The sequence below is a fragment of the Tasmannia lanceolata genome, unplaced genomic scaffold, assembly GCF_043159265.1.
Source record: "Tasmannia lanceolata isolate RefF3 unplaced genomic scaffold, GAP_Taslan_0.1 ptg000019l, whole genome shotgun sequence".
NCBI lineage: Eukaryota > Viridiplantae > Streptophyta > Magnoliopsida > Canellales > Winteraceae > Tasmannia > Tasmannia lanceolata.
In genome coordinates, this window is record NW_027518696.1 from 21,406,984 (window position 1) to 21,551,162 (window position 144,179).

General features: G+C 41.0%; 1 protein-coding gene across 3 annotated transcripts; it reads left to right on the plus strand.

Moving 5' to 3' along the window:
* The first annotated feature begins 53,225 nt into the window (after nucleotides 1–53,225).
* On the plus strand, nucleotides 53,226–102,767 carry LOC143853195 (putative methyltransferase PMT7). Of its 3 annotated transcripts, XM_077362936.1 has the most exons (8): nucleotides 53,226–53,566; nucleotides 65,086–65,500; nucleotides 69,049–69,338; nucleotides 77,096–77,479; nucleotides 79,519–79,765; nucleotides 79,864–80,002; nucleotides 98,911–99,070; nucleotides 101,873–102,767. In XM_077362936.1, the coding sequence occupies exons 1-7, from the start codon at nucleotides 53,413–53,415 to the stop codon at nucleotides 99,067–99,069; spliced, it is 1,788 nt and encodes a 595-aa protein (XP_077219051.1). In that variant the 5' UTR covers nucleotides 53,226–53,412; the 3' UTR covers nucleotide 99,070; nucleotides 101,873–102,767. The 3 variants fall into 3 exon arrangements, with proteins under 3 accessions (XP_077219051.1, XP_077219050.1, XP_077219052.1); XM_077362935.1 differs by lacking the exon at nucleotides 101,873–102,767 and having other exon boundaries at nucleotides 98,911–99,334; XM_077362937.1 differs by lacking the exons at nucleotides 98,911–99,070; nucleotides 101,873–102,767 and adding an exon at nucleotides 80,307–80,677.
* Nucleotides 102,768–144,179: the final 41,412 nt, after the last annotated feature.

Sequence of the window (144,179 nt, forward strand, 5' to 3'; positions counted from 1 at the left end):
CATCTCACATGCACACACGTCCTATTTTAGGAACCCGGAGTGTTATCTAGCATGGTTGACTGGGATTTCATCACCTGGTGCCTCTGTGCTAGAGAAGCATTCCACCCTTAGCCTAGTACCTTTATGGTACGTAAACGGATCTCTTGTTCACGTACTGATACGCCGGACACTGGTACAGTATATCGAACAGGGATTCGCGCTAAGGGAACTCTTGGCCTTACCCCTAGATTAACCCACACATGCATGTAGTATACGAACACATGTGCATCACGTGTGTGAGCCTAGTTTAGGATATCCTACCTATTTGTGTCTAGATTAGGCCGTAGACCATCTTCTAATGGCTACGATCGGTCCTAGGTACACAAACAAAGTCATGAGTCGAGATCCTCTCTCCACTCCGCTAGATTAGGATTAGGGTTGATGCCTTCAGGTAACACTGATAAAATGTGCAAAGATTAAAAAACTTTCCCTTTGGGGTTAGGATTTAAATCCCATTCATTTCCAAAGATCTCATAGGATTAGTCATTCATGATCCATCCGTTGAAAGCAATCTTATGCTATCTCATCTCATCTCGATCGTACGATTTTTAATCTTATATTATCTGATTCGATCGAGTATCCATACTTCCTTTATATTGGTAGGAACTCATCCTAATCTCATGTTCATGTAATCCTGATTATCCCTGTATCCTTTCTCCTGGCTTACAGACACCATGTCTACTCGTACAATTCTTGATTGGATCCGTGGTACATTAAGAGAATCCCATATCTATGCCATAAGTGAGCAAGAGAAAAATCTCTTCGGTTACGTGGCCACCATCAAGCTCGATTGGGGATTACTCTATGCTGCATCAGAGTGTTGGGATCCCGATCATCATGTCTTCCGTTTTGGCAACCAAGAAATGTGTCCCACCTTTGAAGAATGGTGTGCCTTATTGGAATATCCTGTAGATGGCCCTCTGGTGAAGCCATCTTACGTGTCGGATTATCGTCCTTTGTTCCTTCGCTTGATGAATAATCCAGATGAATCCATGAACTCTTTCATCAAAGACCAGGAAGTGTCCATGCAACAACTGATTGACATTTACCCTCCTGTTGGGCATATTGGTGCTGTTGATATTCAAAAAGCCCGAGGTCGCGCTCTGAGATTCTGCTCCTTTGCTAGGTTCCTCACTGTCCAGCCTTCTCGCTGTGCGTCAGCTGTTCTCTTGGACCTCGTTGATCAGATGGATCGTGGCGCCAATCCAATTCCTACTATGCTTGCAGAAACCTTCAATGGATTGGATGAGATGGCTCGTCTTCGTGCCAGCTCAGGTCCAGGCTCTTATGTTCGATCTTTTGTTGGGTCCTTCTCAGGATGTCCTGCATTACTTCACGTGTGGTTATGCCACAAGCTAAAAATTGCAGGTCCTGTGCATTTTGATCATACGTTATACACCTTCAGTGAATGGCGTCATGATGTTTCTTTCAATCATAAAGGCGATTGGGCTGAGTGGTTGAGTTCTCGCCATGAAGATCAGATTTATTGGCAAATCCCTGGAATCCAAGAAGCTGTCTTCAATACTGGAGAAGCTAACTACGTTCGCCTTCTTGGCCTCAAAAAGACTTCCTTTTATATTCCTGCCAGGATTCAGCGTCAGTATGGAAGGGAGCAATCCATTGTGCCTCCCCTTCGTCATTTCTATCCGCCTGAGGATCTCAAGCCCAAGATTGTCAAAGCCGTTTCATCTGCTTGGGATGTTCGAGTCATCAAATCTTTCAAGGAGTCAGTTGAGGAAGATAGTCGTCCAAAGAAGAAGTCTAGAAAGAGTGCTTAATGTCATGTTTTCTCTTATCAGTCTATCTTTGAAAGATCGAACCATGTACTCAAGCTTTAATGATCTATCAATAAAAGTTCACCTTTTTCTTTCAGTATCTTCGTCTATGCATACATCAGTGTCTACTTGTTTCTGATTTTAAATATGTCTTTCAAATATTACAGGGCCGTAGACACCATAGCTAACCCTAATACTCCTTGGGTTCGGGTCTCTTCTCGATTACAGAGGAAATCTGTATCCCCGCCACCTTCTCTGAGAACCCCAGTATCTCATTCTTTCCCGTCCTCATCCTCACCAATGGCAGAAAACCAAGACAGTCCTCCACTCGCTGCTATCACCGATACTCTCACCTTGATTCTCCGGCAGCTTCAAGAACTCAAAGAAGAGAACCAAGTTATCAAGGCCCAGCTTTCTGAAAAGTTGGGGCCATCGTTGTCCAAAGATAAAGGGTCCATGCACCATACAGTTACTTCAGCCGCACCTGCCCAGCCAGTGTTCATTCCTATCCCTGACAAAACTGAAGAAGATTTTGAAAAAGAGCAGTACAGCGAAGATCGCAGCAGGCCTTCTCAGTCCATGGTTGATAAAGTAGTTATGGAGAAATTAGAAAGTCTTACCAGGAAGGTTCAGGACATTCAGTTTCAGGACCAGGGTGGTTTCAATCCAAGTGACCTCACACTGTTCCCAGAAATCCGTCTCCCAGCCAATTTTCAAATGCCGGACTTTGATAAATATGATGGTGTGGGTTGTCCAATCACACATTTGCAAATGTTCACCATCATGTGTCAGCCTCAAGGCTTATCTTCTGAGCAAATGGCTCAATTGTTCCCGGTTTCCCTAACCAAGGTTGCCAGGAGGTGGTTCATGGTCTTGGACAAGACTCGTTACAGGACATGGAAGGATATCGGCGAGCAGTTCATCAGGCAATTCAAATATGATGACGGGACAGAAATCACCAGAAAGGATTTGGAAAGGACAAAGCAAGACTTGAGGGAATCCTTTCTGACCTTTGTGAAAAGATGGAGGAGAATAGCAGCTCAGATGATGGAGCGCCCTTCTGAGGAAGAGCAGGTCCAAATAATCATGAAAAATATTTCCCCCCAGCTCCAGTATCACATGTCGTTGCAGTATTATCCGGACTTCAAACACTTTATCGTGGCAGGCACCCAAATAGAGGAGGCTATGGCTCAAGGTGTGTTCAACCGAAGTAACCCGAATACCAAAGAATTCAGGAAGCCTCCATCAGCTGAAATTAATAACCTTTCCCGCTCCAAGCCTCAGCCTTCAAAACCTCAGAACCCCATGGTGATGGATTATACCCAACCTGCTGTCGCACCTCGGCCACAGGCCCAGACAGAATTTACCCCTCTCCCTCTTCCACCATCTGTGATACTCAAGGAGTGTCTAGCCTCAGGTCGCATAATCCTGCCCGACATTAGGGCTCTTCCTAATCCTTTACCAGCAAATTGGCGAACAGATCAACACTGCGAATACCATAGAAATTCTGGCCATCTCACTGATAATTGCATTGCCCTAAAATTCAGAATCCAGAGGTTGCTCGACAATAAAAGCCTTGTGTTTGAGCCAAGTCCCGTTGCTACCAATAACCCATTATCAAATCATGCAGTACTGCCGCCAGCCGTTCGCAATGCTTAAATAACTGAAGGTTCAAAGGGGCACAGGTCCGGTTGCAATGAAAAGAATCAGAAGTTGAAAGTACCATTTATGAGCCAGCTTTCGCCGAGCCTCCGAAGCTAGACAGTTGCGGCAGTTAAAGTTTTAGTCGTTTATTATTTTATTTTGAGTCAGCCATCATGGTCAGTACAATTGTTGAGTCCGGTTCTACAGTTCAAGGTTAATGCCTAGTCCAGGCAAGTTATCTTTTGCTTTTCTTTTAGAGTTGTGAATCCTGAACATGTTCAGGATAGGTTGTGAGATGTAGTATTTTTTTCTTTAAATAAAATTTCAGTTCCAATAGTTCACTTGTGTCTATTTCTTAAGTGTGCTTCTGATCTTAAAATAAGACTCCCTCCTCAAATGAGGACAAAATTGACGAAACTCCACTTGAGTCACAACGATTACTTGAACAAGAGGAGGAGCGCCAATCTCAGCCTTTCAAAGATGAAATTAAAGTGGTAAACACTGGCACTGAAACCTTGATCCAGTAAATGCCGATTGAAAATACATTACCCTCTGAAGAGTGTGAAGAATTGGTAAACCCATTTTGAGGATAAAAAGATGGTCCGGTAAGCGTTACCATTAATGCCAAGAGAAAGACCCAGATAGAAGGTTCAAGAAAGAATGAAGTGAATATCATATGCTATGCAAGGGGCATGGAGTGGAAACAACTTTCATATTTCCAATGAATGACCTTGGTTCTCAAATTCATAACATGAAGCCATCAAATTCGAGATAAGAAGTTCAAGAGCAAGCATTGAAAAGTGATCATCAGATATCAAGAGTTACAAATCCATAGATGGAGGATGTCGAAGAACAAGTTTCGCTCTATGAAAGTCGAAGGCGCGTATTAGAATCTTGAAAGAAGAAGATCTATTATCTCTTACCTGGAAATGCCGTCAAACTCCGTAAAAAAAAAATAAATAAAATAAATAATCAGTACCAGAGGGACTCTAGTAAACTATATCGACTCCCAATCTGAACATCGGAAGGCCTTCTTTGGCCGAATAAATCCCAAAATCAGAACCCAATGTCAAAACAAATACATGTTTGCAAACCCTTTGAGCCTGAATGAAATTTTCTTGAAAACCCATCAAACTAGGGGCATTCGCCCCGAACTACGCGAGACCTGATCCCTACACTGGGGTACGTAGGCAGCTCGGTTAAACTGAGTTCGGTCAATTCAAAAAAGAAAAGCAATTCAATCAATCCAAAAAAAAAAAAAAAATTTAATCCTTTCAGAAAAAAAAAAGGGGACAAGTTCCTAAAGAAGAGAAGTCAATTATTCCAGAAAGAAGAAAAAAAAAAGAAAAATCAATAAACTTTCGAACAATTTATCTTCAAACTAGGGGCATTCGCCCTGAACTATACACAACCTGATTCCTACCTTGGGATATGTAGGCAACCTATTCACAGGTTCGGTCGAAATCTTTGTTGAACCTTAAGCCATTCTTTGAAAAGCCCTATCCTACCTATAAAGTCCTTCCGGTGTTCAGAACTAATGATCTAGGTCCCGAAACAAAAAAAAAAAAAAAAATGATGATGAATAAAAAAAAATGGAGTTTGAAGATCTGCTAGACTGAAAACCTGAAAGGGCGGTTTAGGCAAAATTTAAGATCATTCCCCTGTTAAGTTGAAAACCCGAAAGGGCGGCTTAGGCAAAAGCTAAGGGGATAGCCTGCTGAATCGAAAACCTAGAAAGACGGTTCAGGCAAAAGTTAAGGCTACCACGGTCCGCCAAGTTAAAAACCCTGAAGAGGTGACTTGGTCACGGTAAGAGAATCATTATAAGAAGGCTACAGCCGGTATCAAGACTGAAGATCAATTGAAGTTCAAGCAAATTTATAAGAAGGCTACAGCCGGTATCAGGACTGAAGATCAATTGAAGTTCAAGCAAATTCAAGTGACATCCTCAAAACTGGGGGCATTGGAGCTAAGCAATCCTAGGAGTTGTAATTAAATCATTGAGGCATTACTATTTTAAGGAAAAAAGTCCAGTGTTTACCAATTAAAAAAAAAAAAATATTCCTTGAAAGGATAGACTTACCAAATAAAACGTTAACTAAGTCAGAAGCATTACTGTGTCTGTCAGTGTAGTTAATCAATCGTTGTTATTCTATGTTCACTCCTTCAGAGATCCTCAATCCTTTGAGTAGTATCTTTTATCTAAGTTTTCTCTTTAAAAAGAGTCAATCGTCGTCCTTGTGTCCAAAATGATGCAACTGTCTCGGTGAAGGAGGCCCGACCTCGTCAACTCCCTGCGATTGTACCTGAAAGAGTTCGAGAATCTAGTCAAACAGCTACATTTCAAAGAAGATCAACTCAGAAGAGTTCAGAAGTAGAAACATCAGAAAGCCCAGCTTCCTTAAAAAGATCATACCTCAGGAAGGCATCTTAAGCTTGGAAGAGCCTCAGATGCAATGATGGTCGAGCCAATTTCTCACAAAGATGAACCGTTAAAATTCAGAATTTCCTTCCAGTTAGTTTGATTATATCCAAGAGAGCCGTTGTTCTAGATTACCAATTTCAAGTGTCTTGTTCAAGGTTTCAGTCATCCAAATCCCCAAAGACAAGACCAGCAGTCTCTTTGAGAAAAATCTTGTTGAAGTTTCATAAAAGTGTTTCTACTCCATTCTTGTTAGTAATGGTTCTTCGGTTTGCCGTTTCATCATTCGTCAAAGTCCTAGTTTCCGATATCTTTGTCAGGCACGATCTATAACATCCCCGATTTCATTAAGTTCAAAAAATCAAAAATTCATCAAATCCAATCCTATGTCAAATTCAAGTTCATGAAAAATCTCTAAATTCTTCGTTGTTGAATTCATCAATCAAAGCTATCTTGTTTCTTTGAGCCCGTTTGTGAATGGTGCCTCTTTTCTCGAGTCCATTTGTAAATGATCTCGTCTTCTCCTTGAACCCGTTTGTGAACGGTGTCTCATTTTTCTGAGTCCATTTATGGTCTCATGTCCTCCTTAAGCCCGTTTGTGGACAGTGCCTTATTTCTGAAAAATCAAAAATTCATCAAATCCAATCCTATGTCAAATTCAAGTTCATGAAAAACTCTAAATTCTTCGTTGTTGAATTCATCAATCAAAGCTATCTTGTTTCTTTGAGCCCGTTTGTGAACGGTGCCTCGTTTCTCGAGTCCATTTGTGAATGGTCTCGTCTTCTCCTTAAGCCCGTTTGTGAAGGGTACCTCATTTTCTGAGTCTATTTGTGAATGGTCTTATGTCCTCCTTGAGCCCGTTTGTGGACGGTGCCTTATTTCTGAAAAATCAAAAATTCATCAAATCCAATCCTACGTCAAATTCAAGTTCATGAAAAATCTCTAAATTCTTCGTTGTTGAAGCTATCTTGTTTCTTTGAGCCCGTTTGTGAACGTTGCCTCATTTCTCGAGTCCATTTATGAATGGTCTCATGTTTTCCTTGAGCCCGTTTGTGAACGGTGCCTCGTTTCTCGAGTCCATTTGTGAATGGTCTCGTCTTCTCATTGAGCCCGTTTGTGAACGGTGCCTCATTTCTCGAGTCTATTTATGAATGGTCTCATGTTCTCCTTGAGCCCGTTTGTGAACGGTGCCTCATTTTCTGAGTCCATTTGTGAATGGTCTCTTATTCTCCTTGAGCCCGTTTGTGAACGGTGCCTCATTTCTCGAGTCCATTTGTGAATGGTCTCGTCTTCTCCTTAAGCCCGTTTGTGAACAATACCTCATTTTCTGAGTCTATTTGTGAATGGTCTCATGTTCTCCTTGAGCACGTTTGTGAACGGTGCCTCGTTTCTCGAGTCCATTTGAGAATGGTCTCATCTTCTCCTTGAGCCCGTTTGTGAACGGTACCTCATTTTCTGAGTCCATTTGTGAATGGTCTCGTCCTCTCCTTAAGCCCGTTTGTGAACGGTACCTCATTTTCTGAGTCCATTTGTGAATGGTCTCATCTTCTTCTTAAGCCCGTTTGTGAACGGTACCTCATTTTCTGAGTCCATTTGTGAATGGTCTCATATCCTCCTTGAGTCCGTTTGTGAATGGTACCTCATTGTCTGAGTCCATTTGTGAATGGTCTCTTATCCTCCTTGAGCCCGCTTGTGAAAGATGTCTCATTTTCTTTAAAAAAAAAAAAAAAAAAAAAAAAAAAAAAAAAAAAACCGCTTGAGAACGATCTTTGTTCTTTCTCTTCGGAATCCATTCGAAAGTGGTATCTCATTCTCTCGTTGCTCGTTTGTAAACGGCACCGCATCAGGATTTCTTATTATGTTCTAATTCTAGGATTTCATTTAGGGCCTTGCATTAGGTAGTAAATGTTTGCGTCTAAGTTCCGTTTTGTGTAGAATCTTTTGTCGATTAAAGCTACGCAAAATGGCTCTGTCATTTTGACTTTGGTATTCGATGACTACGTCATCTCTACCAAAGAGGGGCATCTGTAGACACCCCATTTTGCTCTACCTTAATCGATAAAGAAATTAGGGTTTGTTTTCCGTCGGTTTTCCAATGTCTTTCTTTCCCGCATCCGTTTGTTACATTTCTAAATACTTTTGGTCATTTCCGTCGTGTTTCGCATTTTCCCGCTAAATGTTGAGAAGGATTATTCAGAAAAATCTAAACTAGGGAGAATTTGTACCCGTTTGTGTGGGACCCGCTGATGTGGGACCTGCTAGTGTGGGACCTGCTAGTGTGGGACCCGTTTGTGTGGGACCCGCTGGTGTGGGACCTGCTAGTGTGGGACCTGCTAGTGTGGGACCCGTTTGTGTGGGACCCGCTGATGTGGGACCCGTTTGTGTGGGACCCGCTGATGTGGGACCCGCTTGTGTAGGGCCCGCTGATGTGGGACCCGCTTGTGCGGAACCCACTGATGTGGGACTCACCATTAGCATGACTTAACTTTCTCTACCATTTCCACTAACTTCATTTTTCCCTTTAAAATAACACCATTATCTCCATTACCATTATATATTCCATTATCCCCACCACCATTCCCACCATTACCATTATATATTCCATTATCCCCATCACCATTCCCACCATTACCATTATATATTCCATTATTCCCACCACCATTCCCACCATTACCATTATATATTCCATTATTCCCACCACCATTCCCACCATTACCATTATATATTCCATTATTCCCACCACCATTCCCACAATTATCATTGTTTATTTCCATTATTCTCCACCACACCCACCATTCACATTATATATTCCATTATTCCCCACCACAATTCCCACCATTACCATTATATATTCCATTATTCTCCACCACACCCACCATTCTCATTGTTTATTTCCATTATTCTCCACCACACCCACCATTCTCATTGTTTATTTCCACCTCTCCACTAAGTTTTTCACTATATAAAGAGAGGTGATGAGAGGAGGAAAAGAAAAAAAAGAACACATTGTTTTTGGATAGTTTTCTCTTTCTCTCCCTCAATATCTCTCACTCTCTCACTCTCACACTATCATTATCTACTTTCTCTCCTTATTTGTTTCTCCCCATCTCTCTCCCTTGTTCCATATAAAAAAAAATATAAAAGAAAATAAAACAAAGAAAAAGAGAAAGAAAGCGGAAGCGGATCAAGCGGCGGTGCGATTTTCGAATTTTTCGGCTCTCGGATTCGGCGAGGATTTCGATCACAGGTAGGTACTTAATTTTTAGATTTTTCTAGAATTATTTGGTATATTTGCATGATTTTTAGTATTTAATTGGATTTAGTTGAAAATTAAATATGTATGCTCAAAATCATGATCTCCATGAGTGTTTCGAAAATAAAATATATACTAAATGAATTCCAAAATTAATGAAATTTCGTGGGAAACTAATATGATACCAGTACATTCTACCATGAAATTTTGAGAATTTTGAGAATTTGTTTGGTATATTATTTTATGCTTTCTTTGAAATTTACCAGCTTTTGGAGGAATTGTTACTGACATCAGATCACAACTAAAATTCTTAAACTTTTTACAGTAGTCTTCAATCTCACATTTCTAGTTACTGTAAAAGTTTCAAGTGATTTGGATCTGTTTTCATATGGGATGTAGGGTTAATTCATAATCTGGTCTGAAAATTAAAAAATCTGAAACTGATAGTAAATGGTTTCCAAAATTCATGAACATTTCTCAGTATGTTATTTTTACTTATATCTTATTAATGTAGAAATTTCATTGAATTTAGATTCATATTTCTAGTGGTTTCTGTGTTATTTGTGCAATCTGGTCAATCAATTGTTAAATCGAAATTAAATATGAGCTTAATGTAAAAATCTGTAAAACTCTTTCCGTAAGCTACATTTCATCATATCTTGCTGCTGTAGAAATTTCAACTCATTTCGAATTCGTTTGCTACAATTTCACTTGTAAAATCACTCATATGTTTAAAATTGATAAAATTCATTGAAAATCCGAAATTAATTGAAAATCATCTGAATATTTCTAAAGAACCTTAAATCTCTGTCACACATTAACTCCTTAATCCATTGAAACAGAAATCTTAGGATCATTAGAATTCCCTGGAAAAATGGTCAGTGCATCCATAATCGTATCCCAATTGCAACCGATCTTTGACAATTTGAATACTTAAGCTATAGCATGTTGTTGGCTCCGAGGTTACTGTCCACGGAAATCATGAGATATGCCAGGCAATAAGATGTTATAACCTAAATATTAAATTGCGCAAGGAAAGAACGCACGATTCCCTTCCTTGGATGCTATTCTGGGCCGAAATTGGTGAACCCTAGAACCATTGGTAATCCTCAAGTGTCCATAAATCGAAAATCCATGAAATCTGAAATTAATTAACTTCAAGAATTTGAATTGATTTGTCTCGAGTCTTCCGGAACCATTGGATTATGGTTTCCAATCTAAGAACCATTAGAGCCCAATTTAGGAACACTAGTGTTGTGTCGTGTCCTAAGTTTTAGGGAGTCCTAGAGTTAGGAGTCCAGCCTCATCACGGACGTTTGTTATGTATAACAACCGTGCCATAGGTCTAGTCACACTAGTCACCCAATCTTTCCTTAAGACGAGCCTAGTAACCTAGGATGTAGGCAAACCTGCATTAGTCTAAGGAACAATTTGCATTTAGATAAGAATCATATAGCATCTCAGATGAAATCCTAAGATAATAAAATCCTCAACTTGAATTAAATAACTTCTCTCAAAACTGTTGAAACAGTCAATTCTGTCTAGGTCGGTGTCCTAGTTGAGTTAGGCATATGTAGCTTAGCTTAGGTGCACCGAACTACGTCGACTCTGATCCCAGTGAGGCTTGGGTACGTAGGCAGCTTGGATGTCAGATGGCATACCAACCGCGAGTCGGCACCACAACAAATTGTGGTGTTTTGTATTTTAATTTTATTGTAAATTCTTAATTAAATCACTTAGGATCTTCTATGAGATTAGAATCTTAGGAGAACTTGCACTTAGATTGAATCCAGACAAATCAAGAAATCAAAATACACATTTAGGATTCACATTGAAATTAAATCATAGGGTGCATGTCCCGTAGATAACATATTAACATAGAGTTGAATGAGCCATTTAAAATAAATTTAAAAGAGTTAGCTTTTGGAATCGAAGACCGATTATCGGGCAGGAATGGTGCATGTGGTGGATAAATCCCCATACCTTCCATTCTTGTAACCAGGTAGCGAGTCTAGATTTCTGGTTAATTACGGGTCCTAGATCCCATATCTAGGTGGCGACTCTGTCAGTCTCTTTTATGTGGAATTCGGATTGCCTTAGTGATCCCAAGTTCACATAAAAGACGAATCTAAATCAACACTAAGAAGCACACGCCAATCGCGTGGGTATTAGAGACCAAGAGAGTGCATGGCGGCTCGCGCCCCACCCCTCTCGCGGGATCGTGTCCCACACCATGATGCGAAGTTCGTAATGCAAGGGATCATACAGTGACGAAAGATTGCTATACGAAGCTTTAGACACAACCAAATGTAAGGAAGGGTGGGACACCCTATGAAAGAGAGATGAGGATGTTGAAAAACATCATCAAGTCCTTTGAAGGTATCGGCAAGTATGGTTGACATGGGGTTGGCATATAATGACAACTAGTCCAACACACTGAGCAAGGCAAGAGAGACCGTATCAGATCTCTGACATAGGAGATACTTAGCATATACACAGAATATATATGCTTCGTGATGATGTTGTTGAAATGACAAGTCTTCTAAATCTCCCTCTGGAGCATAGGCATCGATGAGCCTATCTATGTAAACACCATCTGATGACATAAAGTCATCTAGGTCTTGTTCTGGCATGCAAAGTTGCCGAAGACACATGAATTTGTTGAATCCGTACCTAATCTCAGGACGGATGATGGGTCCATTTTGTAAGTACTGTAACAAAGTACAACCTTCTTCAAAAGTGGGAGACACTTTCTGAAGACCAAAGTGAAAGACATGGTATTGGGGATCCCAACACTTAGTTGCTGCTTTGAGAAGGTTCCAATCTATTTGGATGGACTCATACAAGGGAAATGTTTGCTCATGACGGGTGAGATGGCTGAATCATAGAAAGCTCTTTGACTCACTAAAACTTCGGATCCATTCGGACATCATTTCTGCATTCATGGTCTGCTTCATACAGAAGATAACAAGGAAATTTTCAGACAAAAAAAGATAAGTACAACACATACGCACATATTTTTATTTATTCATATTTCAATTTTCTTTTACACAGAGGCCTATAGTAGGCTATATACAAAACAAAAGCGGTAAAAGAAAAAAAACGGTATTCTCTATCGTCTGCGCAGATCGGATCAGAACCTGTTAGCAATGGTCCCCTGAAGGACATCCCTTCCGAGTATGGAGTAATAGTTGACTGCTACTTCATTTGCACGCGGAGTAGCCAAATCATGTGTGGTCATGGTCTTCCTCCTTTTCCACTTAGAAGCAATGGTCTTGGCGAGATCATTGGAGAACTCTTGTGGAAGAAAGAAGCGAACGATTAGTTCAATGACTTCTTGCTTGGCTCCATATTGACGCATGATGCGTTTTGAGATATAAAAAGGAGTGTCTTTCAAACCAAGGAGTTGGACGTAAGAAGATCCGGGTATCAACATGACATTGGGACAATATCCATGAAGTCTCCAATAAATGTTCTCAGCTTTTAGGCCAGACATCCATGCAAACCAGCAGGACACCGTCTCCAAATGTTGACAATGGTGCCAATTATGATAATTCTAGATTGAAATATCTAATTAGGAAGTGGCGATGTAAAGTTTCAAACAAAGCCAAATGTAGAGAAGGATAGGAAAGCCTGTAAACTGATGAGCAGGATTATCTCGGACTTTGTCTAATCCATTAAAAGTTTTGGCTAGGATGATAGATATCAGATTGGCTTTGTCAGGAACATGATCCAATATACTAAGAATGCCAAATGAAGCTTCGCCGGAGCTTTGCCTTGTGAGGTATTTGGCGTATACGCAAAATAAGAGAGCCCTATGTCGAGCCGCTTGATAAGAAAGATCTTCCATATCTTGAACAGGAGAAAAGGTGTCGATCATTTGGTTGACGAGAACACCGTCTGAGGTCATGAAATCCAAAGGGTCTTGTCCTTGAATGCAGAAAATTCGCTTGACTCGTTGTACATAACTGTAGACACCCTCATTTTGCTACACTTTAACCAACAATAACCTAATATATTAATCCATCGAATTTCACTGGTAAAATATGCATCCTCACATTCCCTGAAAACCAAAATAATAAAGAGATGTACCTGGTAAGACGATTAGATCCGAAAAATTGGAAAAATGCCCTGATTGGTGACTTAGAGTGTTAAATCCATGCAAGAGTCCCTCTATCATGGATTTATATATTTTAGGGTATTAATATCTCGATCTGACTTTGCGGATCATCAAACGGGATAAAATAAGCTTGGGTTACTTCACAGCCCGGGCCCTGATTCCATTCCGAGACCTGATTTCCGTAAATCTTCAGATCGAGGGCAGACCTTGACCTGGGTGTATTTCTTTACCAAGGATTTGTGATCATTTAGTCAAAATAATATCAATCAAGGTTAATCTCAAATCCGGACTAAACATTGGGTTACTTAACTAAGCAAAAAACTAGTGAAAAGTCACGGATCAAGGCGGGTTAAGCGAGATCCGTCGAAATCATCCCATTAAATCATTGATAACAGAACTTGTTTATGTCTCAATCATTGTCAATATCATGGTTTAATAGTTTTAACAGTTGGCCCAAAGTTGATCGAATCAGTTGTTTCTTCGGATCACCGATTTGCTCGATCTTTGGAAAAATAATCTACCGACGGAGATCGGAGGCTCGCATTGGTCGAAAATTCTGAAAATAGTATTTCTACGGCAATATTGGGCTCAAATGAAAGAGGAAAAATCAACGATTCCAACGGCGAAAGAATTATCGAAATCGGACTTCAAAATCTCCTGAAAACCGCTTTTTTCGATTTTCACAATATTTGGAAAATCTTTGACAAAGATTCTAGGAGATTTGGTGGCATCATCTCATCCATTCTTTTGATCCCCTAAGGATTGCAATTGATCTCAACCACCCAATCTTATTCCATATCTTTGCAAAGATTTCAGGATATTTGGAGACCCGATCTCGCCCGTTCTTTCGATCACATGGAGATTGCAGTTAATCCCAACCATCCAAATCGTTGCCATTCTCTACAAAGGCAACCAAATTGGACATTTCCCTTGCCTTGAAATTTGCTTCCAAATCTACAAAGATTCCAAGGACAAGTGGCATCATCTTGGACCTTGAATTGTTCCTAAATCTTTAGTGCTTGATCCTGGCCGCATAAGTGACTGCCATTTTGAACATGGCCATGGCTAAAATGGAAGATGCCAAAGAAGAGGGAGAATATTCTAGAAAAATTTGATCTTGGTCATTCATTCCCCTTCCTTTTTCCATCACTCAATCTCCACCCTACACCTCTAGAACCCAAAGATGGCAACTCAGCTCCTCCCTCACCTATAAATACCCATGCTCTCTTCTCCTCTAGACAATTGAATACTCCAAGAGAACCGACGAAGAGCGATTTTCACTCCCTCTCCCCTCTCATAAGTTCGCCCAACCACCATTGCGGGGTCATCACTGGAAGCGATGATCGACACCAAACAACGAAGAGGTAGGCCAAGTTCACTTTAATGAATTCATCATTCATGGCGTGCATATTTTACTTTTTCCTTCTCCCTATTTCTTTTTTACTTTTTTAATTTCCTTAATCCCGGCCACTAATGATAAATTAGCCTAAAAACCCACTTGTGATCTTTGGCTATACCCAAAAGAGAAGACCCCTCTCCAAAAGCCATGACCTTAAACCCTATTCTTACCTTTCGGCCAGTCATAGTTTACCAAAGATATGCGTGTCAGTCCTAAACCCAACCAACCCTACAACCAAATTCCCTCCCATCCGTGCCTGCAAGCAAGCCGCATTCCATCCAAGCCCCGCAACGCGGGCCCACACCCAAAACCCATTAGGACCCAAACCGTGCCTGGTGCACACATTCGTGTTGCCCAACACCTATGCACTGTGAGCATTTACCCGAAAATTAAACCCCTCGTGCATAGTCATAATTGCATTTTCCGCAATGTGTATGAATGATTTACGGCCAAGCACATGCACCCTGTGCATTATATTCACCCACTTGCGTGCTGTTCATGAATGGTCTTAAATCTCATTTTGATATGCATATAGTGCATTATATTGACTTTCATGTACTGTGCACATTAATAAGCTTGTGCATTTTCAACCCAACAGCACATGCACCCTCATCCCCATAGCATCCAGTTCAATCGTACATCATGCCATCTCATGGGCCATACCCCCATCATGTATCCTTGACCATCAGATCAAAATCCGATCATATCTCCTCCCATCCGATCACTCAACTCCCTCTCGTCCGCTCATAGAACTTCTCTCTACCAACTGTAGTGCCCTTACCCCAATGCAATCATGAAGCTAACCAGAGCTAACCCGACTCGACCCCGATTAAACCTACCCGGTTCAACCCGAGCCATACCCAATCCAATCTGGTTCAGCCCGGGCCTTTCCCACTTAGCCGCACCCCAAACCCGAGTTAACCCTGCCCCAACCCGGTTCAACCCAACCCAACTCGGACCCGCAACCCGACCCCAACCCGGTTCAGCCCCAACTCGATTCAACCCAACCCCAACTCGGTTTAGCCTAGCCCAACCCGGTTCAGCCTAGCCCAACCCGGTTCAACCCAACCCAACTCGGACCCGCAACCCGACCCCAACCCGGTTCAGCCCCAACTCGATTCAACCCAACCCCAACTCGGTTTAGCCTAGCCCAACCCGGTTCAGCCTAGCCCAACCCGATTGAGCCCCAACCCGGTTCAACCCAACCCCAACTCGGTTTAACCTCCAACCCCCACCCGGCCTAGCCTTAACCCGAGCCTCATCCAACCGGTTCAAAATCCCTTCCCGTACTCATGCCTCACTCGGCAATCCCCGAACCCTACTAGCATTAACCTAAACCCCATTAGTGTTCGGCTAACCCAACCCCCACTAGCAGTAGGCTATATATATGACACCTCATCTCCCATAGATCTCATCCTCTATTCACATATTCACATATTCCATAGCCCATAGCTATATCCCCATAGTCTATACATTCATAGCTATAACCATCATACCCCCCATCATCCCATAACCAACAGAACCCTTCCCATTTAATTCTACTATGCTAACCCATACCTTATGGCATTCGGCCATTACACCATATCACCATATGTCATGCCCCACATCCCTTGACCCAAGCCATACATACCTATCCATAATCATAAGCTATTCTCCAAGCCCCATACACCATACATCACCTAGACCCCCCCATCCATATCCCATAAGACCACTTTCCAATGAAACCCAACCGAACCCACTATCCACATGCCATCATCTCCACCTCATCCCAACCCATCATAAGCACAATGGCCACTCGGTCATGAAACCTAGACCACATGGGTTTCATGCTAACCCATCAACCCAGTCCAAAAGCCGAGTCAACTTGACCCAACCCGTGTCAACCCGGGTCCAGCCCAAGCTAACCCGGGCTCAATCCGAGTCGACCCGAATCAGCCCAAGCCAACCCAAGTGGACCCAGGTTCAACCCGAGTCAAGCCAACCCGGACCAACCCGGTCCAGCTCAATCCGATCGGTCCATCCCGGACCTAATCCGAACCCAACCCCAACCCGAACCGAACCCAATCCCGAACCCAACCCAAGCTCAACCCTGAACCCAACTTGTCTCAACCTAGAACCCAATTTGAGCCAACCTTACTCATAACCAAACCACACCCTTTAACATTGCCCGAGTTGCACCTACATTCCCAATCAAGTTGCATTCCCATTCCCAACCCAGGTGGCACCCCTATTCCAAATGGCACCCCTATATTCTCAAGCCAAACCCCATTCTACCCTAACCCAACTCACTTGGCAGAATTTCATAAGCTTGTCACTTGGATCTCCAAATACAATTCCTTGAATAAAAGTGATTCCATTTATTTAGAGCCTCATTCCAAGTTCCAATCCCAATTCCATCTTCAAGATCCAAACCCTTTCAATGGAACTACGTGTGGCTTGATCCCCATCACGGGGTACGTAGGCAACTTGGCACTCCCAAGTTCAGTCGCACCTTTCTCCATCCTTCTCGTTCCCCTACACCCTTCTTCATCCCTTGTATTCCCCTATTCACCCTTTCCTTTTCCTTAAACCATTTTTGCATGTTAGATGTTTTCTTTTACTTAGTTGCATGTTTAGATCTCTTTAATTGTTCTTATCGTAAGCTTAGAATCACATGCTAGTTGTTTTGCTTTTTAGTATGCTAGTTGTTTTCTTTGCATGATTAGTTGTGTTTGTTAAATTTGGAACTCAAAAGAATTCAAAAATCTTAAAGAATCTAAGAACTCATAATCATCTAAGATGAAAAATTCCAATCTCCAAAACATAAAGTTCTAGGCTCAAACTTAGAGATCACACTCTAGGTTTTCAAAATAGAATTCTTAGAATCCAAAGTTCACAAATATACTAAAAATGTAACTTAGGTCCATTGCATTAAATCTAGGTTCATATAGCATAGGTCACTCCACCTCAAATCAATCAATCTAATTCAACTCAAACCGAATCGCAGTAATCTCATGAAATGTCAAAAACACTCACATAGGCATGTAGTTGCATGTAGGATGCACTCCTGGCCCGCATGAGTCTAAACTGTGAACGGCTAAAAAAAAATTAGAATGCAACTAGGTTAATAAAGTTCACATTCACCCCCTTTGTTAAACCTAAATAATTAAAGCTTTCAAAAGTTAGGCAAGGTCGGTGCTGTACACTTCGTGCGGTACACCTTCCGACTGCGTAACCAGGTAACTTACCCAGAACTCAAAACGTAGACCAAATTAACAGAGTTAATCATGGGTCCTAGATCCCTAATCTAGGTGGCGACTCTGGTCAGTTGCTTCTTTCGTGAAGTTAGGACTTTTATCCTAAATTTATGGGAAAAAAAAGCAATCATATTCAAATCCAATGGACAAAGGCGCTATCGTCACAAAATCACGCACCCTCGTGGGACCACCCACCCTCGGGAAGGGATTCACAGATTGGCGACTCTGCTGGGGACAAATTACCTAACTTTATAACTTTTAAAAGCTTTAGTCATTTAAGTCGTAATTAAAGGGGATAAATGTGGAACAAAAAACAAAAAAATCAAAAATCCAAATAGTCAAAAAAAAAGTCCAAAAAAACTTAAAAAACTCAAAAATTCAAAAAAGATTCAAAAAGAAAAGAAAAAAGAACCAGAAGATGTTGTGTGCTTACTTGTGTGTGAAAAGAAAAAAACCTTGGTGTTGCTTCATTAATGAACAAAAAGGAAAAAGTGAAAACAATAATGCATGTTCATAAAATGTAATCACCCAAAACCTTTAGAAGATTAATTAAAGGACTTGAGGGCATTAAATTCGAATCCCCAAATTGCACACACTTACATCACTATCATTTACACCCTTGCATATCACATTCACACACATCCTATTTTAGGAACCCGGAATGTTATTTAGCATGGTTGACTGGGAGGTCATGACCCGGTGCCTCTGTGTTAGAGAAGCATTCCACTCTTAGCCTAGTACCTTTATGGTGCGTAAACGGATCTGTTGGTTCGCGTACTGCTACTCTTGACACCGTAGAGTATATTGAACACAGATTCGCGCTAAGGGAGCTCTTGGCCTTACCCCTAGATTACCCCACACATTCATGTAGATCGGACATGTGTACTTCACGCATGTGAACCTAGACTAGGAAATCCTTTTCCATCTTTAGAATAGGTAGCCGATCTCTTGAGGCTACATCCGATGTCTTTGGAACACGAACAAAGTCATGAACCGATCATAATGGTTCCGCTAGATTAGGGGTTAGGAATTGCACCCTCCAAATAAAGCACAAACATAAAATGCCTTTGAGGTTGGGATAATAATCTCATTGTTCTTAGATCTAGGAAATCCCATCAATTCCTACCAATCATCTCTTCTTGATCAACAATTTTGCGAAATCATCACCATCTATTCCTTTTCTGTGGATCGTGGGGTAATGTCATATTGCTTAGGGTTCCCTTTCGAGGTCTCATCTCCTAACCACAGCTTAGGATTTCAGCTTCCTTTAGACTAGGGGCACCTTCCTCGAGTTCATCTTTAAAACCCCTAAAATGCCATTCCATTCAAACTAGGGGCATCCCCTTTTGAAAGTCATTCCTTACTAATTCATTGATTACAGTCTTTCAAAAAGGAATATCTTTTGAATGAAAGATCCGTCAGTCTCAAATATGTTTGCAAAATGAGTCATTCTAGCCAATGCATGTTTTCAATCAAGAACACCAGTGTACCTAAACTTTTAATCATTTCTTTGTTAGGAGTTCTTGTGTCAACCATTGATCACCTTCAAGCATCTTGGGTTCGAATAGACTCTCGTCTCGTCAGAAAGTTATCTCCATCTCCAGTAGCCATGACAGAACCTACTGAGAATCTGCAACCCACTAACCTTGATACGGTATTAGCCAATATCCTTCAGCAGATGAAAGAACTCAAAGAGGACAATCAGTTTCTGAAAACTCAATTTGTAGAAAAGTTTGGTCCATCCTCTTCCTCAGCTTCAAAGGGAAAAGAACCCGAATACCCAGTTGCATCTGAGATTCAACCACAGCCTAAAATTACTCCTCTTCAAATTGAAGTTCCAGATTCAGAGCAGTACGCAGAGGAGAATTATAATCCAGTTACCACTCAAGGGGACAAGTCTCTGGCTGAAAAATTTGAACAATTGTCCAAGAAGGTCGACAATATCAAAATTCGTGAACCTGACAGCTTTAACCCTGATAATCTTACTCTCTTTCCAGAAGTCCATCTTCCGGCTAACTTCCAAATGCCGGACTTTGACAAATACAATGGTGTAGGTTGCCCCACTTCTCACCTTCAGATGTTTATCATAATGTGTCAACCTCAAGGCCTAACTCCTGAGCAGATGGCTCAGCTATTTCCAATCTCCATGACGGGAATTGCAAGAAAATGGTTTCTAAGTCTAGACAAGACCCGATATAAAAGATGGAAAGATATTGGGGAGTAGTTCATTAAGCAGTTTGGTTATGAGGATGGAACAGAGATTACCCGTCGTGACTTAGAAACTACAAAGCAGGATTCCAATGAGTCATTCATGACCTTTGTAAAGAGGTGGAGGAAGAAGGCTGCACAGATGATGGATCGCGCGTCTGAGAGAGAAGAAGTACAGATAGTTTTGAAGAACCTCTCATCTCACATGTTACAGCATATGTCACTGCAATTCTATCCAGATTTTGAACATTTTATTATAGCCGGCACGCAAATTGAAGATGCTATGGCATTGGGAATTTATAACAAGAATAGCTCGGGTTCAAAAGAAGTTAAGAGACAAACACCAGCCCAAATCAGTAATGTTTCTAGAACCACTCAGCCCCAGAAGGCTGTAGTGTTTGATTACAGTCAACAGGGTGCCATGCCTCAGGAAAGGCCAAGAACAGAGTTTACTCCTATCCCAGTTCCACCATCAGTTGTGCTCAAACAATGTTTGGCCTCTGGCCACATTACCTTACCACCCATTAAGCCACCTCCCAACCCTCTTCCAAAGACATGGAGAGCGCAGGATCACTGCGACTATCATCAAGGACCAGGCCATATTACTGATCGATGCTTAAGCCTGAAGTTTGTAATCCAAAAGCTTATTGATAATGACCTACTCGTCTTTCCACCAAAGCCAAATGTAGTCAACAATCTCCTGCCAAACCATGCTGTTCCACCTCCAGCCGATGTCAATGCCATATTTTGGACAATCCCGAGTTTGATCATTCTACCTTAATTCATACATTTGATTCCCAACATCACCCACATATCCTTAACTGGGTAGGAGTAGAAGATGAAGAGAAGAAGCACAGAAAGGCAGCCCTACCAGAATTGCAGTCAGAAGTTTATTTTGTTAAAAAATCAGAAGCTTGTTCAGATATTGTTCTTGTTGTGGATGATGCACCAGAAGCTGAAGTCACACTTATTGCAGCTATCCAAGACAAAGGAAGTTTCACTGAATCTCAGATCCAGACAGTTGCAACCGAAGAAGGTCTTTCCGATTAAAGTTTATGTCTTTATCAATTCATGTTTAGTCCAGTCGTGATGCCGAGTCCAGTTCTTATATTCAGTTACAATAAGTGCCTAGTCCGGGCGAGTCATTATTTCCTGCATTTATTTTGAGTCCAGAATTGTGAATCCTGAGCCTGTCAGGAAGAGTCAGCAAATGTAATTTCTTCTCATTCAATAAAATTTCTTTCTCAGTATCTTCGAGTGTATGCTTCTGACTTAAATTACAATAAAAAAAATCCCTCCTCGGAAGAGGATAAAAAGGTTGACGAAACTCCATTTGAGTTACAGCAAATGTTTAAACAAGAAGAGGAGCGTCAGGTCCAGCTTTTCAGAGAAGAAATTAGAATTATAAACATTTGGACTTAAACTTTAATTCAGAAAATATGAATTGGAAACACATTACCCTCTAAGGAATGAAAGGAATCAGTAAACCTACTACAAGAATACGGGGAAGCCTTCGCTTGGTCTCACAAAGACATGTTTTGGTCTAAGAATGAAGACACGTACACAAGGGGCATCAGTTAAGGCCACCTCTTATACTTCCAATGGTCAAATCTATCAGAACTAGTGTGCGGACACAAAATTCATTGCAAAAGAGTTCAAGATCTAATATCGCAATCCCTTTGGAGATGAAGAATCGATGTTCAAATTCAAACAGAAGGAGTCAAGAACCAGATAAAGCCTTCAACAAGACCCTTACCTGGAAATGCCGTCAAACTCCAAAAAAAAAAAAAAATTTAAATTCTATCATTGAACACCGGAAGGCCTTCTTTGGCCGAGCAAATCCCAGAAATTGAAAACCCTAAAAAGGAAAAAATCAAATCCCTTTTCAAACCCCTTTGAGCCTGAATAAACTTTTCTTTCAAAACCCATCAAACTAGGGGCATCTACCCTGAACTACGCGCGACCTGATCCCTACACTGGGGTACGTAGGCAGCCTGGCAAAACTAGGTTCGGTCGAAACAAAAAAAAAAGAGAAGAAAAAGAGAAAAAAGCAAAACCATCAATGAAAGCTTCTAAACTAGGAGCACCTACCCTGAACTACGCTCGACCTGATTCCTATGCCGGGATACGTAGGCAACCTGTATACACAGGTTCGGTCGAAATTTGCATAAACCTCAAGCTTTTTCTTCAATGAACCCTTATCCTACCCATAAAGTCCTTCCGGCGTACAATGCAAAGGTTCCAGGCAAATAAAAAAAACGGAGTTTGAAGACCTGCTAGGCTGAAAACCCGCAAGGGCTGTCTAGGCAAAAGTTAAGGTCATTCACCTGCTAAGTTGAAAATCCAAAAGGACGGCTTAGGCAAAAATCAAGGTACAAGCTCGCTGAAATGAAAACCCGAAAAGGGTAGTTCAGGCAAAAGCTAGGGCAGACGGTCCGCCAAGTTGAAAACCCGAAAAGGGCAACTTGGTCATGGTAAGGGTTATCCACGAAGGCTACCTTCGACATTTTCACAGAGTGATCCATCAATTGAAAATAACTCGGAATTTCAAGAGAGTCAGGCAAGAATACATGTAATTCTTGGAACTAGGGGGCATGAAAATCAAGCAATCCAAGGAGCGGTGATAATGTCCATGAAGTACTACTGTTTTAAAGAAAATGTTCAAATGTTTACCAATCGATAAATTATTCTCTGAAAGGCAAGACTTAGCAAAAACAAAAACAAAAACATTAAAAAAGTCAGAAGCATCACTGTCTTTTATTCCGATCAGTCCATTCAAGTCTATTCTTTTTCAGAATCTCTCAGTTTCTCAAATAGTGTCTTTTGCCAATTCTTCACTTTAATGCAAGTTGATTGTCGTCCTCGTGTCATAAGGTTGCAACTGTTTCGGTGAAGAGGTAAGGTATCACTTTTACTTGCGAATGCATCAGAGCCAGATTGATTCTGAAGACTTCAAAAGACAAGTGAGAGAAGCCAGTTTAAGCAAAGCTAGTTTAAAAGAGAATTCAGAAGTGAAGAATTTTGGAAGAATACCATGCAACCAAAACTCATCTCAGGCTTGGAAGAATCTCAGATGTAATGGTTAAAGAGAGCTACCCTCAGGAGTTGTGAGCATTACATTCAATTCAAACCTTCCTTTACTCATAAGTTCATCAGGTCCAGTTTGCTGATTGTCCTTTCTTGTCAAAGAAAATGAAATATCTGTATCCCCAGAGACAAAGCTCCTTTATAAGAAAAAGTTTTTCAACATCCAGGTTTTCCAAACACCTAGTCTCAATTCCATCAAGCCCCATCAATATCCTTACATCCTAATCGTTCTTCCATCAGTTTCAATCCATCCTAATCTCAATCCATCTCGATTTTCATCTCCATCACAATCACATTTTTTTTTTCAAAAAGTTCAAAAATCCATTATCCTATTTCATTCATAAATCATTCCAGCTACCCAGAGCTTTCAAGTTTACAATCCATACTCATTTCATTCAAATACTCTTCATACATCCAGCTGAGAAAATCATGGTCAAGACTGTCTCACATTATGTGAGGCCTTGTTGGTCGCTTCAAGAAAAATCCTATTCTAAATTACCAGGCTATGGTGTTAAGATTAGGTCTACCAGCTTCCAGAAAAATCATATTCTAAATTATCAGGCTATGGTGTTTAGATTAGGTCTACCAGCTTCCAAAAAAATCCTATTCTAAATTATCAGACTATGGTGTTTAGATTAGGTCTACCAGCTTCCAGAAAAATCCTATTCTAAATTATCAGGCTATGGTGTTTAGATTAGGTCTACCAGTTTCTAGAAAAATCCTATTCTAAATTATCAGGCTATGGTATTTAGATTAGGTCTTCCAGCTTTCAGAAAAATTCTATTCTAAATTACCTCGCTATGGTGTTTAGATTAGGTCTACCAGCTTCCAGAAAAATTCTACTCTAGATTACCTGGCTATAGTGTCTAGATTAGGTCTACCGGTTTCCAAAAAAAAAAAATTTATATTCTAGATTACCTGACTATGGTGTCTAGACTAGGACTATTAGATTTCTAGAAAAATTCTATCCTAGATTATCAAGTTATGGTCTCTAGATTAGGTCTCCTATCATCATCTTTTCAATCATCTGTAACCTTCACCCACACTTCTATCATCTTGCATCATTAGGATACTGTGGGACACGATCCCGCGAGAGGGGTGGGGCGCGAGCCGCCATGCACTCTCTTGGTCTCTAATACCCACGCGATTGGCGTGTGCTTCTTAGTGTTGATTTAGATTCGTCTTTTATGTGAACTTGGGATCACTAAGGCAATCCGAATTCCACATAAAAGAGACTGACAGAGTCGCCACCTAGATATGGGATCTAGGACCCGTAATTAACCAGAAATCTAGACTCGCTACCTGGTTACAAGAATGGAAGGTATGGGGATTTATCCACCACATGCACCATTCCTGCCCGATAATCGGTCTTCGATTCCAAAAGCTAACTCTTTTAAATTTATTTTAAATGGCTCATTCAACTCTATGTTAATATGTTATCTACGGGACATGCATCCTATGATTTAATTTCAATGTGAATCCTAAATGTGTATTTTGATTTCTTGATTTGTCTGGATTCAATCTAAGTGCAAGTTCTCCTAAGATTCTAATCTCATAGAAGATCCTAAATGATTTAATTAAGAATTTACAATAAAATTAAAATACAAAACACCACAATTTGTTGTGGTGCCGACTCGCGGTTGGTATGCCATCTGACATCCAAGCTGCCTACGTACCCAAGCCTCACTGGGATCAGAGTCGACGTAGTTCGGTGCACCTAAGCTAAGCTACTTATGCCTAACTCAACTAGGACACCGACTTAAACGGATTTGACTGTTTCAACAGTTTTAAAAGTAGTTATTTAATTCAAGTTGGGGATTTTATTATCTTAGGATTTCATCTAAGATGCTGTATGATTCTTATCTAAATGCAAGTTGTTCCTTAGACTAATGCAGGTTTGCCTACATCCTAGTTTACTAGGCTTGTCTTAAGGAAAGATTGGGTGACTAGTGTAACTAGACCTATGGTACGGTTGCTATTCATAGCAAGCGTCCGTGATGAGGCTGGACTCCTAACTCTAGGACTCCCTAAAACTTAGGACACGACACAACACTAGTGTTCCTAAATTGGGCTCTAATGGTTCTTAGATTGGAAACCATAATCCAATGGTTCCGGAAGACTCGAGACAAATCAATTCAAATTCTTGAAGTTAATTAATTTCAGATTTCCTGGATTTTCGATTTATGGACACTTGAGGATTACCAATGGTTCTAGGGTTCACCAATTTCGGCCCAGAATAGCATCCAAGGAAGGGAATCGTGCGTTCTTTCCTTGCGCAATTTAATACTTAGGTTATAACATCTTATTGCCTGGCATATCTCAGGATTTCCGTGGACAGTAACCTCGGAGCCAACAACATGCTATAGCTTAAGTATTCAAATTGTCAAAGATCGGTTGCAATTGGGATACGATTATGGATGCACTGACCATTTTTCCAGGGAATTCTAATGATCCTAAGATTTCTGTTTCAATGGATTAAGGAGTTAATGTGTGACAGAGATTTAAGGTTCTTTAGAAATATTCAGATGATTTTCAATTAATTTCGGATTTTCAATGAATTTTATCAATTTTAAACATATGAGTGATTTTACAAGTGAAATTGTAGCAAACGAATTCGAAATGAGTTGAAATTTCTACAGCAGCAAGATATGATGAAATGTAGCTTACGGAAAGAGTTTTACAGATTTTTACATTAAGCTCATATTTAATTTCGATTTAACAATTGATTGACCAGATTGCACAAATAACACAGAAACCACTAGAAATATGAATCTAAATTCAATGAAATTTCTACATTAATAAGATATAAGTAAAAATAACATACTGAGAAATTTTCATGAATTTTGGAAACCATTTACTATCAGTTTCAGATTTTGTAATTTTCAGACCAGATTATGAATTAACCCTACATCCCATATGAAAACAGATCCAAATCACTTGAAACTTTTACAGTAACTAGAAATGTGAGATTGAAGACTACTGTAAAAATTTTAAGAATTTTAGTTGTGATCTGATGTCAGTAACAATTCCTCCAAAAGCTGGTAAATTTCAAAGAAAGCATAAAATAATATACCAAACAAATTCTCAAAATTCTCAAAATTTCATGGTAGAATGTACTGGTATCATATTAGTTTCCCACGAAATTTCATTAATTTTGGAATTCATTTAGTATATATTTTATTTTCGAAACACTCATGGAGATCATGATTTTGAGCATACATATTTAATTTTCAACTAAATCCAATTAAATACTAAAAATCATGCAAATATACCAAATAATTCTAGAAAAATCTAAAAATTAAGTACCTACCTGTGATCGAAATCCTCGCCGAATCCGAGAGCCGAAAAATTCGAAAATCGCACCGCCGCTTGATCCGCTTCCGCTTTCTTTCTCTTTTTCTTTGTTTTATTTTCTTTTATATTTTTTTTTATATGGAACAAGGGAGAGAGATGGGGAGAAACAAATAAGGAGAGAAAGTAGATAATGATAGTGTGAGAGTGAGAGAGTGAGAGATATTGAGGGAGAGAAAGAGAAAACTATCCAAAAACAATGTGTTGTTTTTTTTTTTTCTTCCTCTCATCACCTCTCTTTATATAGTGAAAAACTTAGTGGAGAGGTGGAAATAAACAATGAGAATGGTGGGTGTGGTGGAGAATAATGAAAATAAACAATGAGAATGGTGGGTGTGGTGGAGAATAATGGAATATATAATGGTAATGGTGGGAATTGTGGTGGGGAATAATGGAATATATAATGTGAATGGTGGGTGTGGTTGAGAATAATGGAAATAAACAATGGTAATTGTGGGAATGGTGGTGGGAATAATGGAATATATAATGGTAATGGTGGAAATGGTGGTGGGAATAATGGAATATATAATGGTAATGGTGGGAATGGTGGTGGGGATAATGGAATATATAATGGTAATGGTGGGAATGGTGGTGGGAATAATGGAATATATAATGGTAATGGTGGGAATGGTGGTGGGGATAATGGAATATATAATGGTAATGGTGGGAATGGTGGTGGGGATAATGGAATATATAATGGTAATGGAGATAATGGTGTTATTTTAAAGGGAAAAATGAAGTTAGTGGAAATGGTAGAGAAAGTTAAGTCATGCTAATGGTGAGTCCCACATCAGCGGGTTCCGCACAAGCGGGTCCCACATCAGCGGGCCCTACACAAGCGGGTCCCACATCAGCGGGTCCCACACAAACGGGTCCCACATCAGCGGGTCCCACACAAACGGGTCCCACATCAGCGGGTCCCACACAAACGGGTACAAATTCTCCCTAGTTTAGATTTTTCTGAATAATCCTTCTCAACATTTAGCGGGAAAATGCGAAACACGACGGAAATGACCAAAAATATTTAGAAATGTAACAAACGGATGCGGGAAAGAAAGACATTGGAAAACCGACGGAAAACAAACCCTAATTTCTTTATCGATTAAGGTAGAGCAAAATGGGGTGTCTACAGATGCCCCTCTTTGGTAGAGATGACGTAGTCATCGAATACCAAAGTCAAAATGACAGAGCCATTTTGCGTAGCTTTAATCGACAAAAGACTCTACACAAAACGGAGCCTAGACGCAAACATTTACTACCTAATGCAAGACCCTAAATGAAATCCTAGAATTAGAACATAATAAGAAATCCTGATGCGGTGCCGTTCACAAACGGGCAACGAGAGAATGAGATACCAGTTTCGAATGGATTCCGAAGAGAAAGAACAAAGATCGTTCTCAAGCGGTTTTTAAAAGAAAATGAGACATCTTTCACAAGCGGGCTCAAGGAGGATAAGAGACCATTCACAAATGGACTCAGAAAATGAGGTACCGTTTACAAACGGGCTCAAAGAGAACACGGGACCATTCACAAATGGACTCGAGAAACGAGGCACCGTTCACAAACGGGCTCAAGGAGAACATGAGACCATTCACAAATGGACTCAGAAAATGAGGTACCGTTCACAAACGGGCTTAAGGAGAGGACGAGACCATTCACAAATGGACTCGAGAAACGAGGCACTATTCACAAACGTGCTCAAGGAGAACATGAGACCATTTACAAATAGACTCAGAAAATGAGGTACCGTTCACAAACGGGCTCAAAGAGAAGACGAGACCATTCACAAATGGACTCGAGAAACGAGGCACCGTTCACAAACGGGTTTAAGGAGAAGACGAGACCATTCACAAATGGACTCGAGAAACGAGGCACCGTTCACAAACGGGCTCAAGGAGAATAAGAGACCATTCATAAATGGACTCGAGAAATGAGGCACCGTTCACAAACGGGCTCAAAGAAACAAGATAGCTTCAACAACGAAGAATTTAGAGATTTTTCATAAACTTGAATTTGACGTAGGATTGGATTTGATGAATTTTTGATTTTTCAGAAATAAGGCACCGTCCACAAACGGGCTCAAGGAGGACATGAGATCATTCACAAATGGACTCAGAAAAATGAGACACCGTTCACAAACGGGTTCAAGGAGAAGACGGGACCATTCACAAATGGACTCGAGAAACGAGGCACCGTTCACAAACGGGCTCAAAGAAACAAGATAGCTTTGATTGATGAATTCAACAATGAAGAATTTAGAGTTTTTTCATGAACTTGAATTTGACATAGGATTGGATTTGATGAATTTTTGATTTTTCAGAAATAAGGCACCGTCCACAAACGGGCTCAAGGAGGACATGAGACCATAAATGGACTCAGAAAAATGAGACACCGTTCACAAACGGGTTCAAGGAGAAGATGAGACCATTTAGAAATGGACTCGAGAAAAGAGGCACCGTTCACAAACAGGCTCAAAGAAACAAGATAGCTTTGATTGATGAATTCAACAACGAAGAATTTAGAGATTTTTCATGAACTTGAATTTGACATAGGATTGGATTTGATGAATTACGGAATTCCAAGGAAATGAGGTATCATATTTGTATGATGCTCAAAGAGAACATTTTTGAATGGACTCAGAAGGGAATGGAATACCGTATTTTTATGGAGTTCCAAGGAAATGAGGTATCATATTTGTATGATGCTCAAAGAGAATAAGAGAACATTTTTGAATGGACTCAGAAGATAATGGAATACCGTATTTTTACGGAGTTCCAAGGAAATGAGGTATCCTATTTGTATGATGCTCAAAGAGAATAAGAGAACATTTTTGAATGGACTCAGAAGAGAATGGAATACCGTAATTTTACGGAGTTCCAAGGAAATGAGGTATCATATTTGTATGATGCTCAAAGAATAAGAGAACATTTTGGAATGAACTCAGAATGAAATACCGTATTTTTACGGTTCTCGAGGAAAGGAGATATCACATTTGTATGATGCTCAAAGAGAATAAGAGGACATTTTTGAATGGACTCAGAATGAATGAAATAACGTATTTATACGGATTTCAAACAAATGAGACACCATATTTATATGATGCTCAAAGTTAACTCAAGGACAATGGACTATCGTATTTATACGAATTCCAAGAAATGAGACATCACATTTATATGATGCTTAAAGAGAAGAGACCATTTTCAAATGAATTCAGAGATAATTTGAGCTTTGACATAGATTATCAGAGAAAAGGAACTGAAATCTCTAATTAACAACTTTGGAAGCAAATGATTCCATACCACCATGCAGCAAAGGTCTTTCAAGGCTTGAACATGAGATGCCACTTCATTAGCAACCTGCCCCAGTTTAAGGCCTTCTAACCTTCTTCTATTTATTGACCAGAGATCATTCTTGCAACGATTTTTCACCATTCATGACAGTCGCACCTTTTCCAAGTTTCTCGGAATCTGTTAATGAACCTGCCTTCAGAGTGATTGCACCCTACAACAATTCTTTAAAATAGCATTTGTAAATTTTTCTAAAAATAGAACCACAGACATTGGTAATAAAAAGACAAAATAAGAAAGATTACTCAAGTGATCTCGTGATGCTTCTGACTTATCAGTATTTTCTTTTGGGTTAGGTTAGCCTCTTTTAAAGAATGTTTCTCCACTGATAAACATCTTAACTTATTTTTTAAGACAGTGATACTTCATATATCCTTCTATCAACTTTCGGATTGTTTTGAAATTAATGCCCTTAGTTTCGGGAATCATTGTTATTTTTGCCTGACCTACTGAGAGTTCAGAGGTCGATGTAATTCTTCTGGCGTGAACCCCATCTTACCACGACCAAGTATTCCTTTTTAGATTTTCAACTTGGCGGACCGTTCAACCTTAACTTTTGCCTGAATCGCCTTTTCAGGTTTTTAACTCAGCAGGCTACCCCCTTAACTTTTGCCTAAGCTGCCTTTTCAGGTTTTCAACTTAGCAGGGGAATGATCCTAAATTTTGCCTAGATCGCCTTTTCAGGTTTTCAATCTAGCGGATCTTCAAGCTCCATTCTCTTTTTTTTTTTTTTTTTTTTTTTTTTTTTTTTTTTTTTTACTTGAACACCAAAAGGACTTTACAGGTGAGGTAGAGCTTTTCAAAAAATGGCTTAAGGTTTTGCAAGAGTTTCAACCGAACCTGTGAACAGGTTGCCTACGTATCCCAGTGTAGGAATCAGGTCATGCGTAGTTCAGGGGAATGCCCCTAGTACATTGGGTTTTGAAGGAAAATTTTATGTAGGCTCAAAAGGGTTTGCAAAAGGTTATATATTTTTTGATTTTGGGTTATGAATTTGGGTTTTATTCGGCCAAAAGACGGCCTTCTGGTGTTCAAGCATAGAACCTCTTGAGTTGATCAAGATTTGTTGGTTCCGGCAATATTTCTCCATTTAAATTACGGAGCTTGACGGCTTTTCCAGGTAAGATTTGGTCCACGATGTATGGCCCTGACCAATTAGGCTTGAATTTGCCTCTTGGGTCAAACACTGGTGCTCGGTTTTCTTTTAGAACAAGGTTGCCTTCTTCGAGATCTCTGATTTTAACCTTTTTATTAAAAGCCCGGGCTATTCTGCGCTGATAACCCTGCACATGGTAAAGCGCTTTTAACCTCTTTTCATCTAGCATATTCAGCTCTTTATATCTGGCGTCTGCCCATTCATTTTCTGGCAACTTGACTTCAGCCAATACTCGGAGCGAAGGTACACGAATCTCTACAGGTAGCACTGCTTCCATACCATAAACAAGAGAGTAAGGGGTTGCCCCAGTTGAAGCTCTAATTGATGTTCTGTAAGCCCACAAGGCGTACGGCAACTTATTCGACCAATCCTTATAAGTTTCTGACATCTTGCTAATGATAGTCTTGACATTTTTGTTTGCAGCTTCCACTGCTCCATTTGTCTGCGGCCGATAAGGTGAGGATTTGTGATGCTTAATCTTGAACTCTTCGCAAAGAATGATAACTTCTTTCTTGAAATGAGATCCGTTATCTGAGATAAGTTCATGGGGAATCCCATATCTGCATATGATGTTGGTTCGTATGAATTTAGCAACTGATGCGGATGTAAGCTTTGCATAAGAAGCGGCCTCAACCCACTTAGTGAAGTAGTCAATTGCAACGAGTATGTACTCGTGACCACTGGATGACTTAGGGGAAATTTTGCCAATAATGTCAATTCCCCAAACCGAAAACGGCCAAGGAGAAGTAAGAGAATGCAATTCGGTAGGTGGTACATGGATGAGATTCGCATGTATCTGACATTTATAGCATTTCTTCACAAATGTGTGACAATCTGCTTCCAATGTTGGCCAATAGTACCCCAGACGTAGGATCTTCTTTGACAACATCTTCCCATTCATATGAGGTCCACACACCCCTTCATGAACATCTGCGAGAATTTCTTCTGCCTGATCTTCAGTAACACATAAGAGTTGAATTCCGTCGAAGGACCGTCGATACAGCTCTCCTCCACAAATGACAAAGTTAGCCGCCAATCTCTGCAAAGTCCTTATCTCCTTATTCGACGCCTCATTGGGATGCCCCTGGCCCGAGATGTAGTTCTTTATGTCCGTATACCATGGTTTACCATCGGGACATCTTGCAGCTATCTCTATAGCATCAACATATGCAGGAGCCCATTGCTCTTGAACCGTGATGGGCCTCATTTTCATATTGTGAGGTATGTCAATCATAGAAGCTAACGTCGCTAAGGCATCGGCGAATCTATTCTTCAACCTTGGCAAATAACTGAAAGTGATGTGCTGGAATTGATTAGCGAGAATATCCAAGTATTCATGATATGGCAGCAACTTTTCTTCTTTGGTTCTCCATTCTCCTTGGGTTTGGCAAATGATTAACATTGAATCTCCATATACGTCAAGATTCTCTATGCCTAAGGCCAATGCTGCCTCAAGCCCAACAATGCATGCTTCATACTCTGCCATATTGTTGGTGCAATTGAATTGTAACTTAACTGCAAGGGGAACATGCTCATTTCGGGGTGACACAAGCAATGCCCCTACTCCTTGCCCTGTTTGGTTTGCTGCTCCATCAAAATAGAGGGTCCAACCAGTTTCTGGATATTCATCTTCTACTATCATGATCTCTTCATCTGGGAACATCGTCTTGAAAGGCTGATTTTCTTCTCGGGGTGCTTCTGCCAATTGTTCAGCAATGGCTCGGCCCTTTACTGATTTTTGGGTTACATGAGTGATGTCAAATTCAGACAACAACAATAACCATCTGGCAGTCCTGCCTGTTAGGGCTGGTTTTTCAAATAGATACTTCAAAGGATCCATCCTTGACAAAAGCAAGACCTTATGTGATAAAAGGTAATGCCTGAGTCGTTGAGTAGCCCAAACCAAGGCTAAGCAGGTTTTTTCCAGGACAGTGTACTTCTGTTCATACTCCAACATTTTCTTACTAAGATAATACACAGCCTTTTCATGCTTAGTTTCTGGGTCTTGTTGCGCTAGCATACACCCCATGGTGGTTTCTGTTACTGACAAGTAAAGCAGCAATGGATGCCCCGGTATCACTGGTGCTACTATCGGTGGTTCAGACAAACTTTGCTTTATCTTTTCAAAGGCCTGCTGACATTCCTCTGTCCATTCTTTGGAAGAGTTCTTCTTTAAGAGCTTAAAGATAGGTTCACAAGTTGATGTCAGATGAGCGATGAATCGCCTTAGGAACTGTATCCTTCCTAGGAATCCCCGAATTTCCTTCTCGGTTCTAGGCGGCGGCATCTCCTGGATAGCCTTAATCTTCTGAGGATCCACCTCTATACCCCTTTGACTCACCATGAATCCTAACAACTTACCAGAGGTAACCCCGAATACACACTTGCTAGGATTCAGGCGAAGCTGGTATTTGAGTATTCTTTCAAAGAACTTCTTGAGGTTTGGGATGTGATCCCTCCTTTCCCTGGCCTTTACAATCATATCATCAACATAAACTTCGACTTCTCTATGTATCATGTCATGGAGTAAGGCTGTAGCTGCTCTTTGATATGTCGCACCAGCATTCTTAAGACCAAATGGCATTACCCGATAGCAATATGTCCCCCATTGTGTAATGAACGAGGTCTTAGCCATGTCCTCGGGTGCCATCTTAATTTGATTGTAGCCCGAGAAACCATCCATGAAAGATAGTAATTCATGCCCGGCCGTATTGTCCACCAAGATATCGATATGTGGTAGAGGGAAATCATCTTTTGGACTTGCCTTGTTCAAATCCCTGAAATCTACACACATTCTCACCTTTCCATCTTTCTTCGGTACAGGTACTATATTTGCGAGCCATTCTGGATATTCCACCACTTGCAGAAATCCAGCATTCAACTGCTTAGTAACCTCTTCTTCTACTTTCAGGACCCACTCAGGCTTCATTCTCCTTAGCTTCTGCTTTTTAGGTTTAATCCCAGGCAACAAAGGTAGCTTGTGTTGAACAATGTCTTCGCTCAACCCGGGCATATCTTTGTAGGACCAGGCAAAAACTTCTTTATATTCCTTAAGTAGGTTTATTAATTCATCGCGCTCTTCAGATGATAGAGTATTTCCAATTCGTATTTCCTGTATTAAATCTTCTGTTCCGATGTTTATAATTTCGATTTCATCTTTAAGAGGCTGGGCTCGGCGCTCCTCCTCTTGTTTGAGCATATGCTGTAATTCAAAGGGAGTTTCGTCGATCCCCTCTTCCTCGTCTGAGGAGGGAGTGTTATCATTATTATTAAAGTCAGAAGCAAACACAGAGACATACTGAGAATCAGATTTCATTGAATTGAAAGAAGTTACATCATTATCATTGGACTCATCCTGAACAGGCTCAGGATTCACATAGTAAATAAACTCAGAAAATGACTCGCCTGGACTAGGCACTGACACCGATTCACTCGACTTGACTAGACTTGACTTAGCAATATAATAAAGTGGAAAAACATCAGAACTCCAGTTTGAAAGATTTTCTGTTGCAGGTGCAATCTGACTCTGGGGTTCAGTAAAGGTATCATTACTCTGAATAACTGCCACCAGCACATCTTCACAATCTGTCTCTTCTTGTTCTTCAGAATAGTAATCAACATCAGGCACATTTTCTTCAAACAAAGATTCCAGCACATCTGGCTCAAGGTAGACTAACCAGTCCTCAACAGCTTTCTCAACATAATATATCGGCGGTTCTGTTTCTGGGAGAGCAAGGCCACTGAATATTTCAAAACCGGGTATCATGATCCCTGTCACTGAGTCATACCATGGTTCAGAAAACCCATAGTATGGAAAGGTCTCACCTTCTTTGATAAAATGACCATTCATTGATAAGGGATATGGAGCCATTAGGAGTACCCTTCCGGTGCGGCGGATTTCTTCCTTCAATTTCAACAATTCTTTCATGGATTCCTCCTCCTCCTCAGTAGGTATATACCCTAGACCGAAAACTCCAGAGTTTGCTTTGATTGGGCGCCAATGAGACGCTTTGCTTGGATCACGGCCTAAATTCATACCCGGAAAGTAGTTCATTTTTCTCATCATCTTGGCAACCACAGGACTGATGGCAAAAGGCAAATACAACTCCTCCCGAGAGGCATCTTCATAGGAAATAGCAGTAACATCGAATGCGAAACCATTCAAGTTGTAATCATCTGCTTTTGTAACTGGAAGGATCCGAGTTTCTCCTGTTATCTGCCCTATTTCTGGCTCTTCGTCGCCTCTGACAGTGATCAATTTTCCTTCTTTAATGAACTTCAGTTTTTGATGAAGGGTTGAGGCAACAACACCTTCCTTATGCAACCAGGGTCGTCCCAGAAGTATATTGAACGAGGCCTTGATATCAATAACTTGAAATTCCACCTCAAATTCTTGACCGCCTATAACGATCCTGGTGGTAAGGACTCCGACCACATTTCTGCGGGTATTGTCATATGCGAGGATACCAAGGGTTGATTCGGCAAAATCAGTGGGACCGAAACCCAAGGTAATGGCAGTTCTTAATGGACATACATTCAACGCGGATCCATTATCTACCAGCACAGACGGTACTTTCTTGCCTTCGCAAACAACAGTGACATGAAGAGCTCTAGCATGATTCCGACCTTGAGGAGGCAGCTCCTGGTCTGAGAAACTAATGGCCCTGGTGGCGTGTGTCAGAGCGACAACTTCAGCTAGTTGCTCTGGAGATATTTCTGAGGACACCTGTGTGGTATTCAGTTCTTTCAACACAGCCTCTCTGTGTTTCTTCGATGCTATCAACAACCCCCAAACAGATATGACAGCCTGAGTTTTCTTCAACTGCTGAACAACTTCATCATCTGGGTCCTTCACGTATTGCGGCTCCTCTCCTCGAGCCAATGCCCCTGGATTTTCGACTCTTAATTCAGCAGGTTTGAAAATTCTTCCACCCCTTGTCACATGTCTGACTTCATCCAATTCTGGCTCACCATAGGTGATAATTTGAGGGACTTGTGGCTCATAGGTGATTACCAAGGGAGGTACAGACTCCCTCAGGTATGATTCATCACAGAAGATGATTTCGGGTTCAGAAATGGGTTCTAAAGCACATATGAGGGTGAGAGGGTCAAACTCAGGATCTCCTATGGTTATGGCATTAACGGCAGCGGGAGGATTAGCATGACCAGGTAGCGGGTTTTGGGTAACATTGGGTCTTGGTTGGAATGCAATGACTTTCTCATCAATAAGTTTCTGGATTCTGAATTTCAAGGCGATGCAATTGTCTGTAAGATGACCAGGACCCCTGTGATACTCACAGTGTAGGTCGGCTCGCCAATTGGCAGGTAAAGGATTGGGGGGAGGCCGGGTGGCAGGTAGGGTTATGCGACCTGAAGCCAGACACTGCTTAAGCACCTCCGAAGATGGAATGGGAAGAGGAGTAAATTCTACCCGGGCTTGTTGCCGAGGTGCGGTCGCAGGTTGAGCATAGTCCATTACTAGAGGTTCCTGGGATTTAGAGGATTGAGCATTGGAATGGGAGATACTACTGACTTGGGCTGGTGGGGATTTTTTGAAATCTCTAGGATTTGGGTTGCTACGGTTGAATACACCTTGAGCCATAGCCTCCTCTATCTGGGTGCCAGCCACAATGAAGTGTTTGAAGTCTGGATAGTATTGCAATGACATGTGATACTGGAGCTGGGGGGAAATATTTTTCATGATTATCTGGACTTGCTCCTCCTCAGACGGGCGCTCCATCATCTGAGCTGCTATTCTCCTCCATCTTTTCACAAAAATCAGAAAGGATTCTCTCGAGTCTTGTTTTGTTCTCTCTAAATCCTTTCTGGTGATTTCTGTCCCATCATCATATTTGAACTGCCTGATGAATTGCTCGCCGATATCCTTCCATGTCCTGTAACGAGTCTTGTCCAAGACCATGAACCATCTCCTAGCAACCTTGGTTAGGGAAACTGGGAACAATTGAGCCATTTGCTCAGGAGATAAGCCTTGAGGCTGACACATGATGGTGAACATTTGTAAATGTGTGATTGGACAACCCACACCATCATATTTGTCGAAATCGGGCATTTGAAAATTAGCAGGAAGGCGGATTTCGGGAAATAGAGTAAGATCACTGGGATTGAAACTACCCTGGTCTTGAAACTGAATGTCTTGAACTTTTCTGGTAAGAGTCTCTAATTTCTCCATAACAGACTTATCAACCATGGACTGAGAAGGTCTACTGCGATTCTCGCTATACTGCTCTTTTTCCAAATCTTCTTCGGTTTTATCATGGATATTGATGAACACTGGCTGGACAGGTGCTGCTGAAGTAGCTGCTTGGTGCACAGGCCCTTTATCCTTGGACAACGATTGTCCGAACTTCTCAGAAAGTTGAGCCTTGATAACTTGGTTCTCTTCCTTGAGTTCTTGAAGCTGCCGGAGAATCAAGGTAAGAGTATCGGTGATAGCAGCGAGTGGAGGACTGTCCTGGTTTTCTGCCATTGGTGAGGATGAGGACGGGAAAGAATGAGATGCTGGGGTTCTCAGAGAAGGTGGCGGGGATACAGATTTCCTCTGTAATCGAGAAGAGACCCGAACCCAAGGAGTATTAGGGTTAGCTATGGTGTCTACGGCCCTGTAATATTTGAAAGACATATTTAAAATCAGAAAGAAGTAGACACTGATGTATGCATAGACGAAGATACTGAAAGAAAAAGGTGAACTTTTATTGATAGATCATTAAAGCTTGAGTACATGGTTCGATCTTTCAAAGATAGACTGATAAGAGAAAACATGACATTAAGCACTCTTTCTAGACTTCTTCTTTGGACGACTATCTTCCTCAACTGACTCCTTGAAAGATTTGATGACTCGAACATCCCAAGCAGATGAAACGGCTTTGACAATCTTGGGCTTGAGATCCTCAGGCGGATAGAAATGACGAAGGGGAGGCACAATGGATTGCTCCCTTCCATACTGACGCTGAATCCTGGCAGGAATATAAAAGGAAGTCTTTTTGAGGCCAAGAAGGCGAACGTAGTTAGCTTCTCCAGTATTGAAGACAGCTTCTTGGATTCCAGGGATTTGCCAATAAATCTGATCTTCATGGCGAGAACTCAACCACTCAGCCCAATCGCCTTTATGATTGAAAGAAACATCATGACGCCATTCACTGAAGGTGTATAACGTATGATCAAAATACACAGGAGCTGCAATTTTTAGCTTGTGGCATAACCACACGTGAAGTAATGCAGGACATCCTGAGAAGGACCCAACAAAAGATCGAACATAAGAGCCTGGACCTGAGCTGGCACGAAGACGAGCCATCTCATCCAATCCATTGAAGGTTTCTGCAAGCATAGTAGGAATTGGATTGGCGCCACGATCCATCTGATCAACGAGGTCCAAGAGAACAGCTGACGCACAGCGAGAAGGCTGGACAGTGAGGAACCTAGCAAAGGAGCAGAATCTCAGAGCGCGGCCTCGGGCTTTTTGAATATCAACAGCACCAATATGCCCAACAGGAGGGTAAATGTCAATCAGTTGTTGCATGGACACTTCCTGGTCTTTGATGAAAGAGTTCATGGATTCATCTGGATTATTCATCAAGCGAAGGAACAAAGGACGATAATCCGACACGTAAGATGGCTTCACCAGAGGGCCATCTACAGGATATTCCAATAAGGCACACCATTCTTCAAAGGTGGGACACATTTCTTGGTTGCCAAAACGGAAGACATGATGATCGGGATCCCAACACTCTGATGCAGCATAGAGTAATCCCCAATCGAGCTTGATGGTGGCCACGTAACCGAAGAGATTTTTCTCTTGCTCACTTATGGCATAGATATGGGATTCTCTTAATGTACCACGGATCCAATCAAGAATTGTACGAGTAGACATGGTGTCTGTAAGCCAGGAGAAAGGATACAGGGATAATCAGGATTACATGAACATGAGATTAGGATGAGTTCCTACCAATATAAAGGAAGTATGGATACTCGATCGAATCAGATAATATAAGATTAAAAATCGTACGATCGAGATGAGATGAGATAGCATAAGATTGCTTTCAACGGATGGATCATGAATGACTAATCCTATGAGATCTTTGGAAATGAATGGGATTTAAATCCTAACCCCAAAGGGAAAGTTTTTTAATCTTTGCACATTTTATCAGTGTTACCTGAAGGCATCAACCCTAATCCTAATCTAGCGGAGTGGAGAGAGGATCTCGACTCATGACTTTGTTTGTGTACCTAGGACCGATCGTAGCCATTAGAAGATGGTCTACGGCCTAATCTAGACACAAATAGGTAGGATATCCTAAACTAGGCTCACACACGTGATGCACATGTGTTCGTATACTACATGCATGTGTGGGTTAATCTAGGGGTAAGGCCAAGAGTTCCCTTAGCGCGAATCCCTGTTCGATATACTGTACCAGTGTCCGGCGTATCAGTACGTGAACAAGAGATCCGTTTACGTACCATAAAGGTACTAGGCTAAGGGTGGAATGCTTCTCTAGCACAGAGGCACCAGGTGATGAAATCCCAGTCAACCATGCTAGATAACACTCCGGGTTCCTAAAATAGGACGTGTGTGCATGTGAGATGCAGGGGTTTAGATGAAAGTGATGTAAGTGTGTGTAATAAGTTCGCGCAATCTATGATGCCTTCAGGTTTTGTTAGATTAAGTTTGAGTATATGTGATGAGAAAATAAAGCATACAAACTAATCTAACAAGCATAAAAGAGAAAGAGTTTTCATGAGCCAGTTAAAATAGATTCAAATGAGTTATCCTTTGGAATTGTAATGAAGTTAGGTGGTCCCCAGCAGAGTCGCCAGACTGTGGGAAACGATCCCGCGAGAGGGGTGGGGCGCGAGCCGCCATGCACTCTCTTGGTCTCTAATACCCACGCGATTGGCGTGTGCTTCTTAGTGTTGATTTAGATTCGTCTTTTATGTGAACTTGGGATCACTAAGGCAATCCGAATTCCACATAAAAGAGACTGACAGAGTCGCCACCTAGATATGGGATCTAGGACCCGTAATTAACCAGAAATCTAGACTCGCTACCTGGTTACAAGAATGGAAGGTATGGGGATTTATCCACCACATGCACCATTCCTGCCCGATAATCGGTCTTCGATTCCAAAAGCTAACTCTTTTAAATTTATTTTAAATGGCTCATTCAACTCTATGTTAATATGTTATCTACGGGACATGCATCCTATGATTTAATTTCAATGTGAATCCTAAATGTGTATTTTGATTTCTTGATTTGTCTGGATTCAATCTAAGTGCAAGTTCTCCTAAGATTCTAATCTCATAGAAGATCCTAAATGATTTAATTAAGAATTTACAATAAAATTAAAATACAAAACACCACAATTTGTTGTGGTGCCGACTCGCGGTTGGTATGCCATCTGACATCCAAGCTGCCTACGTACCCAAGCCTCACTGGGATCAGAGTCGACGTAGTTCGGTGCACCTAAGCTAAGCTACTTATGCCTAACTCAACTAGGACACCGACTTAAACGGATTTGACTGTTTCAACAGTTTTAAAAGTAGTTATTTAATTCAAGTTGGGGATTTTATTATCTTAGGATTTCATCTAAGATGCTGTATGATTCTTATCTAAATGCAAGTTGTTCCTTAGACTAATGCAGGTTTGCCTACATCCTAGTTTACTAGGCTTGTCTTAAGGAAAGATTGGGTGACTAGTGTAACTAGACCTATGGTACGGTTGCTATTCATAGCAAGCGTCCGTGATGAGGCTGGACTCCTAACTCTAGGACTCCCTAAAACTTAGGACACGACACAACACTAGTGTTCCTAAATTGGGCTCTAATGGTTCTTAGATTGGAAACCATAATCCAATGGTTCCGGAAGACTCGAGACAAATCAATTCAAATTCTTGAAGTTAATTAATTTCAGATTTCCTGGATTTTCGATTTATGGACACTTGAGGATTACCAATGGTTCTAGGGTTCACCAATTTCGGCCCAGAATAGCATCCAAGGAAGGGAATCGTGCGTTCTTTCCTTGCGCAATTTAATACTTAGGTTATAACATCTTATTGCCTGGCATATCTCAGGATTTCCGTGGACAGTAACCTCGGAGCCAACAACATGCTATAGCTTAAGTATTCAAATTGTCAAAGATCGGTTGCAATTGGGATACGATTATGGATGCACTGACCATTTTTCCAGGGAATTCTAATGATCCTAAGATTTCTGTTTCAATGGATTAAGGAGTTAATGTGTGACAGAGATTTAAGGTTCTTTAGAAATATTCAGATGATTTTCAATTAATTTCGGATTTTCAATGAATTTTATCAATTTTAAACATATGAGTGATTTTACAAGTGAAATTGTAGCAAACGAATTCGAAATGAGTTGAAATTTCTACAGCAGCAAGATATGATGAAATGTAGCTTACGGAAAGAGTTTTACAGATTTTTACATTAAGCTCATATTTAATTTCGATTTAACAATTGATTGACCAGATTGCACAAATAACACAGAAACCACTAGAAATATGAATCTAAATTCAATGAAATTTCTACATTAATAAGATATAAGTAAAAATAACATACTGAGAAATTTTCATGAATTTTGGAAACCATTTACTATCAGTTTCAGATTTTTTAATTTTCAGACCAGATTATGAATTAACCCTACATCCCATATGAAAACAGATCCAAATCACTTGAAACTTTTACAGTAACTAGAAATGTGAGATTGAAGACTACTGTAAAAATTTTAAGAATTTTAGTTGTGATCTGATGTCAGTAACAATTCCTCCAAAAGCTGGTAAATTTCAAAGAAAGCATAAAATAATATACCAAACAAATTCTCAAAATTCTCAAAATTTCATGGTAGAATGTACTGGTATCATATTAGTTTCCCACGAAATTTCATTAATTTTGGAATTCATTTAGTATATATTTTATTTTCGAAACACTCATGGAGATCATGATTTTGAGCATACATATTTAATTTTCAACTAAATCCAATTAAATACTAAAAATCATGCAAATATACCAAATAATTCTAGAAAAATCTAAAAATTAAGTACCTACCTGTGATCGAAATCCTCGCCGAATCCGAGAGCCGAAAAATTCGAAAATCGCACCGCCGCTTGATCCGCTTCCGCTTTCTTTCTCTTTTTCTTTGTTTTATTTTCTTTTATATTTTTTTTTATATGGAACAAGGGAGAGAGATGGGGAGAAACAAATAAGGAGAGAAAGTAGATAATGATAGTGTGAGAGTGAGAGAGTGAGAGATATTGAGGGAGAGAAAGAGAAAACTATCCAAAAACAATGTGTTGTTTTTTTTTTTTCTTCCTCTCATCACCTCTCTTTATATAGTGAAAAACTTAGTGGAGAGGTGGAAATAAACAATGAGAATGGTGGGTGTGGTGGAGAATAATGAAAATAAACAATGAGAATGGTGGGTGTGGTGGAGAATAATGGAATATATAATGGTAATGGTGGGAATTGTGGTGGGGAATAATGGAATATATAATGTGAATGGTGGGTGTGGTTGAGAATAATGGAAATAAACAATGGTAATTGTGGGAATGGTGGTGGGAATAATGGAATATATAATGGTAATGGTGGAAATGGTGGTGGGAATAATGGAATATATAATGGTAATGGTGGGAATGGTGGTGGGGATAATGGAATATATAATGGTAATGGTGGGAATGGTGGTGGGAATAATGGAATATATAATGGTAATGGTGGGAATGGTGGTGGGGATAATGGAATATATAATGGTAATGGTGGGAATGGTGGTGGGGATAATGGAATATATAATGGTAATGGAGATAATGGTGTTATTTTAAAGGGAAAAATGAAGTTAGTGGAAATGGTAGAGAAAGTTAAGTCATGCTAATGGTGAGTCCCACATCAGCGGGTTCCGCACAAGCGGGTCCCACATCAGCGGGCCCTACACAAGCGGGTCCCACATCAGCGGGTCCCACACAAACGGGTCCCACATCAGCGGGTCCCACACAAACGGGTCCCACATCAGCGGGTCCCACACAAACGGGTACAAATTCTCCCTAGTTTAGATTTTTCTGAATAATCCTTCTCAACATTTAGCGGGAAAATGCGAAACACGACGGAAATGACCAAAAATATTTAGAAATGTAACAAACGGATGCGGGAAAGAAAGACATTGGAAAACCGACGGAAAACAAACCCTAATTTCTTTATCGATTAAGGTAGAGCAAAATGGGGTGTCTACAGATGCCCCTCTTTGGTAGAGATGACGTAGTCATCGAATACCAAAGTCAAAATGACAGAGCCATTTTGCGTAGCTTTAATCGACAAAAGACTCTACACAAAACGGAGCCTAGACGCAAACATTTACTACAATATCCATGAAGTCTCCAATAAATGTTCTCAGCTTTTAGGCCAGACATCCATGCAAACCAGCAGGACACCGTCTCCAAATGTTGACAATGGTGCCAATTATGATAATTCTAGATTGAAATATCTAATTAGGAAGTGGCGATGTAAAGTTTCAAACAAAGCCAAATGTAGAGAAGGATAGGAAAGCCTGTAAACTGATGAGCAGGATTATCTCGGACTTTGTCTAATCCATTAAAAGTTTTGGCTAGGATGATAGATATCAGATTGGCTTTGTCAGGAACATGATCCAATATACTAAGAATGCCAAATGAAGCTTCGCCGGAGCTTTGCCTTGTGAGGTATTTGGCGTATACGCAAAATAAGAGAGCCCTATGTCGAGCCGCTTGATAAGAAAGATCTTCCATATCTTGAACAGGAGAAAAGGTGTCGATCATTTGGTTGACGAGAACACCGTCTGAGGTCATGAAATCCAAAGGGTCTTGTCCTTGAATGCAGAAAATTCGCTTGACTCGTTGTACATAACTGTAGACACCCTCATTTTGCTACACTTTAACCAACAATAACCTAATATATTAATCCATCGAATTTCACTGGTAAAATATGCATCCTCACATTCCCTGAAAACCAAAATAATAAAGAGATGTACCTGGTAAGACGATTAGATCCGAAAAATTGGAAAAATGCCCTGATTGGTGACTTAGAGTGTTAAATCCATGCAAGAGTCCCTCTATCATGGATTTATATATTTTAGGGTATTAATATCTCGATCTGACTTTGCGGATCATCAAACGGGATAAAATAAGCTTGGGTTACTTCACAGCCCGGGCCCTGATTCCATTCCGAGACCTGATTTCCGTAAATCTTCAGATCGAGGGCAGACCTTGACCTGGGTGTATTTCTTTACCAAGGATTTGTGATCATTTAGTCAAAATAATATCAATCAAGGCGGGTTAAGCGAGATCCGTCGAAATCATCCCATTAAATCATTGATAACAGAACTTGTTTATGTCTCAATCATTGTCAATATCATGGTTTAATAGTTTTAACAGTTGGCCCAAAGTTGATCGAATCAGTTGTTTCTTCGGATCACCGATTTGCTCGATCTTTGGAAAAATAATCTACCGACGGAGATCGGAGGCTCGCATTGGTCGAAAATTCTGAAAATAGTATTTCTACGGCAATATTGGGCTCAAATGAAAGAGGAAAAATCAACGATTCCAACGGCGAAAGAATTATCGAAATCGGACTTCAAAATCTCCTGAAAACCGCTTTTTTCGATTTTCACAATATTTGGAAAATCTTTGACAAAGATTCTAGGAGATTTGGTGGCATCATCTCATCCATTCTTTTGATCCCCTAAGGATTGCAATTGATCTCAACCACCCAATCTTATTCCATATCTTTGCAAAGATTTCAGGATATTTGGAGACCCGATCTCGCCCGTTCTTTCGATCACATGGAGATTGCAGTTAATCGCAACCATCCAAATCGTTGCCATTCTCTACAAAGGCAACCAAATTGGACATTTCCCTTGCCTTGAAATTTGCTTCCAAATCTACAAAGATTCCAAGGACAAGTGGCATCATCTTGGACCTTGAATTGTTCCTAAATCTTTAGTGCTTGATCCTGGCCGCATAAGTGACTGCCATTTTGAACATGGCCATGGCTAAAATGGAAGATGCCAAAGAAGAGGGAGAATATTCTAGAAAAATTTGATCTTGGTCATTCATTCCCCTTCCTTTTTCCATCACTCAATCTCCACCCTACACCTCTAGAACCCAAAGATGGCAACTCAGCTCCTCCCTCACCTATAAATACCCATGCTCTCTTCTCCTCTAGACAATTGAATACTCCAAGAGAACCGAAGAAGAGCGATTTTCACTCCCTCTCCCCTCTCATAAGTTCGTCCAACCACCATTGCGGGGTCATCACTGGAAGCGATGATCGACACCAAACAACGAAGAGGTAGGCCAAGTTCACTTTAATGAATTCATCATTCATGGCGTGCATATTTTACTTTTTCCTTCTCCCTATTTCTTTTTTACTTTTTTAATTTCCTTAATCCCGGCCACTAATGATAAATTAGCCTAAAAACCCACTTGTGATCTTTGGCTATACCCAAAAGAGAAGACCCCTCTCCAAAAGCCATGACCTTAAACCCTATTCTTACCTTTCGGCCAGTCATAGTTTACCAAAGATATGCGTGTCAGTCCTAAACCCAACCAACCCTACAACCAAATTCCCTCCCATCCGTGCCTGCAAGCAAGCCGCATTCCATCCAAGCCCCGCAACGCGGGCCCACACCCAAAACCCATTTGGACCCAAACCGTGCCTGGTGCACACATTCGTGTTGCCCAACACCTATGCACTGTGAGCATTTACCCGAAAATTAAACCCCTCGTGCATAGTCATAATTGCATTTTCCGCAATGTGTATGAATGATTTACGGCCAAACACATGCACCCTGTGCATTATATTCACCCACTTGCGTGCTGTTCATGAATGGTCTTAAATCTCATTTTGATATGCATATAGTGCATTATATTGACTTTCATGTACTGTGCACATTAATAAGCTTGTGCATTTTCAACCCAACAGCACATGCACCCTCATCCCCATAGCATCCAGTTCAATCATACATCATGCCATCTCATGGGCCATACCCCCATCATGTATCCTTGACCATCAGATCAAAATCCGATCATATCTCCTCCCATCCGATCACTCAACTCCCTCTCGTCCGCTCATAGAACTTCTCTCTACCAACTGTAGTGCCCTTACCCCAATGCAATCATGAAGCTAACCAGAGCTAACCCGACTCGACCCCGATTAAACCTACCCGGTTCAACCCGAGCCATACCCAATCCAATCTGGTTCAGCCCGGGCCTTTCCCACTTAGCCGCACCCCAAACCCGAGTTAACCCTGCCCCAACCCGGTTCAACCCAACCCAACTCGGACCCGCAACCCGACCCCAACCCGGTTCAGCCCCAACTCGATTCAACCCAACCCCAACTCGGTTTAGCCTAGCCCAACCCGGTTCAGCCTAGCCCAACCCGATTCAGCCCCAACCCGGTTCAACCCAACCCAACTCGGACCCGCAACCCGACCCCAACCCGGTTCAGCCCCAACTCGATTCAACCCAACCCAACTCGGACCCGCAACCCGACCCCAACCCGGTTCAGCCCCAACTCGATTCAACCCAACCCCAACTCGGTTTAGCCTAGCCCAACCCGGTTCAGCCTAGCCCAACCCGATTGAGCCCCAACCCGGTTCAACCCAACCCCAACTCGGTTTAACCTCCAACCCCCACCCGGCCTAGCCTTAACCCGAGCCTCATCCAACCGGTTCAAAATCCCTTCCCGTACACATGCCTCACTCGGCAATCCCCGAACCCTACTAGCATTAACCTAAACCCCATTAGTGTTCGGCTAACCCAACCCCCACTAGCAGTAGGCTATATATATGACACCTCATCTCCCATAGATCTCATCCTCTATTCACATATTCACATATTCCATAGCCCATAGCTATATCCCCATAGTCTATACATTCATAGCTATAACCATCATACCCCCCATCATCCCATAACCAACAGAACCCTTCCCATTTAATTCTACTATGCTAACCCATACCTTATGGCATTCGGCCATTACACCATATCACCATATGTCATGCCCCACATCCCTTGACCCAAGCCATACATACCTATCCATAATCATAAGCTATTCTCCAAGCCCCATACACCATATACATCACCTAGACCCCCCCATCCATATCCCATAAGACCACTTTCCAATGAAACCCAACCGAACCCACTATCCACATGCCATCATCTCCACCTCATCCCAACCCATCATAAGCACAATGGCCACTCGGTCATGAAACCTAGACCACATGGGTTTCATGCTAACCCATCAACCCAGTCCAAAAGCCGAGTCAACTTGACCCAACCCGTGTCAACCCGGGTCCAGCCCAAGCTAACCCGGGCTCAATCCGAGTCGACCCGAATCAGCCCAAGCCAACCCAAGTCGACCCAGGTTCAACCCGAGTCAAGCCAACCCGGACCAACCCGGTCCAGCTCAATCCGATCGGTCCATCCCGGACCTAGTCCGAACCCAACCCCAACCCGAACCGAACCCAATCCCGAACCCAACCCAAGCTCAACCCTGAACCCAACTTGTCTCAACCTAGAACCCAATTTGAGCCAACCTTACTCATAACCAAACCACACCCTTTAACATTGCCCGAGTTGCACCTACATTCCCAATCAAGTTGGATTCCCATTCCCAACCCAAGTGGCACCCCTATTCCAAATGGCACCCCTATATTCTCAAGCCAAACCCCATTCTACCCTAACCCAACTCACTTGGCAGAATTTCATAAGCTTGTCACTTGGATCTCCAAATACAATTCCTTGAATAAAAGTGATTCCATTTATTTAGAGCCTCATTCCAAGTTCCAATCCCAATTCCATCTTCAAGATCCAAACCCTTTCAATGGAACTACGTGTGACTTGATCCCCATCACGGGGTACGTAGGCAACTTGGCACTCCCAAGTTCAGTCGCACCTTTCTCCATCCTTCTCGTTCCCCTACACCCTTCTTCATCCCTTCCATTCCCCTATTCACCCTTTCCTTTTCCTTAAACCATTTTTGCATGTTAGATGTTTTCTTTTACTTAGTTGCATGTTTAGATCTCTTTAATTGTTCTTATCGTAAGCTTAGAATCACATGCTAGTTGTTTTGCTTTTTAGTATGCTAGTTGCTTTCTTTGCATGATTAGTTGTGTTTGTTAAATTTGGAACTCAAAAGAATTCAAAAATCTTAAAGAATCTAAGAACTCATAATCATCTAAGATGAAAAATTCCAATCTCCAAAACATAAAGTTCTAGGCTCAAACTTAGAGATCACACTCTAGGTTTTCAAAATAGAATTCTTAGAATCCAAAGTTCACAAATATACTAAAAATGTAACTTAGGTCCATTGCATTAAATCTAGGTTCATATAGCATAGGTCACTCCACCTCAAATCAATCAATCTAATTCAACTCAAACCGAATCGCAGTAATCTCATGAAATGTCAAAAACACTCACATAGGCATGTAGTTGCATGTAGGATGCACTCCTGGCCCGCATGAGTCTAAACTGTGAACGGCTAAAAAAAAATTAGAATGCAACTAGGTTAATAAAGTTCACATTCACCCCCTTTGTTAAACCTAAATAATTGAAGCTTTCAAAAGTTAGGCAAGGTCGGTGCTGTACACTTCGTGCGGTACACCTTCCGACTGCGTAACCAGGTAACTTACCCAGAACTCAAAACGTAGACCAAATTAACAGAGTTAATCATGGGTCCTAGATCCCTAATCTAGGTGGCGACTCTGGTCAGTTGCTTCTTTCGTGAAGTTAGGACTTTTATCCTAAATTTATGGAAAAAAAAGCAATCATATTTAAATCCAATGGACAAAGGCGCTATCGTCACAAAATCACGCACCCTCGTGGGACCACCCACCCTCGGGAAGGGATCCACAATAACATGGCCTGATGATAGGCGTAACAGAGGGTCCTTCATCCGGTACCCCGAGTAAGGTACAAAATTCCTCATAGGTGGGACAAATTTCTTCCAATCCGAATCGAAAGACATGATTGTCTTTATCCCAACATTGAACAGCAGCTGTGAGGATGTTCCAATCGATCTGAATGGAAGGAAGTAAAGGAAAGAACTGTTTGAATAGAATGGTGAACCATCGGCTAAAGTCGAGACTATCCACAGAGTAGAAATTATGGATCCAATCATCCAATTCCTTAGGTCCATGATCTACCTACACGGAAGATAGAGAGCAAAACACTGTAAAACAATTGTAAAACTCTCGGTAAAGCAGTTGTTTTTGTATTTTTGTATTTTTTTTTGTTTTTGTAATTTTTACAAATTGAGGACGGATCCTGAACAGGCAAGAGGTTGAGAGCAAGGTCCGCCCCTGTGGTCTGTGACTTGGGAAGATACCCCTGGCAAGATTGAATTTGATCATGGTTTAGATAAAGATCTAACCTTAATCTCAAGATGACAAATGGACAGAGGTCCGACACTTTGATTATGACAAAGGTTGAGTTGGATATATCTTCATTCTAACGGAGCCCTGACGCTTTGACCATGAAGAAGTAGTCGGGATAGGTTTGTCTTCAAAGGAGAAGACAACCTTACTTGAGCATGACTCTTGAGTTGTGACCCTGATGATGGTCAGAAAAGGGTCCATCTTCCCAGGGCAAGATAGAGACAGTTTGGGCAGAGTTCCGCCGCTCTTTGACCATAACAGATGGTCAGGATGAGTCTAACCTTTCGGGAAGACTGACTTGGTTTGAGCAGAGCTCAGGTACGATGAGCATAACAATGGTCATGTAAAGGATATCCTCGTACAAGAAGATAGATTTTATTTGGGCAAAGCTCCGCCGCTTTGACCATAACAGTGATCTTGATAGGTCTATCTTTATGTGGAAAGACAGATTCAAAGAGGATTTGACCGGGATGGTCGGGACAAGTCTGTGAACAGAGCTTCGCCGTCTTGACCATAATGATGGTCAGGACGGATCTAAACTTGCTCAACAGTAGAGCCTGATGAGGCTAAGACCAAGATGGTCTAGACAAATCTACCTTATATGGAAGAATAGATTTGGGCAAAGCTTCGCCGTTTTGACCATAATAATGGTCAGGACTGGTCTAACTCAACAAGATTGTAGAGCCTAATGAGGCTATAACCAAGACGGTCAAGACAAGACTATCTTTGTACAAGGATGGATTTGGGCAGAGCTTCGCTGCTTTGACCATAACGATGGTCAAGATAAAAGATGAATGAAGGGTCAATGTTTCAAAGAGAAATAATGACCTTTATTTCTAAAAGATAGAACCAGAATGAGGGTCATTTTGGTTAAGCGTGTTAACCGTAAGACGAACAACCCTCCAGGATACCATGGTTGTTTATCCAAAGAATGTGATGATATGGATTTGCAACCATTACTCTGGACAAAACGAAAAGTTCGGAATAACCCCGTTTTGGGTAAAAATGAGTTGCGACCGGTGCGCATTGGGCTAGGGTAATGACATCCCTAGCAAGAATTGAGGCATCCCGAGGACATCTTTCTAGACTCGTTCGACATCCCCTAAGTGGGCCAGAGGTTTAGTGTATTCCTAATTTGGGAATATGCTCACATCTCTCGAGAGTATCTGCTTTTGGCTTTGCCTAACTCTAAGCTCAGCATGCCCTATGTGGGCATGGTATACATCTACTTGCGTATGCAGGGCTTATGCATTGTGATGAAGGCTTGAAGGTCCCTCTCGCCGAAGTGCTCGAACAACCCTTGCCAGGTGGTCCCCAGCGCGGCGAGAAGTTTAATAAATCATCGTTTTAACGCCACCACAAGGGCGACGTGCAAAGAGGTCGTGCTTTCATATCAAATTGAGCCGTGACAAATAGCAATACGGGTAATGACATCCCAAACGCCACCCATCTGTTCCAAGTGCTAGTTACTCCCGAGGGTAATAGGTATGCAAAATATGGTGTGTAGTATTTGTATAAAATAAATGGGTAAGCCTAGGTGCCTCCAGTGGCATTTTCGCGCAATTTGGCGGTAATTTAAAGCATTGGCTCAAGCAATCCCTGCAGAAAAATCGTACGGTACTGAAAAGTAAATCTAACACTTGTTTTATTTTGCTCGTTAGGAGCTTCCGCAATTTGCGAAGTGTTCGCAACTTGCGGGTACCCCTGAAAGCTACATCAGGTTAAGGATAACCCTAATAAAAAGGCCAAGTTAATTGATTGAATTTTTCGAAAATGCCAAGTCAAGTCAATATAGAGTTATAACCTTTTGTTTTTATCGGTGTTTTTTTCTTGAAATGTGGGGTTTGATGCATGGTTTTAAATTTCGACCGAAATCCAAAATTTCAGAGGTCCGAAATTTCGATTAAATGCCATTTTTTAAAAAAAAAATGTTACAAAATTTCTGCTGAAATTTGGGAATTTCAGTCTGAAATTTTGGGCTAAAATACCAGATTTCAGCCGAAAATTTCGGATTTCACCAACATTTCGGATTTCGGTGGGGTCCGAAATGGGTACCGAAACCGAAATTTAAAACCTTGGTTTGATGTAGCCATGGAGTGGGGTTTCATTGTCTGTGGTGGAGGTGACGACGGCCGGAGATGGTGACAGGGCGGTGGCTGGAGGTGGCGACGGCGACGGGTAATGGCGTGACCCTAATCCCTTCGCAAATGGCTTAAAACCAGTGACAAGGGTATTTTTGTCCTCAAAATATTAACCATGGTTACTTTAGTAATTCTGTCAGGTTAAACTAACGGACTGTCAACGGAGGGAGTCTACTTAAAAATGTCAAAAAGTTGAGGGGGTTTCTTTGGTACCTTCGATACCACGGGGTTAGAAGTGGAATTTGGCCATAGTTGACGGGTGTATCCGTATTTTTCCCTAAAATCATCTCCATAGAATGTTCTATCCATTTGCCATCTCCCTATGCATCCTCAACAAATCTTGGTTTATCCTTTGTAGGCCCAACAAGTGAATGGTTGGGATCACCCTATGGAGTGGCCCCCATTCCATTTTAAAAGCGTAATAAAACTCCTAGCCTAGGTGAACAATCCCTATGTAGGCTTGGCAATTTTTGTGCTTGGCTTTGTTGATCCTAACCATCAACTTAAAAACATGGGAAAAATAAAGATATTCCCCCTCAACTATGGCTAAATTGCACTTCTAACCCTGTGGTTTTGAAGTTACCAAAGACACCACCTAAACTATCCGTGGGTTTTTTTAACGTGACAGAGTGGACGGAGAGGAGGAAATGACTATAATGCCCTCATCTTCTCCAACTAAAAATTAGGATTTTCATACATGAAAACTGAAATTAGGGTTTGATTCAAACCCTTATTTATTTATCAGTACAAAACCTCAATGTAGGGGTTTTATTTGTCTTCATTCACATCATTATCATGCTTTGCACAAAACCCTAATATTTTAAATCTTTTTTTTTTGTTTTTATCAATGTTTTTTTCTTGAAATGTGGGGTTTGATATAGCCATGGAGTGGGGTTTCATTGTCTGTGATGGAGGCGACGATGGCCGGAGATGGTGACGGGGTTGGTGGCCGGAGGTGGCGACGGCGGAGGGAAATGGCGTGATCCTAATCCCTTCGCAAATGGCTTAAAACTAGTGATGAGGGTATTTTTGTCCTCAAAATATTAACCATGGTTACTTTTAGTCATTCCGTCAGGTTAAACTAACGGACTGTCAACGGAGGGAGTCTACTTAAAACTGTCAGAAAGTTGAGGGGGTTTCTTTGGTACCTTCGATACCACGGGTTTATAATTGGAATTTGGCCATAGTTGAGGGGGTGTATCTGTATTTTTACCTAAAATCATCTCCATAGAATGTTCTACCCATTTGCCATCTCCCTATGCACCCTCAACAAATCCTGCTTTAACCTTTGTAGGCCCGACAAGTGAATGGTTGGGATCACCTTCCATTTTGAAAACATAATAAAAACTCCTAGCCTAGGTGAACAATCACATTGCGAATCAATTTCAGTGATCAAAATTTTGGGCCCATTAGGAGACATGTTGTAATCGAACGGTTTAGTTTCTCTTAGCAAAACCCTAAAATGAAGTTTATTGGATCAAGGGTTAGGGTTGTCCAATCAAAGTTGGTTCAATGGAAAGGAGCCGGAAACCAGTGGCCCGTTGGATCCATCAACATTCTGATCAGTTCCAAGTGGGGTCCAAAAAGTGACTACTTGTTAGGAAAGACCCTAACAACGAGACCCTTTTAGCTTTGTTTTTTTCAGTAGACAACAGAAAACATGTTTTGAAGAACAGCTCCCAAATCTCATCACCCGGGAGAGATCTCTGTTCCCCAAAGCAGCGATAACCCTTTCTTCGCAATGCTGATTCGTCTTTTGTAAATAAAATCATCACACGCGCAGAGCGTAAGAAATCAACAACAGGAGTAGATGCCATGGCTCATGTTCTTTCTGCCGCTTTTGATTCCAAATCAGGACAGTTGATCTTGGTTGCCCTTCTTCTCATGGTTGCATCCTTTTATACGGGAACATTATTCGGTCGCCAAGACCCCATTTACGTGCAAGAAGAGCACTCTGATTCTGCCTCTGGTATGCACCATTTCAATCTATATAGCTATGTATATTTTCTTTGCAATACATCTTTTGGGTTTTCTAATTTACTATATATATATATTTTTGGTTTTCTTCTGTTGATTGATTAGAAATTTTTTCACTGTCTTTAACCACTCTTATTGATTAAGAAAGAACACCCAAATGATGGCATTGTAAATCAGCTTGTGGCATAAGATTTTGATTCGAACAATGATCACTGAGACGTTCTGCATTGGGAGTTTCAATTGGGGTTTCCAAAATTATCTGTATGATATGTTCCCTGTTAGGTACCTAACCAATACGACAGAGCTGAGGGAACTACCAGGCTCTAGGTCCCAACTAGTCCCAACCTAGGCAGGCCCCACTAAGGACCATAACATTCCACCACACTTCTGTGTCCGCTGTCTTCTGTGGCCCACTCTGTGGTGGCTTTCACTCTGGCCTTCTTTTGAGGTAGTTTTCACTCTGGCCTTTGAGGGAGTCCTTTCCATGGCCCGTCTCTTCCGCTCCGACCCACTGTGGTAACTTCACTTTGGCATTTTTTACCAGGTAGCCATTTCTAGGTAATCCTTACTCCATGGGTAGCCCCATAGTTACCACTTACAAGAATGGGAAGCGAGTGTGAGAAGTGAAAGCGGTAAGCGAGAGGTTTACAAAAGAGAAAATGCGGGAAGCTGTAAAGCAAATAAAGAGAAAATGCGTGGAAAGAGTCATTGAAAGACAATATTAAGCATGTAATAAGCCACATTGGAAGGTTTAATATAGGTAAGGATTACAAGTAGAAGAAGACTTCAGGACTAATTAGAAAAAAGAGAAAATATTCTTTTAAATATGCTCCTTCAGCATTCTCAAAACAATAAGCACGTAATACGCCACATAATTTTCATTTGAAGCAATAGATGAGTTTTCAAGTTTTAAATGCACTTTTTTTTAAAATATGCTCCTTCGACATTATCAAAAGGGGAAAATATTCTATTTGGAAGAAATAATTAACTAAGTGGGTAGCATATTCTAAATTAAGAAGAAGAAACTCGTAGGAAGCGTTTGGGAAGCGCGCTTCCCCTAAATTTGGGAAGCGAGAAGAACATAGCTTCCGAAACGAGTTCTTCTCGCTTCCCAAATTTAGGGGAAGCACGGTTCCTATCCAAGTAGGAAGTTTCTAGTAACTATGGGTAGCCCCTTCCGTGACTCGAACATGGGATGTGGTTGCTGCTCTAATACCAAATGTTAGGTACCTAACCAATATGCCAAAAGTTCCAGAGCTTATGGAATGCGTTAAATTAGGCCCTTTAAACTTGCCCCATTCTAGGTAGGGTCCCATCTTGCCCCATACATAGGCAGGCTCTCACTCAGGACTGTAACATTCCTAGACATATTAGCCTTGCAAATTGATCTCTATAAGGGGACCGAATCTCGAAGAACTGGTTTTATCCTATGATTTGGCCGACACTTTGAATTTATTGCTGACACATGTGTCGTGTCGTGTCCGACACGACTTTTAAATGTACTGCGAGAAGTGTCAATAGCTTTTCGTGCAAGTATGTGAATGAGTGTGCTACTATTCCTATATTTTTAGTGGTTGACGTGTCATATACCCCATATCTGTGTCAAAACTCGGCACACGAATCTGTCCACAAATCATGATTTTAGGTACTTCTATTTTAGCCTTGTCCCCGTTTCTAAATTTTGGGACTTTGCTGTGTCACGCGACACTTGTGTCCGTGTCCACCATCCAAAAGTCATACAACATGTGCATATGGTAGTAACAGGTGGTTATCCTCTACCTTATGATTATTCAAGAGATAACAACTTATATGTGATAACCCAAACCCAATAAAACAAATAAAGACTAACCCAACTAAGATAGCCAAGAAGAATAACTAACCAATAGGAAATTAACAAAAATAACAGAAGGATACGTAGTCTCCTTGAGAATTCGATGTTTCTGTCATGATATAAATGTCTTTTTCTTAGAAGGAACCATCTTGATTACAAAAATGTAGACTAAGGGACCATGATCCATGATAAAAAAAGGCCTTGTGCAAGTGACTCTTCAACTCCTCAATACACAACAGAATAATCACCTGTCAGATCAATTCATCAGCATAAGCAATTAGAGCTGTAACTCCTTCCTTTCTTGCTTTTACGGACAATAAGTGATTTGTATTGCACCTTTAGAAGCCAATTTCTATCAAGGTGCTACTAAATCTCTCAAAACACATTGTGGGGATTGTTTCATCCCAGCCTGCAAACTTTCCCCCTCTACGCTTGAATTGAGAATCCAATATAAAGAGATGCACCTCATCTTGGAGATATTCATGTAGAATGCATTCTTCACATCAAGTTGATGAAGAGGTCAATTCCTTTTGGCTGCCACTGATGTGATGATTTGAGATCAACTTTGAAACTGGTGCAAATATACCAAATAGTCTAGTGATCCATTCCATTTGTCTTGGTGAACCATTTGGCAACCGATTTAGCATCTTACAATCTGGCCCTCTACTTTGAACTTCAGAGTGTCTACAATATACTTATTTACATCTTGCAAGTCATTTCCCCTTTACGTAGTGAGATCAATTCACCACTTTTTTTTTTCTTTTCAACTCCCAATTTTTTTCATGCATTGACTTTTTCTCTCATGGGTCATCTAGAGGGTCTTCTAGTTGCATATGAACATTTTCAGATTGATTGTTAGATGAAGCAGTGTAATTCACATACCCTATCAAGGGTAATCTTTACATTTCATATGTAAACCCCCCTTCCCTCCACGCCCTCCCCCCCCCCCCCCCCCCACACACACACAAATATATATATATATATATATATATATATATATATATATATATATATATATATATATATATATATATATATATATATATATATGAGGAAACTGTTGGTGAGCTCACCAAACTTATGGTGAGCTAGCTTGCCCAATCACATGGGTCCCACATTTTGGGGAGTGATCCAAACCATTCATTTGCAAGGCCTTATCATAGATAGGTTGTGTACCAAAAATCAGTTCCATAGGATCATCCTAACCCCTCCATTTGTGGAGGACAAAAATGGGGCAAATTTGTGTCTGTCCATTTTTGTCCTCCACAAATGGAGGGGTTAGGATGATCCTATGGAGCTGATTTTTGGTACATCCCTCATCTATGTAAGGGACTTTCAAATGAATGGTTTGGATCATCCTAACAAAGTGGGCCCCCATATGATTGGGCAAGCTAGCTCACCATAAGTTTGGTGAGCTTAAGCTCACCAACAGTTTCCTCATATATATATATATATATATATAATACTCTATGAGGGGGAGAGCCTCCTTCTCTCTTCTCTCCTCTCTACTTTCTCTCTTCTTCTTCTCTGTTCCTTCTTCTCTCCAATGGAGCTTTGAAAATGGTATCATAGCTATAGGTTCTGGTTAGTTTCGAAGAAGTGAAGAATTCCTAAATTTTTTTTACTGTTCACATGAACAGTACCGGGTGAACAGTACCATTACAGGCTGATACAGTGCTGCTACAGTGTCTCTATAATGCCTCCATAGTACCGCTACAATGCCGCTACAGTATTGCTACAGTGCCGCCCCCTCCCCTTGTTGCCGCCATGTGCCGCAGCTCTCATACATGCAGCCGTCCCTCCCTTTCTCTTTGGAAGTTGCTGCCCTCTCTTCTCTATCTTGAAACCTCCTTCTTTCCTACTATTACTCCCTAACCCTAATCCTAACACTAAACCCTAACCCTAACCGCAACCCTAATCTATCCCCACCGCCATTGCCGCCACCCCTCCCCCTTCCAAAACTTGCCACCACCATTACCGCCCATCCCACTTATCCATTACCGCCGCCTCCTCACCTAACACCCGAAAATCCTTCTTTGGGGTTTTCTCCCTTGATTTCGCTCCCCTTTTGATTGTCTAAAATTTTCCGTCCTCTTTCTCTCTTGTGGTTATCGGCTTCGGACGGATGCTCATGCTGATTTTTTCGTTGTCAGATGGATGGTCTTGGTGATTTTTTCGTTGTCGGTGGTTGCAGCGTGTCTCTTCGACTTCTTTATATGTTCTGGGCTGCGTGATGGTCTGTTGGGCCATGTATCTTCGCCCTTGTGATTTTTTTTTGTTGTTGTTGGTAGGTGGTTGGTTGTAGTTCATCGCTTGTTGGTTGCTTGTATGCTCGGCGTTGTTGATGTTCCGGGGCCCTGTGCTGTTGTCTTGGGCTGATTGTTTCTTGCCCGGCTGATTTTCTTCTTCGTGATTGTGGTTTCATCTCCTTTCCGTTGTAGCTCGTTCTTGCATTTGTTTATTGCCATGTTCTTCCTATCGATTTCTATTGTTCGTGATACTTGGGTTGCTGTTTACTTCTCTAGCTCTGGCTATGTGATTCATGCCTACATCGTCTCTGATGGTTCTTGTCTAATCTGTTGGTATTGTGCTTGACGTTGGTGTGTTTTCATGTGCTCATTTGTTGGTGTTCATTGTTGTTACTAATTTGAGACACTTTGGTTATGGCTCTCTCCCCACGTTCGACTCCTACGGATGTTCCTGCTCAAACTGGATGAGATAGTAGTTTCCCTGCTAGATGTTCTGGATGTAGCCCTCATTCCGGGGGAGGCCATGGTTCTGGTGGCCGTGGATCCCGCCGTTGTACACATCATGGTTTGGACGGCCGCTCCGTCGCCTTTTGTTATGATCTGCATCCCGAGTTGCGGCCTTCATGCTATGCCCATCATGTCTTTGTTCTGGTTGTTGAGAGCTCTACCCCTTCCTCATCTGCGTCGATCGACTGTATGGATTCTATGGTGGTCTCACGGTTGAGATGATGCTTTCTTGCGCTTTCGCGACATAAGCAAGCATCTGAAAGTCACTCTTGCCCCTCAGATAGTACTACATTCTGTTTCCTTACTAATTATGGTTCTTGGCTCATTGACTCTAGAGCCTCCAATCATATGACTGGTAAATCTGATTTACTATCTTCCTTCCAGCCCTATTCTTCTTGGAGTCCTATGGTTACTGATGAGAATACCTCTCCTATTACTGGAGTTGGTGTTGCCTCCCCTCATCCAAATCTTTCTTTGTTAACCTTCTTTCTGTTAGCCAGCTTACCAAACGTCTTGGTTGTTCTATGATTTTTTCCCCTTCTTACTACGTATTTCAGGATCTGCAGTCTGGGAAGAGGATTGGTTCGGGGCGTGAGGTTGATGGCCTATACTATCTTGATCGTGGTTGTACTGATGCTGCATTGCGTTCAGTTGATAGTTTTCAGTGGCATTGTCGTTTAGGCCACCCTCCTGTGGAGTAGCTTCACCGTACTGCCATTGTTTCCAGTCCCGTTAGTCACTTTTAATGTGAGTCATGTTAGTTGGGTAAACACCACATGTTTTGTTTCCTTCTCGTGTTGTTAGTCTTGTCTCTCGACTTTTTGATCTTTTTCATTCCGATGTTTGGGGTCCTTGTCGGATGACTCAGACCACATCCTTGTTCGGCTTTAGGTATTTCCTGGTATTTGTGAATGATTATTCCCGTATGACTTGGATTTTTCTACTTAAGGATCGTTCTGAGGTGTTTTATGCTTTTCGTACCTTCTATTCATAAACTTCTAACCAATATCATTGCTTCCTTGGTGGTTTGCGCATTGATAATGCCCGGGAATATTTTTCTTCCTGTAACGGATTTCATGCCTTTTTGTAGAGTCGTGATATCATTCATCACTCCTCTTGTGCCTACACCTCTCAGCAAAATTGTGTAGCTGAGTGGAAACTTCGATACCTTCTAGACATGGCTTGCACTCTCATGTTCCATATGAAGGTGCCTAAGCCTTATTAGAGTGACTATGTCCTCACGACCTATTTTTTGGCCAATCGTCTGCCTTATTCTGTCCTACAGAGTCAGACTCCTTTCTCTATTTTACATCCTTCTGCGAACCCATTTCCTCCTCCCACGAGTGTTTGGGTGTGTCTGCTTTGTCCACAATTTATCCCCTTACTTGGACAAATTAGATCCTCGTGCTGAGAATTGCGTGCTCCTTGGTTATTCACGAACCCCGAAGGGGTATAGATGCTACAACCTTGCTTGAGTAAGGTCTATATCTCTGCCAATGTTAATTTCTTTGAGACTACATCTTTCTTATCTGACTCTGCAGCTTACCCAATTCAGGACATGGGCTTCCTCTTCCTCTTCCCCTTTTATCTCCGTTGGTGGCTCCTTTCCCTTCTCCTTTCCAGGTGTATATTCGTAGCCCTCAGTAGATCGTTCAACCATCTGATGCTACGAGCCATCCTCCCGACCATCCACATTCCCAGTCTGATGGATCACCAGTGGCTCCTCAGGTATTGGATGTTCCTCCCATTCTCATTACTTCTCCCATTGCATCTCGTACTCATTCTCACACTATGGCTCATCCTATCACTGACTTTGTTTCCTATGGTCGGATTTCTCCTGTTTATCGCACATTTCTTTCTGCTTTGTATTCGGTTACTTTACCTCGTTCTGTTGCAGATGCCTCTACTCACCCAGGTTGGCGTGCTGCCATGGACCCTGAGATGACCGCCCTCCATTCCAATGGTACTTCGGAGTTAGTTTCTCTGCCCTTTGGTGCTAAGCCTGTTGGCTGTAGGTGGGTATTCTCAATTAAATACCTACTAGATTTGTCCGTTGAACGCCTAAAGGCACGTTTGGTTGCAAAGGGGTACACTCAGACGTTTGGGGTTGACTACATCGAGACCTTCTCCCCTGTTGCGAAGATTCCCTCTGTGCGTGTTTTGATATCCTTGGATGTGAATATCAGGGAGAGATGCAACTATCTGTATGCCGTTTACGTAAGGTACTCTATGGCCTCAAACAGTCTATTATGCTCTGTTTGGTTGCTTGTAGATGGCTGGGAGATTAGGAGAAGAAGAAGTCAAAGAGAATTAGACAAGCATGGAAGATGGGGAGAAGATTAGGAGGAAGATTTGTGAGTAGTGTTTGGTTGCGCGAGAAAATTAGAGGAAGATGTAGGGCGTCGTTATCAAAATATAGGGTGGAAGAGAGAGAAAGGGAAGAGAGAGAAAGAGAAAAAGAATAAGACAAGAATCTTCTCCTAATTCCCCACATAAATTTCACCATTTTGGTGAAAAAAGGGATTAGATTATGGGGGGGAAATCCCCGCCATGTAGGCGCAACTTTGGATAAAAAGCAATAATGATGTCTAGAAGTTGTCTAGTGGTCAAAGTTCTAAATGACAACCAAACATGCTTTGGGAAGATCTTTGGAAGATCTCAAGCATTTGAAACTCCTACAACCCCCCCAAAATGAGCAACCAAACATAGCATTAGAGCTTGTTTTGGGAGATTCAGCGATGCAGTTATATGTTTTGGCATGACGCAGTGTACAATAGACGCTCGTTTTTTAGCCTCTGATGGTGGATACAGTTTCCTGGTAGTTTATGTTGATGATATTGTCATCACTGGAAGTGACGGGGAAGGTATACTAAAATTAAAGGACTTCCTTCAAAGAGAATTTAGTACCAAAAATCCAGTGCCAAAGCAGAGTATCGAACTATGGCTCATACATGTGGAGAGTTGACTTGGCTGAAATTGTTTATGTCTAAGATTGGCTTGCCTTCTTCGTCTCCAGCATCGTTATACTGCGATAATAAGGCAAGGTTCCATATTGCTTCGAATCTAGTCTTTCATGAAAGAACGAAGGACATTGAGGTGGATGGCCACTGCATTCGTCAGAAGATTTAGAAAGATGAAATATGTACTGTTTTCACTAGATCAGGAGACCAGGTGGCTAACATATTTACCAAACCGCTATGCAGAGCGAAGTTGAATGATATGTGTGCCAAGCTGGGTTGTATGACATTTACACTCCAGCTTGAGGGGGAGTGTTAGATGAAGCAGTGTAATTCACATACCCTATTAAGGTAATCTTGACTTTTCACGTGTAACCCACACATATAATACTTTATAAGGGGAAGAACATCCTTCTCTATGCTCTTTTCTCTCTACTTTCTCTCTTCTTCTCTCCAATGGAGCTTCGAACACAGTTGACAGCTGAAGGAAAGGACTTGTGGGTGTCAATGACAAGAAGAATCTCATAAGAAATAAAGTGGTAGTTGAGATGAGAAGTACAAATCCTCTTCCATTGTTCAAAACAATAGGTAAATCCAAATTGGACAATGGAAGAATGGAATCAGAATTAGAGGTAGATTAGAGGTGACAGCGAGAAAGTAGTACTTGGAATTGAAGAGGATAATTATGCATCTTCCCGAGCTCTGAGTGATTGTATCTCTTCCTTGTTTCTTGTTTGAATGTGCATCATAAAATGCCCCCAATTTCCCATTCTTGGTTAGTGACGTTAGTCGCTACAGCAAGAATGTTATCATCAATGATAAGAACACCTCTCTCTCTCTCTCTCTCTCTCTCTCTGATACCGCAACTCCTAAGAGCAGCACGATTTACAAAGAGCCTTACCTTCATCAGACAAAATTGTACTTACATCGACAAAATTGTACCTTCATCAGACAAAATTGTACTTACATCGAATGGTGTCCCAAAATTCGTGAAAAAAGGCCATAGAGAAACCACTAAGGCCAAGTGCTGAATACAATAATTCAAAATTCGTTTTTAGAGGAATTGTTTGGGCCATGTGCTTTATACTTATTTGGTTACTCAACTTTAGAGCTTCAATTTGTGGAACAACCAAATCCTTGGCTCCCCTTAACATAGTTAAGACTTCCGACAACTGATGACAGATGCTGTGCTTTTTATCTCCACCTCTGTGTTAAATAAAATTAGAGAATGTTCTGCAATAGGATGCAGAAAGATCCTCCAAACATAGTCTTGAAAAATTTCTTTTCACCTCAAGGACAAAAGGAAATGATTGAGCCTACAAAGACAAGGGTTTCCATCACCGCGTAAGAGAATTTATGCTAATGCAAAGGAAGGTAGTAAGGGTTAAATCCAAGAACACTTTCCAGAATCAAAGACATAATAATAAAGGTGGGATTGAATTCCTGCTTGGACCACCCAAAAATACAAGAAATCACCAGCAACACACCATGAGCAGGTCATTGAGGGACATATGATGCGATAGAGAGCTCCGCCACAGGTTTTCTTACTGTGACTCAGCTCAAGGGATCCAAACTGCTATCATTAACCATGAAAAAGAATTACACCACATATTTAATTGAAATTAAGAATTGATGTTTGGATATGTGATCACCACTAGTTAGGCCAATTCCATCTGGCTTATTTTTTTGTCACAAATAGAATTTCATTGAAATATGAAATCTCCATACAAAAAAAACTTGGTATTGTTAGGCCTTGTTTAATCATGGACTTCACCAATCCCACCTGGTTCGAGAAGTGGTCGACTAGACACAGTTGGTGGAGTAGCCAGTCGTGCTTGAATTGAACCAAAGCCTGACCCGTCAAACGATTTTCTTTTTCATCAAACTGGAAATCAGATAAGATAATTGAAAAGAAAGTAGTAATTATTTTATAAAGGACTGCAATGGTTCTTTAAAATCATAACACTGCTAAAAAAAGAAAACATTTATATTGTTAATTGATTTTATGGATTGAAAATATTTAAAAATTCTCATATATGTGTCAATTATTTTCTATGCCGACCCCAACTAGTTTGGAACAAAGGCTTAGTTGAGTTGTATGTGTCAATGGAAAGATCAATTATAAATGCCATTTAAATCAATTTACAAGCAGGTTGTGTCTAACCAAACAAGGAATAAAAAAGGAAAGAAAAATAAAATCTCCTCATATTTGAAAATTTGATGTGCTATTGCTGCTGGTTTCACTAGAATCAGTTATTGATTTTCATATTTGAAAAATTTATGTACCTTACAATATTATATGTAATTGCATATATTGCATGTAAAATAATTTAAAAAAAAAATATAATAAATTAGATATGTACGTTAATTTATAAATATGAAGCTTGTTGTTGGTCCTTTATACTTATGCCTACTCCCAGACATATTGTTTCTCATGCTAATCCCTCCGTACAATCCGCTTTATATCAGCTTGATCCAGCTTAGTTTTTCTAACAAAATGCATGGAATTGTGCACACAATCGTACCTACCTGTAAGCACATAGTTTTAATCTTTATTCATTTGCAACCCTTTTAAATAATAGCAAAAATGACCTAGCTTTTCCCATTATTTACCGCCCATGCCACCCTCATTTTAAGTGTTGAAGCACCCATAAATCCCTTCAAATTTACAAAGGCATGCCCCTCAACCCAAAAAATGAGATTTTCGCCCTTCCAAATACGTATTCATCCCCCAAAGGAAATTTCCAAAATCCAAACCTCAGATGCACAAAAACTCTCGCCCCAAATCCATTCAAGACTGCCAAAAACCCATTCCCACCTTGCCTTGCCATGATGTCCTCTTTCAACGGTCGTTTTGAACTTGATTTCTTACCAAAAGAAACCCTAACCCTCGCACATGGAGATTTTCACATCTAAGGAAGGAGATCTTCTACAACGGTTAGTTTTTACGCATTTTCCCTCTATAAGAATCACCTCAAGCATCCTCTAAAAAAAAAACAACTTTCTCATACGAGAACAAGAACAATTTCTCACAAGAGAAACCACCACAACAAGCCTTCTTTCTTCCTCGAGCATTTTCTCACCAACTCTTCTTTTTTTAAGCATTTACTTCACCCTTTCTTCATTTCTTTTCACACCGGGGCAGCGGCTTTAACGCCATCTCACGGTCATCAGACAGGGTAACGACCCACCCAAATCTCCTCTCTTACTCTCATTCGCACGCCCACGGTTTGACGGTCATCTCTATGAACAGGGAAGGCCTTAACCCTTTGATTTCATTAATAACAAAGATTTATTTGTGCTAAATTTACCCCCCCCCCCCCGTTCATGATTTTTTTTTTGCACTGATTCATCTGTGCTAATCTTACTCATATTTGCTTGTGCTAATCTCACCATCTTTTGGATCTGCTTACACTATTTAATCACCTCATTTGTACTAATCTTATGAAGGTGCTTATATCATTTTCTTTAGACTCGTTATATTGATGCAGTTATACTGATTTCACAATCTTATTTGGATCTCTCTGTGTTAATTTATCACTCTATTAATGTTTCATTTATACTGATTTTATCTAACCTGTACCCTGTTTCATAATCACAGATTGTTGCCTGTTAGTTCTTTCATCATCTTATTTGGTATTTAGATTTCCACGCCATTGATATCAATATTCATTTCGGTTGTCACATTCCATCTTTCTCACCAAGTCAAATTAAAAATTTCCGCATTCCTCTTTACACCCTCACCTGTTACTAAATTTCAAAATCAAGCATTCAAAGTTTTGAAAATTTTGAAAATTTTACTAGTTTTCACTACCACACTCAAAGTTATCTTACAACCGTCATTTTCTCTTTCTGTTTAAAAAAAAAAAGAATAAAAAAAGAAAACAGTGGAAGTTGTTTGAATATGCTTTTGAAACTTTGATGTCTTTGAATATTTGAAAAATCCCATTATTTGTACAAATTGCAGGTATTTTTCAGTTTAGAAATAGAGTTGCTCTTACATTTAGAAGCACACCAATTTTGATACCTGAAACTGGGATGAATGTATGCCCTTTGATGTACAATGAGTATATCCCTTGCCATGACCTGTCTTACATAAAAGAGTTGTTGCCAAACTTAAATCATTCCAATAAGGAAGAACTTGAAAGGCACTGCCCTCCACCCGAGAAGCAATTGTTTTGTTTGGTTCCCCCGCCAAAAGATTATAAGTTACCAATAAACTGGCCGACTAGTAGGGATTATGTGTGGCGTAGCAATGTAAATCATACTCATCTCGCCGAAGTCAAGGGGGGACAGAACTGGGTGCATGAAAAAGACCAACTGTGGTGGTTCCCAGGTGGTGGTACACATTTCAAGCATGGGGCAACTGAGTACATTCAAAGGTAATCCTTGCTTAATTGTATGCAACTTTTCAAGAGTTCTCATTAATTTTTTTTGTTGTAATAGTCTACATGGAGCTGATTCTTTTTTATTTTGATATAGATTTATATGCTAGCCTGATTTGTTGCAATTTGCTTACTAGTTTAAACATATGACAGTAGTAGCACAACAACTACTAAGTCTCCAATTCTTTTTTTTGAAAGGTAGGTATATTATATATATTAAAGGGGCCAGGGGCCCAAGAAAATGTACAAAAGGGAATTACAACTCAAAAAAAACAAAGAAGCAAGGAGGGAGGAAATCAAATTTCTCTATGCTATCCTTAGATGCCCCATCCTTGGCTAATTTGTCGGCGATACCATTTGCGGATCTTCTCACATGATAGGCTTGTATATGAGAGTCACCGATGATGTCTTGTATTTCATCAAACCATGCAAAAAATCTCCATGGGATTGAGTGAGATCCACTAATCCATCTAATCACATTCTTCGAGTCCCCCTCGATTTCAACTTTAGCAAGGTCATCATTTGATAATAGCTTTATACCATAGTGAATGGCTCGTACCTCGGCCTCATTTGCATCTGAAATCCCAATAGGGCCCCAATATGCCCATATGACTTTTCCAAGATCATCTCTAAGCACACCTCCGATACCGGACGGTCCCATCAAGCGGCCCAGCGGCCTGATCCATAGAGTCACTCACAAAACCAAAATCGCTAAAGCCCATCCACTGACGCATATTGGTACAGGGATCTACATTACCGGGAATAATCGGTATAGCATTAACATCAGCTTGATATAACCGGTCATTTGCAGAGGTTCCGTACGCGTCAGAAGAGTGGGTGGCCACATGATGATCGTTTGACTGACAGGGTAGAGATTGCCCATCTACCGCCATAGGTTGGACGACACGTGGATAAAGATTTTGAAAATCAAATAAGTTGCTAGATTGCACCATGTTTCTATCCTGCGCCTCTAAAGATGCACCGACATCTGAAATTCTATCGTGCACGGTCGTCATCTCCGGTTGCGGATTCGAAAACCCCTCGGTGCTTAGAGAGAATCCATCGTCTACCAGATCATCCTCCGAGTACTCCGATTCAATGGAATCGTTCGTCCGGCCAGCCCCAAGAGATCCAACTGTCGAGGATTCACATTTCTTGCACTTGGCCCACAAAGTTGCACCCTCAATACACACAGGGATAGCCAGTACCACCGGACAGTTTCCACTTGTAACAATCCGGATCTTTGCCTTTGAGTAACCCCTACCCGACTTGCATGACATATCTGTCTCTACCACCCGACCAATCTTCTTACCAATTTTGGTAAAGTTTTCAACACACCAGGCTTGTGGAGGGATCCCTAAAATGTTCCACCATTCCTCTGACTCCATGCAAGCGAACTTCTTCGACCAGGTACAGATCTCCACAAACGGAGAATTAGTCGCTTCAGCCCAAGCCATTTGAGATTCTACCACATTCACCTTCGGATCCTGGACAATAATCACTTCTAATAAATCTACTTTGTAGACCTTAACAAAACCGTCCGAAACGTTTCTTCTCTGAAGCCACTCTTCTAGGACCGGGATGTCGCTTGACCATCCCGTTCGGATCTTTCCCCACAAACTTCCAAGAGCACCTTTGATAGATGCCAGAGACACCACATCCCGGCTATCAGGATCTCCCATAACAATAAGCTGTGATAAAGGATTCGAATTCGACTGCATATTTTGACTTTCCACAGATGGTTCCACCCTCGATCTTTCAAAGTTCTTATCCCTAGAAGACCAAATTTTGCCACAACCCCAACACTCCACTCATTTTCTGAAGTTGTGAAAACCACAGTGGCAGCAGTTCCAATCACCAAGGTTTTCACGGTTTCTCTTCTCCCCCATGCGCTCAATCCTTCTCTTTTTTCTGTTCTTCTGCTCTTGCCGAGGGAACTGGTTCTTGCGAGCAAACTTGCCTCCCTGCTTGCTTCTCCTTGAACCAGAAACTTGCCTCCCTACTTGCTCCATTTTTTGCTCGCAAAGTTGCCTCCTTACTTGCTCCAGGATTTTGCGAGTTTTTAAAAAAATTCTCCACGTTGAAGATTGATACCCACCATAGAGCTTTTCGAGAAATTAATTGTTAACCCGGAAGCCATCTTGGTGCAAACCGGGAGGGTTCGTGAGACACCCCAGGATTTTAGGAGCTCATGGGAATCAAACTCATCGTCAAGCCTTTTCTACAAAGTTAAGGAACTGAGGGAAATCTTCCCACCTTAATAAAGAGAGGAAACCGAACAAAACAAATCACAAGGGAAGAAAAATATCAGAACCCTCCTATTCAATCCACACTAAGTCTCCAATTCTAATGAATGATTTATTGCCTATGAGTTTGGTATTCTAATAAATGATTTAGTGTCTATGACTATGAGTTTGATGATCGCTCATCAGTGGCCACTAGAACTGATAAATTCCTAATTATGATTTAAAACAGAAAATGGTTGGAAAGTTACTACTTTTAGTGTTTCTAGTTATTGTGTCAACGAAGTAGTGGGTTTTAAGACACTCCCCTTAGTTAATTTACGTTTACTGTAGCATGCTCGTAGATTTCAGTGGAAATACTATAAAATCACGGAAGTCTAGGAAAATGCATGCAAATGTTGAAAATTTCAGAAGAAACTTTAGGAAACACTAGAATAAGCACAAATACATACTCAGAAATTATGGCAATTAGATAGTAACATTCATCTATGATTAGTTTTATTCTAAAATATATTTTTTCTAATTTTCAAAATCATAAATCGATGACAAATGAAAATTCATGCACTAATCCATGTGTAAATGCGTTAAATCAACTAGTAGTCCATGCATTTGTACCATATGTGAGGAAGCAACCCAAACGAAACGTTACCAAAATCTATATATGTCAACTTAAGGATTTCATTTCAGTGGGAATCGAAATGGAAACATGTTTGCCGTTTTGTGTTTGTTTCAACCGACATGTAGAACCATGGTTCAGAGTCCTCATCCCATCTCTTGTCTATGTCTGAAGTCACCAATAAGCCATGTCAACATCATTATCAGAAATTTATTTTCGAAATGGTAAATGCAGTTGGTTTTCACTTGGCATAAAACGGCTAACTTCCTTAACATATAAATCAAACTGTAACCATTCCCATAAACTGAACACACTGCATCAATCTTGAGACCCTTCAATATTACATATCACATCTTTACTGTTTAAGCTCTAACTTTGGCTACTTCTCTCATAGCAAAGACAACTGGGTATGTACTCAAGCTTCTCTGTACAAATCAAATAAATCATAATTCATGGCAGTTTTTTGTGCTGAAAATAGATACACCTGATTTCTGAGTTTCTTTGTTCCTGGTGTTAGATTAAGCAATCTTTAATGGCATTAATCCCTTAAGTGCTCTGTTTATACGGAATCATGTTCTTTTTCTTCAGAACTTCATTCTGCTAATGATTGTAGAGGGATCCTATTATCTTTGTGTGTTTTTGTTTCAGCTGTGAAACATTTCTGGCTTTTTTTATGATGAATGCAGGTTAGGAAACATGACAACTAATGAGACAGGTGATCTGGTTACGGCAGGGGTAGTTCAAGTTTTGGATGTGGGTTGTGGTGTTTCTAGCTTTGCGGCTTATCTTCTTCCATTAGATATACAGACGATGTCCTTTGCTCCCAAAGATGGCCATGAAAATCAGATTCAATTTGCTTTAGAGCGAGGAATTGGCGCAATGGTTTCCGTTTTAGCCACAAAACAGCTACCGTATCCTGCAAATTCCTTTGATATGGTTCATTGTTCACGATGTCGTGTTGATTGGCATGAAAATGGTAATCTGGGGCATGCTAATAATTTGAATGTGAGACTAGTGCAATAATTTCTTTTGTATTTTCATGTCTATATGAATCAAGGCAACTGTTGTACTTATTTTTTTAGTACTTCTAAGCTATCTAGTTGCACTGCATTACACAATATAACAGAATACTGATGCAAATGTTATGCTTATATATCCTATATTCAATACATTATTCCATTGTTAAGTTAGATCTTTTGCCTTTTCTAATTTTTCTCTTATGTACGTCTTATGTCTTATACTTTTATCTCATGGAATTAATATTTATTAACCATCCGTGTTGTAGATCTCGGACAATGTTGGGTCATATTTCCTCTATTCTTATCTATGTCTGAATCCATATCCATATTAGGCATCTCAGGACTAAGATTATATAAAATGTAAATCCTAGATCCTTCTGGATGTATGGTGCTCAATTTTCGTCCATACTTTTTTGTTCCTTTTTCTGGATTTTCCATATCTGTGTTGTAGAATTTGGTTTTGAATTGTAAACTATATTAGGAAATGCTGAGTTAAAAGAGACAATTACAGCACTAGCAATCCATTGGAGCTTCATCACATAGATGCCTTGTCCTTAGCTTCCCTCTCTAGCTCCCTAGCAGCCTTTTGCTTGAGCGAAGCTGATCTCCTTAGGGTGTCAAAGTTTGTGTAGAACCTCTTCATCCACTTGGTGGGCCATGTCCATTGTGGCGTGGTCCTCATGATTTAGAGTATTAGGATCCATAGAAGTATCAATATGCCCAGCTTCTAACATATCTATTTTTTGACCAGTCAATAACACATTTGCCGACCCCAACTAGTTTGGGACGAAGGCTTAGTTGAGTTGCGTAGTTGAGTTGAGAAGTCATTAACACATTTCCTCTTTGATAAGTTGATGCCGTGCTTAATGCTTGCTATTTCAATTCCAAGAAACTGCCTCAACTGACTCAATTCCTTGGTTTGATAGTGTTCTCGTAGATATTTCTTGAAAGCATCAATGCTCTATTGATCATTACCAGTGGTAATAATATCATTGCCATAAACTACTAGAATCACATTGTTACTGTATTGTCTGCAAATCAATATTGTATGATCTACACGACTTTGAAAAAACCGTAGTTGGTATTTATTGGACCAAACTTATCAAGCCAAGCTGGAGGATATTGTTTCAAACTATTGATAGATTTTGATTTAAAAACTTATCTGAATTCCCTTGAATAACAACCCCTAGAGATGGTACCATATACACCTCTTCTTGCAGATCATCACGATGAAAGGCATTCAAAGCTATAGATATAATTGCCTGAGCAAAGGTCTTGGCATAACCAATGCCAAAGGTATGTATAGAACCTTTAGCAAGCAATTGATCCCTCAATCTCTCAACTATTTCATCTACGAGATAATAGCAATAAAAGCACATTTACAACCAACTGCATGCTTTCTTGTAAGAAAATCAATTAGTTCTTGTGCCTTTTTTTTTGTTTAAGTGCAACCATTTCATCATGCATACAGATGTCCTAGGTGACAGTGTGGCGAGACACAATGAGATTCAAGGAGAGGTTCTTAGATGGAGTAAGATTTAGGGCTTAATCAGGGGGACATAATCAGATTCATGATTGATAAATGATGCTTTCCTCACGATGAAAGGCATTCAAAGCTATAGAGATAATTACCTGAGCAAAGGTCTTTGCATAACCAATGCCAAAGGTATGTATAGAACCTTTAGCAAACAATTGATCCTTCAATTTCTCAACTATTTCATCTACGAGATAATAGCAATACAAGCACATTTACAACCAACTGCATGTTTTCTTGTAAGAAAATCAATTCGTTCTCGTGCGTTTTTTTTGTTTAAGTGCAACCATTTCATCATGCATACAGATGTCCTAGGTGACGGTGTGGCGAGACATAATGAGATTCAGGCAGAGGTTCTTAGATGGAGGAAGATTTAGGGCTTAATCAGGGGGGCATAATCATATTCATGATTGATAAATGATGCTTTCCCTTGCCTTCGGAGGAGATTTTTTCCCGAGCTGTTTGTAGTGGCCTCTAATAAGGAGGCGTTGGTTAAGGATTACTTTGAGCATAGAGATAACAAGGTGATATGGAAGCCGATCTTCAGAAGGAATTTTTTTTTTTGATGGAACTGGGGTTGGTAGGCAGATTCTTGGAGATTCTCGAAGGGTGGTACATCAAACTGTCAAGTGAGGATAAAAGGATTTGGATCTGGAACTCGAGTGGGGAATTCTCTATCAAGTCTTTCTACCATCAACTCGTATCTTGCCCTGGGCTCTTCAAATTTGCCAAAGTTTGGAGTATCCAAGCACCACCCAAGGCATGTGCCTTCGCTTGGGCTGCTTGCCTTGATAGGATACATATTGTATATTTTTTGAGAGCCAGGGAGATGTTGATAATCGATCATTGCGCTTGGTAGGATACAAACGATAGAGTTTTTGAGAGCCAGGGAGATGTTGATAATCGATCATTGCGTGCTATGTTTAGTGGCAGGGGAATCGGTGGACCATATTTTTATATATTTTATACATTGCAAGATGGCTACAGATATGTGGAGCATGATCTTGTCTAAATTTGGTATATCTTGGGTGTTCCCTTCTAAGATCATAAAACTACTAGAATGTTGGTCTAATGCTCCTTGAAGGAAGAAAGGGAAAATCCTTTGGAATGTTTCCCTTTTAGCTACAATATGGTTCTTGTGGAAAGAGCGGAATGCACGTATAGTTAAGGGTCATTCCAAGGGGGTACATTTTATCGCTAATAAGATCATTGCCATTTCCATTTCCTGGGTGCGAACTTTCCCATGCTTCAGGTTTATATCCGCTTACGATCTATGGTATGGGTGGAAGGAGATCTACTATGAGACAGTACAGGCTCCTAAGATACTAGAAGAATGGAAGCCTTCTGCACAAGGCTTATTGAAACTAAACTTTAATGGATCAAGCATGGGAAACCCAGGTCCTTCTAGTATTGGAAGAGTACTAAGGATGAGTTTGGATCAGTTAGATGGGCATTCATGGGTCCCATAAGAGTTGCAAATGCAAATGAAGCAGAGGTACGCGCTGTACATCAAGGAATAAAGTTCCTTGAGAATGAAGGTCTAAACAAAGTGGTGGTTGAGGGGGACTCCCTCAATGTAATTAGATGGTTTAAAGCCTCCCATTCTTATCCTTGGAGATTTGCTCCTTTTTTTGATGAGATCCTAGACAGGGTTGGTTAAGCAAGTACATCCTTCATCCATATTAGGCGATCGGCCGATGGGGTTGCCGATAGATTAGCAAGGAAGGGGATGTTGAAGGAGGGTGTGGAATTGTTCGATTTCCTCCCTCCTTGAGGTTCCTTCCCTTGTGTGTGTGTGTGTGTGTGTGTGTGTGTGTGGTGGTGGGGGGCGGGGGCGCTTCTTGTCATTGTATTCTCTTTGAATTATTCCTCCTTGTTTTTATGGCCGTTGTTCGTTTAGACCGCTTCGGTCTTTTTCCTTTTAATGAAAGCTTCTGCTATTAAAAAAAAAACATTTCATCATGCATAACGTTCCTCCATCCAACATGATAAAGTGCCTCATTTGGGTATAAAAAGGAAAGGGAAAATGTGGTACTTTGATACGAAGGAGACAAATTATGAAATGAAACAAAACTAGCAATTGAATGATGGGTGCAAGTTCTTATCGAAACATGGAGAGACTTTGCCAATTTATCCACGGATAATAATTTCAAATGAAATTTGGGGATAAACAAAACAAGAGACAAACTCTCTTAGAAACATTGAAAGACTTGGTTAGTTTACTCATAATTGAAATTAAATTTTAAAACATGTAAAACCGAAGACAAAGAAGAGGCTCGGTAGAGTAAACTGTTCCCCAACATATTATAAAAATCTAAGGAACTAGTGGCTAAAGTAACAGGCGACGAATTATGAATAGACTTACCAAATGATGAAAAACAAACCTACCGTGTAGTCAGAAGCTCATGAGTCACTGATCCAAGGAGAAAATTGATTGGAAAAAAGAAGAGAGTTAATATCTGAACTAGTCAAATGTGGTAGTGATTGAAGGATGATTCACCGATTGTTGGTCTTCAAAAATTTCTCATTTCTTCTTGCGAGTTCACAAGTGTATCACCAATAGTAGAACTGTGTGATTGATTTTCAATGGGTGCTTGCTGAAAAACATTACCCCATCAACTGTAATGGATACTTGATTAGCCCATGTAGGTTTTCCAAACTTGTCTCTGTATTTCTCTGATGTGAGATTGGTTCATCGATAGTGTGTACACTTCCTATTACTACGTTCTCCACCTCCACTCTGGCCTCCCCGTCCTGATCCATGACCACAGCTTCTGACAATACCACCCATCCTCTACCTAGACCACTTCTGCCAATTGATGGTGTCAAGGCAAACTCGACTCATCTCCAATGCTGGGATGCAAGGAGGGCTTGGAAATCGCAACACAGAAAGGGCACGTTTGGCTGCCTGGAATTTGTTTTCATGATAAATCGGCATCTCCCAAGTAGAGAAGTGGCTGAAATCCCTAAAAAAAAGGAACCAAATCTTTGAAACACGATGAGTTGCTGCTAAAAATCCGGAAAAAGGAAAACTCTACTAAAAACCAGAATGACCTTTTCTGGATTTTTAGCACTAACTCATCACCGGAAACTAGTGTTTACGGGACTTGGTTTCCTGATTTTTCGGGATTTCAGCCTCTTCTCCACTTGGGAGATGCCGATTTATCATGAAAACAAATTCCTGGCGGCGAAACATGCCCTAAAGAACTAAATGGTAGTGCTGCACAAAAAAACGGGCAAACCGATAAACCGAACCGAACCGGGCCTTTCGGTTTGGTTCGGTTCGGTTTTTCTCGGCATTGGTTCGGTCACGGTTTAGAATTTTACCGAACCGATGGGATCGGTTCGGTTCACGGTTTTAGATTTTTAAACCGAAAATTAACCGAACCGAACCGAGAAATGGAGGAAAAGACTAACTGATTTTGTGTCATTATCAAATCTAAGGTGAGTTATTTCATTTGCATAGAGGAGGGGTGATTTAAACAAGGGAGGTGTGTCTATATCAATTCCTTGTATTCAAAAGTAAAAAATACATTCACCCCTTCCCCTTAGACCACCCCTTAGAAGTGTAAAAAGAATAGTCCTAATTACTTAGAGGGGCTGTCCAAGAGAAGAAAAGGGGGGGGGGGGGGGTGGGGGCGAATATATCATCCCCTTTATAAGGCCCTCGATTAGGGTTAGAGAGGGAGGGGTCTCTTCATTTTTTGTTTCGTGAGAGAGAGAGAGAGAGAGAGAGAGAGAGAGAGAGAGAGAGAGCTTACTTAGAGATCTTGCCGGTCTTGTTGCATACTGTTGATGGTCGATTCGGATAGATAAACCTTTTTTTTGGGATAGATAAATGTATTTAACTACTTGATTTGGATTTGTACCGAATAAACCGTGAACCAAACCGAACCGAACCGGTCAAAATCGGTTTGGTTTGGTTCGGTTATACCCCCGATCGGTTTGGTTATGGTTTGGATTTTCTCCAAACCGATATGATTGGTTCGGTTCAAAAAAACTTCCTAAACCGATCCGGTCCGAAGCGTGTGCAGCCCTACTAAATGGTACTCTGGATTAAGACTAGAAATAAATTCATCTTGCTTCCTTTCGAAAGTCAGATTTCAAGGGCTAATATAGATTTAATTCTTCTCAAATACGACGAAGAGTGCTGTAATGCTCACCCAAACTCTTGTTTCCTTATTGAAAGAAGCATATATTTTCTAATAACTCATATACACTTAGAGATATTTTCATCTGAAGAGTAAGTCTCATGTATTGTTTTCCATCCTGCTTTGGTCCTGTCATGAAACATCACATTAGCACTAACATGTGCTTTCCATACTATTCCACAACCCAGTCAAGATCTGGTAATTTCGCCCAACTATTCATCATACTTCACTGGAGTCTCCAGTACATTCTTAATCGAAGACTTCAACTTACAATTTGTACCAAATGCTACCTCATGGATTGCGTCCATAGGAAATAATTGGGTGCATTCAATTTTACAGAGGTAAGCTGCATACCTGAAATCTCCATGATGCTGGAAACACTAGATTTACATTCTCTTTTGTATTATATCCTAAAAAATGGATACCATTGATCTACACATACAAAGCAACACTAGTAGAACACACAAGAGGGCAGCAACCAATAGACACATCACAAAATCCACGGTCAAGGCAGCAACAAATATAGAATACCAAGATCTTAAAATTCACGTACAGGCAGCAACCAACTGCCATGAACAAACGAGGCAGGAAGAGGGTCTCCAAGGTATGTCAGCACAATTCTCAGTCCACAAACAGTACTATGGCATCATAAAAGCCACACAAATAGGCTCTAACTCTCATCTTCACATATATGAGCAGCTATGTCACAAATATTGTTATTGGGAATTTCTCGGCAAGGGAAAATCTCGGGATACATAAATTTTTTTATTTTTTTGGGTTTATATCAGGAAAAAACAATAAAAATAAAATTATTATACATATATATAAAATTAAAGGAAAATATTAATTAAAAATATCGTAAAAATATTGGGATAATATCTTGATATGATTGCAGTATTTTATGATAAAAATGAAAATATCGCTACATTTTTAAAATCTCGGGATTATTTCAGGATTTTTTTTGTTCCATCAAAATGTTGCGATAAAAACATGATATTTTGAAAATATTGGAGATATTTGTGACATGGATGAGGAGCCCTGGCGCAACAGTAAGGTTTCTCCATTGTGACCTGGTGGTCACGGGTTTGAGTCACGGAAACAGCTTCTCTGCAAAGCAGGGGTAAGGCTGCGTACAGTAGGGCGAGTGGCTTTTCTCTCCATCACCAACAAGAAAACGGAAAGCTACCGCGCAACGGCTTTTGCGCTAGCGTGCTCAATCGTTGCTTGGTGGCTCAACCTAGCGCAAAACCTTGCTTCTTTCATAAATCCAGTGGATTCAGGAGATATTGTGGCTCTCACTTTCTTATCGTGAGTTGCAGGCTAACCCATATAGTGAGCTCTTCGCAAAAGCACTCGAGATTCTCACAGTATGGGGAACTCAGTAATGGCGGGAGCCTCGTGCACTGGGCCGCTCATTTGTGACATGGATGAGCATCACATAACCAACCGGACGTGGAAGGTTGGCCATACAAACAGCACAAAGATGGGCTGCAATTCTTGCCTTTTATGCATTTAGGCTGCACACAATCATCCCACTCTCACTCTTACCTTTTATGCATATAGGCAGCAACTCTTTACCTTTTATGATAACTCTTTTCACATATGCAATTAGTGTTGTGATTCAGTTATTGTTAGTGCTGTTCTTCCATCCTATGTTAAATTTACCAAAGATAATGTAATAGTGTAGTTTCAATTGAAAACTGTATAGATTTCTCCTCATATAATTATTTTATTTCATTCAAAATACCTTTTATAAGATCCTTCTCATTGCGGAAATTACATAAAATCTGTACATTAATAACCTTTAAGCAACCATTGTCGTAGTTCAATGATAAGAAGATCCTTCTGTTATGTTGTATGCCCAGCTTTATTACCATCCTTAACTCTGGACATACTATTCCTAGGCTTCTCTTTTTCTAAAGCCTCTATGCTTTAATGAACCACCAAACTGCATAACTTTGAGAATTTATGGTATAAAGTATAAACACAATTATTAATTCTTGATTTTTGTTGTACTTGTGCTCCACAGATGGTATCTTGCTCAAAGAAGTGGATCGTCTTTTGCGCCCTACTGGATACTTTGTTTACTCGGCCCCACCTGCTTATAGAAAAGATAAAGATTTTCCAATGGTGTGGGAAAAGCTGATAAACCTGACTACAGCAATGTGCTGGAAGCTTATTGCTCAGAAGGTTCAGACCGCAATTTGGTTTAAAGAAGAAAATCAGTCCTGCCAACTGCATAATGCAGAGAACAAGCTATTGAATATATGTGATGTTTCTGATGATACAAAAACGTCATGGAAAACTCCATTGAAGAACTGTATAAAGCTAAGAAATAATAACCCTAATCTTCAGAAACTTCCTCCCAGACTGGAACGCCTTTCCATATATCCAAAGAGTCTTGAGAATATAGGTTTGTCCATTATTTATGGTGGTATTAGCACCAACCATTGCTCATGTTCTGTATAATGTTTGCTTTTTTTTTTTCTGAGAACATCTGCTAATAATTTTTGGTAGATGTAAACTAATGTTCTGAATTTATTGCTGTGTCTCTTCATTGTTAATTATTTTTTTTTGAAAATTGACAAATTTCATTAATATTCAAATATCATTCGGAACCAGGGGTCCCATCCTGTGATTACAAAATATTAAAGTGAATTGGCATGGGTATACCCGAAACCAATTCAAAAGCAGAAGGAAAATATTACAAACCTCAACTATTCCTTTCCTCGATTGTAACACCCATATCACTGTGCCTATCTGTATTCTATTATATACGTATCCTTTCCTTTATACAGTTTTCTTTCCTTTCGTCCTCTCTCTGATCTCTGTCATTTTGGTCTGCACAAGGTTTTAACCTAGCTAAAGTAATACTCTTTGGAAATATACATGGTAGAGAATCGTAAACCATCAGTGCCAGAAAAATCTAATTTCAGAATTTGAACCATCCGAGGGTATAAAGATCAATGGTTATCAATGTCAAGAGGATCAACTGGATTGGGGCACTCACACTGGGTAACGTTAGCGAAAGAATGAATCTCTCAAGCTTTAGCTATTGGATCTAGAATCTTTGAAGGGCGACCAGCACCCCAATGCCATTAAGCAACCCAAGTCCTAATTGAGGGGATTACTCCCAACTCTTCTACACCCCAGATTGTATTTTTTCCACCAAAATTGCCATACTAACACAATTTTACAATTACCCCTCAAGAATAGAGGGACACTTCATCGTTAATTATAATTTACATACCTTTGCGTATACTTATTCTTCATGTGTGTATATATACTTACTCTTTGTTGTTTTACTCATTATGTTATTTTCCTACTGTAATTTTTTAATGTGGGATCTATTAGTATTTATGCCATTATGTTAGTGTTTACTGATTTTATTGTTCATTTTTTTGTTAAATAATTGTTTCTACACTTTTAGTTCAAATAGAAACAAAAGAAAAAATTGATAGACAAGCACAATATTGCATAATACAAATCTAATAAATGATGTTAACTATCAAGTCACATTTTTTAGTTTAAATATGCTAGAAGTCATTAAAGATAAAAGTAAACACAAATACATGGTTGAAACATCGTGTATAGCTCGAGTTTTGGGACCATGAGAATTCGTATAATATGACTCACGCATATCGCCGATACAAGCAATACAAATCCTCTGCTATACCCATTTGGAATAATTTTGGCCTTCAGCTAGTATGACAACCAATATTGATATATTTGAACTTTACTCCTATGAAAAATGTCGTTTTTGAGTGTCAGCAATTGACGTTAGATTCTCTATGAAGGAATCTGGTCCTTGAGCTTATCCTTGGGATTATCTATAGGGTCCGTCAATGAAATATAGTAGTAGAATGGAATTTAGATTCCCATATCTTTACTGTCCTTTTCCTCTTGATTTGAGAGGAAAGTCAAACAGTGCAAACGAGCTTTCATTTGGAAAATTTACCACTGACGAGGACTGCCATGTTAACAGTAAATGGCATACAAACAATGTAGGGAAATGGAAAATGTGTCTTTTTACTTTCCTTTTCCCACGTTTCGGTGCATCATGTTTAGTATGGCGAACTTAGTAATCCTAAATCCTGATCTTTTTTTAAGTATGAGATATAAAGTGGACTTCAGATGCCACTTAAGTTGTTTTCCTTTTATCTAAGCCACCATTTCCTTCAGTCACTAAAATAAACCACATTTTAGTTTTAAGCTTGTAAGAAATTTAGGCTTACTTATTATATGTGCAGATGAACACCTTTTCTGGTAATGATACTTTGTCAATGTCATCCAATTTTTTGCGGAATGGTATGAAATATGTGCTCCTACAGATCTTTGGTTTATCTTGTATAAGTGGTATTACAAGTTTAAAATATATGACAGGATTATACTTGTGGATTCAAGGCATCATAAATTCATTTTGACATTTCATTAACTTTTTATATTAAACAGGAATCAATTTAGAGAAGTTTAAGTTAAATAACGTGTTTTGGAGAGACCAAGCTAATCACTACTGGAGGCTGATGAGTATCAATCCAGCAGAAATTCGAAATGTCTTGGACATGAATGCCTACTATGGTGGATTTGCTGTGGCCCTGAGCAGCTTGCCTATGTGGGTGATGAATGTAGTACCTACACATATGAATAATACATTGTCTGCTATTTATGATAGGGGTCTGATTGGTGCTTTCCACGACTGGTGAGGCCTCAACTTTCAAATACTAGTTGTGTACTATTGCATTTTCTTCTTGTTATTCTTATTATATACTGATTACCAATTCTGGTATTTGTCTTTAGGTGTGAGCCCTTCTCAACATATCCACGTACATATGATTTATTACATGCATTTCATCTTTTTTCTGTTTACAAAGACCATGGGGAAGGCTGCCTATTAGAAGATATTATGCTGGAGATGGATCGTATTATTCGCCCTAAGGTAGCAACATTGCTTTGTTTTTAGTTTAATGTCATTATTCAGTGGAAAAATTTAAGTAAACACTTGCTGGATTTTCTGAATCAGCAATAAAATAAATTCAGTTCTATAAAATCTCAAGCAAAATCATCCCTATCTAGTTAGCTATATAATTAGCTCCCCTATCCTCATTGGATTCCGTGTAGCCAAACTAACACCAAAGCACAAGAATATCGTTGTCGAAGTTTATTTCTATTGCTTTATCTTTATTTCTTATGGTGCAGAGGTATGTTAGCCATGTTATGACTTTTTAACATATGAGTGACAGAGTATTTGATGTAATGCGTCGAGCCCATAAGTAGTACAACAAGATGGACAGGGCCAAATCACTATGAAGAAGCCCAAGATTTAAAAACCTCATCTAGCACATGTGGGCTTCTTTGCTCATCCTAGACCAATCTTGGGTCATTTGGCCGGCCTTGTGTAGCCCAACACTTGGGTTCTGACTCTTTGAATTCTGCACTCGCTTAGAATTTTGCACCTGTCTAGAAGAAATCGGTCATCTTAAGATAGGCATATCTCTCTATTCAAGGCTCCAATTTACAAACCTTCTGTTGGTTGGAAAGCTTACTTCAAGACCTCCAACAACTATGTATAACATATTCTCAGATTCCGTGTGCTGAGGACAAACAATGCATTGGAATTTGACTGATTATTTTGCAGCGGGAATTGTAATGCTCTCGCAAATGTAAGTCTCTTGACTTCTTTTGATGTATAAGTTCATATAAGGCCACTTAGACGAATTTTTAACGAGATTTTGTTTATTCTTCTGGTCATAATTTAGTAGAATTTTACAGCACCTTAGAGCACTTGGATTTTTTTTTTTTGAAATGGCAATAAATATATATCATAGCAAAAAAAAAGGAGGCCGAGATGGACCACCCATATATACAAAAAGAAGAAAGAAAGAAACAGGAACGAAGAAAAAACAAAATACAGAGAAAACCCCTCCTCAGCGAGGAAGGTGGTCGAACCACATAATAGAACCACCGGAAACACCACGCTTAGCTAGCGCATTTGCCTTATCATTTGCCGATCTTCTAACATGTTGAAAGCCGATAGCGGACCCCACAGTTAGGTCCTCAATCTCATAAAAAATGGAAAGAAATCTCCACGGAGGAGCCACCCCACCTTTCAGCCAACGAATCACATTTAACGAACCTCCCTCAACAATTGTCAGATCCGTCAACCTTCTATCAATATTCAAAATGCCAAAATGTGCTGCCCTCACTTCCGCTTCTGAGCACTTGGATTTTACTCTTGCTTCGCCATTTGATTTTTGCTAGTTTGTACATGTTTCTTGCTTCCAATTCTTTGCTTATCGAGATTGAACCATCTTGTATCGAAACCTACGTTCTGATCTCCATGGCACTTGAGAAAGTCGAGAATTTGCCACTTGACGCAGCCGACGGAGGAAGTTTGAGTAAAGAAGTAGCACAATTGTGAAAACAAATTGAAGACTTATCCCAAGTCCCAGCGACTCGTGTTGTCGGAAAACCTTTCTTATAAAAATGAGAATGAGAGCGAAGTTGACTTAATGAAATCTTTCCACAATCTCACGCCAAGGAGGGTTACTCAAGAACATGCTGTTTGGAAGGCTTCGCAATGGTGGGAAGTCGGTCTCAAAATTGAGATCCCGAAGTTTGCCAGGGGGTTGACCGTGACTGTAACAACCCAAAACTGTATCGGGCCGTTACCACAAAGAGAACACAAAAATCTGTAGTAAATCTACCAAGAAATTTTTTAAATATATAATAATGCACATAAGAAATTCTAACTAACATGTCATTTAATTTTGAACATAAATGAGAATAACCATTCAACTAAGATAGTCCTTAATTAAAAGATTTATCTCCTCCACTTGGGATACTCAACTACTATTGGAATTAAAATGTCTCAACCGTATCATAGAATAGAAATAAGATAGTCTCTCCTAGGGGTGACGATGACCGCCATCCATTATTCATTCATTCTCCACTCAACGCATTATCTCTAGACGTCCTCATTTGTATTTATCTCAATGTCGTCCAATGTTGTGAAACCTGTGGGGGATTTTGGTCTTAGTTCACAGAACTATGCAAACTCATTCGGTATTCTAAACAATTACTAGTAACCAATTATTAAATTAAGGTTCATAAATTGAATTCATTAGGAAATGTAAATTAACAGCAATAACTAAAAGATTATGGGATAGAAATAAATGGAATAAGGAAAATTTTCACATGAATAGTGTGATAAGTAACATGGAATATAAATACAAATCATGAGTTATGGAAGAGTAAACATGAGATATGGGATATGAAATATGAAACACGAGATAGTTCTCCCAAGGTGCTTCAGCTCACTAATTGCCTATTACTTTGCCCACTAATACGTTATACTACCTCTGTCTATAGGTAGTGGGCATGGGGGACTTTTTACGATGCGCTTACTGACCGCTCTGCCTCTTGACATCATGGTATAAGATGATGCATTTACTACAAAGGGGCTAAAACCCTCATGCTAATGAATTTTGTGATTCCTGGAAGACTCGTCCTCCGCTCTAACCACCATATAACCCTCATGCTAATGATTTTTTTTTTGCCAGTATATTGGCATCGATTATCAATCATTCTTCTCTTATCAGTTTAAACCATGTCTTTACTTCAACCCTTCATTATATTAAAATAACATGGGATTCACATTTAATTATTACTAGCATAATAGAGCATGAGAATAACTTTTCGTACGAAAAATAAAACTATTCCACGTTTCTACAATACAATCAATCGATAATCTCATACTCATTAACAAATTTCCATCATACACGTTCAAGTCAACAATTATTTAAAGTATGAGAATAGGGTACCATCACCTGCCTTGAATTTAAACCTGACTTGCGAGAGCATATTTCTATCTGAGAAAGGAAGGAATACAACCTGAAAACAAGACATTTTATCTGTTACACTTTTCCAGAGTTACTAAACTAAACTTCTCATTGAGTTAAATTTTGAAAACTTTTTATGTGCCCATTGAATCTAAGTTAATGTTATTTATTTTTCCATGTCTCTCAGTTCTAGTTTATTTAATTTCATGAATTAACGTGATTGTACAATGATCATTATTTTGAGTTTTACGTATCTTATTTAAAATTTATAACTTAGGTATTCACACTTTTGCTTATTCTTGTACATATATATAGTGTATACGACTGTTACCTAGGCTTGAAATAATGTCCACGAGAAATCACATATTTTCCTTTATAGGTGTATATCATTGTTTTTCTTATTTAATTATTTTTAAAGATGATATACATATACATACATACAGAAAATCATATTCTTATACACACACACACACACACACACATATATATATATATATATATATATATATATACGACTGTTACCCAGGCTAGGAATAATGTCCACGAGAAATCACATATTTCCCTTTATAGGTGTATATCACTGTTTTTCTTATTTACTTGTTTTTAAAGATGATATACATATACATACATACAGAAAATCATATTCTTATACACACACATATATATATATATATATATATATATATATATATATATATATATATTTAGTGTAGACGGCTGTTACCCAGGCTTGGAATAATGTCCACGAGAAATCACATATTTTTCGTTATAGGTGTATATCACTGTTTTTCTTATTTGATTATTTTTAAAGATGATATACATATACATACATACATAAAGCCCAACCTGGGCATGTACATCCAAACATAAAGCCCACACTGGGCAAGAAACACCAACCATCAAAGAAAATATAAACCATAATCAAACGGCCATCCAGGGCAAGAGGAGACTGAAATGAACAGGATGACCTAGCAGCAATAGAGTATATCATCTCTAACATATCAATCAACAGTGCATCTGCTATAAAAAAGATGCTGGTACATCCATCAGACCTGAGGAGGAGGCTGATTACGGGGTGGAGTCTTGGTGTAGTATCAGAGAGGTTGACTCCCTGTGATGGCCTGTACAAGCTCAACATGCTCTCTGGCTCTGGCTCTCCTGCCAGTGGCTAAAGCCCTCATTAGCTGTGTATGATCAGCGACCCTCTGAGTCTCGGCCCGAGTAAAGCTGGTTAGAAGCTGTCCTAGCTCTGTCCTCATATAACCCATCTCCCTAACAAGCTGCTCATATGATGGTCTCCAGTGGCAGGGGCATCCTCATGCTGCTCAGCTTGATCCTCAACCTCCCTCATAGCCTCATCAATATCCTCATCTCTCACTGCACTGGGACCACCTCCACTACTACCTGCTCCTTGGGTTTCCTTAACTCCCATCCGAGTTATGGTAGTAGAGTTGAGCACTGGGTCCATCTTCCTGGAGAAGGCATCGGTAAGATCCATCTCATGATATCTTAGTAGCCTCGTGATAAGCATCCCATAAGGTAATCCTTCCTCCCATAAGGTAATCCTTCCTGGCCCCTTTTGACTTCCTCATCCATATTTCCTAGGATAATAAATCCTCGATTCAACTTGATCTTTTTTATGATGCAATGAATCATGAAAGCTTCGAATGGCTTTACTGCCTCAAAATTTTCTGCTCTAAGGGTGAAGTTATAGGCCACTATTTTGTGAATCACCCTAGTTTGATGATTCATTTGATTTGCTTGGATATTCAACCTTTCCCCTGGAGGGGGGACGGTTTCTAGAGTCTCATAAACCTCTTTCCTAGTGAAGGGATATTTCTCAATTTCATCTTTACCCCAGAAGAAAATCCTTCTTCCATCATTTGGGGCATCAATGAGATTGCAGGATTGTGAGACATTAAGCCCAAATTCCCCTTTGTAGTAGCTATTCATCAATACTCCCCATGAGATATAACAAGATTAAAATAAAAATACTTAACTAACTCAAGGTAAATCAAGGAGCTATGCAGTAAAAACCTTGTCCATCCTTGCTCGTTAAAGAGATCAAGGAGCTTGTATGCATTGAAGTCTGTGAGAATCACCTTTCTCCCTGAGATGACAGGCCTAATCCTGTTGAGTCTTGAATTTGTCTCTTGCCTTTTCATTGACGGGCCTATCCTGTAGAGTCTTGTATTTGTTTCTTGCCTTTTCATTGGAGAAGCATTCGGTGGGAAAGACTTCTTGTTGTTCAGCCTTAGGCCTCTTTCCCTTTTGCATAATAGATTTCCTTGAAGATGCCATTTGATCTAGGGTTAGGGTTTTGAAGAGAGGAATGAGAGAGAGAGAGAGAGGATTTCGGATTTGAGTGAGGGAATGGATGACGAAGAGAAAGAGAGTGGTGAATGAGTGAGGAAATACGAAAGAACAATGATTCAAAGGTGGAAGGTGAAGGAGAGTGGAAGAAATGAAAGAGAAAATGATTTTACAAAGAGAAACTAGAAGAAAAATGAGGAAACAAGAGATGGAGTGAGATTGATGGATTAATCTTACCTAAAAACCACTTAATCTTTAGTTTCTTGATCTAAAATGCCCATTGGAGTGATGAACACGAAAAACAATAAGGGAAAATCAAGTCACGAAGTGAGAAAATGGCTCGCGGAAGGGTACTTAAAAGACCTTTCCCGACGTCCGCGGTCGACCGGGGTGTCGCGGTCGACCGTCGCGACCTTTCTGGTCATTTTTATTTTTCCGCTTCAATCTTCCGCGGTCGCCGGCCGTAGGGTTGGTTGACCGCCGAGCCCTTGCTGGATCTTTTTATTTTTCACCTTCTAAGCCACTGCGGTCGCCCGCCGTGGTTTGGTCGACCGTCATTTCCCTATTTTCAATTTCTTGATATTTTTAAAGGGAATTTGTGATTTATGCATTTTTTCCTATTTTTCCCTTTTTCATGGGATTATAATAGACTTCCAGGTTTGTCCCATGAGTTGTTTGAGGATGTCTAAAAATTTATTTCTATTTTTCTTCCGTTTTGGCCTATTTGGTTGGTGTGACATGAATTTCTTGATTTCCTTTACAGTTCTATGTGGATGTTCTTTGATTGGTTTTGCTAGATGGGGTACTTGCAATATGTTTGACCTAATTCTAGCAAAAATATCAACATGATAATTTCTTCTACTTGTGGATGCTAAGTGCATATGTGATTTTGCAGTTAGAGGGATTTTTCTAAAGAGATATTAAATATAGCACAATAATAGTCTAGAATAGATATGTTCTTGATTTCTTCATAGACTATGATTTAGTATATGATATGATCATTTAGGCTCTATGAACATAGATATATTCTTATTATGAGTGCATTGATATATATATATATATATATATATATATATATATATATATATCTAATGTTAAAAAATGAGAAGATATGTCAATTAAGCTCATGTAGTCTAGATACCATGATTAATGCAATGAAGTAAAGTATGTAGAGAAAATGTATATGATGTTACAATTAAGCACAACCCCTAGATTAATATATTCAATGAATGTTTTGAGTAGGGGACTTTGGAACCCACATTACCTTGGGTCCATTTAAGTTTGTTCTTGGCAGTGTATCTTTTCTTATCCAAACCAAGGTTTTAAATTTCGGTTTCGGTGTCGGTTTCGGCCACCTTTAGGCCGAAATTTCGGCCGAAACCATGTAAAAATATGATTATGATTTCATTTATTTTTTTAATTTCGACCGAAATGTCTAAAATTTCGGTGTCAATTTCGGCAAATTCGGTTGAAACTTTGGCTATTTCGGTGGAAATTATAACATTTCGGTGTACATTTTTAAAATTTTGGCAGCAATTTTGTAAGAAGTCCAAAAATTAAATTTCAACCGAAATTTCGGTGATATTTTTCGGAATTTCGGTGAAATCTTATAAAGAAACGACTTCATGTGAATTTCGTTTCGGTTTGTGCCGAAACCGAAATATTTCTGCCGAAACGAAATGTTTCGGCCGAAATTTAAAACCATGATCCAAACAAACTTGTTTGACCTTAAAAACCTAAATTTGCATTTAGATTTGTAATGCCCAACTCTACCACAATATTAGCATGAATGGTCATGGGTAGAGGGATGATATGAACTATAAGAGTGATTATGGTTGCATATGTTTTTGTTTTCTTCTTGTAGCTTGATGTTTCCTAGCCTAAGTTCTTCCTTTTCTAACTTCATCTCTTTTAGCTTGTCTTCTAGATGTTCAATTTCTTGAGATGAGTTAGTTCTTAACTCTTCTTCATCTTCATTTAAATATTTGTATTTTTCATTAAGTTCATGGTTAGTATTTAATAAGAGGAAATGAAGTATGTGCAGCTGCACAGATAAGCTATCTGTGCATGGCCGCACAAACCATAGTGGGGGCCACATTTTTGGGGGGATCCAAAGCATTCATTTGGAAGGCCCTTCCATGGATAGGGTGTGTGCCAAGGCTGATAAGAATGAGCATAACCAAAGCAGTTTTCCACTTGTATAGGACATGGCTCGGTATTATGCTTCCGCATTAGATTTGGCTACAACATCTTGTTTCTTACTCCTCCAAGACACCAGATTACCTCTAAAAAAGTACAATATCGGGTGGTTGATCTCCTGTCTATTGGAGATCTTGCTCAATCCGCATCAGTAAACTCTTCTATTCTCTCATGACCATATTTCTTGAAGCACAAGCCTTTCCCTGGAATACCTTTTAGATACTTAATGATCTGAACCACTGCTGCCCAATGAGAGGTATGTGGAGAACTCATGTACTGAGTGACCACTCCTACAACATATGGGATATCAGGACGGGTAATAGTTAGATAGATTAACTTTCCAACCAGCCTTCTGTATCGACCAGGATCATCCAACAGGCCTCCCTCTTCAGGAAGAAGTTTTACATTTGGATCCATAGGTTCAGAGGTAGACTTTATCCCCATTGAGCCTGTTTCCTCTAAAATGTCCAACATATATTTTCTCTGTTATAAGGAATGTCCACCCCGAGAATATGCTACCTCAATTCTATGGAAATACCTGAGAAGGCCCAACTCTTTAGTGGAGAACTCCCCCCTTGAAGGAAGGTCTTTAGCCTCTGTATGCCACCTTTGTCATTCCCTATGATCACAATACCATCCACATATACTATAAAAAGATATATCCAGCAGCGGACTGGTTGCTGAACACTAAATGATCAAATGAACACCGCTTCATGTCGAAGTGTAACACTGCATCACTGAACCCTCCAAACCATACCCTGGGGGATTGTTTGAGCCCATAAATAGCTTTGCGAAGGCGGCAAACTGAGGAATACATTCCCCCCTGAGCAACATACTCAGGAGGTTGCTCCATATACACCTCCTCAGTGAGATTGCCGTGAAGGAAAGCATTCTTCACATCCCATTGATATAACGGCCAGCCCCGATTAACGGCGAGGGAAATAAGAATACGAACCAAGGGTATCTTGGCCACATGTGAGAAGGTCTCCTGATAATCCACCACAAACGTTTGTGTATATCCTTAAGCCACATGGCGCGCTTTGAGATGTTCGATAGTCCCATTTGGAAGTTACTTAACAGTGAAGACCCATAGACAACCAATAGGATGAGTTCCAGAGGGAAGAGAAACCAGCTACAATGTGTTATTAGAATGAAGTGTAGCCATTTCGGCATCCATGGCAGTCCGCCACCCGGATGAGCAAGAGCATCTGAACGGACTAAGACACAGAAATAGAAGATAAGCTAGAAACGAAGGAGTTAAATGAAGGTGAGAGATGCTTATAAGAAACAAATTGTGAAATGGGGTGTGTAGAAGTACGAGAGCGAGTGCATGAAGCAATAGAAGAATCAGATACAGGAGGAGTACCTGATAGAGACCCATCCGATTGAGGAAGAGAATTGGCGGGCGGAGAGGGTGCCATTGTAGTGGGAAGAACAACCTGGCGTGATCCACTAGTATAAACCTGAACCTCATAAGTAGGTGGTGCCTCTATAGTCTCTGTAGTAGTCATCACAGGAAGTGTCTCGCGAGTTGTATCAGGAGGACCAGACAGAAGCGGAAGTGACAGACTGGGCATTTCAATAGGAGCGGGAGCGGGATAAGGAAAATAAGGAGTAACCTCGAAGAAGCTGACATCTGCAGAAACAAATGTTTTTCGCAGTCGAGGACTATAATAATTGTATCCTTTATGGGTGTGAGAGTAACCCAAAAAGATACATTTCTCCATACAAGGATCTAGTTTGCTATGTTGCATGGATTCTTTGCCCCTCTATGCCGAATCCGTGTCGACACGTCTCCGCATCCGAATCGGACATGGATTCACGTGGGACACACCCGGATTCTTGGTGTAGCCGTGTCCAGCATGAATCCCTTTGTTTCGGGCGAATCCGATTCATCGTTATCTCTTTTGAAATGCGAATCCTGTATATTTTCCCTTTAAACATATTTTCTTCTTAACTTTTTTTATATGAAAGCACAACCCATACTCTTTTAATAAAAACCCTACCGCCTCGACCTTCGAACATTGACCCCCTTCCTCCAACTTTCTTAATACAAAACTCGCCTCAATCCTCAAAATTTTCATATATATATATATATATATATTTAAATTTTAAATTTTGAAAATTTTATTTTATTTAAAAATTACCAAATCCGAATCCTACTTTTGGGGGTTTGCCGAATCCGACACCACGAAACCGAGTTGGATCCCGACACATGAATCCTAATCCATGCAACACTGCTAGTTTGTAAAGACCAGGAGCCAACTTATGAACAAAACAGGTACAACCAAATACCTGAGGAATTAAGGGAAAAGGATCACCCAAGGGGTATAAGATGAAGAATAGTGTCTGGCCAGACAAGACAGAGGAAGGGAGACGGATCCTTAAGAAGCAAGTAGTGAGAGCTGCATCACCCCAATATATCTTGGGTACTCTCATCTAGAACATGATAGTGGGAGTCATATCTAATAAGTACAATATCTTCCTTTCAGCAACTCCATTCTGCTGCGAGGTATAAGCACAAGAAGATTGATGGATAATGCAACGAGTATCAAGAAATTGATGGAATCCATTACCCTTGGATTACAGGAATGAGGAATCGGTATGGATATCAAATTCCATACCCATACCAATTCCCATGGTAAAGGGAATGACAATTCGGATTGTGATGTTTGGATGGGTTTTTAGAATCAGGGAATTGTACATTTGCCTCCTCTCCGAAACCCTCTTTTCTCTCATCAATGATCTCTCATGCTTCTCCAAACCCACCTTAGCTTTTCTACTGAGAATTGTTTTGGTCGATAAAAAATCTTGACCAACAGAAAGATTTAAATCCTAACCCTAAGAAAGGGATACCAACCCTAACCCTATTACAGCCTTTTGTAGTAGCGATTCAACTAAACCCTATAAACATCACCAAGATAAAGATCCCGTTAGAACAAACCCTAATAAAAAAAACTAGTAGATAAATACAGATTTACTAGGAAAATACAGGGTATTTTGCTGAACCGGCCCTGAAAAAATTCGGGTTTTCCTTTTTCTCCATCCGTCTCATACTAAGAAACCAGGTATCTTGCCGACACAACCCTCAAACATTTTGAGTTTGCTTTTTTTTTTTTCCTTTCGTCTCAGCGAGAAAATGAATATTTTGACGACAGAGATAGAGCTTTGGAGTGGCTGTTTTGGGGGGAGAGAGAGAGAGAGAGATGGATGGGAATCAGAATACCACCTACTTAGGCGGGTAACGAAATCTCCCCGATATTCCATCCTTATTTCCGCTTGGGGTCTCCATACCCTTTCCTAATTTCGTGCCAAACGTGTGAATTAGCCCAAAAAGAATCGAACTCCCATTCTTATTTCCTAATCCAGTCATCCAAACACGCCATTAGAGAAATATTCTCTAGCATTATCAGTACACAAGCAAGAAATAGAGCATTTAAATTAATTTGCAATTTCAAAATAAAAGGTACGAAAAACATTAAAGATTTCAGAACGATCTTTAGGAAGAAGTAACAAGGTAGCACATGAATAGTGATCAACAAATGTAACAATATATCGAAATCCATGTAAAGAAGTAGTGTGTGAAGGACCCCGTACATCAGAATGAATAAGTTCAAAAGAATGCGACACACGGCGAACACCACGTGAAGGAAAGACACGCGATGTTGTTTTCCCATCTCACAAGACTCAAAAGAAAAGGACTCAACAAGACTAGACACAAAAGGTGATTGTCGAAGCTTTTCGGTAGGAGGATGGCCCAAACAACAATGGCACTAATAGGCATCAACATAGGTCCGAAGCGCAACACCAGCACAGGTCTGTTCAAAATAGTATAGTCCACCGATCTCACGGCCCAAGCCAATCCTCGTCCCAGTCTTCAAATCCTGAAAAGTACAGTAAAAAGGAAAGAAAGAAAAAAGCAATTTAGAGATTTAGTCAACTGACTCACAGATAGTAATTAATATGAAATGAAGGGACACAGAGAACAGGAGATCAATGAAGTCCATTAGAGGTGGAGACGATACCAACCCCAGAGACGGGGGATGCAGTTCCATATGCTAATGTAACAGTCTGAGGGGTCATCACGGTTTTAAATTTCGGCCGAAATGAAAAGAAATGACCGCAAACGACATTTACATGAAGTCGTTTCTTTACAAGATTTCGACGAAATTTAATCGAAATTCTGAAATTTCGCCGCAGTTGAAATTTCTTTTTTTAGCCAATTTTACAAAATTTCCACCAAAATTTTAAATATGTCCACCGAAATTTATGAAATTTCCACCGAAATAGCTAAAATTTCCACCGAAATTCACACTGAAATTTTTGACATTTCGGTCGAAATTGAAAAAAAAAACCGAAATCGTTGTCGTATTTTTACATGATTTCGGCTGAAACCGACACCAAAACCGAAATTTAAAACCTTGGGGGTCATAGAGGGGTATGATTGGAAAGAAGAGAGAAGCTTAGAATTACCAGTCATGTGATGAGATGTCCCTCAATCTATGAGCCATGATCCAGGAGCAGTACTAATAAGAAAACAGGATGGGCTACCTTGTTGGGCAAACACGGCAGTGGATTGCTTGCCTTTGTCACATAAATACAGAAGTTCCTCATAGTCAGCACGACTGACAAGTTAGAAGAGGCCTATGTAGCAGGAGGGGGAGGGCTATCAGAGGTAGATATGAAAGCATTAGCAAGGCAGTAGGGGCGAAGTTCTGGATGTAAATCATAGTAGTAATCAACACTCTGACCGTCCATACGACAGTGGCTTACAGTAGCGAGACCCACGTCCAGGATCTCCCCCTGAAGCATGACCACTAGCACAGCCACGACCACGACCACTACCATCACGGCAACAACCAAATTTGCCAAAACCATGACCTCGATCGCCACTAACATAAGTAGCACGGGCGGATCCATCAACACTAGGGTCACTAGCCTGAGCCACCCTCATATGCTGTGCCCGAGAAAACACTTCAGCGAGAGATGGAAGGACCCAGAACTAACAATCTACTGCCGTATCTGTAGATAATCAACTTGGCATGAGTCACTTCTTCTCACTGGAGCATCCAAAGGCCTATGTTGGATATGCCCAAACCATCTTAAGTGGTAACCTATGTAATTAAGATAGGGCCATCATTATTGGTGACCTATGTAATTAATGGAATTTAGTTTTTTATTTTTTGAATTATATGGAACTTAGTTAATATATTGATGCTAGTGGTTGTAGAGTTGTAGTTTGCTAGTGGTTGTAGAGTTGTAGTTGAACCCTCAAGAACTCAGTTTTCCTCTACTATTCTGTCTCTTCTCTTCTCTTCTCTTTGCGGCTTCCTAAGATTTGGCTTCCTTGTTACTGTCTACCGAAGAGAAAATCTATTGTTTCTTTTGAAATATCCTTGTTTTAGTGTTTGTAATCATGTCCTCTGGACGATCTACAAGGTCCAACACCTGTTATCTGCTACAATGTCTATCACAAGTGTCCTCTATACACTTGTTGAGGAAGAGAATGAGAGAAAGAAATTGTGAGTTAGGGAGTCTCCCCCTCACTTATGTATTTATATATAATGAGAAATGTACAAAAGACGCATATGCCCTTAGGCATATACATACACTAACACTCCCCCTCAAGTTGGAATGTATATGTCAAACATTCGTAGCTTGCTACAATTATCACTCAATTTAGCTTTGTTCAATGGCTTGGTAAACATATCCGCTAATAGGTCCACCGATCTAGTGAACACTGTGCATATTTCTCCTTTCTGAATCCGGTGGTGGCAATCAACCTCGATATGTTTAGTTCTCTCATGAAAGACTGGATTTGTGGCAATGTGAATCGCTGCCTTGTTGTCGCAATATAACTGAGAAGGAGATGATGGGGAGAAACCGATCTCTGATAAGAGAGAGCGTAACCAAATGAGCTCTCCACTTGTACGTGCTATAGCTCTATACTCCGCCTCTGCACTAGATTTGGAGATAACTTCCTGTTTCTTACTCCGCCATGACATAAGATTACCTCCCACAAATGTGCAGTATCCTGTGGTAGATCTCCTATCAGCTGGAGATCCTGCCCAATCTGCATCTGTGTACCCTTCTATCTTCTGATGTCCATGTTTCTTGAATTGTAACCCTCTACCTGGAGCACTTTTTAAATACTGAAGAATTTGAAAAACTGCTGCCCAGTGTGAAGTACGAGGTGAACTCATATGTTGGTTGACAGCACCAACAGCAAATGAGATATCTGGGCATGTGACTGTAAGGTAGATGAGTTTACTAACCAGCCTCCTATATCTGCCCGGGTTATCTATCAAGTCTCCCTCTTCAGGTAGTAACCGTCCATGGGAACTGAGGCAGGTTTCACTCCAAGACAACCTGTCTCCTCAAGCAAGTCTAAGACATATTTCCTCTGTGACAGAGAAATCCCCTTTGTCGAATATGCAACTTCAATACCCAAGAAGTATCTAAGACGACCCAAATCCTTGGAAGATAACTCATTTTGCAAGAATGTCTTCAATTTCTGGTTCCAACTATATCACTGCCAGTGATGATGATGTCATCGACATAGACTATCAAGAGTACACACCAAACTATAGACTGACCAGCTGAAGACAGAATGATCAACCGCACACTGCTTCATAGGGGTGGCCAACCGGTTCGGTTCTCGGTTCCCGGTTCCATGAACCGTAAGAACCGAACCGAACCGTAGTACACAGTAGTACCGAACCGAACCGGACCGAACATAATCGGTTCGGTTCGGTCCGGTTCTTCGGTTCTAATGGCTAATTATTAATTATTAATTATAATTTATAAAAACTTTTAATTAAAGTTATAATATAAGTTACTTTCTTATTATAAGAATAGTATTAACTATTACTTATTAATATTATAAGTAATTTATATTATTAAGTATATGTATAATAGAAATATAAAAATATTATATATATATATATATATATATATATATATATATATATATATATTCAAAGTTCGGTTCTTCGGTTCCGGAACCGAACCGAGAACATTAGACCCGGAACCGAACCGAATAATTTCGGTTCTTCATCAATAGAACCGAACCGGACCAAAAATATTTTTTTACAGTTCGGTTCCGGTTCGGTTCTTCGGTTCCGGTTCGGTTCTTCGGTTCTGGCCACCCCTACTGCTTCATACCAAAGCGCATAATGGCATTACTGAACCTTCCAAACCATGCTCTAGGAGACTGCTTGAGACCGTAAATGGCTTTTTTTAATCGACACACAGAGGATGACATCTTCCCTTGAGCAACATACCCAGGAGGTTGCTCCATGTAAACTTCCTCTCTGAGCTCGCCATGAAGAAAAGCATTTTTGACATCCAATTGATGTAGAGGTCAGCCTTGATTGACAGCAAGAGAAAGTAGATCATGCAATGAAGGAATCTTGGCCACAAGAGAAAATGTCTCGCCATAGTCTACACCAAACGTCTGAGTGTACCCTTTGGCAATCAAGAGCACCTTAAGGCGCTCAACAGAGTCATCAGGCAAATATTTCACAGTATAGTCCCAACGACACCCAACGGAGCATGCACCAGGAGGCAGTGAAACTAAATCCCAAGTCTGATTTGCCTGAAGGGCATCCATCTCAAGGTCCATAGCAGGGCGCCATCCCGAGTGATCACGTGCTGCAGCCAAGTACTTTGGCAAAGAAGCAGAAGAGAGAGAGAGAATACAAAACTGCGGAAAGCAGGCGTGAGAGCATCATATGAAACAAAAGACGAAATAGGATGAGCAGTACTATGAGACCGAGTGCGGGAGGCAATACGAGAGTCGATAGATACCTCAGATGTGGAAGGAGGGAGCTTCTGATGGGCTGGCGATGACGCTGCCGGAGATGAATGAGCTGTAGAGGTATGGCGGCGCTGATAGGTCTTCTTAATTAATGGAGCTGGAGGATGTGAAGGTATCTGTAAGGGAGAAGAGGTATCTGGAGCATGAACCACAGAAGGAGAAGGTAAGAGAGACGATGGAGATGGACAGATAACCAGGTCAGGAAGAAAGGGAATCAGTAGAGGAAGATCTGAAGAATGAGAGAGTGGGGTCGTATCCGGAGAGCTCAGAAAGAAGGGTTCAATCTCGAAGAAGGAAACATCCGCCGATACATAGGATCAACGCAACCGAGGGCTATAACAGCGATAACCTTTCTGGGTGCGTGAGTAGCCGATGAAAATGCATTGTTCAGATTTAGGATCTAATTTATCCAAACCAGACCCAAGATTGTGGACAAAGCAAACACACCCGAATACCCGAGGAGGAAGAGGAAATGGCTCATGATGAGGACGTAAAATTGAGAAAGGGGATGAGCCGCCTAGAACCGAGGATGGAAGCCGATTGGCCAGATAGTTAGCAGTGAGAACCGCATCGCCCCAATAAGATTTGGGAACTCGCATCTGGAAGAGAAGAGTGCGAGTTCCATCCAATAAAGATCGCATTTTCCGTTCAGCTATACCATTCTGTTGAGAGGTGTGAGCACATAAAGATTGATGTAGTATACCGCGAGTGGAAAGAAATTCCTCAAAAGCATTGGACTTTGAGAAATATTCCCTGGCATTATCAGTGCGAAGGCATTTAAGAATGCAATTAAATTGGTTAGTAATTTCTGAATGAAAAGTATGAAAAACAGAGAATACTTCTGAGCAATCTTTTAGTAAATAAAGCCAACACATACGTGAATAATCATCAATAAAAATAATAAAGTAACGTGTCAAAAAACAGAGGTAGTCCGCACGGGACCCCATACATCGGAATGCACTAAATCAAAGGGGTGCGAGGCCCGACTAACAGGCCTAGACGTGAAGGACACCCTATGGTGTTTCCCAAGTTCACAAGCACGTAAAGGGGGTAACAAAAGAAGAAACTATAGATGTATGTCGCAAACGAGCAAGGCTGGGATTCCAAGACGACAGTGCCATTGATATGCGTCACTGGAGCTGTGTAAAATAATATGAGAAGGGGTGCAGTCCAGACGATAAAGCCCATCTATCTCACGGCCCGAGCCAATCGTCCTCCCATTCAAGAGATCCTGGAACAAGTAGTAAGAGGGATAAAATGAGACAGAACAGATGAGATTTTTAGTAAGCTGACTAACTGAGAGTAAATTAAAGGGTGACTTAGGCACACATAGAACAGAGGATAATGTAAGTCCAACACAAGGATAAATATCACCAACACCAAAGATAGGAGTGGAGCTCCCATCAGCCAGTGTGATGGACTGATAAGAAAGTGGACGAAATGAACGAAGTGAGGAAGTACCTTTCATATGATTCGAGGCTCCAGAATCAATGATCTAAGAGCTGGAGTTAGTAAGAAGAGATGCAGGGGACCTACCTGGCTGAGCAAAAGTCGCAGTCGGGGGATGGCTGGTAGATCGGAGACACTGTAACTCATCATAGTCAGCATGAGACATAAAAACACCATCAGCCTGAGGCCCAGTGCTGGGCGGAACAGAAGCAGAGGAAGGTTCAGAAGAATCTGGTGCAGCGAGGTGTGCGGAGCGGCCAAAAAGAGCCTCAGAGGAAGGACGAAGCTCAGGGTGCAAAACAGAGCAAGTCTCCATATAGTGTCCCTCACGACGACAATGCGAGCAATATGGACGTGGTCGGCCACCACGCCCTGCAGGAAGATCACGTCCACTGCCACGACCACCACGACTAGAATCACGGCCACGGTCACGACCAAAGGTGCCTCCATCCCGAGTAGCACGGTCACCTATGCCATAGGCAGCAATGACAGTAATATCAACCGAAGGAGCTGACACAGATTCACCAAGAGTACACTGTTGGTCACGCAAGTAAACCTCCTGAAGAGAGGGCATCGTGCCAGATGCAAATATCTGCTGACGGAGATGCGTGTACTCAGGACCTAAAGTCTCGAGAAACTGAACGACACGTATCTGATCACGCTGCTGCATCGCCGTAGTCAAATAAGTGGTAAGAGGCATAAGAACATCTAACTGCTGGCAATGGGAAACAAATTGACTTTAGTAGGTCGAGAGAGGAGTGTCTCCGCGGCTCATCCACTGAGAATATGTGGAACAGATTCGAGAGAGGTTGCCTTTCCCGGAGAACGTAGTAGCAGTATGATCCCAAACCTGGCGAGCAGTGGGAAGGTGTATCATGGTCTCGGAAATCTCAGGGGATATACTCTGCCAAAGGAGAGTACGGATAAGGGCATCATCCTGCTCCCTATCATAAGTGGGATCACTAGAAGGAGGGGCGTCACGACGAAGAATAGAATCTTCCCCCTAACAATGAGATAGGTCTCCACAAGCCACTTTCCAATTCAGGTAATTGGAACCATCAAGCCTGACTGTGGTTATCGGAGGAAAAGAACCATCCATCGAAGAAGACGGAGGGTTATAAGAGGAGGATGGGCGAGCCGCAGGAACAGTAGCCACAGGGGGCCGCCTGTGAGAGGGATCCTCAATAACTGGGCTATCCATGAGTAAATAATCAAAAGAGAGAATCAACTGACGAGAAGAAACGATGCCAAGACGGAGAGCAGAGAAATCAATAACGGAGACCGCAGCTTCGAAGAGAGACAAATGATAAATAGGGCATGAATGAAACCCTTGCTGTCATGATGAAGACACAGATCTAGGGATATAAGATCATAGCCGCGAAAAGAAGACGAAAGTAGGTAAATAAGGATTTAAGCCATTAGGAGAAGAAGGACAAAGAAAAAGTGAGGCTGCGGGAGTAGATTTCTAGGCTATAGAGATGGTTTTTTTTTTTTTTTCCGTTTTGGGTTAGGGTATGGGTGGAGAGAGGGGCTGGTGGAGAAGAGGGAGGGGGTACGAGTGGAGGGAGGGAGGGGCTGGTGGAGAAAAGGGAGGGGGACGGGGGGCTGTGGAAGGGAGAGGGAGAGGGGTGAGGGGGCAGGAGAGAGGGGCTGGTGGAGAAGAGGGAGGGGGTACGAGTGGAGGGAGGGAGGGGTTGGTGGAGAAAAGGGAGGAGGAGCGGGGGGCTTGGGAGGGGAAAAGGGAGGGGGGGGGGGGTGCTGGGTGGGGAAGGAGGGGGGAACGGGGTCAAGGGAGGGGCATGGGATAGGGTTAGGGAAGGGAAGGGAAGAGGGTGAGGGGGCGGTGATGTTGGGTTAGGGTTAGGGTTAGAGGAGAAGGGAGAGAAGAAGAGGGAGGGTGAGGGGCTGCAATGGGGGTCCCTAGGGAATCAAAACCCTAGGGCTCTGATACCATGTTGAGGAAGAGAATGAGAGAAAAAAATTGTGAGTTAGGGAGTCTCCTCCTCACTTATGTATTTATATATAATAAGAAATGTACAAAATATGGATATGCCCATAGGCATATACATACACTAACAGCACTAAATAATTCAAAAACATTTTTCAAATAATAGTTCATGTATACATCTTCAGATTCATTTTGGATTTGATGACATTTTTTATTTTGAGGATAGTATGTACCAAATGCAAGTGTTTCAGGTTTCATAAAAAATTTCAAATGCGCAGGGATTTATTGTTATAAGAGACGAAGAATCCATTGTGTCAAGAATCAGAGATATTGCACCAAAATTTCTCTGGGATGTTAAATCCCACATGTTGGAAGATGATCAAAAGAAGATGGAGCATGTGCTAATTTGCAGAAAGAAGTTCTGGGCTATTTCATAAGGTACTCACCTTGCATTTGTAGGGATACAAATTTTGTTCGCACCTACAACATGGTGCCTGCATTATGGATGAGTTGGATATTTAATACAAGGGTTCTTGCTTAGGCCTACATTTTTATCTGTACATTTACTTTTTCTCTGCCTTACAGAATGATGCAAAGCATAGTGTTTCTAATGAAATTCATTATTTAATTGCTGCTGAACCTTAATCGTTATTTACTAGAGAAGGAATGAAACGGGGCAAATTTTTTCCCTCTTATATGGTATTTCTTGTGCATGGAACTATTTTAGTTCTAAATATGGCATTACTAGAGAAGGAAAATATAATACAATCAGAACATGTCTGAGATGTTCATACTGGAATGGAAAAAAATCACTTTACACAACATCAAGAATAGGAAACTCATGACCAAGGAATAGTTCTCCCTCCGCACCCTACGCTGAATAATCCTCTTCAAAATTCACCTTACTGTCATGATTAAAAGATAGATCCAAATGGTTGCATAGATTTAGATTCTGTTTATTGTCCACTAGCTTCAATGTAAACTCACTACCCTTGTTCATCACATCACATTTAGGAAATCTCCTTCAATAAAAAATGCCTCAAACCACATTTATGATCTTTAACTGAGCCATCAACACCAGCCGACCCATATTTTTTAAGAAGAACCATCAAAATTTAGCTTGATAGCTGGGATAATTATAGCACTTCATGACTTGGTGAAACATTTTATCATGTAAAACCTATGTCGCAGGTTTGTGCTAGTGTCAGAATATGACATGGGTACCAAGGGTCAAATTTGGCAATCATAAAAGAGCGGATTCGTGGATTCAATCCTACATTTTAGTCAAATTTTAAGAATTTAATACATATATACGATAATGTGATTTAGCAATTTTTACATTGGGAATTTTAATAGGTTTGGTAAATTTAATATCTTCTTTCTGTATGATAAGCTTACTATTAGTATGGATACATCTCAAAATCTATGGTCAATGTAAATATTTGCTATTAAACTTCAAAAAAGGGAATTGATATTTACACTCCCTTTTTTAGTAATAATATATAACTTTTCCTTTAATTTACATTTTTCTAATGAGCTGTTGAAGGATGTTATTATTGCCAAAAACCTATGATCAGCCAACCATGTTTAATTGAGGTGTTCCATTATCAAAACAAGAGAGTGCAGATATCATATATTGTCAGAAAAATGTAGATAAAAGAATCTAGCAGTGTCGCAACCGAATTGATGGAGTGTAGGAATCCCATGTGTCTGACACGAGTACTCCGCCTGTTCAAAGGAACCTGTTAAGTGTATTAATCATTGAGGGTATACTAGTCATTTCAGCTAGTACACCCTTTACGTTTATATATACGGAAAAGTGTTGCTACTCGGTCTTGTAGCTAAGCTTATCTACTCGGTCGGGTTAAATATAGTGGAGGCCCACATTGTTTGGTTGATCCAAACAATTCACTTGAAAGCCTCTTACCTAGATAGGGTGTCCACAAAAAATCAGACCCATAGGATGATCCTAACCCATCCAACAATGGAGGGAAAAATGGGCAGATTTGTGGACAAACTGTGTCTGTCCTTTTTTCTCCCATTTTCCCTCCACTGTTGGATGGGTTAGGATCATCCTATGGGTCTGATTTTTTGTGGACACCCTATCTAGGTAAGGGACTTTCAAATGAATGGTTTGGATCACCCAAACAATGTGGGCCTCCACTGTATTTAACCTGACCGAGTAGATAAGCTTAGCTACAAGACTGAGTATCAACACTTTTCCAATATATATATATATATATATATATATATATATATATATATATATATATATATATATATATTTGTGTGTTGTGTGACATACACAACACACTCTCTCATTCATGTCTCTAATTAATATGGTATTAGAGCCCCAGGGTTGACGTGCCCTAGGGACCAATTTGGGATCCACTATCAACTCTCCACCAGTGCCGCCTCTCTCCTCCATCCCTTCCTTATACCGCATCCCCTCAAACCCTAATCCAAGGTAGCCGCATCCCTCCCGTCTTCATATTTTTCGTTTTTGGGTTTTTGTCAACCTCAAAACCTCCCATTGTCGCCTTCCCTCACTGTTTTGGAGTTACTGCCGCCCCTCACCACTTCTCTTTTCTTCATCCTCATTGCCGCCCCTTACCTCAACCCTCTTTGTTCCCTTCCACAACCCTAACCCTAAAATCCATCCCAAAACCTAATCCTAGCAGTTCACCCCCCCCAAAACCCCACCCTCACAGTTCGCCCACCCACAAATCCTTCGCACCCTCGAAACCCTAACCCAAATCTCATTATATCATTGCCCCCCCCCCCCTCTTCTCTTAAAACAAAAGGCTATTTTTTGGCTTTTACAACCCTCAAACCCTAACCCTAGATCCTAAATCCCTTTCCAACAGTCCTTAATACCTTTGCATCTACATCTAAGCCTAACCCTAACCCATCTCACTTTTCCTTCTCTTTGAGGGCTTACACACTCAACCCTACGAATTTTCATCTTATATCTGTTGGTTCTGGGGCGATGGTTGATGATTTCTTCTTCTTGGCGATGCTTCTGCGTGTTGGTGGGGTATCTTTCCTCCGGAACTGTGCATTGACGTGTGGTGACGATGGTTGGCATTGTCTATGTTTGAGGTTTTTGATGATTCTTTCATTGGTGACGTGTTGTTGATTTGTTGGTGCTTTGTTGGAGCCTTGTTAGTGTTTATTGGTGGCTCCTTTGTGGTGATTGTTGGTGATTTGCTGTTGGTGGTGTGTTGTTGCCTGTTGTAGATATTCATCATGACTGCGCTTGCCCCATCTACCACCACCGCTGCTAGTTCTTCCTATATGTCTCTTCCTTTGCTACAGATGACCTCCATCAAGCTTGATGGATCAAATTACCCAGCATGGCGTCGGGCGGTTTAGATCTATCTTCGTGCCCAAGGCAAATCTAATTACCTTATGTAGGATCCTCCTCCACTTAAGGAGAAGACATTTGAAAAGTGGAGCTAGGAGGATGCTATCATTTAGAGTCTTCTCTCCCAGAGCATGGAGCCGAAAATTGCTGGTCATATGATGTTTCTTGACACTTCCAGAGGGGTCTAGCGTTGCTCCAAGACACTATATTCGGCTGAAAATAATTTGACGCGGATCTGCGATGTCTACTTGGAGCTCTTACATTTGTGATGTGACGATTGATCTGTGGCTGATTACTATTCCCATTTTGTCACCTTATGCGAGCAGTTTGATACATATCTATCCTGCTCCACAGATTCGGGTGTGCTAGAGAGACAAGCACGTGACTTGCGCGTTGTCTAGTTTCTCGATGTCTTAGAGCCCGAGTTCCTTCTCATTTGTCAGCAGATTTTGGGCCTTGGTTCTTTACCGTCCCTTGATGAGGTTTTCTCCCGTGTTCAGCACGCTATGCGGACCGAGACCCCCGGTTACTCCTCCGTTGAGTGATATGCTCTCGCCGTGCATTCTAGTTATGGTTTTGGTGCACGTGATGGTCGCAGCCGTGGCCGTCGTGGTTGTGGCACTGGCTAGGACTCGGGGGAAGCTGTGGTGTTGGGGGCTGTGGATCCCGATACTATACCCACTGTGGTCTGGACGACCACGCTATTGATTTCTGCTATGACTTGCATCCTGAGTTGTGTCCTCCCAGTTCTGCTCATGTTTCTGTAGCTACTTGAGAGAGTTCCTCTCCTTTACATGATTGTTTTTTATTAAAGATCGTTCTGAAGTTTTTACTGCATTTCGTACATTCTATTCAGAAATTGCAAATCAATTTAAATGTTCAATTAATTACTTACGTATTGATAGGACAAAGGAGTACTTCTCTGTGTAATGGATTTCAACAATTCCTTGATTGTCATGGTATTACCCATGAATCTTCTTGTCCCTATACCTCTCAGCATAATGGCATTGCTGAGACGGAAATTCGATATCTTTTAGATATGACAAAGATTCTGCTGTTTCAGATGAGAGTGCCCAAATTATACTTGGGTGATGCGGTCCTCATAGCCTGTTTCTTAGGGGATCATCTCCCTTCCTCTGTCTTATCAGATCAGAAACCATTTTCTGTGTTATATCTGTTGGGTGGTCCCAAGTGTCTTTGGTTGTACCTGCTTTGTTCAGAAGTTGGCTCCTGGTCTTGACAAGTTGGATCCTCATGCGGAAAAGTGCATCTTTCTGGGTTACTCTCGTACCCACAAAGGTTATAACTGTTAGTCTTCTCTTGCAGAAAACTTTCCTTTCCGCGGATGTTACCTTTGAGTCTACTCCATACTTTTCCGATCCTGTCCTTGATCTTGTTGGTGAGCCTTTCCTGCCTCTTCCATTACTGTTGGCTTCTCCAGAGACCACAACTTCTCAGCAGCAGGTTTATACTCACGGGCCACGTCGGATTTTGCATCCTAATACAGAGGCATCATCTCCATCTAACCATCCTCCTCACTAGTCTGATGGCTTTCCTTTAGGTACTTTGCATTATGTTGTAGCTCCTAGTTCATATGTTTCTGATTTGCCTATCGCTTCTCATACTTGCTCTTATATCGTTGCTCATCCTATTTCTCAGTTGTTTTGTAATCGTATCTCATCCTCCCTTCATTTCTTTGTTTCTAGTTTGACTTCCATCACTATGCCTAAGTCTGTTTTAGATGCTCTCGCTTGATCCATTATTGATTAAGCTCTCTTTCTTAGCTAGCCATCTTATCTAGAGGACGACAGTCACCTTTCATACTATATAAAGGGAATTTCGTATAACTATTGAAAACTAGATGTATGCTTGTTTTCCGGGTTTGTCTCAGTTCAGGAGGGCCTGCCCTGCATTTTTCTCTTCTTTCCCATGCACTCCTTTTCAAAGGAGCTTCATACGTTTGATTAAGGAAGTGCTAGCCTAGCATTCCCAATACACAACCTTAATGAGTTGACATGGGTGCAACCCACACATTATGGGGTTTTTAGGTGCTACTTGTGGTCTGTCTCACCACTGCTATTGCCTTTTATTTTTTATTTTTCAAATGGAAACTCAGGGTTTTTATTTCTTTGCTCATCTTTGTAGCTTCCCTAATTTCACTTCTTCCTTAAGGTTTGGTGCTTCAGGTATTTCCCAAACTTTCAAGCCTGGATTATACTCCCACGACTGCCTATTCCCAGCCATGCAAAATTGGCAAGGGTTGAATCATGCAAGTTGTCCTACCATCCTTCACCTTCTAATAAGAAGGTCATAGAGGCGACCGAGATGATGACAATCTCTTCTTTGGTGGATGCCTCATGCTCTAGTCATCTTTTTACTTCTTTTCTCCTGCCTTTGTAGGTTACGAGTAGGTCTTTTACCAGAGATCATAATCTTTCTACCTTCCTTCTCTCACTAAGGAGATCCCTAATTGTGCGAATTGGCGATTGCTTAATGGAATTTGTATTATGGAATGCTATCTGGGGTGTGATGTATACTTGTTGCTCCCCCTCCCCGGGCTTTACACAATATTCGAATGTCGGATACATGCTTTATAGGAATTGGTAAGGACTCCCAGCATTACTCGGAATGGGCCTGAGCAAACCTTAATTTACTTCCTCATGGGGGGCCCTTTGATTGAGAGGCTTTAAGATTGATGGAGGCCTATGTCTCTCCTTTTCTCATTTTACTGGTGCCATAATATTTTTTTTTACCTGGTCGCTTACCCCTTTTTTCTCTACTAAGATTTATACTTCGGTAAGATGATTTGAAACTTCTTTGTGCTTTATGTTGTGTAGAGTTTGCTTTGCTTCAATGGAGATTTTAAGAGGCATTTTAGGAGTTGTTTTTACACCAAAAAGGAGTAGGGATCTTAAGCTTAGGCTAATTTAGATGGGTTTAGGAACCTAAATGGACGTAGGGATTTTGGAGTTAAGTTAAGCTAAATGGGTTTAAAGAGGCTTCCTAATTGGTTTAGGGATTTTAAGTTTAAGTTTAATTGGAATTAGGATTTTCTAATTCAGAATAGGAATTTTTTGAGTATCATGAAGAGGATGCCTCCATTTATATGATTTTGGTTGAATTTTGGCGTACTTTGGGTGGTTGGCTACAAGGGATGATATTATATGAGACATTTTACTGTCAAATTAACCTTGGGTAGACCCGTGGGTTTTTAGCCTTGTGTAGGCTAAAACAACCTATAATTGACTCATGGTTGAACAATATTTAAAAGGAAAATTTTGCTTACACACCCTCAATTTTCTGACAGTTTTAAGTTGGATCCATCTAGTTTCAAAGTCATCAACGACACCCCCTGACTTTTCAGTGTGTATTAAGTAGACCCTCTCCATTGACGGTCCGTGACTTAATATGACGGAATGACTCATAGTAACCTGGGTTAATATTTTAAGGACAGAGTTACCCTCCTCACTATCTTTAAGACATGTGTAGGAGGGATTAGGGTTACACCATTTCCTTCCAAGCTTGTTTCTTCCTCGTTGACATTTCCTGTAGATGGCATCAAGTGGCTCTTCTTCAAGTCAACCCCAGAGATCGCTTTCCACTTGTTATTGTAGACAACGAGCTCCTCTAAGATGAGGGCTTGTGCTGATAAATAACCACTAATATGAAAACCCTAATCAATAAATCACTAATATATTTAGGGTTTCATTATAATATGAAAGCCACGACAATAGTGTTCATGCAAACAAACGAATATATAAATATATATCCTACATTTAGGGTTTCAATTCATAAATTACAACCTACAAGACCTTAGACTATGAATCAAACTCTAATGTTCTCGATCAACCACTGAATACCTTGGAATGAAAACCTAACTTGATAATTTTGTAGGGGTCACACTTCAATCTCAAACCACTAAATACCTCGGGTTCGATCAGGTTGTTGTTCTCCTTCGATCAGGGTTACGAGTGTAGGGTTTCTGAGAAGTGGAGTCGATGAGAGTTGAGTGATTGAATGAGTTTGGGTTAACCTTGGTTATATTTAGATGGGGTGTTAAATTCTGATGGGCATTATAGTCATTTCATCGTTTCCATCTAAGGGTGTCAATTTTGGCTCGGGCTCGGAAGCTCGGCTCGAATCCTTAATGAGCCGAGCCGAGCCGGCTCACCAGGCTCGTTAAGCTTAACGAGCCGAGCTCGATTTAGGCCAGGCTCGGCTCGGCTCGGCTCGGCTCGTTAAGGTTCGTTAAGAATTTAATATATTTAAATATATATATTATATATTAATATATACACTAAAAGGGTTGTCCAGGGAGTGAAAGGGGGAGGCAAAATATGTCACTTCATTTTTGGAACCCCATTTGTTACTTGGACCACCGCCCATAGCGTAAAAAAAGTAGTCAAATTACACTAGATAGGGCTGTCCAAGGAAGATGAGGGGTGTGAACTTAATATAACCCGAGCTCGGTAAGGCTCGCGAGCCCTGCCGAGCCTGACCGAGCCGAGCCAAGCCTAGCCTAGCCTGGCCAAGCTCGGCTCGACTCGTTTACACCCCTATTTCCATCCATTGCCTCACGTTAAAAAGCCCCATAGAAAAGTCTAGGGGGTGTCCTGTATGACTTTGAAACTAGAGGGGCCAACTTAAAACTGTAAGAAAGTTGAGGGGGTGTAAGTGTAATTATCCCATATTTAAAACATGAGAGCATTATTCAAGCCAAAAGCTATACAAGTTAATGCAAGTTTGACTTTTTTGGTTGGCTTCTTGTAAGCTTTTTCAAGCCAAATCAAATTACATGCGACAAAGCTATACAGAAGGACAAAACTTGGCTTACCATTAAAAAAAAAGGACAAAACTTCTTGTTTATGGCTAAGCAAGTCACTTTCTAAATTTTGGGGGCTATGGGTTTTAGAAAGAGAGGCTTGTGGCTGTTGAATTTTGGGTTAAAGGTATGGACTCCATAGGGTATCCCTTTCTTTTTACTTCGGATCGGCTGTAGATCAAAACCCGGCTGTTAAAGCACTCATGAGTTCGCTTTCCTTTCTGTAGTTTTCTGTGGTTGGTTCGGTGTAGATGTCTTGATTAGCTCGATCTTTGTTGATTCATTCTTGTTGAAGCTATATTTTTTTTCTCTTAATTCTCTCTCTCTCTCTCCAATGCATCTCTCAATCAGGGGTCATCCAACCCATAGTTGAACTTGGATGCTAGCATTGGGCCTTTGATCTCTCTCGATTGCCCCTTTTGGATGGACCCTATTGTTGTTAATCAGACAAATCTGGATATTGATGTAAGGCCGTTGACTCTTAAGTTGCCACTATTCAAGGTCCTGGACTCTTAGGGGGCTGTTTGGATACGCGGATTTTAGAATAAAGGTTTTAGTTTGAAAACAGTGTAAAATAGGGTTCATAATCAAGCTGTTGTATGCTGTCTTCACCACGTTTTTTGGATTTTAAGAAATCCAGGTTTCACAGATCTCTCCCCTATGGTGAGATTTCTAAAATCTGGAAACATGGGACGATCTCCTGCTCTCTTGTTGTTGAAAAGAAGGGCGAGAAATAAGAAAACGACAGCTGATCTCTTTCTTCTCTCGTCTCTCATCTACAATTTTGAGGAAATCCAAGTCTCTAAAATCCGCGTATCTAAACGGCCCCTTAATTTTGCTTGAATGCGCGTCTTTGATAACAGTAATTTTTTTTTGAAATTGAGAATCTGTCTAATTGTATCAATTAAAATGTGGGCCCTGATGTGTTGAACCTCTTCGTATAAATACTCTCCAAACCTACAATGATATGACAAATGGAAATCCTTTGGCGCCGGACACTCACGGTGACTGGTAGATCTCACTAGAACTTTGGTGCCACTCCTTAGCTTGTGGGTCCCATCAATTGCTCAATCTGTGCCTATCCAGCTAACCTGCCTAGATTTGCCCACTTGTTTGGAACCTCATGGGCTCGCCTTTCGAGGACTACTTCTGAGATGGGAACACATCCTGAAAACTACAAAAAGCTACAGGGGTAAAACATGGGGTGTCTACAAAATCTGGGGATAATTTTGTGTTTGATCAAAAGATCACAAAAAAAGTCCCAGTAGTTTGAAAAACGTGGGGGACGTTTGTGCTTATTCTATTGGTAGGCTTGTTGAGAGTGTAATCAGATCTGCTCGGCAGAATCACACTCAATAATGGTACAATTGATGGTTTCATTGGCCTCTTTATAGAAATGGCACCTTGGAACTTGTATTCAACGTTTCAAAAGTGTAGTGGGAAACAAAACCCCATAATTGAGTGATGTAGATTAGCATCCCTTACAAGAATTTCATAATTTAAACGCCTAATAAATGTACGGGATTTAAGGTAGAACTCACCCCCCAAAAGCGCGGAAGCAACGTGGACAATCCCCCTACACGCGGTGGCAACGTGAGAACCACGGTATACTATACTGTGGTTTCCGAGATCTTCCCCGACGGACATTTCCGCCCTTGGAGGCAAACCGGTATTAACACTCTGAGCTATGATACCATTTCTAGGGGATTTAACCAGGTTGAACTCACCCCTAAAAGCTAGCTGTTAAGAGGGAGGGTGCCTATTCCCTCTTAACCCATCCACATCCTCATCACTTTTCTGATGTGGGATTAGTTGCTTTTCCGTGGAACCCAACAATAAACATTTATCCTCACCTCATGTTTCCACACTTGCCACGTAGAGCTATGAGATTGAAGTTTAACGAGGGGAGATGGCAAACTACCCGCATTACTTTTTATTTGATAGAAATCTACTCTTTGGTGGATTGAAAATATTTTATGGGACGTATAGGACATGTAATAAAGCTGTTAATAAAGCAGCTTCAGTAATGTATCTAATCAGAAAAAGGAGGCAATGACCTTTCTTGTTGATCCATCAAGCAGTAATTCAAAGTATTGAATACTTAAAGAAAAGGGAGATGCAAAACTACACTACACTTTTAAGGCTAGATTTCCCATGTCCATTAAGATTGAAATATATTGGCGGATTGGGTAGCAAGTCAAGTCGAAAAACCAGATTTCTCAACATTGTGGAGGTGGAACCTCTAATGAAAGAGTCGTGCTCTTTTACTGTAGAATTTGCTTTACCAAAAAGAAAAGAAAAAGCACGGAAGAAATAGGAAACAAATATAATGAAAAGACAACAGTGCAGGAGACCTAGGTTGTGACTAGTGCCCCATTCTTATTATCATCGCTTAGTCTACTACATGATAGAGAACGCCATATTCTGGATAACTAAGGGCCTATTTGTTTTGGGCTCAAAAATCAATTCTCAAATCCTAACAAAACGGGCCTCAACTTATTATTGTACCCAAAATTAAATGCAATTTTGAGACCAATTATCAGTTTTAAACTCAAAATCAATTCTCAAAATCCAAAAGAATCGGGGCCTAAATATATCCTCCTTACATATTCTTATCTCGGCCAAGAAAGTAGAAAACAGGTAAGGGTCACTATTTCTATTCGGGGTTACTGGATTCCTTCCTAAAAGACTTTTTGGGACCCGCTTGTGCCACTTGTATGTGATCTAATCCATTGATCTAAAGGCGATCACATGTCTATAGGGGTGCAATTTGGGTCGGGCTCAACCTGAACCCGGTGGGTTCAACCCGATTTTGGCTTGGGTTGGGTTGGCATTTTCCCGGGTTGGGTGAGGGTTGACGACTTGGCGCCCGATCCGAACCCGACCTCCGTCCTCTAATTGTTTCATGATTTTCTTAGGATTATGTTTTTTTCCTTGTATTTTTCTGTTTGGCCTTAGATGAACCCGAAACCATCCCGAGTCAATCCGACCTGATTTGAAGGCGGGTTGGGTTAGGGTTGACCATTCTCAACCCGAGGGTCGGATTGGGTCGGGTTAGGGTTGAGCGAATGCTATCTCGGGTTGGGTTAGGGTTGGCCTCAACCCGACCCAACCCGGCCCGAGTTGCACCCCTACATGTCTACCCAAATGCTGTTGAGATCACCTTGATGTTAAGATCAATTGATCTTGATAGCACATATATGTCATAGTGTGAGTGTGTCCTAGTTGTTTTCCTTCCTTGTCAACCCGGACAGCTAAAACATTTTTCAGGAAGATGGTAGTGGGGCCCACTTCGTAAGATGATCCAAACCGATCATTTGTTGGGCCACAACATGAAGGTGCTTTACATTATGATCTTAACTCTCCAATCATTTCTATAGGATGATCCTAACCCACCGATCCGTAGAGGTACTGAACATTATGGAAACCTGATCTACGGATCAAAAGGTTAGGATCATCCTATGGAGATCATTTATCGGATACAGCCTATTTTTGTTGTGGCCTAAAAAATGAACGGTTTGGATCATTCTATAAAGTGGGCCCAATGTATTTATTGATAAATACTGGGCTTTACAAACTATGGTAGAACAGGGTTCCCTATGTCAGAGAAAGAAGTGATTGTCAGCAACAAAGGGCGAAAGTGTAGTAGCTCTGAGTTTCTGACCACGAAAACGACTCCCTTTTGCATTTTCAATCCCACCCCGGGCCCCCACCGGATACTTATGTAAAGGCTCCACTTGAAAGTGTTGTTGATTTGACAATACAATCTACCCCTGTCAGACTCGGTCCCATGCAGCTTTAATATCTTTGAGTAGGTCACGAGTTGACTCACCTCTTCTACCTTCTACGTTTTCTATCTCCTTTTCCTTTTCCTTTTCCTTTTTCCTTTTGTCCTTTTTCCTCTTTTAACTCGGTTACATCAAGTCCAGATTCCACGTTTTGGCATTCATTTTGAAAACAAAGTCATATGCGCACACTTTAACCCTATACTTCTACTTATGCGCATGGTTTTAAATTTCGGCTCAAATCCGAAATTCGAAAATTTGGAAAATCCCAAAGTTGGGAAAGTTTTTAGGCCAAAATTTCCGCCGATATTTCAGGAATTTTGTCCGAAATTTTGAAATATTGATTTTTTCAAAAATATATCAAAATTCTAAAATTTTGGCTGAAATGATTTATGAGCAAAGACAGAGACCATAAATAAAGGGAGATGATTTTTTCACACCTCCCACGTGTGGGAAGATTAGAACACTTTTTGACGTCAGATCATGTTAACAGTGGGGCACATTATCCTATGGTGGGGCGAAAAAATCATCACCCTAAATAAAACATACATAAAAGAAGGCTAGTGATAATTGCACAAAGTAAGCCTGTTAATTCTTTTTTAACTGTCTTGTTAGAGCTTTTTGGGGACTGTAATAACCTTCGACAGCTGTTTCAAAAATAAAAGACGAGCTGAGTTTGTGCTATGATCAAACCATGATAGTGCCAAGATCAGTACCCATAAAAGAAAAAGGGACCATCCACTCCCGATAAAAGTGTTGTAGTATCTTACAGACCGTAGATAGTAGATCGTATGACCGTATTCATACCATTTGTATATACAGCGTATAATGCATTAATGATGTGACAGGAGATGATATTTGAGAGAATCCAAAGTAGGAAACACGACGAGACCTTTCACCTGTTGCATCATCTTTCATCATCACTTAATCCACGCAAAACGGAATCCGTACATACACGTGTCGACATGACACTCGTGCTCACTCGACACGTAGCTCCCTGCCATCAGGCACTCCCAGTTGGGTTTCTTATTTAGTCTTGGCACTGACTCTCACGTCCAAAACTGCAGCTCTCTGACATTACGGACCTTGCTTCTCTCCCTCCCTCCCTCGCTCATTCCTTCTGCCCTCTTCCATCGTCCAACTTACTTTTTCACCCCTGGAATAAAAGAGTCTGCCATATTCATATCCGACATTATATATTTCCCCCTTTTCTTCCCTGGTCCACCCCTTCATTCTTTTTATGACTACTCTTTCTTGGGTTGCAACATACCCAATACGCATGAACCCCACCCGAAAATAACTTGGGCCTTGGGTTGGGTCCGGTTGAACCCAACCCAATATGTTATGAACTTGATTCAGTTTGTAATGAAATGGATCTTGTTAGAGAGAAGATCGGCCTTTTAAACTACTTCTTAAACCACTTTGAGGAAAGGTTCAATCCTCCTTTGTGCAGTAAAACACACAAAAACGCAACTTCTAGGGAGAATTCTTCATTCACTAAGCCAATCTCCAAAACTACAATAACTATATATAAGGGACTTTGTTGTGGTCAAAATTTGGTTATGGCTGAGTTGGAGGTGAAGAGCGGATGTACGATCTTGATTTGTCCTCGCTTCTTGTCCTACACACGAGAGAACGGTTAGAACACCAACACGGAGGGGGTACTCCGTGAAGGCCCTACGATGCTTAAGTCAGTGAGAGCAATAGATAAGAGAACTTAAAGGAACATAGTAGGTTTTGGGAATCATGTCCTTTACCATTTGGATCATACCCCTATTTATAGTGGTTGGGTGTGCTAGGCCTAACTTGTAATTTCCCTTATGGTATGATTACCATATTCCTCCTGAGCGGGCGCCGACAATCCGTAAATACCGCTTCTTACAGGTGTCTCTTGTTGAGTGCGGGGTATTACTTTGCTGCCCTTTTAGCATTTGAGGGCCTTTTTACACTTGGAGTTCTCCGATTGGGTGGTTATTTTCACCCCCATCAGTTGCCCCCCACTCCTTCAGGCCGTTTTTGAGGTCTGGGGGAGTGTAGTTTTTTTTTTTACGAGGTCTTGGATGATCTCCTTTGGCCGAGCTCTTTTAATCAGTCCTGCTGTTTGTAGTGAGGAGATCGGTTGAGATTTTGGACGATCCCTTTTCGGCCGAACTCTTTTAGCCGAACTCTTTGCGACGAACTACAACTTAGGATTTTCTGAAATCCTTTAAAAATTGCAAATTATGTAGCTCATTAGTCTTTTGGCCACAAAATATGGAGCTCATCAGGTTTTTCGGACAAACTCTTTTGGAGGAGCTCTTTCGGTCACAAAATATGGAGCTCATCAGGTTTTTCGGACAAACTCTTTTGGACGAGCTCTTTTGGCCGAACTACAACTTAATGTTGCAAAATATGAAGTTCGGTTGGATTTTCGGACGAGCTCCTTTTTTGGACGTCCTCCAACCGTTGTCTTGAGGAGAGATCGACGCTTCTTTTGGATGATCTCTTTCTGGACGAACTACAACTTAACGTTGCAAAATATGGAGTTCGGTTGGATTTTTGGACGAGCTCGTTATTTTGGACGTCCTCAAACCGTTACTTTGTGAAGAGATCGGCACTTCATTCAAATGAACACTTTTGGACGAACTTCAACTTAACGTTGCTGAAATTCCAAGGGTGATCCTGAATTGGCAACTAATGAGGAGTGAAAAAAAATAGGTTGCTAATGAGTTTTAATCTTTTGAAGAACTCAAACCCAATTTTGAAGATTAAGAGATCAAGATGAAATTCAAGCACACAAGTTAAATCCAAAGGTGCAGTGCAAATGTAAAGCAAAAGATTAAGAGAGAGTGCACCCGAGATTTAAAGTGGTTCGGTTATCCAAACGCGAGGCCTACTCCACTCCACCAACCAAACCCGTTGATGGCTTCACTATTCGATCTTCTTAACTTCGGCGAAGATCAATGCCGATTACAATTCCGATCGCCTTTAACCTTGGTGGCAATCTTCACCACGGAGAGTGGGCTCTGCTTCTTCGAACACTCGCCCAATACAAGTTTCTTGAATAAGAAAGAAAGAACAAAAAAATCCCTCACAAGGGTTTACAACATTTGAAGATGATGTACAAATTGAGCTTATGATCCAAATCCTAATCTTAGATGATGAGAGGCATAAACAATCTTTGATTCACTCTTTGGATGTTCAAATAAAGTTTTAGAGTGTTAGGATCGATAATTGGGAAGGTGGGAATACCCATATATGACCGTTTGGTGGCATTGTCGTAAATCTGGCAAAGTTACCAACGGATATATTTCTTCCCATTATAGTGGTCTCGGAGTTCCGAGAAAAAATCTCGGAGTTCCGGGAATACAAACAGAAATTGAGAAAATGTTACTGGACCATTTCTCGGAGCACCGAGGAATCTCTCGGAGTTCCGAGCTCGGAGCTCCAAGAATTCTCTCGGAGTTCCGAGAAGCCTATGTCAAGCAGATTTTCAATTTCTGTTTTTGGGCTTCCAACTTTACACCAAGCTGGGATTGTTATGAGGGTTCCAAGGTGTTGGAACACCACAAGGACAATCACATAAATATTTTAGGGTGTGTGTGTTTACTTTATTTATGCCCCTTAAAATCCTAAACTAGGATTGGATCTTATACATTCTAAAAAGACTTCGATCTTCAATGCGATTCTTCAAGTCTTCATTCGCCTTGGATCTCCGATGTCTTTGGCCTTCATAATGTGGTCATATGAGAGCTTCTTGGCCTTAATCCAAGCAATCTTGTCTTAACACCATTATGATCTACAACTTAGACAATCAAACACATTAGTGATCTTAAATCACTTGTGTATTTGAATCATCAAAATAAGATGGGAATGCCAAGGTGGGAACCATTGGGCTCACAGTTGCAAAATATGAAGTTCTGTTGGATTTTTGGATGAGCTCCTTTTTTGGACTTCCTCCAACCGTTGCTTTGAGAAGAGCTCTTTTGGCCGAACTCTTTCATACAAGCTCTTTTGGCCGAACTGCAAGTTAAAATTGCAAAATATGAAGTTCGGCTGGATTTTCGGACGAGCTCTTTTTTTGGACGTCCTCCAACCGTTGTCTTGAGAAGAACTCTTTTGGCCAAACTCTTTCATATGAGCTCTTTTGGCCGAACTGCAACCTAACGTTGCAAAATATGAAGTTCGGCTGGATTTTCGGACGAGCTCCTTTTTTGGATGTCCTCCAACCGTTGTCTTGAGAAGAACTCTTTTGGCCGAACTCTTTCATACGAGCTCTTTTGGACGAGATCTTTTAGCCGAACTCTTTGGCCAAACTACAACTTAGGATTTTCTGAAATCATTTAATCGTTGCAAAATATGGAGCTCATCTGGTTTTTCGGACGAACTCTTTTGGCCGAACTCTTTTGGCCGAACTCTTTCATACGAGGTCTTTTGGCCGAACTGTGACTTAATGTTGCAAAATATGAAGTTCGATTGGATTTTCGGACGAGCTCCCTTTTTTGGACGTCCTCCAACCGTTGTCTTGAGAAGAACTCTTTTGACCGAACTCTTTCATACGAGCTCTTTTGGCGAACTACAACTTAACATTGGAAAATATGAAGTTCGGTTGGATTTTCGGACGAGCTCCTTTTTTGGACTTCCTCCAACCGTTGCTTTGAGAAGAGCTCTTTTGGCCGAACTGCAACTTAATGTTGCAAAATATGAAGTTCGGTTGGATTTTCGGACGAGCTCCATTTTTGACGTTCTCCAACCGTTGTCCTGAGGAGAGGTCGGGTTTCATTCGGAAGAACTCTTTTGGACGAGCTCTTTTAACCGAACTCTTTGCGACGAACTACAACTTAGGATTTTCTGAAATCCTTTAAACGTTGCGAAATAAGAAGGTCGGTTGGATTTTTGGATGACCTTTTGTCAGACAACCTCCAACCATTGCGTCTGGATGACCTTCTTTTTCTTATTCATCAATCGTTGTGTTATATCCAGATTTGTAAAATCTTCACGACGAGCTACAACTTATCTTTGTTTTGGATAGGTTTAATCATTGTGTCAATCTGAATTGAGGATGCCTCGATCTTCGTCCTAGCTTGAGGCAGACCGTGGTTCCGGAGCGAGCATGTTCAAAATGAGTATAGAATTAGCATTTTAAAGTTTCAACCAAACGGGTAGGTTTCAGGCCCAACTTGAGGTGGGCCTCGGGTTTTAAGCAAGCATGTCCAATCGGAGCTTGGGCTCAGGCTTTTGGACTTACCTTTTTAGAATTTTTATCAAATGGGTCTGTTAGGGGCCCAACCCGAGGTGAGCCTCAGGTTTTAGACATATCCAACCCGAGATGGAACTTAGGTTTTTGGACTTTTATTATTTTAACCGAGCAGGTCGGTCTTAGGCCCAACTTGAGGTGAACCCCAAGCTTTAGGCATGTCCAACCCAAGTTAGGACTCATGTTTTTGGACTTTTGTTATTTTAACCGAGCAGGTCGGTATTAGGCCCAACTCGAGTTGAACCCCAAGCTTTAGGCATGTCCAACCCGGGTTAGGACTCAGTTTTTTGGACTTTTGTTATTTTAACCGAGTAGGTCGGTCTTAGGCTCAACTCGAGGTGAACCCCAAGCTTTAGGCATGTCCAACCCGGGTTAGGACTCAGGGTTTTGGACTTTCGTTATTTTAACCGAGCATGTTGGTCTTAGGCCCAACTCGAGGTGAACCCCAAGCTTTAGGCATGTCCAACCCGAGTTAGGACTCAGGTTTTTGGACTTTTGATGCTGCAGGAAGGTGATACACTGAAGCGAACTTCTGGCACTTTTTGCATTTTTTGACAAGATCTGCTACATCCTTTCTGAGAGTGGGCCAGTAGTATCCTCTCTGAAGCACTTTGTGTGCTAGGGCTTTCCTGCCTAATCGTTCTCCACATATTCCTTGATGGACTTCCCGGAGTGATCAATATGCATCGATTGGCCCCAGGCACTTTAGTTAGGGCCACGAGTATGATCTCTTGTACAACTCGCCTCCGTGGAGGGTAAATCTGGCAGATCGTTGGATGATCTTGCGGGACTCCTTCCTACCCTCTTGCAGTGTCCCGTGCTTCAAGTATTTGACAATATCATCCATCCATGTTGGTTCTTGAGCTATTTGCAGGACTGCCTCTTCTTTGATATCAATGCTTGCTATCTTCAGCACCTCAATGTAGACTGCCCCAAGTTCGGGATGTAGCCAGTCGAGAGAGAGCATCGGCCTTCGCATTTTCTGTGCGGGGCACTCTGACAATTTGAATCTTTTGAACTTCGCGGTGAGGGTCTTTACCTTTTCTAGGTATTTCGACATCCTCGACTCTCTGAAATCGTATTCTCCCATTGTAAGCCCAAGGGTCTACTCTCCTATCTTGTTTTGATGATTCTAAACATAATTGATTGTGTTATTGAATACTAATCAATTTGCCTTGAAGTGTTGTGTTTAAGATAGGATTGATCAATTGAAGAAACCAACACACTACATGGTCATGCTTGAAGACGTACCAACACAAGAGTCAAAGGAACTAAGTGGAGCTCACATCATCTCTCAAGCAAGCATACAAAAGATGGAAGATCAATTGAAGACCAAGACTAAAGAGAAGTTGAAGGTTACATAGGTATCATTGTACATCCTTTCTCTTTAGATTTTCAAGACAAGGCAAAGTGTTTTTAAAAGAGTTTTTCAAACACACTTAAGAACTTAAAATGGATTAGTGAATGGTTATGTGGTGGACCAACATGTTGGGACCCTCATAAACATTCCAAAATTATCATAGGAGTTGAGTTCCAAAAGCCAAAAATCAAACAAGCAATAAAAACACAAAGATGATATAACAAAGATGATTATGAGCTAACTAGAGATAAAGAGGCATTCATAGCGAAGAGATAGAGAGGATAGAGAAAATACAACCACGAAGCACACAAGATTTTATAATGGTTTGGTCTTCAACTAGACTTACTCCACTCTTCTATGTTTGTCTCCTTGGGCACTTCACTAAGATGGGATTTCACTATAGCTAAATCTCGGGTTGTACAAGAACCTTCTCCGCCTCCGAGGGAACAAACCCTCTTTACACAACTGCCTCCAAGAAGTCAACCCTAATCGCCCCCCGCCTCAAAGGGTACAACTTCTCTTCGCGAACCGCCTCCAAGGAGATTAACCCTTTTTGTAAACCGCCTCCTAGGGTATCACTCTTCTTTGCGAACCGGATTCATTTTTGTTGTTGGGCCGAATCGTAGATTCCGATTACAATGAAAAATGGAAGAAAATAAAGCTCATTCAATGCCTCTTGATAGGCTAATACAAACAATCAAAAGCTCACAATCTCTCCAAAATATTACACTAATAAAGCCCTATGGAAATCTTCTTCAAGTATGGAAATGCAAGTTCAAAGCTCTTACAGAGAAACAATGGATTTTGAAGGTTAAAGCTCAAATAAGGTTTTCAGTAAGTTCAAAAGTACTTTAATCCATGATGGAATAGCATATTTATAGTCCATAATGATTCATGACCGTTTGAGAGTGATTTGGGCAAGAACAGATCCCAAACGGATAGAAAAAGCAACTAGCCGTTAAGCCCCAACGACTAGTTTTTCGCGCTGTCCAGGTCGACCAGGGTAGCGCGGTCGCCCGCGGGAGGGCGTCTGGAATTTAAAAAAATGGCAATTTGAGTGCCCCAGTCGACTGGGGTGAGGAGGTCAACCGGGCCGGTTGACCGCCGCTGCAAAAATAGTTTTTTGTCGCTATCTTTTAAAATTCGTATCTCACTCGTTTCTTATCGAATTTTGACGCTCTTATATTTGATTTGAATGAAAATGATGAGATCTATCTTTTAAAAATATTTTAAAAAATATTTGAAATTATTTTGGATACATTAAATCAGGTTTAAGCTGCTGTTTTCATTATTCAAGTGCTAATGCCATTTCTTTTCATTTGTAAACTTTGGTTGGCACTTGGGCTTTGATTCCTTGAGCTATTGACTTTTGCTTTACTAAGTTTAGGACCTTTGAAAGTGATTTTTCATGTAATACAAATGGTTTCAAGGTAGTTTTGAGAATGGTTTGAAAAACACTTTTAAATGCAAAACCACATGAAAAAAGATTTCCAATACAATCTAGAAAGTTAAACTACTTAGCACTTTGATCATATTGGCTTCAAAGGTCTTCCTTGGGATCTTGGGCTTGGAAGTGAACACTTGAGAATGTTTGGTACATGTGACTTCATCTTCTTCAATCATGTTCACTTTGAATGCTTGACATAGTCACCAACACTTGTTCATCTTCATGCTCCTTTTGGCATTGTGCAAGGCATGCTTGTGGGATCTTTAAGTTGAGCTTTATGCTTGAAAATCTTCCAAGAATGATGCCTCCAATGTGTGCAAGCTCTCTTAGTTCCTTTGCGCATGTTGATCCTCAAGCCTTGTGTTGTGTTGTACTGTGTAATGGTGATATGACATATGAAGTTCCTGTTTAAGGCAAACACTCCAAAGCAACACATTAGTCCATTAAGACTAATCAATTTGGTTTTGCTAGCATCAAAACAAGAAGGTAAAGGTGAATAGTTGAACGCATGGGAACCCTTGGGCTAACATTCTCCTCCTTTTTTATGATGGCAAACCAAATTGATTAGGAGGTAGATGATATCAAAAGAATAGACAAATATGCATTAAATGCTATAAACAATGAAGTATTACTCTCCCTCACTATATGCACAAGTGTAATATGACAATATAAAGTAAACAATGCATATAGACTACGAAATGCCTAATCAATTCCAAAATTCTCCCCCTTTTGTCAGCAGCAAAAAGGCAGGTTTCAACAGTGAAAGCTCAAACTAATATGCCAAGATGTGCAATAAGCACTCCCCCTATCTACTTATCATTGTTAGAAGATGCTTAAAGTGAAACATGCATAATAAGAGTGAAGTAACATATGAAACTAAAGTGATTACCCATTTTTTTTAAGGCAAGTAAAAATATGCAATTTAATTCACCAGCAAAGGTTGATTTCTAGCAAGGACATTCTAAATATAACCCTAAGAAGTCTATGAGGAAAAATATTTTGACATTTGAGCACTCCTAATGCTTATCATAGAGTTTTAGCAAGTATAGTTCAAGACAAGCAATTTATTTTTAATTTAATTGAGCTATAAGATTTACATGTTAAGGACAACAAATGGGGATATGAACATTGTGAGCATATCACTATGGTCCATATAATCATGAGAGTAAGACAATTAGGCTCTCCTCCTAGGTATTTGTCATAGGCCTTTGGTAAAACCTATAAGGCATGGCATGACAATACAAAATAGCTATAGATATGACTGTGAGAGCATAACCAATAAATCTTATCATGAAGAATGATGTACTTAGCTTCAAATGCACATGATAAGAGTGTATAATTTATAGGAGATGAGATGATCGACTGAAGCAAGATCTTATGAAGGAGAATTTTAAAGAATTTTCAAGATAAGGATCTACAACATGATACTTATCATTGGTAGTGATGATAGACAAATGAGCACAACCAAGATAAGTCAAAGCCTAAGAGGATGTGACACTGAGGCTTAGGCTATCGGCTTTTGTCATAAATGAGGGACGATCTAAAATTGAAAGCATAAGACAAGTCCCAACTACAACGCAAATGGAGCAATGTGGCTCCAAATGAGTGTACTTATCATATGTAATGTAATATACATATCAAAGAACATATGATAAAGCAAAAAGATGACAGTTATTGCATATGTAGCTCCCCCTTTGTTAGACTTATACAGAGTATGAATCTAAAGGGCTGTCCAACACAGAGTCACCTAGGATTTGTGAAGTGATTAGTTGAAAAATAACCCTTGGGCTACAATTACATGTTTACTAAGGATACTCAAATGATATCAAATGAGATAGTGAGAAATCCTAGCGACACATGCTCTCCCTGAATAAGTTCATACATATAACTATATACATATACAACAAGTTAAAGCACATAAGACTGGTCAAGGCTTAGATGTTGGCATATAGCCAAATGATTAGATTGTTTAATTAAGATGATGGTACCGTTCTTTCAAAAGAAGGCATGAGCACCTATTGAATGGATTTTAACCTTGAGGTTTAACATCTTTGCCATCCAGCTAATATCAATCAAGGGGTGATATCACATATGTAAACCCAAGGGTGCAACCCATTCATATTTTGGTGATCAACAAACCCAAATTGATGGTCGATTACTAATGGTTGCTCTAGTGTTGTGATCAAGACAGGAATCATTGAAGTCATCATTAGAAGCAAAGAGAAGAAGGGCTCAAGTTGGAGCAAGTTAAGCCTTGGTGGTCATCCTACAAGCATTGAAGACTCAAAGAAACCGCATGCACAAAAGCAAGATAGAAGACTCTTCCAAGTGAACATCTCATGCAAGTGCTTAGAAGACAAAGACTCAAGAAGACACAAGAAGACTCAAGGTTCATGTAGTGTGTATAAGAGTCCTCTTGACATTGAGTCATTTGCATGGATTTATGTTTTCAAAACCCTTTAAACATATTTTGACAAACTTATAAAAGTATTTGAAAACATCGAACAAAAGTTCAAAGACCTTAGCCCATTGCCCCATAGTTTTAAATTGTAAAAATAAATTTCAAAGCAGGGCCAGTCAACCGGGGTACCTAGGTTGACCGCGGAAAGGTTGCTGGAATTCCAGCAATTACCTTTCAAAAGCGGACCGATCGACCGAGGCCAATCCTGTTGATCGGGGATATGCTCCTGGATTTATTGGGGCAACCCAGAATGGTCTTGGCGGTCGACCGCGGATAGGTTTTGAATGAAAAAATAAAACAAATAGGAAGCCCTCGGAGGGCGACCGCTGAAACCCCGGTTGACCACAGCGGTTCGAAATTCAAAATTAAAAATGAGCTCCCAATAAGGGCGAGCGACCGCCGTAGTTCGGTCGACCGCCCCGGTCTGGCAGAAGAGCCGTTGGGGCTTGCGCAGTTTACTTTTTCTTGGCCAAATATTTACAGTATTGCCCCCAAATGGTCACAAAAGCACTTGGGCTATTTAAACCTCATTCAAGACCTTCCAAAGAACCTTTTGAATAATCATTTTGAAAACCCTAAAGCTTTTTCTCTTGAACTCAAAAGGATTCTTATTTTTTCTCTTGAAGCATTCATTCTTGCATTTACTTCTTGTCAAGAGGACTCCATAGGACTTTGATTTGTAGTCATTTGGAGTTGTGTTGAACTTGAGAGATTTGTAGTTGCCTATTTAGAGGCTTGTGAGCTTTCATTTTTCCTTTTCTTTCTTGTATTTGCAAAGAGGAGTTGAACCTTTTGAGGCGGTGTGCGAAAAGGGTTGATTCCTTCGAGGTGGTTATTGCGAAGAGGGTTTGTTCCCTAGGAGGCGGATTTTATTGTAAAAGCCCGGAGATTTGGCGCATGAAATCTCAACATAGTGAAGATAAATCCCAAGGAAAAGACAAAGTACTTGCGTAGTGGAGTAGGTCTGTTTGTGACCGAACCACTATAAAAATCTCTGTGTGGTCTCCTTACTCTTCTCCTTCTCTCCTTGGTGTTTGGTAATTTCTTTCCTTAACTTGAAATTTTATATTGAACAAGAGTTAGCATAATCTAGGTTTAAATCTCACACTCCTTATAGTTATTTAGGAGAAATTTTTAAGTAACCCAATTCACCCCCCTCTTGGGTTGCCCTTTGGGATTTCAATTGGTACTAAAGGCTCTTAATAAAGATTTCTATTAATTGAAATCTAAAAGAGAAAAGATCCATGGAAACCTCATCTTCCTCTACTCAATATCATGAGGGTCAATCCTCATCTAGGCCACCATACTTCAATGGTACCAACTATGGTTCTTGGAAGGCCCGAATGAAGATTTACCTAAAAGGCCAAGAGTTTGGCATTTGGAGGATTATAGAAAATGGGTATACCGAACTGAAATTCCAAGGGTGGTCCCGAATTGGCAACTAATGAGGAGGTAAGAAATTAGGTTGCTAACAAGTTTTAACCTTATTTAAAAACTCAACCCAATTTTGAAGATTAAGAGATCAAGATGAAATTCAAGCACACAAGTTAAATCTAAATGTGCAAATGCAAATGTAAAGCAATAAGATAAGAGAGAGTGCACCCGAGATTGAAAGTGGTTCGTTCCTCCAAACGCGAGGCCTACTCCACTCCACCAACCAAACCCGTTGATGGCTTCACTATTTGATCTTCTTAACTTCGGCGAAGATCGGTGCCGATTAAAATTCCGAATGCTTTAACCTTTGTGGCAATCTACATCACGGAGAGTGGGCTCCGCTTCTCCGAATACTCGTCCAATACAATGTTCTTAAATAAGAAGGAAAGAAAACAAAAAATCCCTCACAAGGGTTTACAACAAACTTTATAGAAGATGTACAATTTGAGCCTAATTATCCAAATCCTAATCTTAGAGGATGAGAGGCATAAACAAGCTTTGATTCACTCTTGGGATATTCAAGTAGAGTTTAAGAGTGTTAGGATTGATGTTTGGAAAGTTTGGAATGCCCATATTTATAGAAAAACCCAAGTATGACCGTTCAAGGGCATAGTGGTAATTCCTGCGAAAATTCCCAACGGCTATAATTCTGACCGTTATAGTGTTCTCGGAGTTCCGAAAAAAAATCTCGGAGTTTCGGGAATACAATCAGAAGTTGGAAAAAAGCTACTGGACCATTTCTCGGAGCTCCAAGGAATCTCTCGGAGTTCCGAGAAGCCTATGTTCAGCAGATTTTCAATTCTGTTTCTTGGGCTTCCAACTTTACACCAAGTTGGGATTGTTATGAGGGTTCCAAAGTGTTGGAACACCACAATGACAATCACTTAAGCATTTAAGGTGTGTGAGATTAACTTAATTTATGCCTCTTAAAATCTAATACTAAGATTGGATCTTATACATTCTAATAGACTTTGATCTTCAATAGATTCTTCAAGTCTTCATGCGTCTTGGATCTCCGATGACTTTGGCCTTCCGAATGTGGTCAAATGAGTGCTTCTTGGCCTCAATCCAAGCAATCTTGACTTTAAGCAATTATGATCTACAACTTAGACAATCAAACACATTAGTGATCTTAAATCACTTGTGTATTGGAATCATCAAAATAAGATGGGAATTGCCAAGGTGAGAACCATTGGGCTTACAATCTCCCCCTTTTTGATGATGACAAGCACAAGAGATTTTCCAATAAAAGCACACATTAATTTCCTTACACTAGATTTCTCTCCCCCTTTGGCATCTATAAAAAAGATGGGGTGATAGGAAATCAAAGGGATAAAATTTTCAATTTTTAAGCTGCCCCTTTTTCAAGGAAAAAAACAAACAATGAACTCCCCCTATTTGGAAAACAAATTCAATACAAGAGGGGATTTTAAAATTAAAGATAAAGATATACAAATAATTAAGCAACAAGCCCCTAATCTAAGAACATATGAAGAGAATCATATGGGGGCTTTGGGAACCCAAGATTTCTTGGTTCCACCACAATCCCTAATTTTAGATGCACATTGGAATTGGTAATGACCATTGATTCCACAATAATGGCATCTAACATGAGGGTTAGATAGACTAGTCCTATCATAAATTGCATGATTAGGTCTAAGACTAGCTTTCTTTAAGATTATGTCAATAATTTTGTCACCATTTAGGAATCCATGAAGACATAATCTTAACCTTTCATTTTCATTATGAAGATGTGTTAATTGAATTAAAGATTTATTAAATTCATCTTCATAAGATTAGGAGGAGCTTGCCACATTTTGAAATTAGCAAGATTTCTCATCCAAAATACCCTTAAGGGTTTCAATCTCAAGTTTAAAATTTTCAATTTATACTTTAGCTTGAGATATGGAAGAGGAAGATTCATTTCTCAAAACATCAAGTTCATTTTCTAATTTGGAAATAGATTTCTTTTGAACTTTATTTTTTGAAATTTGTGAATGCAAGGTTAAGCATAATTCATCATAAGATATTTTTTCACTATCAATATTTGATGAACTACAAGAGGGGTTAGAATTTACCTCTTCTTCATGGGTGAATGCCATGAGGCGAAGATCATCTTTTTTATCTTCCCCTTCGCTTGAACTTTTGCCCGAGGTGCTAGTAGCATCCCAACCGGCGGCAAGAGCTTTGTTCTTCTTCGAATCCTTCTTTCCCTTGTACTTTGAGGAAGATGACTTGAGAAGAGGATAATCCGGTCTTTCGTGTCCAATCTTCTTGCAATTGAAGCATCTTAAAGTTCCTTCAACTTCACTTTCTTCTTTCTTCTTCTTTTTATCCTTTTTATGCTTCTTTCTCCATAAACTTTTAAATTTTCTTAATGCTTCTTCCTCATCGCTATCCGCATCACTTGATGATGAGTCCGTTGTAGAGGCCTTTAGAGCTAGAGAACGACTTTCTCGTTCTTTCTCTTTCGGCTTCTTCTCCTCTTGTCAGCTAGTGAGGAGCATCTCATGGGTGATGAGAGATCCTACAAGCTCCTCTATAGTTAGCGTCTTGAGATCTTTTGATTCTTGGATGGCGGTGACCTTCGGGTCCCAATAAGGAGGAAGTGACCTAAGCAACTTACTCACAAGCTCATCAGTAGGATAAGATTTACCAAGATTGGCTAATTTATTAGAAATTTTAGAAAATCGGGTATACATTTCGGAAATACTTTCATTTTGACACATTCTAAACATTTCATATTTGCTCTCTAACAAGTTTATTTTGGAATCCTTAACTTGTGATGTTCCCTCATGGGTAACGGCAAGTGTATCCCAAATAAGCTTGGCGGAATAAAAAAGAGCTACTCTATTGAACTCCTCCGTAGATAAGACGCAAAACAAAGAGTTTATAGCTTTCTAATTTAAATTTGCATGCCTTTTATCTTCAACATTCCATTCTTCAAATGGCTTGGAAGGCAAAATGTATCCATTTTCAACAATATGCCAAAGTTCCACATCTATCGAAAGGAGATAGATGCACATCCTTGTTTTCCAATGTCCATAGTTGGACCCATTGAAGAAAGGAGGTCTAGTTGTGGAATGGCCTTCCGGAAGTCCGGTTCTATTTATATTTGCCATTTCACAAATAGAAAGTTGCCAAAGATCTTATGATCTTTCCCTTGTTTGAAATTTTAAAGAAAAATGTACCAAAGATTTTAAGAAAAGAAAATCTTTTAAGAGCCTAGGCTCTAATACCAAGTGAAATTCCAAGGGTGGTCCCGAATTGGCAACTAATGAGGAGGTAAGAAATTAGGTTGCTAACAAGTTTTAACCTTATTTAAAAACTCAACCCAATTTTGAAGATTAAGAGATCAAGATGAAATTCAAGCACACAAGTTACATCTAAAGGTGCAAATGCAAATGTAAAGCAATAAGATAAGAGAGAGTGCACCCGAGATTTAAAGTGGTTCGGTCCTCCAAATGCGAGGCCTACTCCACTCCACCAACTAAACCCGTTGATGGCTTCACTATTTGATCTTCTTAACTTCGGCGAAGATCGGTGCCGATTACAATTCCGAATGCTTTAACCTTGGTGGCAATCTACACCACGGAGAGTGGGCTCTGCTTCTCCGAACACTCGCCCAATACAATGTTCTTTAATAAGAAGGAAAGAAAACAAAAAATCTCTCACAAGGGTTTACAACAAACTTTGTAGAAGATGTACAATTTGAGCCTAATTATCCAAATCCTAATCTTAGAGGATGAGAGGCATAAACAAGCTTTGATTCACTCTTGGGATATTCAAGTAGAGTTTAAGAGTGTTAGGATTGATGTTTGGAAAGTTTGGAATGCCCATATTTATAGAAAAACCCAAATATGACTGTTCAAGGGCATAGTGGTAATTCCTGCGAAAATTCCCAACGGCTATAATTCTGACTGTTATAGTGTTCTCGGAGTTCCGAGAAAAAATCTCGGAGTTTCGGGAATACAAACAGAAGTTGGAAAAAAGCTACTGGACCATCTCTCGGAGCTCCGAGGAATCTCTCGGAGCTCCGAGGAATCTCTCGGAGTTCCAAGAAGCCTATGTTCAGCAGATTTTCAATTCTGTTTCTTGGGCTTCCAACTTTACACCAAGTTGGGATTGTTATGAGGGTTCCAAAGTGTTGGAACACCACAATGACAATCACTTAAGCATTTAAGGTGTGTGAGATTAACTTAATTTATGCCTCTTAAAATCTAATACTAAGATTGGATCTTATACATTCTAATAGACTTCGATCTTCAATAGATTCTTCAAGTCTTCATGCGTCTTGGATCTCCGATGACATTGGCCTTCCGAATTTGGTCAAATGAGTGCTTCTTGGCCTCAATCCAAGCAATCTTGACTTTAAGCAATTATGATCTACAACTTAGACAATCAAACACATTAGTGATCTTAAATCCCTTGTGTATTGGAATCATCAAAATAAGATGGGAATTGCCAAGGTGAGAACCATTGGGCTTACACGAACCAACCACCGATAGTGAGGCTTGGAAAGACACCGAAAAGGTTGAATTCACTTTGAATTACAAGGCCATGAATTTCCTCATTTGCGCTCTATCTGCGGATGAATTCAATAAGATTTCTACCCTTAAGACCTCAAAAGAGATTTGGGATACACTTGAGGTTACCCATGAGGGAACTACTTTTAAGTGATCTAGAATCTTTTAAAATGAAACTCGGTGAGTCCGTCACTGAAATGTATACTAGATTCACTAACATCATGTATGAGCTGGAAAGCTTAGGGAAAGTCTTCTCAAATGAAGAGATGGTCAACAAAATTCTTCGATCACTTCCGAAGACAAGGGATCCCAAGACAACCGCCATTGAAGAAGCCAAGAATGTGGAAACCATGAAATTGGAATAACTTGTCAGCTCCCTCATTACATTCGAGTTAAAGATGAAGAAAAGGGAGACAGAAGAGCAAGAAGCCACAAAAGAAGATAAAAAGAAGAGTATTGCCTTCAAAGCTCAAGAAGAAGGAAGTGGGAGTGAAAATGAGAAGGAAAGCCTCAAGGCTATGAGGGAAGATATCTCCCTCCTCACAAGGAAGTTCAAGAAGTTTACAAGAACAAACAGAAGAGACTTCCAAAAGGAGAAGAGTTCAAGAAAAGAAAAAGAAGAAGAGAAAGATGACAAGGATGAATTAAGATATTTCTGGTGCCACAAGCTCAGACATGTACGATCCGATTGTCCCCTCAAGAAGCTCGACGAGAAGTTCAACAAGAGAAGAGGAAAAGACAAGAAGAAGAGCTTCAGTGCAACCTATGATGGCCTCAGTTGTTCATCTGGAAGCGAAGAAAGCGACGATGAAGTTTCGCACATATGTCTCATGGGAGTTCAAGAAGACCTTGCATCTAAGGAGGTAAATTCTTTATACACTATTAATGTTGAAAACAATGATGAAGATGAAAATATTTCCTTTACTTATGATGATTTATATGATGCTTGTGAGAAATTTCAAGAAGCACATATTCTTGAAGTTTCCAAGAACATCAAGCTTATGAAGGAAATAGAAAAATTAAATCTTGAACTTGAAAAATCTAAGAAGGAATGTAATGCACTCAGATGTATAGTTAATGAAAACAAAATCTTATTAGATAAGGTAAAAAATCTTGAAGTTTTAAATCAAGAGTTTTTAAAAGAAAATCAAGAAATATATTTGAATATTGAAAAACTATATTTGGGAAACAAGGAGTTGAAATGGGAGAATGAAAAACTATGTTTAAAATTCAAGTGTGGGAAAACAAAATTAGATGAAATACTTTATATAAAAGTTTCTTATGATAAGTATGGTCTTGGTTACCAACCTCATCAAAAGAAACCATCATACAAGAATGATATGCACAAGCCTATTTCATTTGTAAAGGCTAGAACATCGCATTCTCATTTGAATCATAATGCTAGTCCTAAAGTCATTCCTACTTGCTACTATTGTGGAAAACTTGGACATATGAAATACAATTGCAAGTTTAAAAAATCAAGCAGATATGTATGGGCAATAAAGGCTAACTCATATGGAACTAATCCAAAAGGACCCAAAGAAATTTAGGTACCTAAGCCCAAGACTTGACTCTCTATTTTGTAGGTATGCTTGAGTAGCAACTCCACTTTGGATAAATGGTACCTCGACAGTGGATGCTCAAGGCATATGACATCTGATCCCTTCAAATTCTCCACTCTCAACATGGAAGATCAAAGAACGGTAACTTTTGGAGACAACGCCAAAGGAAAAATGTATTGCTTATTGATGGACTTAGACATAACTTGCTTAGCATAAGTCAACTATGTGACAATGGTGATGAAGTATTTTTCGAAAATGATAAACGCATTGTTAGGACTTCAAATGAAATAAAACTGAATTTATTGCTACTAGAGATAAAAATGTATACACTCATATGCTTGAAGAACTTATATTTCAAAATGTTACTTGTCTTGCATCTTTTGAAAACAATACATGGATATGGCATAGAAGACTAGGGCATTCTAATATAGAAATTATTGCTAGAATTTCTAGGAAAAATATTGTAGATGGTTTGCCTAAACTAAATTATCTTAAAGATCAATGATGTAAAGCATGTCAACTTGGTAAACAAGTAAAAGACTCATTTAAACCTAAGAACATTATCACTACTTCTAGACCATTGCAACTACTTCACATGGATCTATTTGGTCCCGTGAAGACATGTAGCTTTGGTGGAAAAAGATATGTCTTTGTAGTGGTTGATGACTTCTCTAGGTTCACTTGGGTTCTATTCCTTGCTTCTAAGGATGAAACTATCAAAGAATTTTACAAGTTGTGTAATTTGTTGCAAAGAGATAGAAGGTGACATATCAAGCAAATTAGAAGTGATCGTGGAAAAGAATTTGAGAATCATCAATTTGAGGACTATTGTGCAGAATTAGGTATAGATCATAACTTCTCAACCCCTAGAACCCCTCAACAAAATGGTGTGGTGGAAAGAAAGAATAGGGTCTTGCAAAGAAATGGGTAGAACACTACTTCATGATAACAATATTTCTAGACATTTTTGGGTAGAAGCTGTGAATACAGCTTGCCATGTGATAAATAGAATATTAATTAGACCCCATACTAGCAAGACACCATATGAGTTGTGGTAGGGAAGAAAGCCCAATATTAGTTACTTTAGGATCTTTGGATGTAAATGTTCTATTCTAAACATCAAAGACAATCTTCACAAATTTGATCCTAAAGCAGATGAAGGGATATTTTTTAGGTATTCAACTAGAAGTAAATCCTATAGAGTGTTTAATCAAAGAACCTTGACAGTAGAAGAGGCTATACATGTTCAATTTGACGAACAAAGTGAGGAAAAGAGGGTGGCAATTAACTTAGATGAGGAAGATGAGATTCACCCAGTGGTATGTGAAAAGAACACCTCTACCTTAACTAATTCATTGGAAAATCTTAGCATTGAAGGTGAGTCAATTGAAGAGAGAGGGAATGCGGAAGAGGATCCAAAAAGAAAAAGAATTATTACAAGCCACCCCCTACTCAAGTTATTAGTGAAGCCTCACAAGGAGTTAAGACTAGGTCTCATTTTAGGACTGTGTGTGGTCATCTAGCATTCATCTCACAAATTGAACCTAAGTTTAGTGTTGAAGCAGAAAATGATGAATTTTGGATGATTGCTATGCAAGAAGAGTTAAATCAATTTGAAAGAAATAGAGTATGGCAATTGGTTCGTAGGCCAAAAGATCATCCTGCGATTGAAACTAGATGAGTTTATAGAAACAAATTGGATGAAAATGATGATATCCAAAGAAATAAAGCCTGTTTAGTCGCCCAAGGTTACAACCAGGAAGAATAAATTGATTATGATGAGACTTTTGCCCCTATAGCCATGTTGGCGTCTATTAGAATGCTTCTTGCATATGCATGGTATAGAAGTTTCAAATTATACCAAATGGATGTCAAGAGTGCATTTCTAAATGGATATATTATGGAGGAGGTATATGTTGAGCAACCTCCTGAATTTGAAGACTTCAAGCATCCAGATCATGTCTTTAGATTGGACAAAGCCCTATATGGATTGAAGCAAGCTCCCAGAACTTGGTATGAAAGGCTTAGTTCATTTCTATTAGGCAAATGATTTGAAATGAAAAAAGTCGATAAGACTTTATTTATCAAAAGGAAGGGTGAAGACATACTCATAGTCCAAATCTATGTAGATGACAACATCTTTGGGTCAACTAATGTGAGTATGTGTGAAGAATTCTCCAAATGCATGCAAAATGAGTTTGACATGAGCATGATGAGAGAACTTAAATATTTTCTTGGTCTACAAATCCACCAATTGCCCAATGGAATCTTCATTAACCAAGAATAATACACAAAAGAACTGCTAAAGAAATTTGGAATGGAAAGTTCTCCTCTAAAGTCCACTCCTATGAGCACATCTTCAAAATTAGCAGTAGATGTCATTGGACCAAAGGTTGATAAAATAAAGTATAGGTGAAAGATAGGGAGTCTTCTCTATCTTACTGCTAGCCAACCGGATATCATGTTTAGTGTTTGCCTATGTACTAGATTTCAATCAGACCCAAGAGAAATCTCATTTGCTCTCTGTAAAAAGGATATTCAAATATTTGAGAGGCACTCCCGGTCTAGGTCCACGGTATGGAAGGTCAAATTCTTTCAACCTAGCAGGATACTCCGATGCTGACTTTGCCGGATGTAAAATTGATAGGAAGAGCACTAGTGGCACTTGTCAGTTTCTAGGAAGATCCTTAGTATCTTGGTTTAGTAAGAAACAGAACTCTGTTGCCCTGTTTACCACAGAGGCAGAGTACATTGCTGCAAGAGCTTGTTGTGCACAAGTTTTATAGATGAAGAACACCTTAGAAGATTATGACTTGAAGTTCAAATGTGTTCCAATCCATTGTGACAACACTAGTACAATCAATCTAACCAAGAACCCAATTCAACATTCCCAAACCAAACATATTGATATATGACCCTCACTTTTTGAGAGATCATTCCCAAAAGGAAGATATTCTTATTTCTTAAATCAATACCAATGATCAACTTGCAGATATTTTTACTAAACCACTAAGTGAGGAAAGATTTTGTGATCTTAGAAGTGGTTTAAATACGTAGACACTTGATCAAGTGAAAGAATTTGAATGAATTGTTGCTTATATGATTATCTATATCTACTCTATGTACTTGATTGTGTGCTTGCTATTGGATGCATGACTAGATGTCAAACCTTAATATAAAATTCACTCAATTGGTGTCCTTAGCCTATTAGTTACTAAGAGGGAGTCGGTACTATCATCTCTAATTAAGACACTTAAAATTTTGGCAAATGCCTACATCTAGTTCATGAACATGCCTATTTGGATGTTATTTTGATATATGTATAGGCATATCCATAGTTAGATAGGGGGAGTTAAAAGTGAACTCCTAAAAAAAGGAGGGAGGAATCCTGTGCTATCTATGGAGACTCTCTCTCCTCATTCTTTTTAATGTAACAAAAGGGGGAGAAATAGGACATCTTGATTACGGTTAGTATGTTCATGGCTATGCATTATTTGATTTGATTATTTGGATCATGAACCATATTTGTAATTTCTCTATGCTTGAATTGACTACCTATGCCTATCTTGTGCTCTAATTGAAATACATGCAATATAGAAAAAATCATAATTAATCATCATTTATGATAAGCATATAATGAGGGGAGGCATAAAATTACATATGTATCATATTTAGGGGGAGCCTCCACCCCATAATCAATTTGAGTTTGTCATCATAAAAAATGGAGAGAATGTAAGCCCAACGGTGCGACCCATTCATATTTTGATGATCAACAAACCCAAATTGATGGTAGATTACTAATGGTTACTCTAGTGTTGTGATCAAGACAAGAATCATTGAAGTCATCACTAGAAGCAAAGAGAAGAAGGGCTCAACTTAGAGCAAGTCAAGCCTTGGTGGTTATTCTACAAGCATTGAAGACTCAAAGAAACCGCATGCAGAAAAGCAAGATAGAAGACTCTTCCAAGTGAACATCTCATGCAAGTGCCTAGAAGACAAAGATTCAAGAAGACACAAGAAGACTCAAGGTTCATGTAGTGTGTAATAGAGTCCTCTTGACATTGAGTCAGTTGCATGGATTTATATTTTCAAAACCCTTTAAAACATATTTTGACAAAATTATAAAAGTATTTGCAAACATAGGACAAAAGCCCAATGACCTTAGCCCATTGACCCATAGTTTTAAATTGTAAAACTAAATTTCAAAGCAGGGCCGGTCGACCGAGGTACCTAGGTCGACCGCGGGAGGGTTGCTGGAATTCCAGCAATTACCTTCCAAAAGCGGGCCGGTCGACCGAGGCCAATCCGGTTGACCGTGGATATGCTCCTGGATTTATTAGAGCAATCCAGAAAGGTCTTAACAGTCGACCACCCCTGTCTAGGTCGACCGCGGATAGGTTTTGAATGAAAAAATAAAACAAACAGGAAGCCCTTAGAGGGCGACCGCGAAAACCCCGGCCGACTACGGCAGTTCGGAATTCAAAATTAAAAATGAGCCCCCGATAAGGGCGGGCGACCGCCGTAGCTCAATCGACCGCCTCGGTCTGGGAAAAGAGCCGTTGGGGCTTGCGCAGTTTACTTTTTCTTAGCCAAATATTTACACTATTGCTCCCAAACGGTCATAAAAGCACTTGGGCTATTTAAACCTCATTCAAGACCTTCCAAAGAACCTTTTGAACATTCATTTTGAAAACCCTAGAACTTTTTCTCTTGAAATCAAAAGGATTATTATTCTTCCTCTTGAAGCATTCATTCTTGCCTTTACTTCTTGTCAAGAGTACTCCATAGGACTTTGATTTGCAATCATTTGGAGTTGTGTTGAGCTTGAAAGATTTGTATTTGCCTATTTAGAGGCTTGTGAGTTTTCTTTCTTTCTTTTCTTTCTTTCTTTTCTTTCTTGTATTTGCAAAGAGGAGTTGAACCCTTCAAGGCGGTGTGCGAAGAGGGTTGATTCCTTGGAGGCAGTTATTGTGAAGAGGGTTTGTTCCCTTGGAGGCAGATTTGATTGTAAAAGCTTGGAGATTTGGTGCGTGAAATCTCAACATAGTGAAGATAAATCCCAAGGAAAAGACAAAATACTTGGGCAGTGGAGTCGGTCCGTTTGTGACTGAACAACTATAAAAATCTCCGTGTGGTCTCTTTACTCTTCTTCTCCTCTCCTTGTTGTTTGGTAATTTCTTTTCTTAACTTGAAATTTTATATTGAACAAGGATTAGCATAATCTAGGTTTAAATCTCACAGTCCTTGTAGTTATTTAGGAGAAATTTTTAAGTAACCCAATTCACCCCCTCTTGGGTTGTCCTTTGGGATTTCAACATATATAGAGTGCTATAATTTCATCAATTGAACCACAATCCTAGGAAAGAAAATTCAACCATCTAAGGACACAAACCTAGGGCAAGCAACTCTATTATAGTATGAGCACATCTAGTTCTTTTAAGATTTTCTATAGAACCAAGCTAGCTGTTATGTTTTAGTGAATGTTCATTTTTATTTTCCTATTCCCTATTAGCTTGTTAGATGTGTTTTGATGGATTAAGTCCAATTAACAAATTACGTATGATCATCAAAACACATTTCATTTCAATTCTTCTCTTTTAAAGCCAATTATGTATATATATCATTTTTAGCACATTTTTAGCTTTTCAGGCATAATCTCATGATTTTAATGATGTTCACAATTTGTAATGAACTCATGAGATACAAATTTGAGTGTATGATGGAAATATTTTCCAGTAACTCAAACTTATAGTTATCTAGCTTGGGAATCTTTACAATGATATACATAGATCACATATATAGGCATAATGTGTATATATATAACTTTAGATCACATGCCTCTAACTAACTGGATTTTGATGATCATTTCATTTAATGATTCCACTTTAGTTTGAAGTTTACAAGACTAGAATGTTTCAAGTTTAATTACTTTGTGAACTTATCAACGTCATATGAAATGATATATAGATATTCAAATCATTCCATGATGACAATGTGTTCCAATGTGAACATTTTGAGATTTTAACTAAATTTTTAATTTTCTAGTGCACATAGGTTGGTGTGAAGGGTTTTAAGATGATTAAAGACTTTTATCACTTCACATATACTAATAATTTCATATTCACTTGTTTGATTGATTTAAATTCATTTTGGAGTTCTTTTCATTAAGTGTGATTCTCCCATATGGTTTGCATGTCATGAATGAAAAGTCAAGGTTATGGACATACTATATATTACTTAGTTCAATCAACATAAATCATGATTTCTTCATTGAACTAAGTTGCATTTGCAACTTCCCTTATCAAGAATGAGACATAAGGATCATTAGAATGTTCTTAGAGCCAAGGATTTTTATGAATGATCACAGGAGGGTAAGACCTTGGGCAAATGCAATAATTTTCACTTAAGAACTACTTAAGAATTTAACCAAGTGTATGGAGATTCATTAAGGTTTATATTTAGACCCATTTTTGTTCATTTCACAATACATTTGACCAATTTGGATTTAAGCTTCAATTATATTAAAATTTAGAGATCTATCTTAAATCAACTTGGCTAATCCTATAGGTCAATGAAGATACTAAGTGTATGGGTAAGTTTTAAGTGACATAACAAACACTTAGAATTAAGTACATAGTCATACCATTATAAGTGAATGCATTTTTCTAGGGTACAATGACATGGATTTATGAGATTAATCAAGTAAGATTAGTCATGTCACAAATGGTATGAACCATACTTTATAGATACAACAAGATCAATCAATGAATGTGATGGCGTCTGGATCCGGGTCTGCGATCGCGCGGTCAGTAGAGGGCCTCCGCGGGGTCTGCAATCACAAACAAAAGGGGGTCAGGGGGTCCGGGGTGGGTCCCGGACGACCACTTCGACACCCAAGTCAGATCCTTCGACCAGTCAATATAAAGAACAGCTAGAAAGGGAGGGGGTTTTGACCAGGGTTACCAGGGCCGGTGCGCGGGGACATTTCTGGGTGCATAAATGAGTGAGTCGGAGGGGACTAGCAGGGAGGGCAGGATGGGATTCCTGGCCTCCTCTGTTGTTGCCTCGCCTCTTTTTCCGGTATTGCGGGGTGGAGGATGGGTGAATTCCCTGCTTTCAGGGGCCAAAAGAAAAAAAGGTCCCTTTCTTCTTCCTTTCCCTCCCCTTTTAAAGGGAGGTGTGCGGCCCTTTTCATCATTATGGAGGGAAAAACTTCCTTTGCAGGATTGGGCCGTCCCTCTGCCTCGCCGGCGCGCGTGGCTTTGGCGGCCATTTTCTTCCCTAATTTGTGATGATGAGGCCTGGGTGGTGAGAGGGAGACACGTGTCATGAATGTGTGGTCTTTACCGTTTTCCAACACCCTTCTTCATGATGGTTGGGCTCTGCTCGTGCATGGATGACACGTGGCGATATCTGGGAGCGTAGCCGTATTTGTGCCCCATCATAACTCCCCCTTACTCCTTTGGTCCATTGAATGGGCCAAGGGAGTAACGTTTTGTTCGAGCTAAGTCATGATGAGGATATTTACGAGGGCTCCGGGGTGCGAGGAGACGTGCCGTTTTATCCGGCGGCTGTCCTTGGGAAGCGGCAGCGTCGTTAGGAAGGCTGCGTTGTTTCGAGGCACCAGGATTTCTTTCCCGAGTTTAAAAGAGGGGAATTACCCTGGTGTCTTTTTGTGGCTCTTCGTCGCTCTTCTTCTTTCCTTTGCGGTAGGGGTTCTTTTCGTATATTCTCCAGCAACATGTCTGGCTCTTCTTCACGAGTTAGGGGCAAGGCCTGCTTCCTCCAGGAGTCGTCGAGCGACCCTGACTTGTCCTCCGATCCGGGGGAGGATCTCGTGGCTCGTCGGAAGAAGGCTAAGAGGGGCCCGGGCGCTTCGTCGGGCTTCCCCCCCCTTCGCCTTTCTTCCCGGCCTAGGAAGGACAGATTGTTCAGGTCCCGCGTTGCCCGGGAGTGATCGTTTTTCTCTCGAGCTATCGTCAGGGAACGGAACTGTGTGGACGTGTTTCGAAGATGGGTCAGGAGATCGAGGACTTGAAGCGGGAGAATGAGGTTCTACAGAAGAAAGTTCATCTTCTCAACGAGCAGCTGTTGGAATATGAGGTGGACCCCCTGCTGGAGACCTCTTGGGAGGAGGAGGGGAACTCCTCTGGAGAGGAGTCGTTCTCCGATTAAGCCTTGGCTTTCTATGTTTTCCTGCGTGTCTATCCCCTTCTCTGGCGGGGATTTCTGAGGCCTGCGTGCCCTGTGCTGTTTTTTTTTTTTTTTGGTTTCCCTTTATTTTTGTAGGCCTATGGGCCAGGAGGATGTCAATGGGTAGTTTATGTGTATTTGGGCCGTATCTCTTAATGTTGTTCTTGGCTTGTGATGGAGAATCTCTGTGTTTGCAAGGATTTGCGATGCTCCGACCCTTCCAGGCGCTCTTTTTTTTGGGCCCGAACGTGCGTGGGGTCGGGATAGCGAAGCGTGTCGAATTCGTATGATCTTGCCCTTTACCCTCTACTTCCTTTATGAAGGTTAGGCTTTATGTAGATCTGGGGGCGACACGTGGCGTGCTTCGGTGATAGCGCCGTCTTTGTATGTTATCGTGATATGACCTTTAGTCCATTGATTGGCCTCGGGGAGCGGGCTCGTTGGCATAGTTAAAAGATAATGTGGTGAAGGCGTTTATGGGAGCATTGGGGTGCGAGCGGACATTCTGCTCCGTCCGGCGGCTCCTTCCCGAGGCGCTGCTTGGTTATTCAGTAGGAAACGAACACGCGGGTAGTAAGTGCTTCATTTTTCCACATCGGGGTTTCCTATAAAGGTTCTATAAGGGGTGAGCTTTCCTGAAGTCAAGAAGATCGCCCTTTGTCTCTTCTTTGCCTTTTTGATTTCTTCCGGCCTTCCTTCAGGCTTGTCCGAGATGTCGTCGCCTTTCCAGGGTCTCTTTGTGAGCGGGGATCATGGGTCTGATCGCGACAGGAGTCGTCCGAATAACCCCGAGGCAAACTCTGGCGGGCTGGGGCCTCAGCGAGGGGTTCCGGAGGGGGACATGGATCGTCCTCCTGCCCCGCATGAGAGGGAGTCTCATGAAGCGTTTATTCACCGCAACCGTTCCTTCTTTTCCTGCGTCCATCGTAGGGGAATGGAGGTTTTTAGCCGGATGAGGGACATGGATCGGGAGATTGCTGCTTTGCGCGCGGAGAACGATCTGCTGAGGAACCGGGTGCGTTGGTTAAATGACCAGGCCCGTTTTGCTGGGAATCGGCGTTGGGGAAGCTCTTCGGACGGGGAATAGAGTGATAGGGAGCTTTCTGATGCGGAAAACTCTTTCAGCGGCCAGTCCCTCTGAGCTGATTGCGGTGGGATTTCGGAATTTTTGGAGGAAGCCTCTTGTTTTTGCGCTTTCTTTTTTTGTCTTAGGGATCTTGGGGGCTTCGGGCCTGCGTGCCTATTGTCCTTACTCCCCTTTTTGTAGGCCTTTGGGCCAGGAGGAAGTGGTTTATGAATGGTGCCTTTCTTTTTCCTGTTTCTGATGTGTGTTTTCTCCTTACGTGTTTGCTTTTCTTTTGCATGCTTGCTTTCTTGCGCATTTCTGAGCCCTTGTCGCTGCGTTCGATATTTTCGGCCCGGTGGTATTTTGTATGGGGTATCTAGTCATACCTTTATGACGGGTTCCGAGCTCTTTGCCATCGAACGTGGTTTTTTTCCATCTTGTGGAGGTGTATGCCGGGCCCCTGTGACGGGGTCCGAGCCCTTTTTTTATGAACGCAGTTTTTTTTTTTCATCTGGTGGAGGTGTATGGATGGCTTGCTGGGGAAGTTATGTCGTGGGTAGGGGTAGAGACGTCCTTTTCGTATGGCGCTTCGACTTATGGCGGTTCCCTTGGGTTTCTCAATCGGCGCCACGTGTGCGCGTCCCATCGACTTAGAAAGGGCGGGAGTTCGAACGACAGGTGTCAAAACCCTGGCCCTTTTTAAAGCCTTTTTGGGGATTTCATTTTTTACTTTATTCTTTCGTCTTCCTCGATTAGAACGGGTTTTTCTCCGCGGCGATTCTTCTACGTGTTGCTTGTCGTCCACGCTTCGTTCGGTGAGTTCTTGTGTCTTTGTTTCATAGCTTACGATGTCTGTTGCGACTGTGCCTCAGAGCCCCTCTTCCGCGTCGGTAGAGGTGGTGGAGAGGGCTCCGGTGAGAAAGAGGAGGCGGTTGTCTACAGAGGGTGGGGGCGGCGTCGCTGAAGACGTGCGGCAGCCCACGGAGTTGAGGGATAGTTCCGGGGCCTCCGGGTCGTCGGTGGGGGCCGCTGCTTCGGAATCTCCGGCTCGAGTTTCTTATGCTCGTGGGGCGGAGATTGGGGACATTCGGCCTGGCGCCGTTATTTGTCCCGGCCGGGTGGCGTGTTTCAGGAATACTTTGGAAAAAGGGGCGGCGGAGAAAATTAGGAGGGAGTTCCATATCCCCGACGACTATGAGATTAGAGTCCCCTCCTTTGTAGAAGGGGTGTGTGGGGGTACCACGGAGGAAGAGGTAGCTTTCTACGTGGAAGCTTTCCGGGCGGGGGTTAGGTTTCCGCTCTTGGACATTATAATAGAGGCCCTCGAGTTTTACCAAGTGGCTCCTTCCCAACTGGCGCCTAATAGTTGGCGCACACTCCTGGCCTTTGTGGCCAAGGCGGGTCTTCATAAGGTTCAGCCCACCCTTCCGCTGCTCCGGGCCTGCGTTGCCCTCAGTCCGTTGGTGAAGGGGAAGGACAGCTGGCTTTATCTGACCCAGCGTCCTCAGGTGAAGATTGCAGCGAACTTGCCTTCGTCCATCAAGAAGTGGAAGGAGGAGTATGTGTTTGTTACCCCTCCATCGGGCGCTGGCTGGGATTTTCCTCGTTCTTGGAGGCGCTCTGTTGAGTGGCGGAGGAAGTCCCTTCCCGACGAGTCTGACTACAACAAGTTTGACTTGGGGAAGCTCGCCTTTGGGGAGGCTATTGACGTCTCCAAGTTTAGGTGGGAGAGGAGCCTAAAGAGGTTTGGCTTGGTGGCAGCTGTGGAGAGGAGGGTCCGTTGCACGGGCGAGGGAACGGGGGAGAGTTCAGCCAGCTATCGTGGTGAGCCCCTCCCCTCTTCCTCTCTCTTTTTTTTTTCTTTGCTTTGAGGGATTGTTATTTTCTTGTTTTTGGCAGGAGAGATGTCTTCTTCTGGTGACGTTGGTAAGGGGAAGGAGGTTGCGGCGGTGACAACGGGCTTGTCGAGCCGTAAGAAAATTCCTTCTGACTTTATGGCCGCGGCCAGGCTAGGTCGGTCGCAAGCGAGGCTCGCAACATCTATGCCTTCCAGCCCCTCTGGTCGAGCGGTTGGAGAGAAGGGGCCGGTTAGTTCCTCACCCCCGAGGTCTGAGCATCCTGCCAAGAGGGTCGCCGGCCGCGTGGCGTGTCCTTCAATCTTTGCGGAGGACGTGCCAAGTCGGATGGAGGGGGCGGTAATGACCAAGCTTCTTCTGGAGCGGGCGGAGCTTCCCCCGCAGAGTTTCCACGTGCGAGGGGAACTGTTTAAGCCTGGCTGGAGGATTGGTGTTGAGGACAGCGTTCTTGCGAATCCCCGGGTTGGGGTGGAGCTAGAGGTGACAACTGCCCTTCCTTGTGATGAGGCTGAACTGAAGGGCTACGATCGTAGGGCCCTGGGGGCTCAGTATTTTCAATCAACTTCCTGCGTAAGTAACGGGTGGCCGGTTTTCTGATGGTATTTTTCTCTCCTCGCTGTTTTCGAGATTGCATGTTGGAAGTTTTTTGATAACTTGCCTTTTGCAGTCCCAAAGTTATGCCAGGAGGATGGTGCAGTGCCTTCTTGAGGATGAGGCTGAGATAAGTGCTGCAGGGGAGCTAAACCGGCAGTTACGCGAGGAATTGGACAGAGCCCGGGCGGAGAGAGCGACCTTTGATGACACTGTTGCTCAACTCCGGGAAGATCTCCAGGTAACTGTGGAGGGGAGGAGTCGTGCATCGGACAAGTTGGCGCTGGCTCGGCGAACTCATGCCCGGGAATTGGCGAAGGCACGGGAGGAATGGCGCGACTCTGCGGAGTTTTTTAAGGTTGCGGCTGCGTTCAGCGTGGATATTGAGATTGATGGGTTAGCTGAATGCCGGCGGCGCGTTCAAGAGGTCGATCCTTCCTTCCCTCTCGATAAACTGATGCATGAGTCTGAGGTTGATCCTTTGCCGATACCGGCGGAAGTGGTGGAGCCGGTAGGAGAGGAGGTGGCCGCCCCGGTGGATCGCGTAGTTGCCGAGACTTCCGAGGGGGCCCAGTGATGTTGTGAAGGCCTCGGGGGGCTTGCTCTTTTCTTTTAATGTTCCTGGTTATTTGGTCTGTAATAACTTTTGAACTACCTATTTTTTTGTTTGGTATGTAACCGTATTGTCATCTCTGCATATATACGATGCGCCGCGAGGTTTTCGAGTTCTTGCTGTTGGTCCTCAGGCCTTTGCGAATTTTGTTGGTGAGGGTATTCTTAGTGCACCCCGTAGGGCGTCTGTTTATGGGAGGACTATCTTCCCCTCGAATGATCAGTTCGGGGTTAATGGGTCCCGCCTGCCCTTAAAGGGGGAGGTCTTTTTTTTCATGGGGAGCGTTTTAGGGTATTCTGGGGGGGATCGGCCCCGATGTTACCTCTGTCTCACTCCCTGTTTTCTTTCGGGTCCCTCATTTATCGTGGGCCGGAAAGTGGAGATGTACGCTGCTTTTGTAGAAGTGCTTTTCCATTAATTTGTTGACAACAATACATCTTTGCTTCTAGAACACAAAAAGGAAACCAAAACACTTGTCATATTTTTAAAAGAAAGGCACGGAACTTACCCTGTCGTTTTACTGATAGAACTTTCGGAGGTTGTCCATGCTCCAACTGCGAGGGACCGGGGTCCCATCGAGGCGTTCTAGTTGGTAGGCCCCGGGTCGAAGTGCTCGAACGACTTTGTACGGTCCTTCCCATTTGGGTGCGAGCTTACCCGTGTTGCGGGGGTCTGATACCTCTGCACGCCGTAGCACCAGATCTCCGGGTTTTACCGAACGCTTTTTTACCCGGGCATTGTAGTATCGTGCCACCTTTTGCTGGTAGGAGGTGGTTCGGAGGAGGGCTTGCTCTCTTTTCTCGAGCACGAGATCGAGGTTGTTCCGGAGGAGTTCGGAATTTCCCTGCTCGTCGTAATTCGCGGTGCGGAAGCTGGGGAGGCCAATTTCTAGCGGAATGACCGCTTCGGTCCCAAAGGTTAAGCTAAAAGGGGATTCTCCAGTTGCGATCCGTGGTGTTGTTCGATAGGCCCAGAGGACGCTAGGGAGTGCGTCCAGCCAGTTTTTTCCGGCTTCTCCCAATCTCTTCTTGAGACTTTGTAGCAAAATCCTGTTGGTTACCTCGACCTGCCCGTTGGCCTGCGGGTGTGCTACGGAGGCGAAACGGTGTTCGATGCTTAGGCTATCACAGAATCTGCCAAATTCGGCGCTTGCGAACTGGGGACCGTTGTCTGTTACAAGGGTCTTTGGAATGCCGAAACGGCAAACGACGTCGTGATGGCGACGTATAACATTGTATGCCCCCCGGGGGCCTTGGGGAATGGTCCGAGTAGATCCATGCCCCACATGGCGAAAGGCAGGGGTCCTGCTATCGCGGTGTACGGTGTAGCCGGTTGGTGGGGGGTGGTTGCGTACCTTTGGCATGGGCTGCATTTTTTGACGAATCCCTTGGCGTCCCTAAGGACCGTGGGCCAGAAGTAGCCGTGCCTTACGATTTTCTGGGCTAGGGTCCTGCCGCCTCCATGGTCTCCGCAGATCCCTTCATGTACTTCTCGTAGCGCGTAGTCTGATTTGGAGGGTACCAGGCATCGGAGGTACGGCCATGTGTATGACCGTTTGTAGAGCCTGGGCCCGTGGACCACGTAATGGGCGGCTCTTGCGGTTAGGCGCCGGGCTTCCAGCTTATCTGCGGGTAGTATACCGTCTTTCAGGTATCGTATGATGGGGTCCATCCAGTTTGGCCCCGGTGGAATCTCCAGAACTTGTATCTCGTCGATGCTGGGGTGGGGCAGGATTTGTGTGAGCACGGTGCCGAAGTCATGGGTCTCTTCGGCGGCCATTCTTGATAATGCATCCGCTCGGTTGTTCATGTCTCGCGGCACCTGGAGGATCTCTACCTCTCCCATCCCCTGCAGTTTCTCTTTTACCTTGTGGAGGTATTTTTTCATTCTGAAGCCCTTGGCTTCGTATATTCCGTTTACTTGGTTAACGACAAGCTGTGAGTCGCTATAGACTTTCAACTTGCCCGTGCCGAGCTCCGCGGCTAGACTTAGTCCTGCTAGTAAGGCTTCGTATTCGGCCTCGTTATTGGAGGCTTTGAAATCCAACCTGAGGGCATATTCCAGTGTGAACTCTTCTGGGCCGTGGAGGACCACTCCCGCTCCGTGTCCTTTATTGCCGGCGGAGCCGTCAACGTGCAGGATCCAAGGGGTCTCGCTGTTCTGTTCCGAGGAGTCCTGCATCCCGTCGTCACAGACCGTGTGCGCAGTGGGGCCCCCGCCGCTCCCCATTGTTGCTGGTTCTTCGGCCGGGGCCGTGAATTCCACTATAAAGTCAGCGAGGGCTTGAGATTTGATAGCCGGCCTTGGGCGGACTTGTATGTCGAACTCGCCCAGCTCGACGGCCCAACTTACCATCCTACCCGAGGTCTCTGGTTTTTGGAGAATCTTCCTGAGGGGCTGGTCGATTAGCAGGACTATGGGGTGGGCCTGGAAGTAGGGGTGGAGCTTTCGAGCGGCACTGACGACTGCGAGGGCGAATTTCACTATGTTCGAGTATCGGATTTCTGCACCGTAGAGAGTCTTGCTCACGTAGTACACAGGGTGTTCCTTTTTGTCGCTTTGTTTGGCCAACACCGCGCTTACTGCCGTGGGGCTGACGGCCAGATATAAAAATAGCTCTTCCCCCGGCTCGGGTTTGGCGAGTACGGGCGGTGCCTGGAGGTATTGCTTCAGAGAGTCGAAGGCCTCTTGGCAGGCCGGGGTCCATTCGAATTCCCGTATGTTTTTTAATTGTTTGAAGAAGGGTTGGCACTTCTCTGCTGATTTGGGCATGAATCGGCCGAGGGCCGTGATCCGTCCCGCGAGCCTCTGTACTTCTACTGCTGTCGTCGGGGGTTTCATGTCTAGGATGGCCTGGATTTTTTCTGGGTTGGCCTCGATCCCTCTTTGGCTGACCATGAACCCCAAGAACTTTCCGGAAGTTACCCCAAAGGCGCATTTCGCGGGGTTCAGCTTCATTCGGGCTCGTCGTAAGGTGTTGAAAGTTTCCTGAAGGTCGGAGATGTGTCTGGCGGCTTCCAGGCTTTTTACCAGCATATCGTCGACATACACCTCTACGTTCCTTCCAATTTGCGCTTGGAATAGCTTATTCACGAGCCGCTGGTAGGTGGCGCCTGCGTTTTTTAACCCGAAGGGCATGACAGTGTAGCAGTAGACGCCCTGATCGGTGATAAACGTTGTTTTCGAGATATCTGGCTCGTGCATTTTGATCTGATTGTAGCCTGAGAA

Bases quoted from the DNA above. Each gene is read 5' to 3' on its own strand.
- LOC143853195 (XM_077362936.1), top strand. From the start codon at position 53,413: ATGGCTCATGTTCTTTCTGCCGCTTTTGATTCCAAATCAGGACAGTTG. The intron at 65,501-69,048 runs GTAATCCTTGCT...TGATGAATGCAG, and splicing joins GCAACTGAGTACATTCAAAG to GTTAGGAAACATGACAACTA. The intron at 80,003-98,910 runs GTAGCAACATTG...TCAAATGCGCAG, and splicing joins ATCGTATTATTCGCCCTAAG to GGATTTATTGTTATAAGAGA.